Here is a 144,179-nt window from a genome sequence, read left to right on the forward strand (position 1 = left end):
GCATGAAAATTAAAAGGTTAGTTTTTTCCAAACACTTGACTGTTATATTACATTGAAACTCTATATTTATAGAGTTGAAATTGTTCTGAATTGAAGCACACATTGTAAAATTAACCATTGTAAAGTATTCCATTCAGTGGCATTAAGTAAATTCACAGTATTGTGAAAGCATCACATCTATCATCTTACAAAACACTTTGCCACATCCTGAAGGAAATCTCATAGCCAGTAGGAAGTCAGTCACTTCTCATTCCTCCTGCCCCCAGCCCCTGGCAACCACTGAACAACTTTCTGTCTTTATGGATTGGCTTATTCCGAACACTTCATATATATTGAATCATACATTATGTGACCTTTGGTGTCGGGCTTCTTTTACTTAGAATAATGACTTCAAAGTTCATCTTCATTATAACACTCCTTCTTATGGCTGCATAATATTCCATTGCATGGACAGTCCGTGTTATGTGTATGCACTTGTCAGTCCGTGGGCATTTGGGTTGCTTTCATCTTTGGCTGTTTTGACTTGTGCTACTATGAACATACACTTTCATGTATTTTAAATGCTTGATTTTATTTGGGGGGTATCTCTAGGAGTGGAATTACTGCGTCATATACTTATTATATATTTAAACGTGCGAGGACTGCCAAACCATTTTCAACAGTCACTGTACCATTTAAAAATCCCACCAACAATGTATATATATATATTTTTTATTTCCTTGCTTTACCCAAATACTTGTTATTTTCCTTTTCCTAAGTTTTAGACATCCTAATGGATGTTACAGCTATTACTCTCTAGTTTTGATTTTCTTTTGCTAAGGAATACTGATATATCATCATGTGATTGTTGGTCATTTGTGTATCCTCATTCAGGTCATCTACTGATCTGTATGGTTGGTCTTTTCTCTTTTTTTTGGAGTTGTAAGGGCTTTCCTCTCTTCTGGATACTAGACTCTCACTAGAAGTATAATTTGCCAATGTTCTCTCACATGATGGAGGATATCTTTTTTTCTCTCTTGATAGACTTTTAATGCAAAAAGATGTTCATTTTGATGGAACCATTTATCTATTGTTTTCCTTTGTTGCTTTTGCTTTGCATCTAATATTTAAGAAATCAGTGCCAAATCCAAGGTCATGAAGGTTTACTCATATGTTTTCATCCGAGAGTTTTATAATGTTAGCTCTTATATTTGCATGGTGGGTCCATTATGAGTGAGTGACTTTTTGTATATGGCGTACCTTATGTGTCCAACTTTATTTATTTGCATGCAGATACAGTTGTCCTAGGGCAGTGATGGCGAACCTATGACACGCATGTCAGAGGTGACACACAAACTCATTTTTTGGTTGATTTTTCTTTGGTAAATGGTATTTAAATATATAAAATAAATATCAAAAATATAAATCTTTGTTTTCCTATGGTTGCAAATATCAAAACATTTCTATATGTGACACGGCACCAGAGTTAAGTTAGGGTTTTTCAAAATGCTGGCATGCCGAGCTCAAAAGGTTCGCCATCACCGTCCTAGGGCCATTTGTTGAAGAGACTATTTGTGCCCCCATTGAATGGTCATCATCAGTTGTCCCTCACCCAATTCACTGCTGTGCTTCCAAGAGCCAGTGAAATGCTGTGCATTACGTATAAGGAAGAGAATTAGAAATCAAATATAAGCCATTGGCTTAGGGATAATGTCACTTGAGGATGTAGGCAGTATAAAAATGTGATCAGACTTTTAAAAATAATGATGCTTTGCTTCCAAATCTTAGATGAAAGAAGTAAAATCTGTAAACCAAAAAAGATTACAGAGCTGGCCCAATGTTCAGGCAGGTACAAAAAAGTGAACTATTTTATAAAAAAACAATGTAGGTGGAAGAGAGAGAGAGGGAGGGTGAAAGTAAATAAGATCCCCCCACAGCAAAATTGTATAGCATGTCTACCTAGTGAAATGAAGCGTGGCTTCATTCCCTTTATAAATTTTATATTGTTAAAAATTTACAGGGAATATTTATTATTTTTATAAATAGAATAAAAACTTGAAAGTGGAATGTACATTAACTAGGAGTGCTCCATATCAAATTATTTTTGGAAAGTGGAGTGCTCTTTATTAAGTAACTTCAGGAAGGATAACCTGAAAATTAATTAAAGTTTCCTTGGCACTACTGTAAGAAATGAGAACATGGTGTAATCCTTTATAGGTTGATGTCATTTGATACCTGTGTTTTCCTGTAGTTGGATGAGAAGGAACCCATTTGATTTCTCCTTAAAAGTTCAATACAGACAAGTTTAATGTGGGTATTAGAAAAGTTAAAAGGTGTTATAACTCAGTCTTTGTTATTCATGGAGCAAATATGCCATAATGTCCTTTGTTCCTATATCTTTCTTGTTTTACAGATGTTGAATAGTTTCAGAACCAGCATGGTTCTGAAACTGCATTTGCAAAACAAAGGCAATGGTGTGAGGAAGCCACCAGATGGCGATGTTGAGCTGCCATTGTTAAGGTCAGCCAGGCCATCCTTGACACAGACAGTGGGGTTGTGAGCAACCAGGAGAATTTATTGACAATACAGATTCCAGGGTCCACCCAAGAATCATTTGGGTAGGCCTGGGATAGAGCCAAGGAACCTGGATTTTAACACTCCCTTCCCGTGATTCTGATGTAGAGGGCCCCATGTCCCCCACACTTTGAGAAACTGACATAAATATTAATTGAAACCATAGGCCTATATGGGAACGTTTAGGGACAGGGTATAAATTGAGGCAAGAACTGAGTAAAACCGAGTCCTGAGGAACACCATCACGTGAGGGCTCATTTGAGGAGAAAGAGCTGGCAATAGCAATGAGAAGTTGTCACAATGGAAGAGGACAGCAGGAGAGAACTCGCAGTTATGAAAGCCCAAGGAAGGTGGAGGGAGTGGAAAGAGCAAAGGAGAGAGAGTGCTCAAACAGGCTTCACACAGTGGTTCCCTTTTATTCAAATATCTGTCATCTTTGATTATTTTCTGGAGAAATATTCCCTCAAAGAATGAGAATGGCCTGTAACATTTGTCATAATCTAAATAACTCTTCTTTTGCAATAATTGTTATATTGTCCATCCAAAAGCCACGCTTATTAATTAATGTTATTGCTGGGGTCCAGCCCCAGCGGTCCAGGAGTTCCCAAAGGTGTGGACGGAATCAGCGAAAAATGTTTTACACGGAGACAGCGTTCAGAACTCTCTAGCTCTCTTTAGTCTCCGTGGATCTTCCTGTACCTGGCTGAGGCCACAGAGAAAGATCCCGAGGCAAACTGAGCCTTTATTTTTACAGTCAGAGGTAAACAAGGTAGTGGTTACCAAAGTTACACTGTTCTTGTGAGTTTCACTTTTTTACACTGTTCTTGTGAGTTTCACTTTTTTACACTGTTCTTGTGAGTTTCACTTGTTTTTGTTCTTGTTGCACTTCCCTCAGTCCATTAGCTTCCCAGGTTAAGATCTAGGGAGTGTCATAAGGTCAAGCCTAATTTTGCTAAGAGGACTGTGCCCTCTAAGCTGGGACTTGTTTGTGACTTTGCCAACAGGTCAGTCCGAGGCTTAACCCTATATTGGCTCCCCACATGTTATATTGAATCCTAATGATTTAAATATAAATTCTCTTTCCTTTGAAATATAATGTAGGAAATAGTTCTCATTCCATGTTTGATACTTAGGAAATTATATACCGGTGGCTCAAAAAGTGGTCATAATAAAAGCAAGACAGAATTATTACAATATAATTATGGTTATCAACAATAATGCAATTACACTATAATTAGTATATGAGTGCTTGCTTTATACTACTGAGCGCCTATAAGAGATCTTATTTCACTTAATCTCATCCAAATTTTATGAGACAAATGCTATTATTATTATGCCTTTAAGAGAGTAACAAAGTCACTGAGGTTTAGAAGAGTCAAGAAATTAGCTCAGCCCTAGCCGGTTTGGCTCAGTGGATAGAGCATCAGCCTGCAGACTGAAGGGTCCCGGGTTCGATTCCAGTAAAGGGCACATGCCAGGGTTGCAGGTTTGGTCCCCAGTAGGGGGTGTGCAGGAGGAAGCCCACCAATGATTCTCTCTCATCATTGATGTTTCTATCTCTCTCTCCCTGTTCCTTCCTCTCTGAAATCAATAAAAATGTATCCTAAAAAAAAAAGAAAAAAAAAAGAAGTTAACTCAATGTCTCAGTTCATAAGGGCCAAAGCATCACCTCATTTCGTGCTGGATTTTTAGTTCATGCTTAGAGCATTTCTGTGAGTTTCTTCTTAAAACAACCCAATATAGTCAAGTTTTTATTAATTTTGGAAAGGCGTAGATGGCAGGGGCTCCTAGCTCTCCACCTAAAATTCTCGTTCTGCTCTTCTTCCTGGATCCCTATTGAGGTTCCATTCCCAGGTTTGCTGGCTGTTAGGTGTGACCATGGGACTGAGATCTGGGCAATGGGATGTCAGTGGAAAGGATGTGTGCCTCTGCTAGGCCGAGCTCATAAGAACCTCGTGGTGGGTGCACATCCCTGTGCTTGTCCCCTTTGAGCAAACTGCAAAGGAGGCCACCTACAGGGCAATGGGCAGGAGCCCCACAGTGAAGGTGGCAGAGTTCCCAACAGCCTGAGGCCCTTGTGCAAGTGCATGGAAAAAGCCCACAGGAGGACCTTTTTGCTCTCCCAGTAATGTTCCAGGAGAAATAAGTGAACTACTTTTCAGTCATTGTACAAGTTTGGGTTCAAATGTTACAAGAGTAACTGTTTACCATAACTAAGGCAAGTTGGGTAAAATAAGTTATGCACTGCTCTATCATCATGAACTGCATGTGACTGCACTTTGAATAGTGGCTTAGACAAATGGGGGTTCCTTTATTCCAGGTGCCATGCAGGAAGAACAGACAATTCAGGGCTGTTACTACAGCTCAAGGAGAACCAGGTTCTTCTCTCTCCTTGCCCTCCATCCTACAGTGTGGCTTCTGTCTCCAAGGTCAGAAGCACCTGTATTCCTGGCAGGATAAAGGGGAAAGGGCAAAGCGAGAAGCCAGCTGCATCTGGACAATTCAAGAAGGCCTCCTGGAAATGCTTCCAGAGTCACCTGGGACATGTGGCATGGCCAGCTAGGGGGGGACCAGGTCATGCTCCCACCTCTAGATGCAATGTGGTCAATGTTCTGGTAGTCAGTACTAAAGGATGAAGGATAGAAGGGTTCGGTAGCATCAGGACCTGCCAAAGCCTTTACCTTACACATCACCTTTATAAAGTCCCAAAACCCTTGTGGGAGGGAGCTTGTCACCCTGCTCCCCTGCCAGACTTAAAGAAGCAGACTGCTCCTGAAAATTCGCAGGCACGCACCTTTACCGTTGGTGAACTGCTGATCTATTCTCTATGGAGGGTGGCCTCTTTGTCTTTTCATCTGGCCTGGTCGGCATGAAGCTTCCATGGGTTTATTGTTTCACAACTATTAGGTGTGTCCCAAAACGTCAAAGACAGTACCTCTTTCAATTAATTTATTTTGAAATTTACATGGAAAATGACAACTTTATAAAGGACTTCCAGGTCTACAGTCACATTCCACAAAGCATTTTCTGTATATTTGCAGATGCAAACACTACTAGAGACCATGTATCACAGCTGAAGACTCAGCTTATTTCCAGAGGAACAAAGGTAGACAGAACAGTAACAGGTGAGGGTCTGTGGAGAGCAATGGATCAAAATACCAAAGGTTTGGTCCTAGCACAGGGGTGGGCAAACTTTTTGACTCGAGGGCCACAATGGGTTCTTAAACTGGACCAGAGGGCCGGAACAAAAGCATGGATGGAGTGTTTGTGTGAACTAATATAAATTCAAAGTAAACATCATTACATTAAAGGGTACGGTCTTTTTTTTTTTTAGTTTTATTCATTTCAAACGGGCCGGATCCGGCCTGCGGGCCGTAGTTTGCCCACGGCTGTCCTAGCACTACAGTGAGCTCTGTGGATGGGGTAACCAGTTGTACTCTTTGATGCCCAGTCTCTTAAATTATAAATTGGGGTTATATGAATTACTCTCCCAGAGGGTTATCAAGATAAGTGAATGAATCATGGGTTTGTATACTTTCAAGGGACAAAAATGCTTACAGAAGTGTGCTTTTTATTTATTTACTAGAGGCCCAGTGCACGAAATTCATGCACGGGTAGGGTCCCTAGGCCTGGCTGGTGATCACAGCCAATCTGTGGGGCAACCAGAGGGGCAATCGGGGGGCCCCTGCTGGCACCTGTCTTGGCCAGCCTGGCACCGCCTGCTCACTGGCCCTGCCCCCCACTACCGCCACTGGTCACCTCCCTCTGCAGGGCAACCAGCAGGGTGATGGGGGCCCCCACTGGCACCTGCTGTGGCTGGCCTGGGGCCTGCAGGATGGGGGAAGCTCCCGCGTTGAGCATCTGCCCCCTGGTGGTCAGTGCGTATCATAGCGACCGGTTCTGGCAGTCATTCCGTCATTCGGTCGATTTGCATATTAGGCTTTTATTATGTAGGATGGGTGAATGGTGATCAATTGAATGATTCATTCTAAAGCTGCTTGGTAGAATTATTCAGATTTCCAGCATGGTAGAAGCAAGGCAAAATATTAGTCTCATTAGCATGCGGAGCAATTGGATGACATTGTAGTGAGAGGAAAAAGGCCACAAAAGTCACAGTGGGAGGCAAAGGAAGAAGTGCCAACCAGGACTAAGTAAGATGTCAGCTGAGCTTGTCCAAAGGCCCAGGGGCACAAAACCGCAATACTCCGTTTGTGTAAGAAGTTCAGGATGGGGAGGATAAGAGGGGAGGGAAACAAGGTAAGAAGCTCAGGGTCCTCGTAGATAGTGCAGACCCCCTTGTGGAAACTGAGAAATCACTGAAGGACCTTAGGCTAATATCTGAGGATGCAAACGTAGTCAGATGTGACTTGGAATCTTCATTCTATTACAAGCTGTCATTTAGGCACAGGATAAAGAAACTGACTGATGGAATAAGGTAGAGAAGGAGAATCAGGGACAGACTCCTGGTAGAACTGATAGTGGGGAAAGTGTACACCAAGCATGTCAAGGCCCATGGGCAATGGCTCACAATGAAGTTTTGTGGCCCAGCCAATATAAAGGTATGTAAGAAACGTTTTAATAAACATTTTGTAACTTAATTTTTACAACATCCTGTTATACATAATTAGTAATAACAAACTATAGTGTTCGCTAATGACTGATAACTATAATCATGTTGCATTTATTTCCCTTACGTGCCTTACACACAGGCACACCTTTTGTTTCCACTAATACTAGCAGCGAATATTTTAGCAGCCGATTGCCATATCATTAGTCTTGTACTGACTTGTTTGGTGTGCACAACAGGAAATATTTTGCTTTTGGAGAACAAGAAAAATAGGTTTATTGTATGACAGTGGTACAATGAGTTTTCCATGGGGGGGAAAAAAAAGCAATGGCATCTCTACCGGATAGCAACCACACAAATTCACTCTATGTGAACAGAGACTTAAAAATTCAAAATGACACCTTAAAACAGAGGAAAACTTTTATGGCCTGAGGGTTAAGGTGATTTTTATTTTTAAGGGCCAAGGAGGCAAGAAATAAAAAATAGATAAGTTGGACTACATCAAAATATAATACTTTGGGTATCAAAGACCATGATGAGCGTAGAGAATAGGCAACACATGGAATGGAAGAAAATAGTTACAAATAATATATCTGATGAGAAATGGAAATCCTGCACATAGAAAGAGCTCCCACAACTCAACCCCTACCACTGCCACAACCACCACCAGCAACAACAAGACAACAACCACAACAGCTGGAAAACCTGATTAAACACTGAATGGCCATTTCTCCAGAGAGAGTATATGTAAGACCAATAAGCACATGAAAAGATGCTCAGGGAAATGCACTTCAAAACCACAGTGAGATGCTGCTTCACATTCATGAGGCACCTGTAATTCTTTAAAAACCAGGTGAACAGGAGTTGGGATGCGTGTGGAGAAGTTGGAACTTTGGTGCATTGCCAGTGGATGTGTAACGTGGTGCTGTCGTTATGGAAGACAGCATGCAGTTACTCCAAAATTGAAAAGATAGTTAACCTTCGACCCAGCAACTCCACTTTGGGGCATATGCATAGAAGTGAAAGGAGAGTCAAACAGATACTTGTACACCTGTGTACACACAGCATTATACAAAACACATAGAAGGTAGAAGCAGCCTAAGTGTCCATCAACAAAGGAATGGGGAAAAAAGTGGTATATACTACAATGAATTTTTTTCAATTAGAGTTAAAATTAAAAATTATTTTATATTAGTTTCAGGTGTACAGCATAGTGACTAGATGCTTATGTGACATGCCAGACAATCCCCCTCCCCATCATTCTAATACCCACCTGGCACCGTACATAGTTATTACAATGTTATGGACTATGTTCCCTATGCTGTGGTTTACATCCCCTTGACTATATTGCAATCACCGATTTGTACTGCTTAATCCCTTCACCTTTTTCACTCAGCTACCAACACCCTCCCATCTGGAAACCATCAGTTTGTTCTCTGTTAGATATGAGTCTGTTTCTGTTTTGTTTGTTCATTTGCTTTGTTCTTTAGATTCCACATGTAAGTGAAATCTTATGGCCTTTGCCTTTCTCTGTCTGACATTTGTCACTTAGCATAATACCCTTACGGTCCATTCATGTTGTCACAAATGATAATATGTCATTCAGATGGATTGTTTTTTTGCCCTTAATATGGAACAAAATTCTGACACTGCTACCAGATTGATGAATCCTGAAGACACTATGCTCAGTGAAGTATGCTAGAGATGCATAGGCACGCCATCTTGCTGCCGTAATCTCTATTCTGTAAAAATAACTGCTGTTTGAAATTTTAACCCTGCTAATTTAGTTTCTGTAAATGCTCACTTGCTTGAATAATAGGGAAAATAAGTTCAACCATTTGACCTTGTAAGCCGCTCTGTTGCCATTTCTAGCTACTCTCATGCCTGGTATTTGTTAGTTATCTGAAATGTACTATGCTCAATGTTACAAGCTGCCTGCAAAAATAACCTACATAGAGCTCTTTGTAAAGTTTGCAAAAGGTCTGGAAAAACCCTTATTTGAGAGACAAAGGGACTGGGGGGTATAAAGGGAAAAGCTCTTCCATGCTGTTTTGCTCAGATTTGGGAGATTACTCTGCTGAGACCGCTAGTGTAATAAAGGCTCCTAATTCCTACTTAATCTGGTTTATTAAGGTGTCTAATGTCAGCTCACTGATTTATAATATAACATTTGGAGGTCCCAGCAAGATAGTGCTTACCAGCACTGGGTCTCAGACGCCTAGGGCGGATGGCCTCCCCCGGCCTGACTGCCAGTCCCGGAGAATCTCTAGGGCAGCGGTTCTGAACCTGTGGGTCGCGACCCCTTTGGCGGTCGAACGACCCTTTCACAGGGGTCGCCTAAGACCATCCTGCATATCAGATATTTACATTACGATTCATAACAGTAGCAACATTACAGTTATGAAGTAGCAACGAAAATAATTTTATGGTTGGGTCACAACATGAGGAGCTGTATAAAAGGGCCAAAAGGTTGAGAACCACTGCTCTAGGGGATGGCGCCACCTGAAGAAGTTCCAGGGCCCCAGAGATGTTTCTCAGAGGCCTTGACAGCTGGACAGAGACACCTGATATGCCCCTCCATCATTTCAGAGTCATCAAAAAACGCACCAGGGGGTAAGTGAATTTGATTAAATGTATTTGAGTTCACTTCCTTGCTTGCTTGCTTGTGTGACTGGTCATTTTATTACCAGGGAGAAGGACTGGATGCAGTGTACCTATTCTGGTAGATTCTCACTGAGACATTGGATTCACCCACAGGAAGGTGCTTTTCCCTTCCCGCCCCCCCCTACCCCCGAAGACGTGATCCCTTAGGAAGGTGTGTTTCCCCCACATGGAGAAGGATTCCTGCACAGGAAGGTGCGTTTCCCCCACAGAAATGTGCATTTCCTCTACAGAACGATGATTTCCCCCATAGGAAGAAGGGTTCCCCCAGAAATAGAAGGGTTCTCCCACAGAAAGGTACATATCCCCAATAGGAAGATGTGTTCCCCCACAGGAAGGTGTGTTTTCCCCAAAGGAAAAAGTATACCCCCACAGGAAGAAGGATTCCTGCACAGGAAGGTGGGATTTCCCACAGGAAGAAGTGTTTCCCCATAAGAAGGTGCGTTTTCCCCACAGGATGATGCATTTCCTACATGGGAAGATGCGTTACCCCACAGGAAGATGTGTTTTCCCACAGGAAGGGTTCCCCCACAGGAAGGTGCATATCCCCCACAGGGAGATGCATTTCCCCCATAGAAAGAAGGGTTCTCCCTCAAGAAGATGCATTCACTCACAGGAAGGTACTTTTCCCTTTCTCCCTCCCCAAGATGTGTTCCCTTGTAGGAAGGTGCATTTCCCCCACAAGGAGGACTCCTGCACAGGATGGTGCATTTCCCCCACATAAATGTGCAGTTCCTCTACAGGAAGATGATTTCCCCCATAGGAAGAAGGGTTCCCCACAAGTAAAAGGGTCCTCCCACAAGAACATGCATTTTCCCCACAGGAAGTTTTATTCCCTGCAGGAAGGTGCCTTTCCCCACAGGAAGGTTCATTTACCACACAGAAAGGTGCCTTTCCCTCACAGGAAGGTGTGTTTTCCCCAAAGGCAAAAAGTGTACTCCCACAGGCAGAAGGATTCCTGCACAGAAAGGTGGGTTTTCCAAACAAAAAGAAGGATTCCTGCACAGGAAGGTGCATTTTCTGCATTGGAAGATATGTTCCCTCATAGGATCTTGCGTTTCCCCCATAGGAAGGTGGGTTTCCCCAAAGTTTGGTGCATTTCCCCCACAGGAAGAAAGGTTCCCCCACAGGAAGGTGAATTTGCACCACAGTAAGATGCCTTTCCCCCACAGGAAAGTGTGTTTTCCCCAAAGGAAAAAGTGTACACTCACAGGAAGAAGGATTCTTGCACAGGAAGGTGGGCTTTCCCCACAGAAGTGTTTCCCCACAGGAAGGTGCAATTCCACCACAGGACAGTGAGGGCTATGGGATGTGGTGGGTCACACCTGGTCAGGTGTAGGTGAGGGCTATGGGCTGGAGTTGGCCACACCTGGACAGGTGCCAGTGAAGGCTCTGGTATGGGGTGGGCCACACCTCTGGTAGGTGTCAGCAAGTACTCTGGGATGGGCCACAATATGACAGATGCCAGCCAGGGCATTGGGATTGGGAGTGCCACACCTGGGAAGGTGCCAATGAGGGCTTTGGGGCGTGGTTGGCCACAAGTGGCAGTTGCTGGTGAGGGCTCTGGGATGGGATGGGCCACACCTGGGTATGTGCATGTGAGGGCTCTGGGGGGATGGGCCACACCTAGGTAGATGCCAACGTGGGCAATGGGATGAAATGGGCCACACCTGGGTAGGTGACAGCGAGGGCTCTAGGTTGGGGGTGAGCCACCCTGAGTAAGTGCAGGTGAGGGGTATGGGATGTGGTGAGATACACCTGGGTAGTATGGGTATGGGCTATGGGATGTGGTGGGCCACACATGGGCAGGTGTAGGGGCGGGCTATGGGCTGGAGTAGGCCACACCTGGACAGGTAACAGTGAGGGTTCTGGGATGGGGTGGACCACAACTAGGTAGGTGCCAGCTAGGGCATTGGGATGGGATGGGCCACACATGGGAAGGTGTGGGTGAGGGATCTGGGATGAGATGGGCCACAACTGGGTAAGTGCTGGTGAGGGCTCTGAGATTGGGATGGGCCACAGGTAGGTAGGTGCTGGTGAGGGCTCTGTGATGGGTGTGGGCCACACCTGGGTAAGTGCGGGTGAGAGGTATGGGGTGTGGTGAGATACACCTGGGTAGGTGTGGGTGAGGGCTATAGGATGGGGGTGGGCCACTCCTGTGTAGATGCTGGTGAGGGCTCTGGGTTGGGGGTGGTCCACAGCTGGGTAGGTGCCACAGAGAGCTCTGGGATGAAATGAACCACACCTGGGTAGGTGCAGCTTAGAGTTCTGGGATGGGATGGGCCACACCTAGGTAGGTGCCAACGAGGGCAATGGAATGAGATGGGACACACCAGGGAAGGTGCTGATGAAGGCTCTGGGATGGGATGGGCTACATGTGGGTAGGTGCCAGCGAGGGCTCTGGATGGGGGTGGAAACACTTCGGTAGGTGCCAGCTAGGGCTCTGGGATGGGGGTGGGCCATGCCTGAGTAAGTGCCGGTGAGGGGTATGGGATGTGGTGGGTCACACCTGGGCAGGTGTAGGTGAGGGCTATGGGCTGGAGTAGGCCACACCTGGATAGGTAACAGTGAGGGCTCTGGGATGGGGTGGGCCATACCTGAGTAGGTACTGAGTAGGCTCTGAGTTGGGATGGACCACACCTGGGTAGGTGCAAAGAGGGCTCTGGGATGTTATGCGCCATACCTGGGTAGGTGCCAACAAGTGCTCTGGGATGAGATGGGCCACATTAGGGTAGGGTCTGGCAAGGGCTCTGAAATGGGACTGGGCCACACCTGGATAGGTGCCAGTGAGGGGTATGGAATGGGGGTGGATAAACCTGGGATAGGTGTGGGCCACAAATGAGTAAGTGCCGGTGAGGGGTATAGGATGTGGTGAGAAATACATGGGTAGGTGCAGGTGAGGGCTACGGGATGGGGGTGGGCCAGACCTGGTTGTTGCTGGCAAGGGATCTGGGATGGGATGGGCCACTATTCGTGGGAAGGTGCGGTGAGGGATATGGGGTGTGGTGTGCCACACCTGAGTAAGTGCCGGTGAGGGGTATGGGATGTGGTGAGATACACCTGAGTAGATGTGGGTCAGGGCTATTGGATGTGGTGGGTCACACCTGCACAGCTGAATATGAGGGCTATGAGCTGAAGTTGGCCACGCCTGGACAGATGCCAGTGAGGGCTCTGGGATTGGGGTGGGTCACAGATAGGTAGGTGCTGGTGAGGGCTCTGTGATGGGTGTGGGCCACACCTGAGTCAGTGCCAGTGAGAGGTAAGGGATGTGGTGAGATACACCTGGGTAGGTGCCGGCAAAGACTCTGGGATGAGGGTGGGCACACCTGGGTAGGTGTGTGTAAGGGTTATGGGATGTGGTTGGTCACACCTAGGCAGGTGTAGGTGAGGGTTATGGGCTAGAGTTGGTCACACGTGGGCAGGTGCCAAGTGAAGGCTCTGGCATGGGGTGGGCCACACCTCTCGTAGGTGCCAGCAAGTGCCCTGGGATGAGATGGACCACAACTGTGTAGGTGTCAGTGAGGGCTCTGGGATGGGGGCTGGCCACACCTGGTTAGGTGCCAGTGATGGCTATGGGATGTGGTAAGCTACACCTGGGTAGGTGCGGGTGAGGGCTATGGGATGTGGTGGGTTACACCTGGGCAGGTGTAGGGGAGGGTTACTGGCTGGAGCTGGCCACACCTGGACAGCTGCCAGTGAGGGCTCTGTGATGGGGGTGCCACATCTCTGGTAGGTTCCAGCAAGTGCTCTATGATGGGATGGGCCACAACTGGGCAGGTGCCAGTGATGGTATTGGTTTGGGATGGGCCACATCTGGGAAGGTGGTGGTGAGGGCTCTGCAGCATGGTTGGCCACAACTAGGCAGTTGCCAGTGAGGGCTCTGAGATGAGGTGTTCCATACCTCATAGGTTCTGGTGAACTCTTTGGGAATGGGGTGGGCCACATCTGGGTAGGTGCCGTTGTGGGTTCTCTGATGAGATGGACCACACCTGGGTAGGTGCAGCTGAGGGATCTGGGATTGGGGTGGGCCACACCTGGGCAGATGCTGGCGAGGGCTCTGGGATGGGGGAGGGCCACACCTGTGTTAGGTGCTTGTGAGGACTCTCGGATGAGATGGGCCACACCTGGGTAGGTGCCAGTTAGGGGTGTGGGATGTGGTGAGCTACACCTGGGTAGGTGCAAGTGCAAGCTATGGGATGTGGTTGGTCACACCTGGGCAGGTGTAGTTGGGGGTATTGGGATGTTGTGGTCCACACCTGGGCAGGTGTAGGTGAGGGCTATGAGATGTGGTGGGCCATATCTGGGCAGGTACTGGTGAGGGATCTGGGATGTGGTGGGCCACACCTGGGCAGGTGTTGGTGAGGGCATAGGGATGTTGTGGGCCACACCTGGGCAGGTGCAGCAAGGGCTTTGGGATGTGTTCGGCCACTCCTGCGTAGGTGCCAGTGATGTCGTGGTTCTTGGGTCTGTGCTCAACAGCTGAGCCACACCAGACTGGTTAAAATGACCAGTTTTATCTTCTGTGCATTTTGCCTCATTGCCGAAAAACGAAACAAACAAACAAAAAACACAGGTAAAAACAAAAACATTACAGAGCACCCATGATGATTTCAAAATGTGTCCCCTCAACTGGAATTATAACATCAACTGGGGAGAGGAAGATTCCTGACTCTCACTGTGTTTTTGTTTGTTTTGTTTTGCTCTGTTTTAGTTGCAGCAGAGGAGAACGTGTCTCCCATTATAAACATGAAACTAGACCCAAGGAAAAAGATGTTGACCTGGAATTACCAGAGAACTGTGATGGAGCAAGAATGCAAGATAGACTCTCCACCCGACTCTTCCACCAGGCAGCGCCCACAGGTGAGTGCTCAAGGTTCGTGCTGGATGGATTTGCGTGTAAATCTTGAATTTCTCTGTGAAACGCCGTTTTAGATCCCCACTCTTACTGCTCTCGCTGAATAGAAAAAAAATAACAGCTCGGCCAGTGGTGCTCAGTGGTTGCACATAGACGTATGAACCAAGAGTTCACTGTTCGATTCCTAGTCAGGGCACATACCTGGGTTGTGACCTCGATCCCCGGGGTGGGGAGGAGGCGGGGAGGGCTGTGCAGGAGGCAGCCAATTGGTGATTCTCTCTCATCATTGATGTTTCTATCTCTTTCTCCTCTCCCTTCCTCTCTGAAATCAATTAAAATATTTAGAAAAAGAGAAGAAAACATTTTCTCCATCCCCTTAGGTTCAATGATAGGGGCCTGCAAATTAAACCAACAAAAGAGAGGTTAACGGGAGAACAAGTATACCGTTGTGTTCATAGGTTTAATTTTGACACACACAAAGCTTCACAGAGAAGTGAACAAACTAAAGAAGGGACTAGACGAAGAAGAGTATTTAAGTGCCATTTTAAGAAAAGACAAGAAATGGTGGAGAAGGGACTAGATGAAGAAAAGGGGGATTTCGACTTCGGGGACTAATATTTTGGTGGATATAACACAGGCACCAAGATGTCACCACATGGCCCTGGCTGGTTTGGCTCAGTAGATAGAGTGTCGGCCTGTGGACTGCAAGGTCCCAGGTTCGATTCCGGTCAAGGCATGTTGCCTGGGTTGTGGGCTTGATCCCCAGTAGGGGGTGTGCAGGAAGCAGCTGGTCCATGATTCTTTCTCACCATTGATGTTTCTATCTCTCTCTCCCTTTCTCTTCTCTCTGAAATCAATAAAAATATTTTTTTTTAAAAAAAGAAGATGTCACCACATGGACTCCCTCCCACCTGTGGTCAGTTGTGAGTAGGCTAATGAATCAGGTCGTTTCTTATATATATATTTTTTATAATAAGGAAACTTGTTTTATTTTTTTAAAATATTTTTATTGATTTTTAGAGCAAGAGAAAGGGAAAGAGAGAGAGAGAAACATCAATGAGGAGAGAGGATCATGGGTTGGCTGCCTCCTGCACACCCCCTACGGGAGATTGAGCCCACAACCTGGGCATGTGCCCTGACTGGGAATTAAACCATGACATCCTGGTTCATAGGTCAAAGCTCAACTACTGAGCTCCGGGCCGGGATTGGTGCTAAGCTTCTATCTTTTTCCTGGTCATACAGCCCCCACCCCTGGACAGGAATGCATAGTTCTCATTTCCCAGAAGTGTCTAATTTTAGTTCGATAATGCAAGTTGTGGGAAGGCGTCTTTCTGCATTTGTTGCTTCTCCTTTGCCACCAATTCAAAATAGTCTTCATTGTCTGGCCGGCATGGCTCAGTGTTTGAGCATCAAACTATGAACCAGGAGGTCACAATTCGATTCCTGGACAAGGGCACATGCGGGCTTCATCCCCAGTAGGGGGCATGCAGGAGGCAGCTGATCCATGATTCTCTCTCATCATTATGTTTCGCTCTCCCTCTTCCTCTCCCTTTCTCTCTCTGAAATCAATAAAAATATATTTTTTTAAAAGAAAGAGCCCTAGCTGGTGTGGCTCAGTAGATAGAGCATCAGCCTGTGGACTAAAGGGTCCCAGGTTCAATTCCAGTCAAGGGTATACCCAGATTGCAGGCTCCATCCCCAGTAGCGGGTGTGCAGGAGGCAGCTGATCCATAATTCTCTCTCACCGTTGATGTTTCTCTCTCTCCCTCTCCTTTCATCTCTGAAATGTATAATATATATATATATATATTAAAAAGAAAAAAAAGAAACAGGTCCTAGGTAGTTTGAAGCCAAGGTCATATATTTGTCCTTGACTGTGCCTTTTCAAGGTCAAAGAACACAAAACCTACTTTTGCCGGTTTCCCAACGCTGTGCTGCACGGGGTGCCACGCTCACTGTGAACAGGATGGCTGAGGCGTCCCCATTTCAGTCCATCCTGGAGTTTCATAATTCAGGTAAGGCCCCCCCCCCGAGGGACCCCAATGTCCCTACAGTGACTGGCATGGACCTCAAGGTCCAGACGGGCTCCGTGTCCAGGGGCTGGAGATGCTGGTGATGTGGATGATCAGTAAGCATTTAAAAAAAATGTCTTTATTGGTGGGCCCTAGCTGGTTTGGCTCAATGGACAGAGCATCAGCCTGTGGACTGAAGGGTCCCAGGTTTGATTCTGGTCAAGGGCACGTGCCTGGGTTGCAGGCTCAATCCCCAGTAAGGGGTGTGCAGGAGGCAGCCGATCAATGATTCTCTGTCATCATGGATGTTTCTATCTCTCTCTCCCTCTCCTTTCCTCTCTGAAATCAATAAAAATATATTTTAAAATATAAAAAATAAAATGACAATTTGCAGGTGATTGGAATGTTTGCATTGTTGCTGGTAGCAACTTTTTGTTCATATGCTCTAGGGGGAAAAACTGATGAAATAATTAAAGAGTATTCCAAAAAAAAAAAAAAGTGAATATGTCTTAAAAATTAAACTGGTGAGATTTCTTCCTATTTTTACAATCTCGTTGTGATTCCTTGGGACACACATTCCATTGGGGTGTCATGCTTATTCCATGATAAAAATGTGTCCCTTTTTAAAAATATTTTTTTTTCATTGATTTCAGAGAGGAAGGGAGAGAGAGAGAGAGAAGCATCCATGACAAGAGAGAATCACAGATCCACTGCCTCCTGCACTTCCCCTACTGAGCATGGAAGGCATGTGCCCTTGACTGGGAACCGAACCGTGACTTCCTGGTTCACAGGTTGACGCTCAACCACTGAACCACACTGGCTAGTCTTGCCCCTTTTTAGAGATTTTTCAGTGTTGAGATGGCGGGGGGGGGGGGGGATGGGGGAAGGAGAGATTGGGGTCTGGATGATGTACCCTTAACAGGATACTCTCTATGGCTTACCCCTTGACTTCCCTTTGCAAATTCCAAGCGTGAGGACGTGGTCGAATGCCCCTGTTACATGGCTGACTCGTTGGGGACACGCATGGGCTGTCGTTTTGATGAACTCATGGGGTCCCAGCTCACAGACACCTACTTTTTCTTGGTGAATGGAACTAGCGTGGAAACAGCAATCCAGTTTACAGACTTTGCCTCGTTTAAAGGCACCCAAATCAGTGAGACAATATCCCACCTCCTGATTTCTCCCCAAGGAAATGGTCTGAATTTACTGCATTTGGGGTCGTCCCAGGGCCTCATGGGATAGCCTGACCACCATCCAGGATCCAAACTCGAAGTCAGGGAAATAGATATTCAGAAAGGGAATTAGGGAGGTCCCGACCTTGCCTTAAGGTGGGATACAGAAGACGTGTATATGGGTATCACAGGTAAAAGATGTCACACATGAGCCGTAGCCAGTTTGGCTCAGTGAATAGAGCATCGGCCTGTGGACTGAAGGGTCCCAAGTTCGATTCCTGGTCAAAGGCACATGCCCGGGTTGCGGGCTCCATCCCCAGTAGAGGATATGCAGGAGGCAGCCAATCTATGATTCTCTCTCATCATTGAGGTTACTATCTCTCCTTCCCTCTCTGAAATCAAATAAAAAAACTTTTTTAAGATAGTCGCTTGTAGTCTCCTGAGATGAGCCCTCAAATTTTCAAATCAAAATATTTGACAGTGTCCATTGAGATGCTTGGTCACCATTGGGTTGCCTCCCTTTGGCTGGTAACAAGGATTTGACTGTTGGCCTAGACCAGTGGTCGGCAAACTGCAGCTCGCGAGCCACATGTGGCTCTTTGGCCCTTGAGTGTGGCTCTTCCACAAAATACCGACTTTTACGCTTGGGCCACGAAGTTTCAATCGCACTGTACGTTTGCGCCCGCACATGGTATTTTGTGGGAGAGCCACACTCAAGGGGCTAAAGAGCCACAGTTTGCCAACCACTGGCCTAGACCAAGCATGTCAAACTCAAAGACTAACATGGGCTAAATAAACAAGGTTTAAGTGTATGTGGGCCACAGAATAATGAAAGCTTCCATTTTCATAGAAACGTAGGTTTATTTAGATGGAGACATGCTGAATACAAAGGGCTGAAATAAATGAGTTATCATTAACATAAAATAATAGAACGTTTTAATAAAATTAATAGTTTTTAATTGAACATTAACTTATCAGACACTGAATAACACACAAATGAATAAGCGTCACGCAGATAAACCTATTTTTTTCATTCTCTGAAAGCAAAATATTTCCAGTTGCACACACCAAACAAGTCAGTCCAAGACTAAGGACGTGGCCATCGGCTGCTAAAATATTCGCTGCTGGTATTAGTGGAGAGAAATGGTGTGCCTGTGCGTAAGGTGCGTAAGGGAAATGAATGCCACCCGATGATAGTCATCAGTCATTAGCAAACATTGTAGTTCCTTGTTAATAACCAGAGGCCAGGTGCACAAATTCGTGTAACCGTGGGGTCCCTCGGCGTGGCCTGTGGGATTGTGCTGAAACCGGCTTTCCTACATCCCATGAGGGGTTCCGGATTTCAAGAGGGTGCAGGCCAGGCCGAGGGACCCCACTAGTGCACTATCGGGTCCAGGAAGGGACATGGGAGGTTGGCAAGCAGGGGAGAGACCGTGTGAGGGCTCCAGGGCATTTCCAGTCCATCTTGCTTAGTCCTGATCTGCGAGACCCCAGCAGCAAGTTAACCTATCGGTTGGAGCATCTGCCCCCTGGTGGTCAGTGCATGTCATAGTGAGGGGTTGAGCAGCCTTAGCATATCATTAGCATATTATGCTTTGATTGGTTGAACAGACGACATGACACTTAGCATATTAGGCTTTTATTATATAAGATTATGTATAACAGGATATTGTAAAAACGAAGTGACAAAATTTTTATTAAAACGTTTCTTACATATCATTATATTGGGTGCAAAAATACTTGTTGTGGGCTGCATGCGGCCTGTGAGCTGTGAGTTTGACATGCTTGGCCTAGATTTATATGTATTCAGATGATAAGGTTCAAATTCAAGTTGGAATTTGTTATACAAACTCTGCTCTCCACAGGGGGTACCTTGCCTGTTCAGGTTCCATGTGCCACAAAAGGGACATCCTGAGATGCTGACCTGAGGTCTGGCTTTCCAAGTTTTCCCCTTTTTTTCTTAATCCTCTCCTGAGCATATTTTCCCATTGATTTTTTGGGAGAGGGAAAGACAGAGAGAAACATCAACGTGAGAGAAACACATTGATGAGTTGCCTCCTGCATGCACCCCGCTCAGGGCTTGACTGGGGAGGAACCTGCAACCGAGGTACGTGCCCTTGATCAGAAATTGAACCTGGGACCCTTTGGTCTGCAGGCTGAGGCTCCATCCACTGAGCCAAACTGGCTAGGGCCATTTTTCCCATTTATGCAGGAGAAAATAAAATGGGACAAGTGGCCCTAGCTGGTTTGGCTCAGTGGATAGAGCATCGGCCTGCGGACTGAAGGGTCCCGGGTTCGATTCCTGTCAACGGCACATGCCTGGGTTGTGGGCTTGGTCCCCAGTAGGGGGCGTGCAGGAGGCAGCCAATCCATGATTCTCTCTCATCATGGAGAGCAATAGAAACATCTTTCCCTGGCTGGTTTGGCTCAGTGGATAGAGCATTGGCCTGTGGACTGAAGGGTCCTGGGTTCGATTCCAGTCAAGGGCACAGACCTGAGTTGCAGGCTCAAGCCCTGGCCCTGGTCAGGGTGCATGTGGGAGGCAACCCATCGATGTGTCTCTCTCACAGTTGATGTTTCTGTTTCTCCCTTTCCATTCTACTTTCTCTTAAAAAATCAGTAGAGCCCTGGCTGGTGTGTCTCAGTGGATAGAGCATTGGCTGTGAACTAAAAGGTTGCAGGTTTGACTCCTGGTCAGGGCACATGGCTGGGTTGTGGGCTCGATCCCCCGTAGGGGGTATACAGGAGGCAGCTGATCCGTGATTCTCATCATTGATGTTTCTATCTCTCTCTCTCTCTCCCTTCCTCTTTAAAATCAATAAAAACATATATATTTTTTAAAATCAATGAGAAAATATCCTCAGGTGAGGATTAACAAACAAACAAAAAAACAATGTTCACACATAATGTTTTTTGGGGGGTCCATGAGCCCATTGCAGACCCCTCCTGGCATAGGGGACCCAGGCACATCTTGCTGGCTTTTGGCCTAAGCCACTATCTGTCTGTATCCTAGACTGACCCCCTGAACCCCCAGCCATATTTCTGGGTCACCCAATAAGAGGGTCCCTTCTGGACTCAACCACAGGGGCATGAACCCCTCCTTGTCACCTTATTTTCAACCCCATTGGGGTGGGTCGGTACGGCCCCAGCTGCTGGCCACCCCCAATCTTGGGATGTCACCCTCAGAGGTCAGCCTGCTTGCTCTCACTGCTGTGTGTGTCCATCATGCACTCCTCCTCTGCGACAGTAGGGAGTGCTATCGTCACATGCGCCAGCCCCATAAGCACAGGGCAATGCAGCTCCCAGCATTCCTTGCGCAGACTCCTAATATGCTGGTCCCATAGAACCTGCAAAAACAAAACAAACAAAAACCACAGGTTGGGGATCCTGGTTTGCATGGGCCCAGCGGTCCCTAGGGATCCATATGAACACACAGGCCAGGAGCTCGAAGTTCACACTTAGACATTCATTCCTTTGGCTATTGTGCACATTTCACACTTAGACATTCATTCCTTTGGTTCTGTCTTTGCACATTTCACATTTAGACATTCATTCCTTTGGCTCTTTCTTTGTACATGTCACATTTAGACATTCATTTCTTTTGCTATGTCTGTGCATATTTCACACATAGACATTCATTCCTTTGGCTATGTCTGTGCACATTTCACTCTTTGACATTCATTCCCATTGCATATGTTTGTGCACATTTTGCTGGAAGCTGGTCCATCCTTGCTGCTTGACACAGTTGCTGCAGGGAAGAAACATCTGCTCAGCATATGTTTCAAGTGACCTGGCGTATATGGCATACTGTTCTTAATATGTTTGCTACTCTTCTTAGCGCTATGTGTTCTAACCAGGGCCACCTCCCTGAGAAAGGTTGGTTCCCCAGGTGGGGATGTTTCCCTGGAGTTAGGGATTAACGGGACTAAGGAAGGGAATAAATCAGTAAAACCCCCTAGTGTTACAGAAATACCGTGTACTACTTATGAAGAACTTAGACTAAGACTGTTGGCAATAAATTTGGGACTTGCTAAGCCCACATCCCCAGGGGTCTGCCCACCAGAGAAAGTACCAAAGCCTATGCCCCTGAAAACCCGCCGCCACAGGGCAGTCCCAAGGAAGACCACCAGCAAGGCTAAAAGAACATAACCTTTACTTGGGCCATAGAATAGGATAATCTTCTTCAGTTACTTCCTTGTAGCTTAACAGTAGAGCAGTAGAGTAGTGACCTTGGAATGGAGATAACAAACTAGCCCTAACCTTTGGAATAGAATGGATAGGATTAAAATCAACAGAGCTAGACAGAGATAAGGTTTTTAGCAAAGGTCAGATAAGAAACTATAAACATAATACAAGGAACTGTAGAAGGTCAAGGGAAGACCCAAAACATACCATGCTATAGAGCAGTGATGGCGAACCTATGACATGCATGTCAGAGGTGACACGTGAACTCATTTTTTTGGTTGATTTTTCTTTGTTAAATGGCATTTAAATATATAAAATAAATATCAAAAATATACATCTTTGTTTTACTATGGTTGCAAATATCAAAAAATTTCTATATGTGACACGGCACCAGAGTTAAGTTAGGGTTTTTCAAAATGCTGACACGCCGAGCTCAAAAGGTTCGCCATCACTGCTATAGAGGCATGCTTATAGAATCGAGTAGTATAAATACAGCTGTAACAGGACAATAAAAAAGAACCCAACTATGCTGATGATCTAAACGCTGTCTTCGTGTCCTTCATTCTTCGCCGACGCTGTCCACACCTTTGGGAACCCCTGGACCACTGGGGCTGGGCCTCAGCAACATTTCACACTTAGAAATTCATTCCATTGGCTATGTCTGTGCACATTTCACACTCAGACATTCATTCCTTTGGCTATGTCTGTGCACATTTCACACTTTGACATTCATTCCTTTGCCTATTTCCGTGTACACGTAACACTTAGACATTCATTCCTTTGGCTATGATCAGGCAGGTAGAGTGCTTTGGGGTGATCAGGCAGGCATAGGTGGTTAGCGGCGATCAGGCAGGCAGAGGAGCAGTTAGGGGAATCAGGTAGGCAAATGGAGGTTGTTAGGGACAATCAGGCAGGTAGGCAGAGGTGGTTTGGGGGATCAGGTAGGCAGAGGCTGATTGGGCGATCAGGCAGGCAGGCAGGCATGTTGTTAGAGGTGATCAGGCAGGCAGAGGGGCTTAGTGTTATTCAGGCAGGCAGAGGCAGTTAGGGGTGATCAGGCAGGCAGAAGTGGATAGGGGCGATCAGGAAGGAAGAGTGTCTAGGGGAGATCAGGCTGGTAGAGGTGATTAGGAGTAATCAGGCAGGCTGAGGTGGTTAGGGGCGATCAGGCAGGCAGGCAGAGTCCGTTAGGGGCAATATGATAGTGAAGCAGAGTGGTTAGTGTTGATTAGACAGGCAAAGGCAGTTATGGGCAATCAGCCTGGTAAAGGTGGTTAGGGATGACCAGGCAGGCTGCGGTGGTTAAGGGCTAACAGGTAGGCAGGTTGGGAAGGTTAGGTGTGATCCGGTAGGCAGAGGCACTTAGGGGCTTTCAGGAAGACAGCGGCGATTTGAGTGATCAGGCAGGCAGGCAAGCAAGTAGTTAGGGCTGACCAAGCATGCAGGTGAGAGTTAAGGACAATCAAGTAGGCAGAGGCGGTTAGGGGAGTCAGGCAAGCAGAGTGTTTGGGGCGATCAGGCAGGCAGAGGCATTTAGGGGTGATCAGGTAGGCAGGCAGAGGTGGTTATGGGTGATCAGGCAGGCAGAGTACTAAGGGGTGATCAGGCAGTCAGAGGCGTTCAGGGGCATTCAGACAGGCAGAGGTGGTTAGGGGCGATCAGGCAGGTAGAGGCTGTTAGTGGTGATCAGGCAGGCAGGCATGGTAGCTGGGGTGATCAGGCAGGCAGAGCGGTTAGGGTGACAAAGCAGGCAGAGGCAGTTTTGGGTGATCAGGCTGCCAGGCAGAGGTGGTTAGGGCCAGTCAGGCAGGCAGAGTGGTTAGGGGTGATCAGGCAGGCCAGTAGAGTAGTTAGGGGTGATCAGGCAGTCAGGCATAGTGGTTAGGGGTTATCAGGCAGACAGGTGCAGTTAGGAGCAATCAAGCAGGTAGAGTGCTGAGAGAAGAGAAGGCAGCAAGAGGCAGTTAGGGGATCAGGCAAGCAGACTGGTTAGGGGTGGTCAAGCAGGCAGAGTGCTTCCGGGTGAACAGGCATGCAGAAGCTGATAGGGGCAATCAGGCAGGTAGATTGCTTAGGGGTGATCAGGCAGGCAGAGTGGTTATGGCTGATCATGCAGGCATCCAGATGTGGTTAGGGGTGATCAGACAGGCAAACAGAGGTGGTTAGGGGCAATCGGGCAGGCAGAGTGCTTAGGGTAGATAAGGCAGTGAGAGGCGGTTAGGGGGATCAGACAGGCAGAGTGGTTAGGGGTGGTCAGGAAGGCAGAGTGCTTTGGGGTGATCAGGCATGCAGAGGTGTTAAGGGAATCAGGCAGGAAGATGCAGTTAGCGGTGATCAGGCAGGTAGAAATGGTTAGGGGGATCAAGCAGGCAGAGGCAGTTGGAGGATCTGGCAGGCAGAGTCCTTAAGGGCCATAAGGCAGGCAGAGACATTTAGGGGCAACCAGACTGGCAGAGTACTTAGGGGAAATCAGGCAGGCAGAGGTGGTTAGGGGCGATCAGGCAGGCAGAGTGGTAGGGGCAATCAGGCAGGCAGAGGCATTTAGGGGTGATCAGGTAGGCAGGCAGAGGTGGTTATGGGTGATCAGGCAGGCAGAGTACTAAGGGGTGATCAGGCAGTCAGAGGCGTTCAGGGGCATTCAGACAGGCAGAGGTGGTTAGGGGCGATCAGGCAGGTAGAAGCTGTTAGTGGTGATCAGGCAGGCAGGCATAGTGGTTGCGGTGATCAGGCAGGCCGTGCGGTTAGGGGCGATCAGGCAGACAGATTGCTTAGTGGTGATCAGGCAGTCAGAGGTGGTTATGGGCAATCAGGCAGGCAGAGTACTTGGGGGTGATAAGGTAGGCAGAGGCTGTTAGGGCTATAAGGCTGGCAGAGGTGGTTAGGGGTGATCAGGCAGGCAGATTGCTTAGGGGTAATCATGCAGGTAGAGTGTTAGGGGCGATCAGAGAGGCAGAGTACTTAGGGGCAATAAGGCAGTGAGAGGTGGTTACAGGGGGTAGGCAGCAGAGTGCTTAGGAGTGATCAGGCAGACAGAGTGGTTAGGGCTGATCAGGCAGGCATGCAGAGTTGGTTAGGGGCATTCACGCAGCCCAGCAAAATGGTTAGTGCGATCAGGCGGGCAGAGTGGTTAGGGGCAATAAGGCAGGCAGAGGCAGTTAGTGGTGATCAGGCAGGTAGAGATGGTTAGTGGGATCAAGCAGGCAGAGGTGGTTAGGGGAATCAGGCAGGCAGAGGAGGTTAGGGGGATCTGGTAGGCAGAGTTGTTAGGGGCAATCAGGCAGGCAGAGTGGTTAGGGGCGATCAGGCAGACAGATTGCTTAGTGGTGATCAGGCAGGCAGAGGTGGTTAGGGGCGATCAGGCAGGCAGAGTGGTTAGGGGCAATCGGGCATGCAGAGGCAATTAGGGGTGATCAGGCAGGTAGGCAGAGGTGGTTGTGGCCAATCAGGCAGGCAGAGCGGTTAGGGTGTCCAAGCAGGCACAGGCAGTTTTGGGTGATTAGGCAGGTAGGCAGAGGTGGTTATGGCTACTCAAGCAGGCAGAGTGGTTAGGGGTGATCAGCAGGCCCGTAGAGTGGTTAGAGGTGATCAGGCAGTCAGGCTTAGTGGTTAGGGGTTATCAGGCAACAGAGGCAGTTAGGAGCAATCACGTAGGTAGTGCTTAGGGTAGATAAGGCAGCAAGAGGCGATTAGGGGATCAGACAAGCAGACTGGTTAGGGGTTGTCAGCAGGTAGAGTGCTTAGGGGTGAACAGGCATGCAGAGTGGTTAGGGCTGATCATGTAGGCATTCAGAGGTGGTTAGGAGTAATCAGGCAGGCATGCAGAGGTGGTTAGGGGTAATCAGGCAGGCATGCAGAGGTCGTTAGGGGCGTTCAGGCAGTCCCACAGAGTGGTTAGTGCTGATCACCAGGTAGGCGAGAGGTTACGGGCGATCATGCAGGCAGAGGCAATTAGAGGTGATCAGGGAGGCAGGCAGAGTGGTTAGGGTAGATAAGGCAGTGAGAGGCAGTTAGGGGGATCAGGCAAGCAGAGTGGTTAGGGGTGGTCATGAAGCCAGAGTGCTTAGGGGTGATCAGGCATGCAGAGGTGGTTAAGGGGATAAGGCAGGAAGAGGAGGTTAAGGGTGATCAGGCAGGCAGAGTGGTTAGGGGCAATAAGACAGGCAGAGGCTGTTAGTGGTGATCATGCAGTAAAGGCAGTTAGGGGTGATCAGGCAGGTAGAGATGGTTAGGGGGATCAAGCAGGCAGAGGTGGTTGGAGTATCAGGCAGGCAGAGGCGGTTAGGGGTCATCAGGCAGGCAGAGTACTTAGGGGAAATCAGGCAGGCAGAGCGGTTAGGGGTGATCAGGTAGGCAGAGGCAATTAGGGGTGATCAGACAGGCAGAGGTGTTTACTGGTGATCAGGGAGGCAGGCAGAGGCAGTTAGAGGTATCTGACAGGCAGAGTGGTTGGGGCAATCAGGCAGACAGAGGCGTTTAGGGGTGATCAGTCACACAGAGGTGGTTGGGGGAAATCTGACTGGCAAGCAGAGTGCTTAGGGGTGATCAAGCAGGCAGAGGCAGTTAGGGTGATCAGGAAGGCAGAGGGGGTTACAGTGACTCGGCAGGCAGAAGCGGTTAGGGGCGATCAGGCAGGCAAACTGGTGAGGGGTTATCAGGCAGGCAGAGGCAGTTAGTGTTGATCAGGCAGGCAGGCAGAGGAGCTTAGGGGCAATCTGACAGGCATTCAGAGTGGTTAGGGCTGATCAGGCAGGGAGAGGCCGTTAGGGGCGATCAGGCAGGCAGAGGTGATTAGGGATGTTCAGGCAGGCAGGCAAGTGGTTAGGGGTGATCAGGCAGACAGAGGGTGTTAGGGGTTATCAGGCAGGCAGAGGTTGTTAGCAGCGCTCAGGCAGGTAGGCAGAGCGCTTTTGGTGATAAGACAGGCAGAGGTGGTTAGAGGCGATCAGGCAGGCATAGTGCTTAGGGGTGATAAAGCAGTCAGAGGCGGTTAGATGACCAGGCAGGCAGAGTGATTAGGGGTGGTCAGGCAGGTAGGCAGACCGAGGTCGTTAGGGGTGATCAGTCAGGCATGCAAATGCGGTAGGGGTGTTCAAGCAGGCAGAGTGGTTAGGGGAGATCAGGCAGGCAGGCAGAGGTGGTTAGGGGCTATCACACAGGTAGGTAGAGTGGTTAGGGCTGGTCAGGCAGGCAGTGGGGAGGTTGGGGGGGATCAGGCAGGCAGAGGCCGTTAGGGGGATCAGGCAAGTAGAATGGGTGGAGCAGTCCTGCAGGCAGAGGCTGTTTGGCTAATCACTGTTATTTTATACACTAGAGGCCCGGTGCACAAAATTTGTGCACAGGGGTGGGGGGGCGGTGATCCCCTCAGCCAAGCCTGCACCTTCTCCAATCTGGGAGCCCTCAGGGGATGTTGGGAAATTGGGCCTAAACTGGCAGGCGGACATCCCTCTCACAGTCCAGGACCACTGGCTCCTAATTGCTCACCTGCCTACCTGCCTGATTGGCCCTAACTGCCCCCTTGCTGGCTTGGTCACCCCCAACTTCCCCCCCTGTTGGCCTAGTCGCCTTCAACTGCCCCTCCCCTGCCAGCCTGGTCACCCCTAACTGCCCCCCCCCCCGGCCAGCCTGGTCGCCCCTTACTGCCCACCATGCCGGCCTGGGCACCCGTCACTGCCCCCCTCTGCTGGCCCGGTCGCCCCATGCAGCCTGCTGCTCGGTCGTTTGGTTGCCCCTCACTGACCCCCCTGCTGGCCCGGTCACCCCATTTAGCCTACTGCTCGGTTGTTTGGTTGCCCCTCACTAACCCTCCTGCCGGCCTAGTCGCCCCATGCAGCCTGTTTGCTCGTCTGTTCAGTTGTGATGATCGCTTAGGCTTTTATATATATAGATCCCCTATATATTCAACCACCTATAAAAGCCATATAAGTTAATCAATGTCACCCCAATCATTTTAATTAACCGATATTAAAAAATAAAAGTAATATAGTAAACTTATTTTTAGGTGTGGTAAAAATAACACATTTTCTAAAATTTCAAATATTTCATCATTTAAATTGTTTATGATTTTTCAATAATAAATACATGAAAAAGATAAATTGCTGGAGTTGCTGTAATCAAACTAAAATCTTTTGTACTTAGTAACATACATAATACATATATAGCTACAGCATATTTTATTTGACTGAAACTTATGCAAAGTAAACATCTTGAAATTTAACATTCTACAACTTTTAATACATTTTTATATAAATTGCAGCCTTAAATTTCATAAGTGCACATTCCCAACTGGGTTAGAATCTCATTATGTCATCAATTGTTATTACAGGTACATTTGAAATTCTAAATTCTGAAGACGAATGTGTAAGTGAAAATTTCTACTGCTGTCTCGCACAGTAGAACCTATGAACTGAAAAAATAAGGTGAAACATCTATTGTGCTTATATCTTATCTACTAATTCCATTTTTGGTATTTATAGTGTAGACTTGAAAAGATTATTGACTCATTGTACCAGTATATTGTCACTATATGTGGTAAACAAATTAATTTGATCTATTTTAGTCGTATTTTTCATTACTAATAGTCAATATTAATACTTCTAACTGGCTCATGTAATATAACATATAGTTTATATATATATTATTTTTTAAATAATCTTATAATCCTATATATTAAAAGGCCAGCGACTGAAACAGTGAAATGACCAGAACGACCAGAGACCAGAACGACCATGGCCCCTCACCCCAGCCAGCTGCCTACCAGCAAGCGGTTAGGGGCTATCAGGCAGGCAAGTGAGCAGTTAGGGGTGATCAGGCAGGCAGAGGTGGTTAGAGATGATCAGGTAGGCAGAGGGGATTAGGGGGATCAGGCAGGCAGATGTGGTTAGGAGGATTAGGCAGGCAAGGGTGTTTATGGGTGATCAGGCAGGCGGCAAGTGGTCAGGGGCAATCAGGCAGTCCAGCAGATTGGTTAGGGGTGATAAGGCAGGAAGGCAGAGTGGTTGGGGGTGATCAAGCAAGCAGGCAGAGTGGTTAGGGGTGATCAGGCAGGCAGAGTGGTTTGGGGGGGGATCAGGCAGGCTGAGTGGTTAGGTGCGATCAGGCAGGCAGAGTAGTTAGGGGCAGTCAGGCAGGCAGAAGCGGATAGGGGTGATCAGGCAGATAAATTGCTTAGGGGTGATCAGGCAGTCAGAGGCAGTTAGGTGTGATCAGGCAGGCAGAGGTTGTTAGGGGAATCAAGCAGGCAGAGGTGGTTAGGGGCAATCAGGCAGACAGAGTACTAAGGTGCAATCAGGCAGGCAGAGGCCGTTAGGGGGATCAGGCAGGCAGAGGCAGTTAGGGGTGATCAGGCAGGCAGGCAAATGGTTAGGGGCAATCAGGAAGGCAGAGTGGTTAGTGGTGATCAGGCAGGCAGCCAGGCCAGTGGTTTTGGGTGATCAGGTCGGAAGGCAGACCAGTGGTTAGGCTAATCAGGCAGGCAGGCAGGCAGCAGAAAGCTTGGGATGATCACGCAGGAAGGCAAGCAGTTAGGGGCGACCAGGCAGACAGAGGCAGTTAGGGGCAATTAGGCAGGCAGAGTGCTTAGGGTAGATAAGGCAGTAAGAGGCGGTTAGGGGATCAGGCAGGCAGAGTGCTTAGGGTTGATCAGGCAGGCAGGGGCGGTTAGGGGGATCAGGCAAGCAGAAATGGATGGGGGCAATCAGGCAGGTAGATTGCTTAGGGGTGATCAGGCAGTCAGAGGCAGTTAGGAGCGATGAGGCAGGCAGTGACAGTTAAGGGGATTGGGCAGGCAGAGTGCTAAGGGGCGATCAGGCAGGTAGATTGCTTAGTGGTGATCATACAGTTAGAGGCGGTTAGGGGTGATCAGGCAGGCAGGCATGGTAGCTGGGGTGATCAGGCAGGCAGAGCGGTTAGGGTGACAAAGCAGGCAGAGGCAGTTTTGGGTGATCAGGCTGGCAGGCAGAGGTGGTTAGGGCCAGTCAGGCAGGCAGAGTGGTTAGGGGTGATCAGACAGGCCAGTAGAGTAGTTAGGGGTGATCAGGCAGTCAGGCATAGTGGTTAGGGGTTATCAGGCAGACAGGTGCAGTTAGGAGCAATCAAGCAGGTAGAGTGCTGAGAGAAGAGAAGGCAGCAAGAGGCAGTTAGGGGATCAGGCAAGCAGACTGGTTAGGGGTGGTCAAGCAGGCAGAGTGCTTCCGGGTGAACAGGCATGCAGAAGCTGATAGGGGCAATCAGGCAGGTAGATTGCTTAGGGGTGATCAGGCAGGCAGAGTGGTTATGGCTGATCATGCAGGCATCCAGATGTGGTTAGGGGTGATCAGACAGGCATACAGAGGTGGTTAGGGGCAATCGGGCAGGCAGAGTGCTTAGGGTAGATAAGGCAGTGAGAGGCGGTTAGGGGGATCAGACAGGCAGAGTGGTTAGGGGTGGTCAGGAAGGCAGAGTGCTTTGGGGTGATCAGGCATGCAGAGGTGTTAAGGGAATCAGGCAGGAAGATGCGGTTAGCGGTGATCAGGCAGGTAGAAATGGTTAGGGGAATCAAGCAGGAAGAGGCAGTTGGAGGATCTGGCCGGCAGAGTCCTTAGGGGCCATAAGGCAGGCAGAGACATTTAGGGGCAACCAGACTGGCAGAGTACTTAGGGGAAATCAGGCAGGCAGAGGTGGTTAGGGGCGATCAGGCAGGCAGAGTGGTAGGGGCGATCAGGCAGGCAGAGGCATTTAGGGGTGATCAGGTAGGCAGGCAGAGGTGGTTATGGGTGATCAGGCAGGCAGAGTACTAAGGGGTGATCAGGCAGTCAGAGGCGTTCAGGGGCATTCAGACAGGCAGAGGTGGTTAGGGGCGATCAGGCAGGTAGAGGCTGTTAGTGGTGATCAGGAAGGCAGGCATAGTGGTTGCGGTGATCAGGCAGGCCGTGCGGTTAGGGGCGATCAGGCAGACAGATTGCTTAGTGGTGATCAGGCAGTCAGAGGTGGTTATGGGCAATCAGGCAGGCAGAGTACTTGGGGGTGATAAGGTAGGCAGAGGCTGTTAGGGCTATAAGGCTGGCAGAGGTGGCTAGGGGTGATCAGGCAGGCAGATTGCTTAGGGGTAATCATGCAGGTAGAGTGTTAGGGGCGATCAGAGAGGCAGAGTACTTAGGGGCAATAAGGCAGTGAGAGGTGGTTACAGGGGGTAGGCAGCAGAGTGCTTAGGAGTGATCAGGCAGACAGAGTGGTTAGGGCTGATCAGGCAGGCATGCAGAGTTGGTTAGGGGCATTCACGCAGCCCAGCAAAATGGTTAGTGCGATCAGGCAGGCAGAGTGGTTAGGGGCAATAAGGCAGGCAGAGGCAGTTAGTGGTGATCAGGCAGGTAGAGATGGTTAGTGGGATCAAGCAGGCAGAGGTGGTTAGGGGAATCAGGCAGGCAGAGGAGGTTAGGGGGATCTGGTAGGCAGAGTTGTTAGGGGCAATCAGGCAGGCAGAGTGGTTAGGGGCGATCAGGCAGACAGATTGCTTAGTGGTGATCAGGCAGGCAGAGGTGGTTAGGGGCGATCAGGCAGGCAGAGTGGTTAGGGGCAATCGGGCATGCAGAGGCAATTAGGGGTGATCAGGCAGGTAGGCAGAGGTGGTTGTGGCCAATCAGGCAGGCAGAGCGGTTAGGGTGTCCAAGCAGGCACAGGCAGTTTTGGGTGATTAGGCAGGTAGGCAGAGGTGGTTATGGCTACTCAAGCAGGCAGAGTGGTTAGGGGTGATCAGCAGGCCCGTAGAGTGGTTAGAGGTGATCAGGCAGTCAGGCTTAGTGGTTAGGGGTTATCAGGCAACAGAGGCAGTTAGGAGCAATCACGTAGGTAGTGCTTAGGGTAGATAAGGCAGCAAGAGGCGATTAGGGGATCAGACAAGCAGACTGGTTAGGGGTTGTCAGCAGGTAGAGTGCTTAGGGGTGAACAGGCATGCAGAGTGGTTAGGGCTGATCATGTAGGCATTCAGAGGTGGTTAGGAGTAATCAGGCAGGCATGCAGAGGTGGTTAGGGGTAATCAGGCAGGCATGCAGAGGTCGTTAGGGGCGTTCAGGCAGTCCCACAGAGTGGTTAGTGCTGATCACCAGGTAGGCGAGAGGTTACGGGCGATCATGCAGGCAGAGGCAATTAGAGGTGATCAGGGAGGCAGGCAGAGTGGTTAGGGTAGATAAGGCAGTGAGAGGCAGTTAGGGGGATCAGGCAAGCAGAGTGGTTAGGGGTGGTCATGAAGCCAGAGTGCTTAGGGGTGATCAGGCATGCAGAGGTGGTTAAGGGGATAAGGCAGGAAGAGGAGGTTAAGGGTGATCAGGCAGGCAGAGTGGTTAGGGGCAATAAGACAGGCAGAGGCTGTTAGTGGTGATCATGCAGTAAAGGCAGTTAGGGGTGATCAGGCAGGTAGAGATGGTTAGGGGGATCAAGCAGGCAGAGGTGGTTGGAGTATCAGGCAGGCAGAGGCGGTTAGGGGTCATCAGGCAGGCAGAGTACTTAGGGGAAATCAGGCAGGCAGAGCGGTTAGGGGTGATCAGGTAGGCAGAGGCAATTAGGGGTGATCAGACAGGCAGAGGTGTTTACTGGTGATCAGGGAGGCAGGCAGAGGCAGTTAGAGGTATCTGACAGGCAGAGTGGTTGGGGCAATCAGGCAGACAGAGGCGTTTAGGGGTGATCAGTCACACAGAGGTGGTTGGGGGAAATCTGACTGGCAAGCAGAGTGCTTAGGGGTGATCAAGCAGGCAGAGGCAGTTAGGGTGATCAGGAAGGCAGAGGGGGTTACAGTGACTCGGCAGGCAGAAGCGGTTAGGGGCGATCAGGCAGGCAAACTGGTGAGGGGTTATCAGGCAGGCAGAGGCAGTTAGTGTTGATCAGGCAGGCAGGCAGAGGAGCTTAGGGGCAATCTGACAGGCATTCAGAGTGGTTAGGGCTGATCAGGCAGGGAGAGGCCGTTAGGGGCGATCAGGCAGGCAGAGGTGATTAGGGATGTTCAGGCAGGCAGGCAAGTGGTTAGGGGTGATCAGGCAGACAGAGGGTGTTAGGGGTTATCAGGCAGGCAGAGGTTGTTAGCAGCGCTCAGGCAGGTAGGCAGAGCGCTTTTGGTGATAAGACAGGCAGAGGTGGTTAGAGGCGATCAGGCAGGCATAGTGCTTAGGGGTGATAAAGCAGTCAGAGGCGGTTAGATGACCAGGCAGGCAGAGTGATTAGGGGTGGTCAGGCAGGTAGGCAGACCGAGGTCGTTAGGGGTGATCAGTCAGGCATGCAAATGCGGTAGGGGTGTTCAAGCAGGCAGAGTGGTTAGGGGAGATCAGGCAGGCAGGCAGAGGTGGTTAGGGGCTATCACACAGGTAGGTAGAGTGGTTAGGGCTGGTCAGGCAGGCAGTGGGGAGGTTGGGGGGGATCAGGCAGGCAGAGGCCGTTAGGGGGATCAGGCAAGTAGAATGGGTGGAGCAGTCCTGCAGGCAGAGGCTGTTTGGCTAATCACTGTTATTTTATACACTAGAGGCCCGGTGCACAAAATTTGTGCACAGGGGTGGGGGGGCGGTGATCCCCTCAGCCAAGCCTGCACCTTCTCCAATCTGGGAGCCCTCAGGGGATGTTGGGAAATTGGGCCTAAACTGGCAGGCGGACATCCCTCTCACAGTCCAGGACCACTGGCTCCTAATTGCTCACCTGCCTACCTGCCTGATTGGCCCTAACTGCCCCCTTGCTGGCTTGGTCACCCCCAACTTCCCCCCCTGTTGGCCTAGTCGCCTTCAACTGCCCCTCCCCTGCCAGCCTGGTCACCCCTAACTGCCCCCCCCCCCGGCCAGCCTGGTCGCCCCTTACTGCCCACCATGCCGGCCTGGGCACCCGTCACTGCCCCCCTCTGCTGGCCCGGTCGCCCCATGCAGCCTGCTGCTCGGTCGTTTGGTTGCCCCTCACTGACCCCCCTGCTGGCCCGGTCACCCCATTTAGCCTACTGCTCGGTTGTTTGGTTGCCCCTCACTAACCCTCCTGCCGGCCTAGTCGCCCCATGCAGCCTGTTTGCTCGTCTGTTCAGTTGTGATGATCGCTTAGGCTTTTATATATATAGATCCCCTATATATTCAACCACCTATAAAAGCCATATAAGTTAATCAATGTCACCCCAATCATTTTAATTAACCGATATTAAAAAATAAAAGTAATATAGTAAACTTATTTTTAGGTGTGGTAAAAATAACACATTTTCTAAAATTTCAAATATTTCATCATTTAAATTGTTTATGATTTTTCAATAATAAATACATGAAAAAGATAAATTGCTGGAGTTGCTGTAATCAAACTAAAATCTTTTGTACTTAGTAACATACATAATACATATATAGCTACAGCATATTTTATTTGACTGAAACTTATGCAAAGTAAACATCTTGAAATTTAACATTCTACAACTTTTAATACATTTTTATATAAATTGCAGCCTTAAATTTCATAAGTGCACATTCCCAACTGGGTTAGAATCTCATTATGTCATCAATTGTTATTACAGGTACATTTGAAATTCTAAATTCTGAAGACGAATGTGTAAGTGAAAATTTCTACTGCTGTCTCGCACAGTAGAACCTATGAACTGAAAAAATAAGGTGAAACATCTATTGTGCTTATATCTTATCTACTAATTCCATTTTTGGTATTTATAGTGTAGACTTGAAAAGATTATTGACTCATTGTACCAGTATATTGTCACTATATGTGGTAAACAAATTAATTTGATCTATTTTAGTCGTATTTTTCATTACTAATAGTCAATATTAATACTTCTAACTGGCTCATGTAATATAACATATAGTTTATATATATATTATTTTTTAAATAATCTTATAATCCTATATATTAAAAGGCCAGCGACTGAAACAGTGAAATGACCAGAACGACCAGAGACCAGAACGACCATGGCCCCTCACCCCAGCCAGCTGCCTACCAGCAAGCGGTTAGGGGCTATCAGGCAGGCAAGTGAGCAGTTAGGGGTGATCAGGCAGGCAGAGGTGGTTAGAGATGATCAGGTAGGCAGAGGGGATTAGGGGGATCAGGCAGGCAGATGTGGTTAGGAGGATTAGGCAGGCAAGGGTGTTTATGGGTGATCAGGCAGGCGGCAAGTGGTCAGGGGCAATCAGGCAGTCCAGCAGATTGGTTAGGGGTGATAAGGCAGGAAGGCAGAGTGGTTGGGGGTGATCAAGCAAGCAGGCAGAGTGGTTAGGGGTGATCAGGCAGGCAGAGTGGTTTGGGGGGGGATCAGGCAGGCTGAGTGGTTAGGTGCGATCAGGCAGGCAGAGTAGTTAGGGGCAGTCAGGCAGGCAGAAGCGGATAGGGGTGATCAGGCAGATAAATTGCTTAGGGGTGATCAGGCAGTCAGAGGCAGTTAGGTGTGATCAGGCAGGCAGAGGTTGTTAGGGGAATCAAGCAGGCAGAGGTGGTTAGGGGCAATCAGGCAGACAGAGTACTAAGGTGCAATCAGGCAGGCAGAGGCCGTTAGGGGGATCAGGCAGGCAGAGGCAGTTAGGGGTGATCAGGCAGGCAGGCAAATGGTTAGGGGCAATCAGGAAGGCAGAGTGGTTAGTGGTGATCAGGCAGGCAGCCAGGCCAGTGGTTTTGGGTGATCAGGTCGGAAGGCAGACCAGTGGTTAGGCTAATCAGGCAGGCAGGCAGGCAGCAGAAAGCTTGGGATGATCACGCAGGAAGGCAAGCAGTTAGGGGCGACCAGGCAGACAGAGGCAGTTAGGGGCAATTAGGCAGGCAGAGTGCTTAGGGTAGATAAGGCAGTAAGAGGCGGTTAGGGGATCAGGCAGGCAGAGTGCTTAGGGTTGATCAGGCAGGCAGGGGCGGTTAGGGGGATCAGGCAAGCAGAAATGGATGGGGGCAATCAGGCAGGTAGATTGCTTAGGGGTGATCAGGCAGTCAGAGGCAGTTAGGAGCGATGAGGCAGGCAGTGACAGTTAAGGGGATTGGGCAGGCAGAGTGCTAAGGGGCGATCAGGCAGGTAGATTGCTTAGTGGTGATCATACAGTTAGAGGCGGTTAGGGGTGATCAGGCAGGCAGGCATGGTAGCTGGGGTGATCAGGCAGGCAGAGCGGTTAGGGTGACAAAGCAGGCAGAGGCAGTTTTGGGTGATCAGGCTGGCAGGCAGAGGTGGTTAGGGCCAGTCAGGCAGGCAGAGTGGTTAGGGGTGATCAGACAGGCCAGTAGAGTAGTTAGGGGTGATCAGGCAGTCAGGCATAGTGGTTAGGGGTTATCAGGCAGACAGGTGCAGTTAGGAGCAATCAAGCAGGTAGAGTGCTGAGAGAAGAGAAGGCAGCAAGAGGCAGTTAGGGGATCAGGCAAGCAGACTGGTTAGGGGTGGTCAAGCAGGCAGAGTGCTTCCGGGTGAACAGGCATGCAGAAGCTGATAGGGGCAATCAGGCAGGTAGATTGCTTAGGGGTGATCAGGCAGGCAGAGTGGTTATGGCTGATCATGCAGGCATCCAGATGTGGTTAGGGGTGATCAGACAGGCATACAGAGGTGGTTAGGGGCAATCGGGCAGGCAGAGTGCTTAGGGTAGATAAGGCAGTGAGAGGCGGTTAGGGGGATCAGACAGGCAGAGTGGTTAGGGGTGGTCAGGAAGGCAGAGTGCTTTGGGGTGATCAGGCATGCAGAGGTGTTAAGGGAATCAGGCAGGAAGATGCGGTTAGCGGTGATCAGGCAGGTAGAAATGGTTAGGGGAATCAAGCAGGAAGAGGCAGTTGGAGGATCTGGCCGGCAGAGTCCTTAGGGGCCATAAGGCAGGCAGAGACATTTAGGGGCAACCAGACTGGCAGAGTACTTAGGGGAAATCAGGCAGGCAGAGGTGGTTAGGGGCGATCAGGCAGGCAGAGTGGTAGGGGCGATCAGGCAGGCAGAGGCATTTAGGGGTGATCAGGTAGGCAGGCAGAGGTGGTTATGGGTGATCAGGCAGGCAGAGTACTAAGGGGTGATCAGGCAGTCAGAGGCGTTCAGGGGCATTCAGACAGGCAGAGGTGGTTAGGGGCGATCAGGCAGGTAGAGGCTGTTAGTGGTGATCAGGAAGGCAGGCATAGTGGTTGCGGTGATCAGGCAGGCCGTGCGGTTAGGGGCGATCAGGCAGACAGATTGCTTAGTGGTGATCAGGCAGTCAGAGGTGGTTATGGGCAATCAGGCAGGCAGAGTACTTGGGGGTGATAAGGTAGGCAGAGGCTGTTAGGGCTATAAGGCTGGCAGAGGTGGCTAGGGGTGATCAGGCAGGCAGATTGCTTAGGGGTAATCATGCAGGTAGAGTGTTAGGGGCGATCAGAGAGGCAGAGTACTTAGGGGCAATAAGGCAGTGAGAGGTGGTTACAGGGGGTAGGCAGCAGAGTGCTTAGGAGTGATCAGGCAGACAGAGTGGTTAGGGCTGATCAGGCAGGCATGCAGAGTTGGTTAGGGGCATTCACGCAGCCCAGCAAAATGGTTAGTGCGATCAGGCAGGCAGAGTGGTTAGGGGCAATAAGGCAGGCAGAGGCAGTTAGTGGTGATCAGGCAGGTAGAGATGGTTAGTGGGATCAAGCAGGCAGAGGTGGTTAGGGGAATCAGGCAGGCAGAGGAGGTTAGGGGGATCTGGTAGGCAGAGTTGTTAGGGGCAATCAGGCAGGCAGAGTGGTTAGGGGCGATCAGGCAGACAGATTGCTTAGTGGTGATCAGGCAGGCAGAGGTGGTTAGGGGCGATCAGGCAGGCAGAGTGGTTAGGGGCAATTGGGCATGCAGAGGCAATTAGGGGTGATCAGGCAGGTAGGCAGAGGTGGTTGTGGCCAATCAGGCAGGCAGAGCGGTTAGGGTGTCCAAGCAGGCACAGGCAGTTTTGGGTGATTAGGCAGGTAGGCAGAGGTGGTTATGGCTACTCAAGCAGGCAGAGTGGTTAGGGGTGATCAGCAGGCCCGTAGAGTGGTTAGAGGTGATCAGGCAGTCAGGCTTAGTGGTTAGGGGTTATCAGGCAACAGAGGCAGTTAGGAGCAATCACGTAGGTAGTGCTTAGGGTAGATAAGGCAGCAAGAGGCGATTAGGGGATCAGACAAGCAGACTGGTTAGGGGTTGTCAGCAGGTAGAGTGCTTAGGGGTGAACAGGCATGCAGAGTGGTTAGGGCTGATCATGTAGGCATTCAGAGGTGGTTAGGAGTAATCAGGCAGGCATGCAGAGGTGGTTAGGGGTAATCAGGCAGGCATGCAGAGGTCGTTAGGGGCGTTCAGGCAGTCCCACAGAGTGGTTAGTGCTGATCACCAGGTAGGCGAGAGGTTACGGGCGATCATGCAGGCAGAGGCAATTAGAGGTGATCAGGGAGGCAGGCAGAGTGGTTAGGGTAGATAAGGCAGTGAGAGGCAGTTAGGGGGATCAGGCAAGCAGAGTGGTTAGGGGTGGTCATGAAGCCAGAGTGCTTAGGGGTGATCAGGCATGCAGAGGTGGTTAAGGGGATAAGGCAGGAAGAGGAGGTTAAGGGTGATCAGGCAGGCAGAGTGGTTAGGGGCAATAAGACAGGCAGAGGCTGTTAGTGGTGATCATGCAGTAAAGGCAGTTAGGGGTGATCAGGCAGGTAGAGATGGTTAGGGGGATCAAGCAGGCAGAGGTGGTTGGAGTATCAGGCAGGCAGAGGCGGTTAGGGGTCATCAGGCAGGCAGAGTACTTAGGGGAAATCAGGCAGGCAGAGCGGTTAGGGGTGATCAGGTAGGCAGAGGCAATTAGGGGTGATCAGACAGGCAGAGGTGTTTACTGGTGATCAGGGAGGCAGGCAGAGGCAGTTAGAGGTATCTGACAGGCAGAGTGGTTGGGGCAATCAGGCAGACAGAGGCGTTTAGGGGTGATCAGTCACACAGAGGTGGTTGGGGGAAATCTGACTGGCAAGCAGAGTGCTTAGGGGTGATCAAGCAGGCAGAGGCAGTTAGGGTGATCAGGAAGGCAGAGGGGGTTACAGTGACTCGGCAGGCAGAAGCGGTTAGGGGCGATCAGGCAGGCAAACTGGTGAGGGGTTATCAGGCAGGCAGAGGCAGTTAGTGTTGATCAGGCAGGCAGGCAGAGGAGCTTAGGGGCAATCTGACAGGCATTCAGAGTGGTTAGGGCTGATCAGGCAGGGAGAGGCCGTTAGGGGCGATCAGGCAGGCAGAGGTGATTAGGGATGTTCAGGCAGGCAGGCAAGTGGTTAGGGGTGATCAGGCAGACAGAGGGTGTTAGGGGTTATCAGGCAGGCAGAGGTTGTTAGCAGCGCTCAGGCAGGTAGGCAGAGCGCTTTTGGTGATAAGACAGGCAGAGGTGGTTAGAGGCGATCAGGCAGGCATAGTGCTTAGGGGTGATAAAGCAGTCAGAGGCGGTTAGATGACCAGGCAGGCAGAGTGATTAGGGGTGGTCAGGCAGGTAGGCAGACCGAGGTCGTTAGGGGTGATCAGTCAGGCATGCAAATGCGGTAGGGGTGTTCAAGCAGGCAGAGTGGTTAGGGGAGATCAGGCAGGCAGGCAGAGGTGGTTAGGGGCTATCACACAGGTAGGTAGAGTGGTTAGGGCTGGTCAGGCAGGCAGTGGGGAGGTTGGGGGGGATCAGGCAGGCAGAGGCCGTTAGGGGGATCAGGCAAGTAGAATGGGTGGAGCAGTCCTGCAGGCAGAGGCTGTTTGGCCAATCACTGTTATTTTATACACTAGAGGCCCGGTGCACAAAATTTGTGCACAGGGGTGGGGGGGCGGTGATCCCCTCAGCCAAGCCTGCACCTTCTCCAATCTGGGAGCCCTCAGGGGATGTTGGGAAATTGGGCCTAAACTGGCAGGCGGACATCCCTCTCACAGTCCAGGACCACTGGCTCCTAATTGCTCACCTGCCTACCTGCCTGATTGGCCCTAACTGCCCCCTTGCTGGCTTGGTCACCCCCAACTTCCCCCCCTGTTGGCCTAGTCGCCTTCAACTGCCCCTCCCCTGCCAGCCTGGTCACCCCTAACTGCCCCCCCCCCCGGCCAGCCTGGTCGCCCCTTACTGCCCACCATGCCGGCCTGGGCACCCGTCACTGCCCCCCTCTGCTGGCCCGGTCGCCCCATGCAGCCTGCTGCTCGGTCGTTTGGTTGCCCCTCACTGACCCCCCTGCTGGCCCGGTCACCCCATTTAGCCTACTGCTCGGTTGTTTGGTTGCCCCTCACTAACCCTCCTGCCGGCCTAGTCGCCCCATGCAGCCTGTTTGCTCGTCTGTTCAGTTGTGATGATCGCTTAGGCTTTTATATATATAGATCCCCTATATATTCAACCACCTATAAAAGCCATATAAGTTAATCAATGTCACCCCAATCATTTTAATTAACCGATATTAAAAAATAAAAGTAATATAGTAAACTTATTTTTAGGTGTGGTAAAAATAACACATTTTCTAAAATTTCAAATATTTCATCATTTAAATTGTTTATGATTTTTCAATAATAAATACATGAAAAAGATAAATTGCTGGAGTTGCTGTAATCAAACTAAAATCTTTTGTACTTAGTAACATACATAATACATATATAGCTACAGCATATTTTATTTGACTGAAACTTATGCAAAGTAAACATCTTGAAATTTAACATTCTACAACTTTTAATACATTTTTATATAAATTGCAGCCTTAAATTTCATAAGTGCACATTCCCAACTGGGTTAGAATCTCATTATGTCATCAATTGTTATTACAGGTACATTTGAAATTCTAAATTCTGAAGACGAATGTGTAAGTGAAAATTTCTACTGCTGTCTCGCACAGTAGAACCTATGAACTGAAAAAATAAGGTGAAACATCTATTGTGCTTATATCTTATCTACTAATTCCATTTTTGGTATTTATAGTGTAGACTTGAAAAGATTATTGACTCATTGTACCAGTATATTGTCACTATATGTGGTAAACAAATTAATTTGATCTATTTTAGTCGTATTTTTCATTACTAATAGTCAATATTAATACTTCTAACTGGCTCATGTAATATAACATATAGTTTATATATATATTATTTTTTAAATAATCTTATAATCCTATATATTAAAAGGCCAGCGACTGAAACAGTGAAATGACCAGAACGACCAGAGACCAGAACGACCATGGCCCCTCACCCCAGCCAGCTGCCTACCAGCAAGCGGTTAGGGGCTATCAGGCAGGCAAGTGAGCAGTTAGGGGTGATCAGGCAGGCAGAGGTGGTTAGAGATGATCAGGTAGGCAGAGGGGATTAGGGGGATCAGGCAGGCAGATGTGGTTAGGAGGATTAGGCAGGCAAGGGTGTTTATGGGTGATCAGGCAGGCGGCAAGTGGTCAGGGGCAATCAGGCAGTCCAGCAGATTGGTTAGGGGTGATAAGGCAGGAAGGCAGAGTGGTTGGGGGTGATCAAGCAAGCAGGCAGAGTGGTTAGGGGTGATCAGGCAGGCAGAGTGGTTTGGGGGGGGATCAGGCAGGCTGAGTGGTTAGGTGCGATCAGGCAGGCAGAGTAGTTAGGGGCAGTCAGGCAGGCAGAAGCGGATAGGGGTGATCAGGCAGATAAATTGCTTAGGGGTGATCAGGCAGTCAGAGGCAGTTAGGTGTGATCAGGCAGGCAGAGGTTGTTAGGGGAATCAAGCAGGCAGAGGTGGTTAGGGGCAATCAGGCAGACAGAGTACTAAGGTGCAATCAGGCAGGCAGAGGCCGTTAGGGGGATCAGGCAGGCAGAGGCAGTTAGGGGTGATCAGGCAGGCAGGCAAATGGTTAGGGGCAATCAGGAAGGCAGAGTGGTTAGTGGTGATCAGGCAGGCAGCCAGGCCAGTGGTTTTGGGTGATCAGGTCGGAAGGCAGACCAGTGGTTAGGCTAATCAGGCAGGCAGGCAGGCAGCAGAAAGCTTGGGATGATCACGCAGGAAGGCAAGCAGTTAGGGGCGACCAGGCAGACAGAGGCAGTTAGGGGCAATTAGGCAGGCAGAGTGCTTAGGGTAGATAAGGCAGTAAGAGGCGGTTAGGGGATCAGGCAGGCAGAGTGCTTAGGGTTGATCAGGCAGGCAGGGGCGGTTAGGGGGATCAGGCAAGCAGAAATGGATGGGGGCAATCAGGCAGGTAGATTGCTTAGGGGTGATCAGGCAGTCAGAGGCAGTTAGGAGCGATGAGGCAGGCAGTGACAGTTAAGGGGATTGGGCAGGCAGAGTGCTAAGGGGCGATCAGGCAGGTAGATTGCTTAGTGGTGATCATACAGTTAGAGGCGGTTAGGGGTGATCAGGCAGGCAGGCATGGTAGCTGGGGTGATCAGGCAGGCAGAGCGGTTAGGGTGACAAAGCAGGCAGAGGCAGTTTTGGGTGATCAGGCTGGCAGGCAGAGGTGGTTAGGGCCAGTCAGGCAGGCAGAGTGGTTAGGGGTGATCAGACAGGCCAGTAGAGTAGTTAGGGGTGATCAGGCAGTCAGGCATAGTGGTTAGGGGTTATCAGGCAGACAGGTGCAGTTAGGAGCAATCAAGCAGGTAGAGTGCTGAGAGAAGAGAAGGCAGCAAGAGGCAGTTAGGGGATCAGGCAAGCAGACTGGTTAGGGGTGGTCAAGCAGGCAGAGTGCTTCCGGGTGAACAGGCATGCAGAAGCTGATAGGGGCAATCAGGCAGGTAGATTGCTTAGGGGTGATCAGGCAGGCAGAGTGGTTATGGCTGATCATGCAGGCATCCAGATGTGGTTAGGGGTGATCAGACAGGCATACAGAGGTGGTTAGGGGCAATCGGGCAGGCAGAGTGCTTAGGGTAGATAAGGCAGTGAGAGGCGGTTAGGGGGATCAGACAGGCAGAGTGGTTAGGGGTGGTCAGGAAGGCAGAGTGCTTTGGGGTGATCAGGCATGCAGAGGTGTTAAGGGAATCAGGCAGGAAGATGCGGTTAGCGGTGATCAGGCAGGTAGAAATGGTTAGGGGAATCAAGCAGGAAGAGGCAGTTGGAGGATCTGGCCGGCAGAGTCCTTAGGGGCCATAAGGCAGGCAGAGACATTTAGGGGCAACCAGACTGGCAGAGTACTTAGGGGAAATCAGGCAGGCAGAGGTGGTTAGGGGCGATCAGGCAGGCAGAGTGGTAGGGGCGATCAGGCAGGCAGAGGCATTTAGGGGTGATCAGGTAGGCAGGCAGAGGTGGTTATGGGTGATCAGGCAGGCAGAGTACTAAGGGGTGATCAGGCAGTCAGAGGCGTTCAGGGGCATTCAGACAGGCAGAGGTGGTTAGGGGCGATCAGGCAGGTAGAGGCTGTTAGTGGTGATCAGGAAGGCAGGCATAGTGGTTGCGGTGATCAGGCAGGCCGTGCGGTTAGGGGCGATCAGGCAGACAGATTGCTTAGTGGTGATCAGGCAGTCAGAGGTGGTTATGGGCAATCAGGCAGGCAGAGTACTTGGGGGTGATAAGGTAGGCAGAGGCTGTTAGGGCTATAAGGCTGGCAGAGGTGGCTAGGGGTGATCAGGCAGGCAGATTGCTTAGGGGTAATCATGCAGGTAGAGTGTTAGGGGCGATCAGAGAGGCAGAGTACTTAGGGGCAATAAGGCAGTGAGAGGTGGTTACAGGGGGTAGGCAGCAGAGTGCTTAGGAGTGATCAGGCAGACAGAGTGGTTAGGGCTGATCAGGCAGGCATGCAGAGTTGGTTAGGGGCATTCACGCAGCCCAGCAAAATGGTTAGTGCGATCAGGCAGGCAGAGTGGTTAGGGGCAATAAGGCAGGCAGAGGCAGTTAGTGGTGATCAGGCAGGTAGAGATGGTTAGTGGGATCAAGCAGGCAGAGGTGGTTAGGGGAATCAGGCAGGCAGAGGAGGTTAGGGGGATCTGGTAGGCAGAGTTGTTAGGGGCAATCAGGCAGGCAGAGTGGTTAGGGGCGATCAGGCAGACAGATTGCTTAGTGGTGATCAGGCAGGCAGAGGTGGTTAGGGGCGATCAGGCAGGCAGAGTGGTTAGGGGCAATCGGGCATGCAGAGGCAATTAGGGGTGATCAGGCAGGTAGGCAGAGGTGGTTGTGGCCAATCAGGCAGGCAGAGCGGTTAGGGTGTCCAAGCAGGCACAGGCAGTTTTGGGTGATTAGGCAGGTAGGCAGAGGTGGTTATGGCTACTCAAGCAGGCAGAGTGGTTAGGGGTGATCAGCAGGCCCGTAGAGTGGTTAGAGGTGATCAGGCAGTCAGGCTTAGTGGTTAGGGGTTATCAGGCAACAGAGGCAGTTAGGAGCAATCACGTAGGTAGTGCTTAGGGTAGATAAGGCAGCAAGAGGCGATTAGGGGATCAGACAAGCAGACTGGTTAGGGGTTGTCAGCAGGTAGAGTGCTTAGGGGTGAACAGGCATGCAGAGTGGTTAGGGCTGATCATGTAGGCATTCAGAGGTGGTTAGGAGTAATCAGGCAGGCATGCAGAGGTGGTTAGGGGTAATCAGGCAGGCATGCAGAGGTCGTTAGGGGCGTTCAGGCAGTCCCACAGAGTGGTTAGTGCTGATCACCAGGTAGGCGAGAGGTTACGGGCGATCATGCAGGCAGAGGCAATTAGAGGTGATCAGGGAGGCAGGCAGAGTGGTTAGGGTAGATAAGGCAGTGAGAGGCAGTTAGGGGGATCAGGCAAGCAGAGTGGTTAGGGGTGGTCATGAAGCCAGAGTGCTTAGGGGTGATCAGGCATGCAGAGGTGGTTAAGGGGATAAGGCAGGAAGAGGAGGTTAAGGGTGATCAGGCAGGCAGAGTGGTTAGGGGCAATAAGACAGGCAGAGGCTGTTAGTGGTGATCATGCAGTAAAGGCAGTTAGGGGTGATCAGGCAGGTAGAGATGGTTAGGGGGATCAAGCAGGCAGAGGTGGTTGGAGTATCAGGCAGGCAGAGGCGGTTAGGGGTCATCAGGCAGGCAGAGTACTTAGGGGAAATCAGGCAGGCAGAGCGGTTAGGGGTGATCAGGTAGGCAGAGGCAATTAGGGGTGATCAGACAGGCAGAGGTGTTTACTGGTGATCAGGGAGGCAGGCAGAGGCAGTTAGAGGTATCTGACAGGCAGAGTGGTTGGGGCAATCAGGCAGACAGAGGCGTTTAGGGGTGATCAGTCACACAGAGGTGGTTGGGGGAAATCTGACTGGCAAGCAGAGTGCTTAGGGGTGATCAAGCAGGCAGAGGCAGTTAGGGTGATCAGGAAGGCAGAGGGGGTTACAGTGACTCGGCAGGCAGAAGCGGTTAGGGGCGATCAGGCAGGCAAACTGGTGAGGGGTTATCAGGCAGGCAGAGGCAGTTAGTGTTGATCAGGCAGGCAGGCAGAGGAGCTTAGGGGCAATCTGACAGGCATTCAGAGTGGTTAGGGCTGATCAGGCAGGGAGAGGCCGTTAGGGGCGATCAGGCAGGCAGAGGTGATTAGGGATGTTCAGGCAGGCAGGCAAGTGGTTAGGGGTGATCAGGCAGACAGAGGGTGTTAGGGGTTATCAGGCAGGCAGAGGTTGTTAGCAGCGCTCAGGCAGGTAGGCAGAGCGCTTTTGGTGATAAGACAGGCAGAGGTGGTTAGAGGCGATCAGGCAGGCATAGTGCTTAGGGGTGATAAAGCAGTCAGAGGCGGTTAGATGACCAGGCAGGCAGAGTGATTAGGGGTGGTCAGGCAGGTAGGCAGACCGAGGTCGTTAGGGGTGATCAGTCAGGCATGCAAATGCGGTAGGGGTGTTCAAGCAGGCAGAGTGGTTAGGGGAGATCAGGCAGGCAGGCAGAGGTGGTTAGGGGCTATCACACAGGTAGGTAGAGTGGTTAGGGCTGGTCAGGCAGGCAGTGGGGAGGTTGGGGGGGATCAGGCAGGCAGAGGCCGTTAGGGGTGATCAGGCAGGCAGAGGCAGTTAGGAGTGATAAGGCAGGCAGATTGGTTAGGGCCGATCTAGCAGGTAGGCTAGTGGGTAGGGATGATCAGGCAGGCAGAGGCAGTTAGGGGTGATCAGGCAGGCAGGCTAGTTGTTAGGCGTGATCAGGCAGGCAGGCAGAGGCAGTTAGGGGGATTAGGCCGGCAGAGGATGTTTGTGGCGATTAGGTAGGCAGAGGCTATTAGGGCCGGTCAGGCTGGCAGAGGTGGTTAGGGGCGATCAGGCATGCAGGCAAGTGGTTACGGGTGATCAGGCAGGCAGTGGTGGTTAGACAGATCAGGCAGGCAGAGTGCTTAGGGATGATCCTGCATGCAGAGGTTTGTTATGGTCTATCAGGCAGGCAGGCAAGTGCTGGTGACAGGCAAACAGAGTGGTTAGGGGTGATCAGGCAGGCAGGAGATTAGTTAGGGGCCAGTTTCCCGTATTGTGTCCGAATGCCGGTTTAGGTCTGATCTACAGCGGGATCTGGCCTAAACCAGCAGTCGAACATCCCTTGATGGATCCTGGATTTCGAGAGGGCGCAGGCTGGGCTGAGGGCCCCCTCCCTCCCATAAACGAATATCATGCACTAGGCCTGTAGTATCCTAATGATAGACAAACATGGTAATTGACCATACCTTCGCTACGCCTCCCATTGGTAATCAGTGTGATATGCAAATTAACTGCCAACAAAGATGGTGGCTAATTTGCATACTGCAGGCAGGGCGGGACAGCGCCATCCTGCCTGCCCCGCCACCATCCAGGCCTGCTATACGCGACCTGGGGCGGCGGGCGTCCGTGTGCGGTGCAACCCGACCCGGGGCGGCCGGGCGGTGCAGCAGCGATTGGTGAGCCCGCCCAGCCTCTATCTGGGCATCCTGTGTGTGACCCGATCCAGGGCGGTGCCCCAACCCCCGGATCAGCCCTGCCATGTGCGCGACCCGGGACGGTGCCCCAACCCCCGGATCGGCCCTGCTGTGTGCGCGACCCGGGGAGGCAGGGCAGGCACCGAGACCTAAGCCAGCAGGTGGTTATCTCCCAAGGGATCCCAGACTCTGAGAGGGCACACCCCACCCCACCCCCACCCCCACCAGTGCACATTTTTGTGCACTGGGCCTCTAGTCTATATAATAAAAGCCTAAGTGACCTTTACAGCAAAATGACCAGAATGACCAGTTGCTATGATGCGCACTGACCACCAGGGGGCAGACATTGAAAGCAGGAGCTCCACCCTGGTGGTCAGTGCACTCTTAAATGGGGAGCGCTGCTCAGCCAGAAGCCGGGCTCATAGTTGGCAAGCACAGCAGTGGTGGTGGGAGCCTCTCTGCTTTCACGGCAGTGCTAAGGAGCAGCAAGCTGAGCAGTAAGGAGCAGCAAGCAGTTGGGCAGTAAGGAGCAAGGGTTCCCGGACTGCGAAAAGGATGTCCGACTGCTGGCTTGGGCCCGATCCCTGTAGGGAGCAGGCCTAAGCCTGCAGGCGGACATCCCCCAAGGGGTCCTGGACTGAGGGCGCAGGCCAGGCTGAGGACCCCCCAACTCAGTGCATGGAGTTCGTACACCAGGCCTTAAGTTTAAATATATTTCTTCTATTTATATTTTTTCTTAAATTTATGTACTTTTATATGTTTGGGTGTTTAGGAGGGAAAGAAGTAAGGTTTATAGGGCCTTCTCCATATTAAACCAATGATACTATGGAGAACATATTATCTGCTAATATTCATATATACAAATTTTAGCTCATAAGACTAATCTGTGACATAAAACATTTTTATAGCACTTAGTTATATAATTCTTGAACTATAACAGTTTTTATATGTTAAGTTTTATTTTATTTATATTTTTTAAAAAATATATTTTATTGATTTTTTACAGAGAGGAAGGGAGAGAGATAGTTAGAAACATCGATGAGAGAGAAACATCGATCAGCTGCCTCCTGCACATCTCCTACTGGGGATGTGCCCGCAACCCAGGTACATGCCCTTGACCGGAATCGAACCTGGGACCTTTCAGTCCGCAAGCCGACGCTCTATCCACTGAGCCAAACCGGTTCCAGCTATATGTTAAGTTTTAGAAATGCACTTCTTTCACATATTTTATTGACTCGCTTTTGTTTTAATTATTTTATAGTGTATATACTTTTCCATTTTATTAATATTTTTCTATAAAACATAGGAATATTTATTTGCAATAACTATGATACAATGACAAAGCACCATTTAATTTTTAATATTTGATTAGTTTGTTTTCTAATTTTTACCTGTGAATGACATTTTAGCTATTAAAACTTCAACAATCATCAGTATGTTTACATACTACCATAGCTATTTTCTCACAATCAGTTATTTCCTGGGCACTATTTGTTCTGAAATAATCATAGGAAGTGATTGGTTGAATGTACTGAAAAGTGATGTTAGCAAACTGGTGTACTAGGTAGATATAGACCTTAGTTCCTCCATACATTGTGAGTTAACAACAATATATGGACCAGAATTCCTTCCTGAGAACTTTAAAGATCATCTAAGAAGAAGCTACAGTATCCAAGCCCCTGTAAACTCAGAAACAGAGTTCAGCTAAAAGATGAGAAAATGAGTTTACTTTTGTGTACTAGCTTGTCCTCATCCCATGGTGCTCTTTATAAGAAGGGAAACAACAGGGTGGGCTATGTGTTCAACATTCTGCTTTGTCTGGGGGCTTCCTAGAAATTGGTTTCTGGCTTGCCTGACTGGGATCAGTGACAGATCAATAGGCTATGTGGAAGTTGTCGTTGAAAATAGAGGCAAGCACCACCTTATGTCAGAGCTGGAGTTTTATAGGAAGAAAGAAAAGGAACAAAAATAATAATAGGTTTGAGAAATCCTAAGACTGCTAGCGGGGTGATTAGTGAAAGTTTTTTTCAGAAATCCCATATAAGTGGTTGGACTTTAAAATGCCCAGATCTCAGCAATGATTACAATGTATACAAGGAAACATACAAAAAAAAAATGCCCCAATCAGTGTAACAATATGAAACTCTAGAAACCAACCCTAAACAAATTCAGATCCCCTCTAGGTCCATTCGTACTGTCATAAAGGTAAGATATTCTTATTTTTTTTTATAGCAGAGTAGTTTTTAGATTTGTAAATGTAGCACAACTTTTTAATCTACTGACCTGATACAGGTTTATCAAAAACATATACATCAATTAAAGATTCATATATACAGACAACAATATGGTGACTACCACAGTGAAAGGAAGGTGAGGGCATGTAAAGCAGATACATTGTGGATAAATGATGGCTGGAGAAGACTAGAATTTGGAGGTAAACACACAATATCATATACAGAAGATGTATTATAGAATGCCACACTTGAAAGATATATAATTTTAACCAATATAATTCCAATAATTTAATTTAAAAATGAAATTCAGATCTGAAGTTACCTCATAAAGAATTTAAAACAACTTTTTGAAAATAATCAATGATGGATCACAAACAAAATTAGAAAGGATAATAATAAAAAATTAACATAGAAAGGATAATAATAAAAAATTGTGGAGCTAAGAAATATAATAATCCAGGAAAAATATTACTGGATGGGTTCAGTTTTTATAAGATGGCAGAATCAGTGAAATTGAATTAGGTCATTTTGAATAATTGTCAGAGGTACAGTACAAAAAAAATAATAAAAAAATGAAGAGATCCCAAAGCTGATGGGCTCCATAGAAAACCTGAGTGGATTATGCAAAGCAACAAAAAAACAACAACCTCATAGACACAGACTGTATGGTGATTACCAGAGGGAAGGAGGGATTACAAAAGTTAGAAAAAGGTAAAAGAGATATAAGTGGTGATGGGAGGAGACTTGACTGGGGGTAATGAACACACAATCCAATATTCAGTTGAGGTATTATAGAATTGTGCACATGAAGTCTATATAACTTTATTAACAAATATCACCCCAATAAATTCAATTAAAATAAAACAAAGGTTTATTAATCAAGGAAATGGTGCCAAGTCCAGAGTTGCAGGTCAGTTCATGCTCAATGAATTGGCTTTCCAATAGCTTTGAGGGCATGAATTAATAGGGGAAAGTCATTAATTATGATGAAATTAGGGTTCTGGTTTCCAATAACTGTTGAGTGCATCTGGTCCTATTGTCTACCATGGTTTTGCTCAGTCTGGTTTTTAAAAGCATTTTCTTTGAGGTTGTTGTACTTATCTGGGTCTGGATTTGAGAGCATTATGCAAAGTGAAATAAGCCAGTCAGAGAAAGATAAGTACCACATGATTTCACTCATTTGTGGGATATAATGAACAACATAAAATTGATGAACAAAAATAGATCCAGAGATATAGAAGCATCAAACAGACTGTCAAACCTCAGAGGGGAAGCAGGGGAGGGTGGGCGGGGGTTGAGGGTGAGGGCTAGAGATCAACCAATGAACTTGCATGCATATAAGCATAACCAATGGACATAGACAATAGAAAGGTGAAGGCCTGGGCTGGGGAATGGGGGTGGGCTGGGAGAGGTCAATGGCAGAAAAGGGGGACATTTGTAATACTTTCAACAATAAAGATATATTTACCAAAAAAGAAAAGAAAAAGGGAGAAAATAGAAGATGAAAAAAAAGGCTATTTGCAAGCCAGGAGGAAGCTAAAAGAACTAATATAGGAGGAAAAAAGAAAGGAAAATGGAAAATAAATGAAATAATAGTAATGAATCTAAAATATAGTAATAATGGATATATTAAGATATACATAGGAAAAGTAAAATGAAAAAATGAGAACAACAAAAAATAATAAGAAAAATTGATAAGAATATGTAGACTAGAATCAAAGGAAAGAAATTAACAATATGCAAGAAAAAAAGAGAAGAAAGAAAAAAGAGGAAAAACAAACAAACAAAAAATCCACACAGGCACGCACACACACACACCACTAAACAAAACCACTCTCACTCAAAAACCTTTGAGTCCACTGTTTTTAGAGCCAGCTGGATTTTGCTCTGTTGTTGAATATGCTCTCTTGGTATGTCTATCCTGGACCTCCTTGGAGCTTCTCTGGTGCAACATCACAGGGAGACATCATTGGGATATAGCCCTCAGAATTCCTTGAGCAAAATATAGAGAACAGTATCCAGAAAGTGCTGGTGAGTCACTAGGCAACCTGATTGAGGTCGGAGAGGTAAAGCCCCTAGTAGTCCAGTGGGCAGGGACTCTTTAGCCCAGAGGCTGGGTCTCACCCCTTGTTTGTCCCTGTTCTGAGCTGTACCCCCTTCCCTCACGGAACTGGTCCCACAGGTGTCAGCTGCAGTTGCTTGGGATAACACTGGCTTTTGCCTGGCTACGCAGTCCAGGGTGGTGTCTGTAGCAGGATCACACATGAGGTCCACTGAAGTTAGCCTCCCTATGCCATCTAGCCTTAGCAATAGTAAACTTCACCAGTTCCGGAAATGGGTCTGTGCTCCATTAAGCTTCACCAAAGCCCCCATTACTGCTGCCACTGCCTCTGTGTTACTCAGACATACCATTTTACATCATCATCAGTGAGTGACTTGGTTTTCCCACGATGTGACCTCACCAGCACTTTCTGGATATTCTTCCCCATATTGTACTCAAGGAATTCTGGGGGCTGTATTCCAATGATGTCTCCCTGTGATGTTCATTGGCATCCCCTGGAAACCACTGGCTCACGTCTTCTCGAGTGCCTATTGGCCATCCATCAGTCTCTCCTCCTCTCTGGTGAGATGCCTACTGTGTCTTTGGTCTATTTTATATTTCATTTCATTTTACTATTTCATTTGATTTGTTTGTTAATTCTCACCCAAAGTTATTTTTTCACATTGCTTTTTAAAAAGAAAGAATAGAAAGGAGGAAGGGTGGGACAGAAAGAGAGAGAGAGATGAAGTAGTTGTTCCACTTGTTTATGTATTTATCCATTGTTTTTTAAAAAAATATATGGTTTTATTGATCTGAGAGAGAGAGAGAGAGAGCGGGCATGGTGCCCAGCCATAGTTCCTGAGGGAGGGCCTCACTTGGGGGCATGGGAAAATCTCTCAGGAATAGAGACGAAGGTAGCCTAGACCCAGCCCTTTTCTGGCATCTGGGGGGCAAAAGAGCCTACAGCACCAAGTATTCCCAGGTGGTATCTCATCCAAATACTAACCAGGCCCAACCCTGCTTAGCTTCCTAGATCAGACCTGGTACATTACTTCTGTTGCAAAAGGCAAGTGAGCCTTCTTTTATATGGCTGAGTTGTATTCCATTGTATGAATGTACCACAACTTTTTTTTATCCACCTATCTACTTAGAAGCACTTGGTCTGATCCAAATCTTAGCTATTGCAAATAATGCTGCAATGAACACATAGGTGTCTATATTATTTTGAATTTGATCTTCAGGTTTATTTGGGTATACTCCCAGAAGTGAAATCACTGGTTATAGGCAATTCCATTTTTATTTATGTCTTTTCTCATCTGAGGCTATGTTTATTGATTTTTGATACAGAGGAAAGTATAAAGAGTGAGATAGGGACACAGAGAGAGAAAGAAACATTGATGTGCTGGAGAAACTGATTGATTGCCTCCCATATGTGCCTCCACCAGGAATCAAACACACAACCTAAGTATGTGCCTTGACTTGGAATTTTACCTATAACCTTTGGTGTTCGGGCTGATGCTACATCTGAATGAGCCACCCAGCCAGGTCCATTTTGTTTTGTTGTTTGCTTTGTTAACCTTCACCCAAGGATATTTTTCTATTGATTTTTAAGGAGAGTGGAAAGAAGGGGGAGAAACACACACACAGAGAAACATCAGTGTGAAATACATTGATTGATTGCCTCTGGCACACTGCAACTAGGGCTGGGATGGAGCTTGCAATCAAGGTATGTGCCCTTGACAGGAATCGAACAGGCGGTCCACAGGCACAGGCTCTATCCACTGAGTCAAACCAGCTAGGGTGCCAGGTCCATTTTTAATTTTTTGAGGTAATTTAATGCTGTATTCCACAGAGTTTTCACCAGTCTACATTTCCAGCAGCAATGTACGAGGGTTCCCTTTTCTCCATATCCTCGCCAGCACTTGTTTTTGTTCATTTATTTATAATAGCCATTCTGACAGGTGTGGATGACAGATCATTATGGGTTTTTAAAATATGTTTTTAGTGACATTTAGAGAGAGAGGATATGAAAGGAATAGAGAGACAGAAACATCTAGGAGAGAGAAATATCATGAATCAGCTGTGTACTGCATGCCCCTACTGGGGATGGAGCAGCAAGTCATGCATGTGCTCTGACCAGGAATAAACCAGCAACCTCTTGGTTCCTTTGTCTATGTTCAACCACTGAGAACACCTGCTGGGCTCATTGTGTTTTCCTCCCCATTTATTTGTTTTTTTTAATATATATTTTTTATTGTTGATAGTATTACAGATGTGTCCCATTTTCCACTCTTACGTCCTTCCTCCCAGCTCCTATCCAGCTCCCCAAGTTTTCACTACCCTAATGCCAATGTCCATGGGCTATGCCTATCCTATATAATAAAAGAGTAATATGCAAATTGACCCTAACAGTGGAATGACCAAAAATGACTGGTCGCTATGATGCGCACTGACCACTAGGGGACAGACGCTCAACACAGAAGCTGCCCCCTGGTGGTCAGTGCATTTTCACAAGGGGAGCACACCACTCAGCCAGAAGCCGACTCATGGCTGGCCAGCACAGTGGTGGTGGCGGGAGCCTCTCTTACCTCTGCAGCAGCGCTAAGGATGTCTGACTAGTTAGACATCCTAAGCTGTTAGTCAGACATTCCCCGAGGGCTCCTGAGCTGCCAGAGGGATGTCTGACTGCAAGCTTAGGCCCAATCCCCTGGGGACCAAGCCTAAGCTGGCAGATGGACATTCCCCAAGGGCTCCTGTACTGCAAGAGGGTGCAGGCCAGGCTGAAGGACTCCCCCACCCCCGAGTGCACAAATTTTCATGCACCGGACCTTTAGTAAGTATATGTTAGTTTATCTTTTCTTGTCCGCCTAACCCCACATTGAATTATGTCAGTCGGTTTCATGCCTCCAAGCTTCAGGTCTTATTTTGTTGGTCAATTAATTTTGTTCATTAGATTCCACAAATAAGTGAGATCATGTGACATTTGTCTTTCTCAGATTGGCTTATTTCACTTAGCATAATATTCTCCATCGTTGTGGTTTAATTCGCATTTATCTGATGGTTAGTAATGTTGAGCAACCTTTCATATATCACTTGGCCATCTGTGTGTCCTCCTTGGAGAAGTGTCTATTTAAGTCCTTTGCCCATTACTTAATTGTAGAACTGTATGCCTGATTATTATAAAATGTTATTATCCATTGTAACCCAATAATTAAAAAAAGAGAAATATCACCATGATATTGTCATAAAAACATGTCAATGGTATAGAATTAAGAGCCTGAAAATAAGCACATATGTATATGGGAAAATAATTTTCAACAAAAAAGCCAAAAAATTAAAATTAAAAAAAGAAATCCTCTTCAGTAAGTAGCCTTGAGAAAGTTGGAAACTCTCATGCAAAAGAATAAAACTAGACTACACTTTGTCCCTATGTACAAAAATTAACTTAAGGTGGATTAAAGATGAGTGGTATTTAAATGCCCATTGAAATGTTATATGTTGATTCCCTTATTTTTTCAGTCATATTTCTCTTCACTGTCTCCTTAAAGGTTTAATTTAATGACTTACTTAAATTTCTTGTTTACATAATTTATTTCTAGTTTGTTTTATCAGAAAAGATTCAATAGCTATATGATAGAAAACAGACTTTAGTGATTGAACATTAGTCTAGAAGGGGATTTTGGAAAAAAGGTGAAAACAATTAAGAATTCTTTTTTTGCCCTAACTGGTTTGGCTCAGTGGATAGAGCATTGGCCTGTGAACTGAAGGGTCCCAGGTTTGATTCCAGTCAGGAGCATGTACCTTGGTTGCGGGCACATCCCCGGTGGGGGTTGTGCAAGAGGCAGCTGATTGATGTTTCTCTCTCATTGATGTTTCTGACTCTCTATCCCTCTCCCTTCCTCTCTGTAAAAAGTCAATAAAATATATTTTTAAAAAAAGAATTCTTTTTTCGTTGTTTAATTGAAAGTTTGTAATTCTCTAAAGGAATAGTAATAAGGCTAATTTGCTAATTGAATGAAATAATCATCTATATTTATATAATGCATTAATTGACATTTAATTTTCATGGGACTGGATCAAAAGTGCAGATGGAATAATTATGAAAGTAAGAATTCAACAGGTAGAAGAATTTCAGTTGATATCAACCACTGTGAAGAATATTACAGTTTAGGAAAGACAATGACATTCATGCTTGTATGAAGAGCAACAGGGTAGGGTGTGTAGTTGGATCTGGGTTGATGCTGCATGTGCAGTATTTTGTATTATTTTGGTAATTCTACACTTTGTAAACCCTGGTCTTTCAAAAGGAGCTAAGAGCTATCCTCTTGCCCAGAAAGAGATACTATATCTACCTATGTGGCTGTTTGTTATACCAACCTTATTGAATATATTCCAGAATAGAGGCTATCAGTTAGAAGATGCTAAATATTCTATCATTTCACTTATATAAAATGTCTAGAATGTTCAAATCTTGTATAGAGAAAACATATTAGTAATTGCCTAGGACTAGGAAAGGAGGGAAATAGAATTGATTGCTAATTGGTATAGTTTCTTTTTTAGGGTGATGAAATGTTTTATCTTTAGAATAGAGGCCCGGTGCATGAAATTCATGCACTCAGGGGGGTCCCTCAGCCCAGCCTGCGTCCTCTCGTAGTTCAGGAGCCCTCGGGGGATGTCCGACTGCTGTGGCGGTGGGAGAGGCTCCAGCCACTGCCGCTGCACTCGCCAGCCGTGAACCTGACTTCTGGCTGAGCAGCGCTTCCCCTGTGGGAGTGCACTGACCACCAGGGGGCAGCTCCTCTGTTGAGTGTCTGCCCCCTGGTGGTCAATGCGCTTCATAGCTACTGGTTGTTCCCCCATGCAGTCAATTTGCATATTAGCCTTTTATTATATAGGATAGTGGTATTGTTTGTAAAACTCTGTAATTATCCTGAAAAATCACCAAACGTGTACTTTAAAAGGATGTTTTATGGGTGTGAATTATATATCAATAAACAACAAAATCTTGGTTCGTGTTTGAGACCTATGTTTGTAAGAGACTGTGTTTGCAGGTTAAACACAGAGATAAAATAGAATGGGTCACACTCACTAAAGTAGCAGGGCTTTGAACAGCTGAAAAAGCATATGAGCTAAATTAAAGTTGTCATTAATTATGAAGAAGTATTTTTCAGGTTAAATAGGAAAAATTGGGGAGATAATATTATGATTGGGAAATTTACCACTTATAACAAATGCATATAAATATTCTTCCAAATATTATGCCATTAATAATATAGTACAAACAGATAATATGGACAAACATATTTTTTTCTGCTTCAGCATCCTCAGCTTAATTTTAGGACAGAATATGGAGTGTTACAGAAATAAGTGAATTTACTTATGTCTCATATGCTTTTAGAATAAACAAAGTTCAGAGTAGACTTTATAAAATTGGGAATGTTTTCTTGTGGGAAGACAAGCTGAGGGGTGGCGTTTTCTTAAAAAGGTAACTTTCCATCCTTTTTAAAAATTTTTCCTTAATTCATTCAGCACATAATTATTAAGACATTGCAAGATATCAGGTACTGTTTGGGACAATTCTGAGAACAAAACAGACATAAATCCATATGTGTATGGGGTTTGTATTTTAGGTTTAGTGTAGTATATTGCCAATTGTTAGTGAACGTTTTCTTTTTGAAGGATAACAGTTATAAGTTGGAGTACATGTAGGTGCTTAGTGTAAGCTTATGTATATTAGAGCAAACACTTTCAAAGTAAAAGGACATTCTGACTTAATGAAGTCTACTCTGATCATTAAATTTTCTAAAATAAGCATTTATAGCAAGATTTCCTAAAGAATAGGTAGAATTAGATAATGTATTTCAATATTCTCTAAACCAGATGTGGAATTATGTCATAATCCGTGGTCTATATTTAGCTGCTTATATTTACATTTTCAATGAATGTTAAATTGTACAGGATCTTGTTTACTGCTATTTGGTTTGGATATTAACCTTTACTGTACTTATTATTTAAGAGAAGGAGGTTGGATTGCTGCCATTCCAAGAATGGAGACAGCAGTGGAAGAGCCTCATGAAGAAAACAGAGCTAGAGGTTCAGCTTTTCCAGACGAAATCCTTCCTGACTACAAAGACTATATACAATTTCCAATAAGCATTTTATTCTTAACTCTTCTCTATTGTGGTGAAGCTGCCTCTGCTTTGTATCTATTTGATGTTTATCGAAAGAATAATGATATATTCTGGATGTCATTCACCATTGGCTTTCTTCTTGTGGGAGTAGTTTTGGATCAAGCTATCCTTTTGCTTTTCCAGAAAGACTTGAGCAGACATAAATTTTTGTTTGCTGGGCACATTTTGCTTCTAGGTCCTGTGGTGAGGTAAGTGATATTCAATATATTTCATTCATTTACTGTTTCTAAAAGATCCAAAGTAAAATATAGACTAATATGCATGTGGATGCACTAATTGGTTCTTTAACAAAATTACTTATATTTTAGTTTTGTTTAGTTTTCTTAACTTGAAACTATTGGTATAAGGTGGTCATCAATTTTAAGACAATGAGAGTTTTGAATAATACAAAATGAAATATAAATTGTTTCTTCTGTTCTTTTAATGAATGTATCACATTCAGTTTTATTATTTACCTCCTTAAGCCAATTATAAATGTTATTTTAAGTAATTATGAGAAATAGAGATATAACATTATGTTGCAGGGTGAGAACAGAATGAGAAAGACAGATACACTTTAAGAAACAATGTCATATATTTTCCTTGTAAATTTATTATATGCAGATTATCAAGACACTCTATAAATTGAATCTGAAACTTGGATTATTAATATGCATTTAAACAATTCATTTCCATTGTCACTCCTGCTTTATCATGCCGATTTGCATGAGAACTATGTGTTTTATAGGAATTAATTTCTCTAGTTCTGCACTTAGGGTTTTAGGTAGAAAAACCCATAGAAAGATAATTTAAGTTATACTGAAATATCCTTCATACCATAATTTTTTTCCCCCCGTGGGAACCGTTTTATTCTTTAAACTATGGGCATATATAACTTTGATACAAGAATAGAAACAAAAACTTAAAGTGTGAAAAGAAAGAGTGGGACTGGCTTTTAGAGCTCTGCATATTTGGAATCCCACTTTAGCACTTACCATACTAAAATTAGCTTCCTTGACCTCTCTGAGCCCATATGTTTTCATCTGTAAAATCAGAAAAATCCATACCATAAATTTAATCCTAGGAACAGCAAATTAAATTATTTGGATTTGTTCCCTTGAGCTAATTTAAGTTTTATTCACTGTATTTCTTGAAGAAAAAGGACTTATTCATATACTACAGAAAAGGAAAAACATGTTAACTACAAAATTTATAAATGCAGAAAACCCAGATAATGTTGGCAGCAAAAACCTTTTTAAAAATATAGTTTTCAAACAATATTATATTAATTTCAGGTGTATAATATAATCTTTATTATATATATATATATATATATATATATATATATATATATATATATATATATATATCTTATGAGGTGTTTACCCTGATAACTCGAGTGCCCATATGACATGATAAAGTTATTATAGTATTACTAACTTCATTCCCTAAACAATACATTCATATAGCATATAAAAATGTTTTGCACAAATTCATGAAGTGAAATCGGTTAATGTTTATATAGGTTTTATTTATTTTTATTTTTTGCAGTTTTTTGGCAGTATTAATTTTATTTTTTAAAATCTTTATTGTTGAAAGTATTACATATATACCTTTTTCTCCCCCATTGACCCCCTCTATCCTCCCCTACTACCCGCCCCAGGCCTTCACCATTAGTTATGCATATGTGCATACAAGTTCTTTGGTTGATCATCTCCCACTCACGCACCCTCCTTTACCTTCCCCCCCAGATTCTACACTCTGTTCCATTCTTCCATGTCTCTGGATTCACTCCCTTCATTAGTTTATTTTATTAATTAGATTCCACATAAGATTGAGATCATCTGATACTTATCTTTCTCTGACTGGCTATTTCACTTAGCATAATACTCTCTAGGTCCCTCCATGCTGTCTCAAAGGGTAAGAGGTCCTTATGTTTTCCTGCTGCATAGTATTCCATGGTATGAATATACCACAGCTTTTTTATTCAATGGTCTACTGATGGGCACTTGGGCTGTTTCCAGATCTTAGCTATGGTAAATCGTGCTGTTATTAACATAGGGGTGCATGCATGCTTTCTGATCGGTGTTTCGGGTTTCTTAGGATATATTCCTAGAAGTGGGATCACTAGATCAAATGGGAGTTCCATTTTTAATTTTTTGAGGAAACTTCATACTGTTTTCCACAGTGGTTGCATCAGTCTGCATTCCCACCAGCAGTGTACAAGAGTTCCCTTTTCTCCTCATCCTTGCCAGCACTTGTCATTTGTTCATTTGTTGATGATAGCCATTCTGACAGGTGTGAGATGGTACCTTATTGTTGTTTTGATTTGCTTTTTTCTGATGGTCAGTGACTTTGAGCATTTTTTATATGTCTCTTGGCTTTCTGTATGTCCAGTTTGGAGAAATGTCTATTTATGTCTTTTGTCCATTTCCTAATTGGATTGTTTGTCTTCCTTTTGTTAAATTGTATGTGTTCCTTATACATTTTGGATATTAACCCTCTATCAGCTGTATCATTGCCAAATAAGTTCTCCCATACAGTGGGCTCTCTTTTGGTTTTGTTGATGATTTCTTTTGCTGTACAGCAGCTTTTTATTTTGAGGTAGCCCCATTTGTTTATTTTCTCCTTAGTTTCCTTTGCCCTAGGAGATGTATCTGAACATATTGCTAAATGAGATGTCTGAGATTATACTGCCTTTTACTCCTCTAAGATTTTTAATGGTTTCCCATCTTACATTTAAGTCCTTTATCAATTTTCAGTTTATTCTGTGTATGGTGTAAGTCGGTATTCTAGTTTCATTTTTCTGCATGTATTTGTCCAATTTTTCCAACACAGTTTATTGAAGAGACTGTCTTTACTCCGTTGTTTGTCAAATATTAACTGAGTTAATGGCTTGGGGAAATTTCTGGGGTCTCTGTTCTGTTCCATTGATCTATATGCCTGTACTTGTGCCTGTACTAGGCTGTTTTGAGAACAGTGGCTTTGTAATACAGCTTGATATCTGGTATTGTGATTGCTCCAACTTTATTTTTATTTCTCAAGATTGCTTTGCTGCATCTATTCAGTCTTTTTAAATTTTATATAAGTTTTTGGAGTATTCTAGATCTGTGAAATATGCTGGTGGTATTTTAATAGGGATTGCATTGAATCTGTAGATTGACTTGGATAGTATGGACATTTTAATGATGTTAATTCTACCAATCCATGAATATAGTCATGAATATAGTATATTCTTTCACTTGTTTATATCTTCCTCTATCTCTGTTTAAATGTTCATAGTTTTCTGAGTAAAGGTCTTTTACTGCCATGGTTAAGTTTATTCCTAAGTATCTCAAGTTTTTTGTTGTTATGGTAAATGGGATTATTTGTTTAGTTTCTCTTTCTGAGAGTTCATTATTGGTGTATAAAAATTTCTTAGATTTCTGGGTGTTAACTTTGTATCCTGCTACATTGCTGAATTTGTTTATTAAGTCTAGTAGTTCTTTGGTGGAGTTCTTAGGGTTTTTCATGTACAATATCATGTCATCTGTTAATGACAGTTTTACTTCCTCCTTTCCAACTTGGATGCCTTTTATTTCTTCCCTTTGTCTAATCGCTGTGGCTAGGACTTCCAGTACTATGTTGAATAAGAGTGGTGAAAGCAGACATCCCTGTCTTGTTCCTGTTCTTAGAGAAAATGATTTTAAATTTTGCCTATTGAGTATGATGCTCCTTGTAGGTTTATCATATATGGCCTTTATCACATTGAGATATGTTCCCTCTATTCTCATTTTGCTGGGAGATTTTATAAAAAATGGGTGTTGGATATTGTTGAATGCTTTTTCCAAATGTATTTTTATTATAATTTGATATTTGTCTTTCAATTTTTTAATGTGATGTACCATGTTTATTGATTTACCAACATTGTACCAGCCTTGCATCCCTGGAATAAATCCTGTTTGGTCTTGGAATATGATCTTTTTAATATATTGCTGGACCCAATTTGCTAATATTTTATTGAGGATTTTAACATCTATGTACATCAGGGATATTGGCCTGTAATTTTCTATCTTTGTAGTGTCTTTATCTGGTTTTGAGATTAGGGTAATGTAGGCCTCATAAAAAGAGCTTGGACATGTTCCTTCCTCTTTGATTTTTGCAATAGTTTGCAGAGTGTAAGAGTTAGTTATTCTTTGAATGTTTGGTGAAACTCTCCTGTGAAGCTATCTGGATCAGAGCTTTTGATTGTGGGAGTTTTGTTGTTGTTGTTGTTTACTGCTTCAATTTCATCAGTTGGTATTGACCAATTCAGGTTTTCTGATTCTTCTTGATATAATTTTGGGAGATTGTATTTTTTTCTAGGAATTTGTCCATTTCATCGATATTGTCTAGCTTGTTGACATAAAAATAGTTCATAGTATTTTCTTACAATCTTTGTATTTTTGTGGTGTCAGTGGTTACTTCACCTCTTTCATTTCTGATTTTGTTTTTTTGGGACCTATGTCTTTGTTTCTTGATGAGTCTGGCTAACAGTTCATAATCTTGCATATCTTTTCAAATAACTAGCTCTTGGTTTCATTGATTTTTTAAAAAATCTTTATATCATTTATTTCTGCTCCAATCTTTATTATTTCCTTCCTTCTTTCTCTGGGCTTATCTTATGGTTCTGTTTCTAGTTCTTTAAGTTGTAGTGTTAAATTTTTTTAAATTAATTTTTCTTGCTTTGTGAGGTATGCGTGTGGTGCTACGAACTTTCCTCTCAGGATTGCTTTTTGGGATTGTATTGTGTTTATTTTCATTTGTTTCCAGGAAGTTTTTTTTTTCTTCTTTTTTTGTGTTTTGTTTTCTTCTTTTTTAAAAAATTTTGTTTTAATTTTTTTTATTATTTATTTTTTGTTTTTCCCCCCCCCCAGGAAGCTTTTTTAAATTTATTTCTTGATATCATTGATAACTCATTCATTGTTTAATAACATGACATATAGCCTCCATGTGTTTGAATGTTTGGGGGTGTTTTTACTGTAGTTGATTTGTAATTTTATTCCACTGTGATCTGAGAAGATGCTTGATACAATTTCAATCTTTTTGAGTTGTAGAGACTTGTTTTGTGTCCTAACATGTGGTCTATTTTTATGAGTGACCCATGTGCACTTGAGAAGAATGTGTATTTAGCAGCTTTGGGATGAAATGTCTATAATATCAATGAAATCCATCTAATCCAGTATGTCTTTTAGAGTCACCTTTTACTTGTTAGATTTTTTTGCCTGAAAGATTTATCCAGTGAAGTCAGTGGGGGTGTTAAAGTCCCTATGACTATATTGCTGTCTATCTCTCCCTTAAAGTGCTGTAGGAATTTTTTTAAAAATGTATTTCAGTGCTATCCAATTTTTATATATTGGGTGCATGTATGTTTGCAAGGGTTATTTTCTCTTGTTGGATCAATGCCTTCAGTATTACGTAGTGACCTTTTGTTGTCTCTTGTGATGGTCTTCATTTTGAAGTCTATTTTTGTCAGATATGAGTATTGCTACCCCAGCTTTTTTTCATTTCCATTTGCATGGAATATATTTCTTTTATCTCTTCACTCTCATCCTGTGTGAGTCTTTTGTTATGAGGTTGGTCTCTTGTAGACCGCATATAGTTGGGTCATGTTTTTGTATCCATTCAGCTACCCTGTGTCTTTTTATTGGAGCATTTAGTCCATTTACATTTAAGGTTGGTATTGATAGGTACTGTTTATTGGCATTTTAATTCTGTATGCCTAGGTTTCACTCACTATTTTTTCTTCTCATTACAGTAGTCTCTTGAGCACTTCTTGTATGTTGGCTTGGTCATGTTGAACTCCTTTAGTTTTTTTTTTTCTTTTCTTTTCTGGGAAGCTCTTTATTTTACCATCTATTTTGAATGATAGCCTTGTTGGATAAAGAAATCTTGGTTTCAGATCCTTGCTTCCCATTACTTGAGTACTTCATGCCATTCCCTTCTGGCCTGTAGAGTTTCTGAATAGGAATCAGCTGACAGCCTTTTGGGAGTTCTTTATCATTTTCTCTTGCTGCCTTCAAGATTCTCTCTTTGTCTTTATTTTATTTTCTCTCTTTGTTTTTAATTTTTGGAATTTTAATTATGATGTGTCTGGACATGGGCCTATTTGGGTTTTTCTTGCTTAGGACTCTCTGTGCCTCCTGGACTTGAGTAACTTTTTCCTTCACCATGTTAGGAAAGTTTTCTGCCATTATTTTTTCAAGCATGTTCTCTATCCCTTGCTCTCTTTTTCCCCTTCTGGCACACCTATTATGCCTATATGTGTTCTTTATGTAGTTTGAATGTTAATCCGTTTTTTGAAACATTTGTTGGCAAATATCTCCCATTTGTTTGGCTTTATTTTGGTTTTGTTGGCAGTTATCTTTGCTATGAAGATCTTTAGTTTGATACAGTGCCATTTATTTATTTTGCCATCACTTGTCTTTGCCTTTGGCTCAAATTAATAAAATGTACTCTAAGGCCAAAAACCAAATGTTTAGTACCTTTTTTTTATGTAACTTGTTTTTCCAGAATTTATATTTAGGTTTATAACCCATTTTGAATTAATTTTTGTACAAGGGGACAAACAGTAATCTAGTTGTTTTATTTTGTGTGTGGCTTTCCAATTTTCCCAGCAGCATTAATAGAAGAGGCTTTCTTTACTCCATTTGTTATTTTGGGCTTTTAAAATAAAAAATATTTGACTATATACATACATTTGGTTTTATTTCTGGGCCCTCAATTCTGTTCCATTTGTATGTGTGTCTGTTTATCAGCCAATATCATGCTGCTTTTATTATCATAGCTCTGTAGTTTTATTTGAAGTCATTTAGAGTGATACTTCAGGTTTTATTCTTTGTCTCTACATTGCTATGTCTATTCAGGTGTTTTGTGGTTCAATAAAATTTTGATGATTATTTTGGTTCTACATTTTTTAAAAAATGACATTGAAATTATGATGGGGATTGCATTAAACCTATATATTGCTTTTGGTTATATGGCCATTTAAACGATGTTTACCCTTTCAGTTCATGAACATGGAATATATATCTATTTCTTTTGTACTTTTCAATATTATTTAAGAATGCTTTGCAGTTTTTTATATACAGGTTCTTTAGATTCTTTTTAAAGTATATTCCTAAATATTTAATATTTTTGTTACAATTCCAAAAATAATTTTCTTATTTCCATTTCTGAAGCTTAATTATTTTGTATATAGAATAGCAGTGTATATTTGCATACACATTTAAAATTTTTAACCTCACTGTGTTTGTTTATTGCTCCTAATTATTTTTGGTGGAGTCTTTTGTGTCTTCTATATGCAGAATCATTTAATCTGCAGAAAGTAACACTTTTACTTCTTCAGTCCCACTTTAGATGAACTATATCTATTTATTTTTCCTGGTTTCTCTTGCTAGGACTTCCAGAAATATGTTGAATAAAAGTTATTAAAGTGGGAATTTTTGTTTCCTTTCTAATTTTAAAGAAAAAGCCTTCCGTTTTTCAACATTGACTCTGATACTGGCTGAGGATTTGTCATAATTAAATTCTAATATTTTGAGGTATTTTATGTCCATTTTATTGAGTATTTTAATCATAAATGGATGTTGTTTCTAAATAAAATCAGAAATGAAAGAAAACTAACAAGTGACATCACAGAAATACAACAAATTGTAAGAAAATACTATGAAAATACTATATGCCAACAACCTGGTAAAAATGGATAAATTTCTAGAAATATAGTCTTCTAAAACTGAATCAGATATTGATAGATCAATTTCAACTAATGTTATTGAAGCAGTAAGCATAAAACTCCCAGCAAACAGGGTCCTGGACCAGATGGCTTCATAGGAGAATTTTATCAAACATTCAAAGAAGAACTAGCGGCTATTCTCAAACTATTCCAAAAAATTCAAGTGGAGGGAAGACTTCCAAGCTTTATTTTATCAGGGCAGCATTATCCCAATCCCCAAACCGTAAAGATATATTTTTTAAAAATAAATTAAAAGGCCAATATCTCTGATGAACATAGATGCTAAACTCCTTAATGAGTATTAAAAAAATAGATTCAGCAATACATTAAAAATATTATCCACTATGATCAAGAAGCATTTGTTTTGAATTTGCAAGGTTGGTATAATATTTAAAAGTCATTAAGTGAGACACATCACATTAATGAAATGAAAGATAATATTTACATGATTATATCACTAGATGCAAAAAGAAAACCTTTTTATAAAATCCAGCACCCATGCTATATAATAAAAGGTTAACATGCAAATTGACCAAACGGCAGAATGACCAGTTGCTATGATGCACACTGACCACCAGGGGGCAGACGCTCAACACAGGAGCTGCCCCTTGGTGGTCAGTGCGCTCCCACAGAGGGAGCACTGCTCAGCCAGAAACTGGGCTCACAGCTGGCAAGCACAGCGGCAGTGGTGGGAGCCCCTGCAGCAGAACAAAGGATGTCCGACTGCCAGCAGTTGGACATCCCCTGAGGGCTCCCAGACTGGGAGAGGGTGCAGGCTGGGCTGAGAGACTCCCCTCCCTCCCCCACCCCCCATGCATGAATTTCATGACCAGGCCTCTAGTTTATGATAAAAACTCTCAGTAGAGTAACAATAAAATTATACCTCAACATAATAAGACCATGTATGACAAATCCACAGCCAACATCATCCTCAATGAGCAAAACTAAAATATGTCCCCTAATATCATGAACAAGTCAGGGATATCCACTTTCACCACTTTTATTCAACATAATCCTGAATGTCCTAGCCACAACAATAATACAAGAAGAAACAATAAAAGGCATCCAAAATAGAAACAAATAATTAATACTGCTAGTGTTCATAGAAGATTTGAGATTGTACATAGAAAACCCGAAAGACTCCACCGTAAAAACTACTAGAACTGATAAATAAATTTGACAAAGCAGCAGGATACAAAATTAATATTAAAAAAATAAGTGGCATTTTAATATACCAATAAAGAACTATCAGAAAAAGAAACTAACAAAAATAATTCCATTTACTATTACAACAAAAAACAAGATACCTAGGAATAAATTTAAACAAAATAGTAAAAGAGCAGTACTCTGAACACTATAAGACACTGAAGATAGAAATTGAGGAAGATACAAATAGGTGGTAGAATAACCCAGGTTGATGGATTGGAAGAATTGACATCATTAAAATGTCTATACTACCCAAAGCAATTTGTATATTTAACATAATTCCTATTAAAATACCAATGGCATACTTCACAAATCTATAACAAAAACTTATATGGAACCAAAAAAGATACCAAATAGCTTCAGCAATCTTGAGAAATAAGATCAAAGTTATAGGTATCACAATATCTGATATCACATTGTACTACAAAGCCACTGTAATCAAAACATTCTGTGGTGTCCGGCCAGCATGACTCCTATGAACCAGGAGGTCACGGTTTGATTTCCTGTCAAGCACATGCCCAAGTTGTAGGCTTCATCCAAACAAGTCAGTACAATTTAGAAATTAACCCCTTATTGGATATATCATTGATGTATATGTTCTTCCATATAGTGGTTCTCTTTTAATTTTGTTGGTGGTTTCTTTTGCTGTGCAGCTTTTCTACTTTTTGTAGTCCCATTTGTTTATCTCCTCTTGGGGTTCCCTTGCCCTCATAGACATATTGGCAAAAATATTTCTATGAAAGATGTCTGAGATTTTACTGCCTGTGCTTTCTTCTAGGATTTTTATGGTTTCACAACTTACTTTTGCCTTTTATCAATTTTGTGTTTATTCTTGTGTATGGTGTAAGTTGGTGGGCTAGCTTCACTTTTTTTGCATGTATCTATCTAATTTCCCCAACAGAGTTTATTGAAGAGAATGTTTTTCCTCCTATGCTTTTATCTCTTTTGTCAAATATTCATTGATTATAGAAACATAGATTGAATTCTTGGCTCTCTGTTCTGTTCCATTGATCTAAATGCCTGTTCTTATTCCAGTACAAGGCTGTTTTGATTACAGTGGCTTTGTAGTATAACTTGATATCTGGTATCATGATCCCTCCAACTTCGTTCTTCTTTCTCAGGATGACTGGAGCTACTTGGCATCTTTTTAGATTCTATATAAATTTTTATTTTATTTTAATTTATTTTTAATTCTTTATTGAAAGTATTACATATGTCTTCTTTTCCCCCCATTGAACTCTCCGAGCCCATTCTCTCCCCCCCCCCCCGCCCCCCACTCCAGCACAGGCCCTCACTCCTCTGTGGTCTGTGTCCATTGGCTATTCTTATATGCATGCATACATGTCCTTTGGTTTATCTCTTTTGTTTTTTAATAAATCTTTATTGTTGAAAGTATTACATATGTCCCTTTCTTCCCCCTGTTGCCCTCTCCTGCCCCCTTAACCCCCAAGCCTTCACCACCCACTGTCTGTGTACTTGGGTTATGCATATACACATATGAGTTCTTTAGTTGATCTCTTCCCCCTCTCCACCCACCCTTGCTTTCCCTCTAAGGTTTCACAGTCTGTTCGATGTTTCTATGATTCTGGATCTATTTTTGTTCATCAGTTTATATTGTTCATTAGATTCCACATATGAGTGAGATTATGTGATACTTAACTTTCTCCAACTGGCTTATTTTGCTTAGCATAATGCTCTCCAGGTCTATCCATGCTGTTGCAAATGGTAAGAGTTCCTTCTTTTTTACAGCAGCGTAGTATTCCTTGTGTAGATGTACCACAGTTTCCTAATCCACTCATCTGCTCGCTGATGGGAACTTAGGCTGTTTCCAAATCTTAGCTATGGTGAATTGTGCTACTATGAACATTGGGGTGCATATATTCTTTTGGTTGGTGTTTCTAATTTCTTGGGATATATTCCTAGAAGTGAGATTACTGGGTCAAATGGGAGTTCCATTTTTAATTTTTTGAGGAAACTCCATACTGTTTTCCACGGAGGATGCATCAGTCTGCATTCCCACCAGCAGTGTATGAGGGTTCCCTTTTCTCCACACCCTTGCCAGCACTTGTCATCTGTTGATTTGTTGATGTTAGTCATTCTTACAGATGTGAGGTAGTACCTCATTGTTGTTTTGATTTCCATCTCTTGGATGATTAGTGATGTTGAGCATTTTTTCATATGTCTCTTGGCCTGAAGTGTCAGTGGCCCTACAGAAGGCCAAGAGATATATGAAAAAATGCTCAATGTCACTAATCATCCAAGAGATGGAAATCAAAACAACAATGGGACAGGACATGAATGTACGCAGACACCTATAACCCCAATAAAAGTAACCATCAGATAAAAAATTAGTAGAGCAAAAGGAGAACAAAAGTGATAGCAAGAAAAGAAAAAAAAAAGAATATTGAGAGAAAACAACAAAACAAACAAACCAAAAAACACAAACAAAAAGCACCCAGAAAAAAAGGGAAGCAGAATCTGTAGGTATAGAGCTTAAATACAGAAAAACAGAAATTAAGGTTAAGGAATTTGATAAATAGGGGAAGGACCATGGTTTATTATAGAGGTGGGAGAATGAAAATTAGTGAATAAGAAGAAAATTTTTTTAAACATTATTTATTTATTTTAAAAAGGAGAATAGAGGGAAGAGCAGATAGGCTTGAATTTAGGAAATGAAACTAATTTAATAATTCAAGGAAGAAAAGAGCAAGAGAGGAGAGAAAAATATATATTTAAAATATATGACTAGCAAAGAAAGAGAAAAGAGAAGGGGGCATGGAGTAGTAGCAGGGAAGAGGAAATTAGATATATGAATAAGTCAAGAGTGACTACAATTATAGTTACACATCAGTAAAGCAGATAAAGAAGATCATTTTTTAAAAAGGAAAAAAGAAAGAAAAACTAAAACAGGGAAAGGAGAAGAAAAACAGGATGAAAAAGGGAGAAGCAAGGAAGAAAGAGGTGAAAAAAAGAAATAAAGAAAATAGCAAGAAATAAAAAAATATTAATTCTAAAAATGTTTTTTAGTTTAAAAATAAAAAATAATAAAGTGAAGCATTGTTTTCTTCAGCCACATTTTAATGCTTCTGTTCTATCTACTAATTCTGGGCTCCCTGTTAGGTAGTTAGTTGTTGACTACTGTTAGGCAAAGTTTTGGTGTTTAGCACAGTGTTGAAGCTCCAAGCAATCCACCATCCTCTGTTTGTGTCTGTCTGCACAGGCCTTGGCTGCAAGCAGGCGGGACCAATCTGCCTGCCTGTCTGCCAGCTGTCAATCTTAATCATTCAAGCCTGTTTCTGACAGGGCTTTAGGTGGGGGGTGGGTGTGGGTGCTGTTTCGCTTACTCGCAGTGGTTCTCAACCTTCTGGCCCTTTAAATACAGTTCCTCATGTTGTGACCCAACCATAAAATTATTCTCGTTGCTACTTCATAACTGTAATGTTGCTACTGTTATGAATCGTAATGTAAATATCTGATATGCAGGATGGTCTTAGGCGACCCCTGTGAAAGGGTCGTTTGATCGCCAAAGGGGTCGCGACCCACAGGTTGAGAACCACTGGACTGGGAATTGGATGGATGTTTTTTCCCTGATCTAGACCTACTCCTCCTCATTGGTGCAAAATATTACTCTGTCTTTAGTTGGTCAGAGATCCTTGTATAGACACCAGGGAGGTTGGCTGGCAACCTGGAGTTTTTATCAGTCTGGTTCCCAGAATAGTTAGGTGGGACTGGCCCCTCTTCCAAACCAGTCACTGAGGGTTCTTTGGGGCTATTCAGAGCCTTTGTTTCCTTTCTATAGCTCAAAATGCAGGCAGGGTGTGGCAGGCCGTATAACCTCCCTTGAGGCTGCTGGAGGGGTTGGCTCTTCAGGAGAGAAATGGTCCCTTAGGTTTGGAAGGTTGCTGGAGCCCTGAGCACATCTCCCTTCCCTGCCTCCCTCCCCAGCCTCTCCTCAGGCACCTCAAGTCTGTGCCTTTCTCAGCGCAGCAGCCTTGGGGGTGAGTGTTTGCAATTGAAAAGTCTAATGATCTGTATTTAATAAATAAAAGCAAAGACAAATCAAAAGCAAAACAACCACAAAACTGGCTTTATCCCCTCCTAGCACAACACTGCTTGAATTGCTTTTCAGGCTGCCTTCAGGGGTGCAGCCCCCCCACCCCTCAGTTGGGGTCTCAGGTCTAGATTCCCCAGCTGCCAGCAGCCCTGTGGCTTTTCCTTTTCTCAGTTGGGTATTTTACCTGTCACCAAGAGACAAGGCTTTGGTGCAATGCAGCTTTCACCTTTCTCCTCACCCTCTTGACCCTGTGGAAGGGTGTCCCTCTCCAACCTAGATCCCTGTTCCTACCTTTCTCCAGGCATCCTCTGTCCTTCCTTTTTTGTAAATTATCTCCTCAGCTGTGTTTAATTTGTTGAATCTGGGTGGATGTTCTCTGATTTAGTTGCTTTTCCAGTCTGGCCCAGGATGAGGTGCATGACACATCTGCTATTCGGCCGCCATTTTCTTCCTCCATATAAATTGTTAGAATATTCCTCTAGTTCTGTGAAATATGCCTTTTATGTTTTCATCAAAATTGCATTAAACTTATAGGTTGTTTTAGGTAGCCTGCAGGTATGGTACACCATAAAGTCATCTCATCTAGTGTGTCACTTAAGGTCACCGTTTTCTTTTTCATTTTCTTTCTGGAGGAGCTATCCGTTGATGTTAACGGGGTGTTACAATTTTTTTATATAATTGTATTACTATTTATTTCACCCTTTATTGGCATCAAAATTTTTTATATTTTTACGTGCTCTTATATTAGGTGAATAAATATTTACAAGGGTTATATCTTCTTGTTGGAATGCTTTTTTATTCATTATGTAGTATCCTACTTTGTCTCTTATTATAGCCTTTGTTTAAAAGTCTTTTTTTTATCCACTCATCTACTGAAGGGCACTTGGGCTGTTTCCAGATCTTAGCTATTGTAAATTATGCTGCTGTGAACACGGGTGCATACATTCTTTCTGATTGGTGTTTCAGGTTTCTTAGGATATTTTCCTAGAAGAGGGAACACTTGGTCAAATGGCAGTTCCATATTTAATTTTTTGAGAAACCTGCATGCTGTTTTCCATAATGTCTGCACCAGTCTGCATTCCCACCAGCAGTGTATGAGGGTTCCCTTTTCTCCACGTCCTCACCAACAATTGTCGTTTATTGATTTATTGTTGATAGCCATCCTGATAGGTGTGAGGTGATACCTCATTGTCATTTTAATTTGTTTCTCTCTGATGATTAGTGAATTTGAGCATGTTTTTTTATGTCTCTTAGTAATTTATATGTCCACTTTGGAGAAGTGTCTATTTAGGTCCTTTGACCATTTTTTAATTGGATTGTTTGTCTTCTTTTTGTTAAGTTGTATAAGTTCCTTATATATTTTGGAAAGTAATCATTTATCAGATGTATCACTGCCAAATATGTTCTTTCATACAGTGACTCCCTTTTCATTTTGTTGACGGTTTCTTTTGCTGTGTAGAAGCTTTTTATTTTGAGGTAGCCCCACTTGTTTATTTTCTCCTTAGTTTCCTTTGGCCTAGGACAGTGATGGCGAATCTATGACACGCGTGTCAGAGGTGACACACGAACTCATTTTTTTGGTTGATTTTTCTTTGTTAAATGGCATTTAAATATATATAATAAATATCAAAAATATACATCTTTGTTTTACTATGGTTGCAAATATCAAAAAATTTCTATATGTGACATGGCACCAGAGTTAAGTTAGGGTTTTTCAAAATGCTGACACGCCGAGCTCAAAAGGTTCGCCATTACTGCCCTAGGAGATGTATTCAGAAACATATTGCTACAAGATATGTCTGAGATTTTTCTGCCTATGGTTTCATCTAAGATATTTATGGTTTCATAACTGACATTTGTCTTTTATAAAGTTTGAGTTTATTCTTGTGTATGGTGTAAGTTGGTGGTCTAGTTTCATTTTTTACATATATCTGTGCAATTTTCCCAACATCACTCATTGAAGAGACTATCTTGACTCCATTGTATGCTCTTGCCTCTTTTATCAAATACTAGAGGCCTGGTACACAAAATTCATGCATGGGTAGGGTCCCTGGGCCTGGCCAGCAATCAGGGCCAATCAGGGCCTTCCTGCTGCCGGCCAGGGCCTCCCTTTGTTCCGCACTGCCCCCTGGTGGTCAGTGCATGTCATAGTGAACAATTGAACTCCCAGTCTCCCAGTCAAACTCCTGAGGGGACATTTTGCATGTTAGGCTTTTATATATATATACTAGAGACCTGTTGCACAAAATTTGTGCACTTCGGGGGAGGGGTCCCTCAGCCTGGCCTGTGCCCTCTCGCAGTCCAGGAGCCCTTGGGGGATGACCACCTGCTGGCTTAGGCCTGCTCCCCGGGGGATTGTGTCTAAGTTGGCAGTCAGATATCCCTCTGGCAGCCCGGGAGCCCTCAGGGGATGTCCATTTGCCAGCAGGGAGCAGGCCTAAGCTGCAGTCAGACATCCTTAGTGCTGCAGAGGAGGCAGGAGAGGCGCCCACCACCACCGCTCTACTGGCAGCCACCAGTCTGGCTTGTGGCTGAGCAGAGCTTCCCCTGTGGGAGCACACTGACCACCAGGGGGCAGCTCCTGCATTGAGTGTCTGCCCCCTGGTGCTCAGTGTGTGTCATAGTGACCAGTCATTCCCAGTCGTTCTGCTGTTAGGGTCAGTTTGCATATTACCCTTTTATTATATAGGATAGAGGCCTGGTACATGGGTGGGGGCCAGCTGGTTTGCCCTGAAGGGTGTCCCGTATCAGGGTGGGGGCCCTGCTGGGGTGCCTGGCCAGCCTAGGTGAGGGGAAGATGACTGTTTGCAGGCTGGCCAAGCCCCCCAGTGGGGACCCTTACCCCATGAGTGTGTGGCCAGCCTGGGTAAGGGGCTGAGGGCCTTTTTCAGGCTGGCCACAGCCCCTTCAGGGTGGAGGTCCCCGCTGGGGTACCTGGCCAGTCTGGGTGAGGGGCTGATGGCTGTTTGCATGCTGGCCACAGCACCTTCAGGGTGGGGGTCCCCACTGGGATGCCTGGCCAGCCTGGGTGAGGGGCGGAGGGCCGTTTTCAGCCTGGACACATCCCCTTCAGGGTGGGGGTTCCTGCTTGGGTGCCTGGCCAGTATGGGTGAGTGGCTGATGGCTGTTCGCAGGCTAGCCAAGCCCCCCAGCAGAGACCCTCACCCCATGAGGGTGTGGCCATCTTAGGTGAGGGGCTGATGGCTGATTGCAGGCTGGCTACGGCCCCCAGACCCCCAAGCTCCTAGTGAAGGCTGGCTGGAAGCAGGTATCTGGGATTTATTTATCTTCTAGAACTGAAACTTTGTTGCCTTGAGTGGAGGCCACAGCCAGCCAGGGCAGGTGGGAAGCTTGGCTTACTCCATCGCCAGGGCAACCACGCCTCCTGCTTGTTCCAGCTCCATGGCTGCCGGCCGCCATCTTGGTTGAGTTAATTTGCATATAGTCGCTCTGATTGGCTGGTGGGTGTGGCTTGGGCATAGCGGAGGTGTGGTCAATTTGCATGTTTCTCTTTTATTAGATTAGATAGATTAATTGAGCATAATGTGTTGGGTTGATTTATGGGGTCTCTATTCTGTTCCATTGATCTATATGTCTGTTCTTATGCCAATACCAGGATGTTTTGATTACAGTGGCTTTGTAGTATAACTTGATATCTGGTATTATGATCCCTCCAACTTCGTTCTTCTTTCTCAGGATTGCTGCAGCTATTCAGGGTCCATTTTTAGATCCATATAAATTTTTGGAGAGTTTGTTCTGGATCTGTGAAGTATACTCTTGGTAATTTAATAGGGATTGCTTTGAATCTACAGACTGGGTATTATGGACAGTTCATGTGAATTCTATCAATCAATGAACACGATATATTCTTCCCCTTGTTTATATCTTCCTCTATTTCTTTTTTCAGTGTCCTATAGTTTTCTGAGTACTAGTCTTTTACCTCCTTGGTTAAGCTTATTTCTAAATATTTCATAATTTTTGTTGCTATGATAAATGGGACTATTTAGTTTCTCTTTCTGAGAATTCATTATTGGTGTATAAAAATGCCATCAATTTCTGGGTGTTAATTTTGTATTCTGCTACATTGCTGAGTTCCTTCATTAAATCTAGTCGTTCTTTGGTGGAATCTTTAGGCTTTTTTATGTATAATATCATGTCATCTGAGAAAAATGATAGTTTTACTTCCTCCTTTCAGTTTGAAAGCCATTTATTTGTTGTTCTTGTCTTATGGCTGTGGCTAGGACTTCTAGTACTGCATTGAATGAGAGTGGTGAAAGTGGACATCATGGTCTTATTCCTGTTCCTAATTTTTTCCTATTGAGTATTATGTTGGCTGTATTTCCACTTTGCTGAGAGTTTTTATCAAAAATGGGTGTTGAGTTTTGTCAAATGCTTTTTCTGCATTGATATGATCATGTCGTTTCTGTCTTTCAATTTGTTAATGTGCTATATCATGTTTATTGACTTGTGAATATTGTACCAGCCTTGAATCCCTAAAATAAATCCCACTTGGATATGGTGTGTGATTTTTTAAATGTATTGCTCGATCCAATTTGCTAATATTTTGTTGAATATTTTAGCATAGTGATTATTCAGAGGTACATATTTATTGCCATTTTATATTTTATAAATATATTTATTTTCTTCTTTTCCTCCACCTCCTCCTTCTTTTTCTTCAAGAAAGACTTTTAATATTTCTTGTAATACTTGTTCAGTGGTAATGAACTCTTTTAACTTTTTAAATTCTGGAACCTAGTGGCAAACTCTCCCTGATCATCTCAACTAAATGCTTCTGAAATATATTTTGTGTCAGTTATGTAAGCCCTTCCTTTGTAACTGAGTCTTGATTTTTATTGGTTTATTTGGGTGCAGGGTCAACCCTTACAAGTGATAACTGAGATCCTGGAGGTATATATGGAAAGGGTGGTATCAACTCATGCAAAGTTCCCCAACAAAAAGTCCCTCCTTTATACATTTCTCATTATAAGACTTCTATTCAGCAAGTATTTAATGAGGTATTTGGGTTGATGGGTTTATATTTTACTTCTAATTCCAATTTGGTCCTGCGGAAAGGGGACTATTACATCTACCTACTTTGGCAACATCTTGAATCTAAAACTACTTTGTGTTAATTGAATTTTTAAAGTTCACGTTAGAATGGATGCTAAATGAGCTAACTCTCATCAATAGAAAAATAATAAATAAAAATAGTGTGCACTCTTTGTATTGAGTCCTTGAAAGCAATTAAAACTATGACAGATTCGTTTTCTGGAACAAACATAAAAAAATATCAAAATTTTTTTAAATTATCAAAGTATGAGCACCCTTTTATTTTAGAAAAATAACTTAAATATCTTTTAAGATAAGAATATAAAGAATTAGGTTCATAAAGTAAATGCATTGGGATAAGATTGGAATATTATGTCCCAAACTACAAATAGTAACTTACTTTGTGGAGGCAAATTCAATTGTATGTTAACAAAGAGATATTTAGCTTATTGTTTGATTTTTTATAAGAATGTAGTTATATATTAATTTTAGATTAAATCATAGATACAGAATTAAAATAAATGTTAATATTAGAAACTGTATTACATGATTAATTTAGTTTTTATTATATTTAATAATAGAATTTTAAAAATTAGACATTCATCTAATAATGGCATTTCAAATATTTTTAACACATCTACCACTGACAAATATTAATCTTGAGTGTTACTTCATTCTAACAGGTGTCTGTATGCCATGTTTACTCACTACAGAGCGTTGAAAAGGCTTGATATGCTTAGAAAAGCGACTCCACTTAGCACCAGAAAAAGAAGGATGTTGATGGAGAGGGAGATTATTCACTCAATTCATGGTGCTTACATGCAATGCAAGGCTTTCAACTATATGTCCATCGCCCAGGCCTTTCTTAGTTCCATTCCACAATTAACATTGCAACTATATGTCACTCTCACTATAAGAGAATGGCCTTTGAAAAGAGGTAAGTTTGGGTGTTTTAAGCTAAAAGACCATCCTAAAAGGGAAGGTAGGGCATAGTGAAGTTTTAAAAAGACATTAAATATTTATTTCTAAATCATGATTGTATTAAATTTTGTAAAGTTGATTTTCTGTGAATATTTTCAGAAACAAAATTATAGATACATCTAAAATCTAAAGAAAATTGATATGAATAAATCGGCATCCATTTTATTAAGGAATATAATATCTAAGATTATATGGGAAAGGGGACTGTTACATCTAGTGGGAAAATAATTTTGTACCTGAAACTTATTACAGAATTATTTAAAAAATATAACATGTCTTCTTCTAACAAAAGTAAAAACTGCAAAGAATTAAACATTTGGAAAGGATACACATTTATAAAATTTTCCAAAATTCTCCAGGAATATGACTGTGTTTTGATTATAGTAGTTGTTACATTAATCTGCATGCTGATGGGATGGAATACACCTATACAAGCTGATTGGCCTGTGTAAATTTCACATTAATGATATTCTACGTACTATAATTATATAAGATGCAACAACTGGAGGAACTGTGTAAAGTGTACAAGTGTCCAGTCTCTACTATGATTATTGAAAAATAGAAAAGTTTCTTTTTGTCTTTTTAAATTAAATGCATTGGGGTGACATTAGTTAATAAGTATGTTTAGGTTTCAGCTGTACATTCTTACGATATGTGACCTGTATAGTGCCTTGTGTGTATACCCTACTTTACCCTTTCATAACTCCTACCCATCTTCACTTTGGTCACCACCACACTGTGGTCTCTGTCTATCAGTTTTGTTTTGTTAGTTTTTTTAATTCAATTTTATATTCCACATATAAATGAAATCATATAGTTATTTATTTGTATGGCTTGTTTAGCATGATATTCTCAAGGTCCATTAAAAAAATCTAGGCACCAAATTTATGAAACTAAATCTTAGAGAAGATTATATTAATTTTCCCCCAAAGGCAAGGGAAGTAAAGGCAAAAATAAATGAATAAGATTGTATAAAATTAAACTTTTGCACAAGAAAGGAAACTTCGAATTAAACAAAAACACAGTAAACTGAATGAAATAAGATATTTGCAAACAACAGCTCCAAGAAGGGTTTACAATTGAAAAGTATATAAAGATTCATAAAACTCAACACCAATTAACAATCCAATTTTAAAATAGTCAGAAGACCTAAACAGACACTTCTTTTAAGATGACATACAGATAGCCAACACATATATGAAAATATGCTTAACTTCACTAGATGTTAAAGAAATGCAAGTCAAACTACAATGAGATAACACTTCAAACCAGTTAGGATGTCTAGATTTTATTTTTTTTAATTGTGAGGGATGTATATCAGTATATTTCAGCAGCAGCTAAATGAAAAAGGAAGAACAAGTGAACAAGAGAGTGACTGGGTAAAGGGGTAGATGTCTCTTTTTTCTCCTTCCCACTCCCAGCCCTCCCCAAGCTTTCACTGCAATATTATCTGTGTTCATGCATATAACAAAACTTGAATAAAATATAATTAATGATAAATGTAAAATTATAATCCGTTACTACAAAAATATCATTTGACATTATCAGATGTCATTTACAAATACATGTAAATATATAGGATATTTATATTTATAAATCAAAATATTAACTAATTATTCTTTTGGAACAAGAAATGATTATTTAATATTTATTTGGGCAACAAAGTCAGAAGAAACAGTTTTAAAACTTGTAATAAAAAATGAGATTATAAATTTATTATTATAATAATACCTATTATATATAAAACCCATCTTTAGACTGAAAAATGTTTCTCAGAAAAATAGGTATTAAGTGGACATAAAAACTGAAATTAAAAGGAATTCTGGAAAACTGACTCAAAGATGGCGACCAACAGGACAGCAGTGAGGGAGAGAGTGTGAGTGAGTGGGGGAGTGAAAGGTGAGTATATAGATGTGTGTGGTATGTGTGAGTGAGTGAAGGACAGTTATATTCTGCAGGAGTCTCAGGGGGCTGGAAAACTGGGCTTTCCTGGACTGAGAGCCCCTGCTACTGATGCAAGCACTCCTGAGCAGCCATCTCTGGCACAGAAACCATGCCATCTTGAAGAGGAAAGCTGTGTGACAAGATTCCAGCCTCACCACCACCCAGACTGGCCTCAGACACCATCCTGGATGCAGCATCCACTCTGATCAAAGACATGTTACTTCATTTGCAGATTTGCAGACGCTGGGACTCCTGTGAGTTCAGAAGTATGTGCCTCTCTGGCCAAGCCCATAGCTTCAGCTGCAGACTCCTTGACTTCTGCCTCCCAGACACCAGCTCCTAGATCCCTTTGGTGAGATGATGAGTGTGCACCTCTCTGACCAAGACATGCTGATTCAGCTGCAGATCCCATGACCTTTACATACCCAGCCACTGGCTCACAGACCTCCTCATAATTAGCAGAGTGAAACCAACCAGGCCAGAGTCCCCTTGACTCACCGGTAGACTCCAGGATGCCTACCTCCCTGGACACGGGTTCTGGGATCTCCACAGGGATTCACAGAGTGATACCATTTAGGTAATAGTCACACCACACTGGCCAGAGTCACACTATCTCAGCTGTGGCCCCAGGATCCCCACCACCCTGTTGTGGGCCCCACGGTGAGCCACATGCCAGTGAGATCCCAGGCAACCCCTGACACAAGAGCTGGAACAACAATCACATCCACAACCGCTTGCACAACAAGGTCGGGGGTGAGTCACACTGATAAACATCCTGTGAGGAGACTACATTCACAAATGAGAAACTAACATTTAAGACCCAACTATATCAGGAGAACCAAAATAACTCAAGTAGGGGGCTCCATTAGAACACCCAGCTCAGGAGATCTGAGAGACAACACCACTGGGTCACACTATCATCAAATACATAAAATCACCCCCCCACCCCGCAAAGAAAACAAAACAAAGAAACAAAAAAACTGGGTGGAATAGCAGTTGGATCTAAGACAGAAACAATTACAACAGGACAGCAAAAATCGGAGACAAAGAAACAATCGCAAAGGAAAGCAAAGGAATAGCCAAAAAAGGAACTAAATGAAATGGAGGCAAGTGATTTATCAGAGAGAGAATTCAGATTAATGGTTACAAGCATGCTCAAACATCTGGATGACACACACAACTCAATGAGAATCAAAAGGAGCTGAATGAGAATTTCACTATGAATAAGAATCAAGAGGATATGAAGAATGACATAGATGCAATAAAGAATAAAATGGAAAGTTTCAACAGTACACCAGAAGAAGCTGAGGACCGAATCAGTGAGTTAGAAGACAAAGTAGAAAAAAGCACCCAAGCAGAGCAGCACTGAAAAAAAATATTTTTTAAAAATAGGAGAGTTTAAGGGAGCTTTGGGACAAATGAAAATGAAACAACATCTGCATAATAGGGATGCCAGAAGGAAGGAATTTGAGCAAGGAATAGAAAACCTGTTTGAAGAAATAATGACAGAAAACTTCCCAGATGGTGTGTGGGGGGGAAAAGTCACACAAATCCAAGAAGCTCAAAAAGTCCCAAGCAATATGAACCCAAAAATACCCACACCAAGACACATCATAATTACATTAGCAAGCATCAATGACAAAGTAAAAATCTAAAGGTTGCAAGAGGAATACCGAATGATACCTATAAGGGTTCTCCCATTCTACTATTAACTGATTTCTCAACAGAAACATGTCTGGCCAGAAGGGAATGGAATGAAATATACAAAGTGATGCAAAAGAAGGGACTAAATACAAGATGACTCTGTCCAGCAAGACTATCATTCAAAATTAAAGGAGAAATAAGGAGCTTCACAGACAAAAAAAAAGTTTAAGGGAGTTTGTTACCAACAAGCTATCATTACAAGAAACGCTAAAGGGACAGTTGTAAAAAGAAGAAATAGAAAGGGAAGAAGGAACACAGGCATAAAGAATAAAAATTGCTACAAACAAGCAGTTATCAATAGTAACCTTAAACTAAAATGGATTAAATGCTCCAATCAAAAGACATAGGTTGGCTGAATGGATAAGAAAACATGACCATATATATGCTGTCTACAAGAGATGCACCTCAGAACAAGGGACTCACACAAACTGAAAGTAAAGGGATGGAAAAAAATTCTTCAGGAAAATGGAAATGAAAAAAAAACAACCAACAAAAACCTGGGGGTAGAAATACTTATATCTGACAAAATAGACCTCAAAGTGAAGGCCATAATAAGAGATAAGAAGGCCATTTCATAATACTAAAAGGATCATTTCAACAAGAGGATATAACTCTGATAAACATCTATGCACCCAATACAGGAGCATCCAAATACATAAAAATACTTCTGGAAGGTATCTAGGGAGAGATGGACAGCAACACAATCATAGTAGGGGACTTTAATACTCCATTGACACAACTGAATAAATCCCCAGGGCAAAAAATTCAGCAAAGAAACAGAAATCCTAAATAACTCAGTAGATCAGATGGAAGTAATTGAAATCTTCAGAATATTTCACCTCAAAACTACAGAACACACATTCTTCTTAAGTGCACACGGGACATTTTCAAAGATAGACCACATGTTAGGACACAGGCTAAGTCTTTACAAATTCAAGAAGACTGAAATCATATCAAGCATCTTCTCAGATCACAATGGCATAAAGTTAGAAATAAACTAAAAACAATTATAAACAATCAAACATATAGAGACTAAATAGCATACTATTAAACAACAAATGGGTTACCAAAGAGATCAAAGAAAAAATAAAAAAGCATCCTGGAAACAAATGACAATGAAAACACAACAATCTAAAATCTATGGAACAGGGGAACCAAGATGGCGGCGTAAGGTACAGACCTGTGCGTGCTGCCTCCCACAACAACATCGAGACTACCAACTATAAGACAAACAGCTATCATTCAGAACCATGGGATAGCTGGCCCAGTGGAAGCTCTACAACTGGAAGGAAAGAAAGAAGTGCCTTGACATTGAGTAGGTTGTGCAGAGGCTCCAAGAACGGAGGTGCGGAGTCGGCGGGCTGCAACTGGATGCTTGGTTTTTTTCAATTGGAAGGGGATGCTAACTCTCATATCCACTGAGCTTGTTTGGGGCGGGATCCTAAGGTCCCAGACCCCTATGGGGAGAGGCGGGACGGCCTTGCAACAGGCCGGAGAGCAAGAGTGGCTGTCTCGCGGAGCTGCCCGCCAGCGCTCGGGGACAGGAGGACAGGGAGTCACGGAGAGGCGAGGAGTCGCAGAGATGCCATTGCCCCTTGCTCTGCCCTGTGTGATTCCCGGGGACCCCGCCCTACTCAATTTACATCCCCACCCAAGCTGTGCCAGTGGCACAAAGGGAACTACCTGCGCCTTTGCAGCCCAGCCCAGAGGACTGAAGATTTCAACTCCTTGCATATGTAAGGGACACACTCAAGAAGCAGAATCAGGTTCGGAGGAAGCCGGAGCCGGACCCGGCTGGGCCGGTGACGTGGAACTGCTGTACCAGCAAACGCACAGGCAGGTCCACCAGATCCAGTCTCACATGGGACACTGGGAGACGGAAGACAGGCAGTCTGTGCACTTGGTAGAAAACAAAATCCAAGCAAGCATACCAGATATTCAGCCACCAGGAATGCCTGGAGATTTTGTCCTGCAAGGAGCCGCCCAACAAAGGACAGAATGCCAAACTTAGATTTGCTGAGACAGCCCCTGTAGGGCCGAGGCAGCCCCCATGAGGCTGGGACTGCCCCGGTGAGGTCGAATTGGCCCCGGTGAGGCTGAATCGGCCCTGGTGAGGCTGAATCGGCCCCGGTGAGGTTGAGACGGCCCCGGTAAGGTTGAGTCGGCCCCAGTGAGGTTGTGACAGGCCCGGTGAGGTTGCGACGGCCCCAGTGAGGTTGAGACAACCCCTGTGAGGCTGAGACAGCCCCGGTGAGGTCGAATCGGCCCCGGTGAGGCTGAGACGGCCCCGGTGAGGCTGAGACGGCCCCGGTGAGGCTGATATGGCCCCGGCGAGGCTGAATCGGCCCTGGTGAGGTTGCGACGGCCAGTGTGAGGCTGAGACGGCCCCTGTGAGGCTGAGACGGCCCCTGTGAGACTGGGACAGGCCCTGTGAGGCTGAGATCACCCCTGTGAGACTGAGATGGCCCCTGGGAAGCCAAGAAAAATACCACATGATCTCACTCATTTACGGAGAATAATGGCCATTATAGACTGATGAACAAAAATGGATACAGAGGCAGAACAGCATTGAGCAGACTGTCAAACTACAGTGGGAAGCCTGGGGAGGGTTGGGGGGTGGGTAGGAGATCAACCAAAGGACTTGTATGCATGCATATGAGAATAACCAATGGACACAAGACACTGGGGAGTGGGGGAGGCCAGGGGAATGTCAAGGGGGGGAAAAGGAGACATGTGTAATACTCTTTGTAATACTTAAGAAATAAAACAAAAAAAACACACAAAACAAACAAACAAACAAACAAACAAACAAAAAAATCTATGGAACACAGTGAAAGCAGTCCTGAGAGGGAATTTCATTGCAGTACAGGCCTACCTCAAAAAAAAAACACCAAAACAAAACAAAACATGAAAAATTGGTAATAAATTATTTAACCTACAACTTAAAGAATTCAGAAGAGCACAACAAGAAAAACCAAGAGTAACTAGAAGGAAGGAAATAATAGATATCAGAGCAGAAATAAATGACATAGAGACCAAATAAAATAAAATAAAATAAAAATACAAAAAATCAATAGAACCAAGGGCTGGTTCTTTGAAAGGCTAAACAAGATTGATAAACCCCAGGCTCACCAAGCAGCAAAGAGAGAGGACCCAAATAAACAAAATCAGAAATGTAAGAGGTGAAGTAACAACCAACCCCACAGACATACAAAGGATTATAAAAGAAAAAAAATACTGTGAACAACTCTGCTCCAATAAACTGGACAACCTTGACCAAATGGACATATAGCTATAAAAATACAATCTTCCAAAACTCAAACAGCAAGAATCAGAAAACCTGAATAGACTGATAACTACTGATGAAATTGAAGCAGTAATTTAAAAACTCCCAGCAAACCAAGACCCTAGTCTGGATAACTTCACAGGGAGTTTTACCAAACATTCAAAGAATAACTAGCACCTATCCTCCTCAAACTATTCAGAAAAATTCAGAAAGAAGGAACATTTCCAAGCTCTTTCTATGAGGCCAGCATTACCCTAATTCTAAAACGAGATAAACTATAAAGAAAGAGAACTACAGGCCAATATTCCTGATGAACATAGATGATAAAATCATCAACAAAATCCTAACAAATTGGATCCAACAATACATTAAAGATCATACACCATGACCAAGTGAGATTTGTTACAGGGATGCGAGGCTGGTATGATATCCATAAATCAATAGATGTGATACATCATACAAACAAACTGAAAGATAAAAACTACATAATCATATTAACACATTGCGTACCACATAGAAATCTCTAAGACGTACTCCAGGGACCACACGTTTTGGGGCAAACTGCATGTTATTTAAATCGTCATAATGCACATTAGGTGTTGTTTTTCAATAATTATAACATTTTTATTTACAAAAACAAACAATTAAAGTTCCTACTATTTTTTTAATGTATGGTACTGCGTAAAACATTTTCCTCTATGAAGAGGGGCCAAACAAAATTTACATAAGTATCTAGATTCGCTCCATTTTCCATGGGTGTGAAAAATGAGAACACTCGTGAGCGATCCTTAACAGATGGCGCGCGAAACACGAGAAAACTCCTGAGCGGTACGAAATGTGTTAATAGATGCATAAAAAACATTCAACAAAATCCAACACCCTTTTTTGATAAAAACTATCAGCAAAGTGGGAATAGAGGGATCATACCTCAACATAATAAAAGCCTTATATGACAAACCTACAGCAAACATCATACTCAATGGGCAAAAACTAAAATTATCTATCTACATAAAAGGCTAATATGCTAAATGTCCTTCCCTCCATCTGGGTAATGACATCATATAGCAGGGGTCCTCAAACTTTTTAAACAGAGGGCCAGTTCACTGTCCCTCAGACTGTTGGAGGGCCAGACTATAGTTTAAAAAAAACTATGAAAAAATTCCTATGCACACTGCACATCTTATTTTGAAGTAAAAAACCAAAACGGGAACAAATACAGTATTTGTATTTGCATGTGGCCCGCGGGTCATAGTTTGAGGACCCCTGTCATAAAGCAACACCTGGTTTCCTCTCCCTAGCGACTAGCTTCCTTGCAGTTTCTTCAGCCCAGGAACATGACTTGCTTTATACCCAGGTGGAAACACTTTACATTGTAACCAACGGTCTGTGAAGCGTTTTCCCGTGCCTCATCTCATTTGATCCTCACAGAAGTCCTGGAGTAGGTAGATAGGCGACTCAGTGCAATCCTAGTTTATTTTCATTAGCTGAAAAATGGAGATTTAGAAAAGTTAGAAACTTGACCTAAATGAAAAGAAATAAGAAATGGTGGACCTTGAAAATGACTTCAGGTTTTCTTACTGCGCAGAATATAGTCAAGCACTGCTGCAGTTAAATATTTTACCCTTTGTTGTCCCTGCATGGCCTACAAAAATAATGTGCTTCGTGTTGATATTTACTGCTGTGTTGCTGACAAATACCTGAAAGAGAAGTTGGGGTGCTTCACTGGGCTGGAAAAAGTTTAGCTAAATCAGAAAGCAGGTCTAATTAAGCAATTTTGTTCTATATCTATAAAAGGCTAAGTTGACTCGCATATGCGTGATACATATAAAGCTCTCACTGGTGCCAATCATACGCATGTGTTTCCATCTGTCATTGTTGATCATGAATTTGGCTGACACTTCTATTGTAGAGAAAGGGCAGATAGTGATATTAAAATATTTCTTCTAATTAATTTCCTTTCAGTGTGCACAAATTTGTGCACCAGGCCATTAGTTCCCTATAAGAACAGGAACAAGAGAAGGATGCCCACTTTAACCACTCCTATTCAACGTAGTACTAGAATTTCTACCTGTAGCAATCAGACACGAAAAAGAAATAAAAGGCATCCAAATTGGAAATGAGGAAGTAAAACTGTCACTCTTTGCAAACAACATGATACTGTACATAGAAAACCCTAAAGATGCCATCAAAAGACTACTAGATTTAATAAGTGAATTTGGCAACATAGCAGGACATAAAATTAATACCCAGAAAATTATGGCATTTTTATACACCAATAATGAATGCTCAGAAAAGAAAACCAGCCAAACAACCCTATTTACTATTGCAACAAAAATTTTAGATATTTAGGAATAAATCTAACCAATGAGGTAATAGACTTGTACTCAGAAAAGTACAGTATGTTGAAAAAAGAGATAGAGGAAGATATAAAGAAGTGGAAGAATATACCGTGTTCTTGTAAAACCAACATCATTCAAATGGCCATATCCAAAGTAAATGCAATGTCTATCAAAATACCAATGGCTTATTTCACAGACCTAGAACAAATATTCCAAAAATGTATATGGAATTTAAAAAGACTCTGACTAACTACAGCAATCCTGAGAAAGAAACACAAAGTTAGAGGGACCACAATACCAGATTTCAAGCTATATTACAAAGACACTGTACTCAAAACAGCATGTCACTGGCATAAGAGCAGGCATATAGACAAATGGAACAGAACAGAGAACCCAGAAATCAATCCAAGACATTATGCTCAATTAATATTTTACAAAGGAGGCAAGAGCATACAATGGAGTCAAGATTGTCTCTTTTAATAAATCATGTTGGGAAAATTGGACAGATACATGCAAAAAAACCCCCCATGAAATTAGACCACCAACTTACACCATACACAAAAATAAACTCAAAATGGATAAAATGCTTAAATGTAAGATGTGAAACTGTAAAAATCCTAGAAGAAGCCATTGGTAGCAAAATCTCAGACATCTCTTGTAGCAATATCTTTATGGATACATCTCCTCTAGGGCAATGTAAACTAAAGAGAAAATAAACAAATGGGGCTACCTCAAAATAAAAAACTTCTTCACAGCAAAAGAAACCACCAAGAAAATAATAAGAGAGTCCCCTGCCTGGGAGAACATATTTGCCAATGATACATCCCATAAGGGATTAACTTCCAAAATTTACAGGGAACTCGTACAACTTAACAAAAGGAATACAAACAACCCGATTTAAAAATGGGCAAAAGGCCCTGGCCAGTTTGGCTCAGTGGATAGAGTGTCAGCCTGTGGACTGAAAGGTCCCAGGTTCGATTCTGATCAAAAGCATGTACCTCGGTTGCGGGCACATCCCCATTGAGGAGTGTGCAGGAGGCAGCTGATCAATGTTTCTAGCTCTCTATCCTTCTTCCTTCCTCTCTGTAAAAAAATCAATAAAAAATATATATTTTAAAATGGACAAAGGACCTACTAGTAAATAGACACTTCTCCAAAATGGACATTCAGAAGGCCAATAGACATATGAAAAAATGCTCAAAGTCACTTGTGCCAAGCCAGCTCATCCAAGGGTTCCACAAGCTGAGTGAGGGCGGTGAAGGATGGAGAAATGAAAGACAGAGAAAATAATCTGGGTCTAGGTGAATCTTCCTGTGCCTGGCTAAGGCCACAGAGAGAGATCCAGAGACAAGCTGCTCCTTTATTTTATAGCCAGAGGTAAACAAGGTAGTGGTCACCATAGTTACAATGTTCTTGTGAGTTTCACTTGTTTTGGCAGCATTTGCTGCACCTCCCACAGCCCATTAGCTACCTAGGAAGAATCTAGGGAGCATCATAATGTCAAGCCTAATTATGCTAAGAGGACTATGCCCGCTAAGCTGGTACTTGTTTGTAGCTTTGCCAACAGGTCAGTCCGAGGCTTATCCCTATAGCTGTGCCCTACAGTCACTAATAATCCAAGAGATGCAGATCAACAACAAATGAGGTACACCTCACACCTATCAGAATGGCTATCATTAAATCAAGAAACGACAAATGTTGGTGAGGATGTGGAGAAAAGGGAACCCTCATACACTGCTGTTGGGAATGCAGACTGGTGTAGACTCTGTGGAAAACAATTTTGAGTTTCCTCAAAAAATTAAAAATGGAAATTGCATTTGACCCAGTGATTCCACTCTTGGAAAATATCCCAAGAATTCAGAAACGCCCATCAGAAAGAATATATGCACCCCTTTGTTCATAGCAGTGCAATTTACAATAGCTAAGATTTGGAAACAGCCTAAGTGCCCATCAGCAGATGAATAGATTAAAAAACTGTGGTACATCTACACAATTGAATACTACAGTGCTGTAAAAAAGAAAGAACTCTTACCATTTGCAACAGCATAGATGGAACTAGAAAGCATTATGCTAAGTGAAATAAGCCAGTCAGAGAAAGATAAGTATCACATGATCTCACTCATATGTGGAATCTAATTAACAGCATAAACTAATGACATAAATAGACCCAGAGGCATGGAGACATCAATCAGACTGTCAACCCTCAGAGGGAAGGCAGGGAAGGGTGGAGTGGAGGTGAGAGATCAACCAATGAACTCATGTGTGTATGTGCATAATCCATGGACACTGACAGTAAGGTGGTGAGGGCTTGGGAGGAAGTGGGGTTGGAGAGGCAATGGGGGAAAAGAGGAACATATGTAATACTTACAACAATATTTATTTTAAAAAATAAAATCAATTTTGTTTTTTTATGTATCCTAAATCATTTTAATGTATCTTAAATCATTATATTTAACTTTGAATGCTAAAACCAATGATGGATAAATAAAACTACTATGCAGTGACTACACACTGTAAGATGAATGTTTATGTTTTTTAAATTTATTTTTATTGTGCAAAATAAATGATCTCTTGTGGTATCCAGTGAGAAAATGTTTTCGAAAATATTTAATATATGCAAAGTAAGTGTATATAAACTATGTATATATTTGTCAACTCTATATGTGTACTTTACCTTTTCCCTTTCTTTTTTTATGTTAGTCTTGGTAATTCCACTTCAAAATTATACTAACATCATAGCAGTAAAAATTATACAAACAGGATCTGTAATCATTGTGTGTAGATTTGTGTACTCATTCTTTCTCTTGCCTGCTGAATACTTATTGGCTATTTTTTTCTCAATTACAGTTGACATCCAATATTATATTAGTGCCAGGTGTACAGCATAATGATTAGGTATTTATATAACTTACAAAGTGGTACCCACCTAGCACCATGCATATTTATTAGCATATTATTGACCACATTCCCTATGCTGTACTTTACATCCCTGTGACTATTTTGTAACCACCAATCTGAAATTCTCAAGTATTTTACTTTTTGACAAGTTTCTTAATTTCTATATTTCTAAAATAGGTGATATGTAGATTTGTGTAGTACAAATCTTAATAGACATGAAAATTATGAGTTAAAAATCTTTTAATAGACAATCAATCCTCAGTTCTCTAATGTCTCCCAACTCAAACAGTTTGGTTCCTGATCAAGTTGTTTATTAAAAAAATCTTTGTTTCTGAAAGAAACTTTAGTTTTGGATTTGACAATCCTTTCATGCTGATACATCAGCATGACAAAAATCATCTGCCAGGCCACAAACAAAGGAGAAAATGTCAATCATTTTGCTATGCTGTGAATATTTTCCTGTTTTTTTTTGTTGTTTTTTTGTTTGTTTGTGTGTGTGTGTGTGTGTGTGTGTGTGTATTTTGCTTTTTTTGCTGGTGATGTGGATGATTCACATAATTTTAAAACACAGAGAGGCCAAATTTGTTTATATTGCTAAGGCTCTGAAAGTGCTCATAAAACAAAGATTGGAAAACTGTTGTTCATTTGGATAAAGGAAAAGCATTTAGCTGGTGACAGCATCTTGGAGGCAGAGAGACCTGAAGAAATGCAAAGGTTGCATCCTGGAACTAATGCTGAAAGTGATTCATTTAAGGCTATCATGTGGTGGTTGGGTAAATTTAAGAAAAGAAGTATTTGTTTATATATTAAACTAGAGGTCTGATGCACGAAATTCGTGCAAGGGGCTCGGCCCTCGCAGTCAAGGCGGCTTGCCTCAGCCCTTGCAGCCGCAGCAGCATCCGGAAGGTCTTCCAGAAGGACGTCAGGAAGGTCATTTGGCTGTCCAGTCTAATCAGCATATTATGCTTTTGTTATTTTAGATAGTACATTGGACATGTATGGTATATAGGATAGGTTAAAACAGGGAATCCCTTAGGGGTCTGGAATGCATTAATTCAATTTACATTATTTCTAATGGAAAAAAAAAGATTTTGTTTTTTTTTAACAAATCACTTCTTCACCTTCCAGAATGAAGTAAGTTCCAGAACAGAGGTTCCACTGTACTGAGAATTACATTTTCCAACCACAGTGGAAGCGAGGCCCATGTGCCCAATGCACAATGTTGGTCTCCCTGACTACCTAACCATCTGTGCCTATAGAAGCCAGTAGATCCCAGGGATGAGGTTCCGAGGTTCTCCCTCTGGGGCACAGTGGACTCTGGTGTGACTTAGCTCCAGTCAGAGCCATGATCTGGCAGGAGCTCTCCACATCTTACCAGGATCTCATGGAGGAGTTGGATCAGATTGTTTAGAACTCAGAGCAGGCAGAGGAACACAAGAGAGACAGTTCAAAGTTCAGAAATTTTACCAGCCCTTGACAGTGACTGTGCTTCCAGCAGCATCCTCTTCAGCAAGGCCTCCCTGTAGAATGTCTTCTGGGTCCTGCTCATCTTCATCTACTTGCTACTCAGGGCTGTGGCCATCTTCTGGCTTTCTGAAGATTTAATGCTAAATCCTTTCTCCAAAAACACCCTAAAATCTGTCATGATGGAGCGGGGCCACGGAAAATGAAGAAGGGGGAGCAAGTCTTCCTCCAGTTCTGCCCGTAGGAGTGTAGCAGAACTGGAGGGAGACTAGCTCCCCCTTCATCTCCATCAATTACCTCCTGTTGTTCTCTTTCCAAGAGTTTCCTGCACAACCCAGAGAGTGTGGAATTTGAGCAGGCCTGTGTGAGCACCTATTCCAGCTGCAAGTTTTTAGGGGGCTTCAAAACTGGGTCAAGATATACTTGGTAGAAACCAAGAAGGAAGTTGGGTAGGAATCAATGGAATTCCTGTAGGAGGCCAGTCACAGCCAGTCCTTGGAACGCACTCACTCTTTTCTGTGGGTCCTTCTTGGCATTATATAGAGCAGCAGTTTGTCAAACTGAGAGTGAAATAGATGGTCAAAATTGGAAAGAGATCCATTAAAAAGGTGGTCAGGCAAAGAACCGTTAAGTTTAAGTCACCTTGTTCAGAGAATTGTCCATGTTAATGGAAGTTTTCATCATTTCACTTTCTTAAATTGAACTACTAGCACTTCTGTACTTACTTGAAGAAATGGGCCTTGCTGGGAAGAACAGTGTAATGGAACAAATCCAATGGATAACCTAAAAGTTATTTAAGTGCTTCAATTATTAATTAACTTCTTTTTGCTATGACATATGAATAGGGTTTGTAGAAGATGGAATTAGAAATATATATGGAATCTGAAGGTTTGTTGAAGGTTTCTTATATAGTTCAGTTATAACAGGATATTGAGGCTCTGTTATTTACCTTGGTTTTTTCCCTGGTATGACTCTCCAGGTGTGCAGTTCATGCTTTGAAACCTGTGCATTTTACACAAAGACAAACATTCTATGTCTCTTGTATCATCTTCCATTTATATCACTTAATCTCTGACAACCTTTCTCACTTGTTAAATGAGAATTTTATAGTTAATATAATAATTGGGTTTCCTATGGAGTGACTAATCATGTATCTATCTGGTTATAGTTTTTGTTGATGCAGGTATAAAAGTTTGGAGTGGTTAACACACAAAGGCACTAGTATAAATGTGCATAGTATGTGCCTATTTAATGTACTTTGATGATTTCATTTACAGGTAAATAAAAATTAGGTTACTACAAAAATATATATATATAGCGCTAGCTGGTTTGGCTCAGTGGATAGAGCGTCGGCCTGCAGACTGAAGGGTCCCGGGTTCGATTCTGGTGAAGGGCACGTACCTCGGTTGCATGCTGGATCCCCAGTTGGGGGCATGCAGGAGGCAGCCAGTCGGTGATTCCCTCTCATCATTGATGTTTTTATCTCTCCCTCTCCCTTCCTCTCTGAAATAAATAAAAATATTTTTTAATATATATATATTAAATACTTAAAACATCAAATGCAGGAAAGAATATATATTCAATATATTTATTATTTTCATATGGTTAATTAATTTAGAAAAGTATATTCTTATTTGGTAGTCATTCCAATTGATCTGAATTTTTATAAATGATTGTTTAAACAACCATTTTAAAATTTTTTGTTGAGATCATTGACTAATTGGTTGAATCAACTTTAGTATTTACACATATTTTAAAAATAAAACATTCAGCTTGATATTATACATATATAAAATTATACTTAATATTTCAAATATTCTTGAATATTTCCTGTTGATCTTTAGTTGGTTTGTTATTTTTTTTTAAAAAAAATATATTTTATTGATTTTTCACAGAGAGGAAGGGAGAGAGCTAGAGAGAGTTAGAAACATCAATGAGAGAGAAACATCGATCAGCTGCCTCTTGCACATCCCCCACTGGGGATGTGCCCGCAACCCAGGCACATGCCCTTGACCAGAATCGAACCCGGGACCTCTCAGTCCGCAGGCTGACACTCCATCCACTGAGCCAAACCGGTTTCGGCTGGTTTGTTATTTTTAAAGTTGTATATTAGCAATATATATCTATTTTGCTTAGTATTGTTTTGAAATATATATCTAAATTTTAGAATTATTTGTTCTTCAATAATTTGTTAGTTTGTTCTAAGTAGAGTTTCAAAATTTCTTTAACCACATTTTAAAAATCACATTCATAGGGTAACATTGCTTAATAAAATTATATAGATTTAGATTGTACAATTCTATGATACATCATCTGTATGTTGCATTGTGTGTCCAATTCTCAAAGTCAATTTTAATTCCTAACATTGATTTTTTTTAAGAAGATAGGTAGGTTCTTTGTTTTATTTTGGTGTCTGAGCATATGGAAATGAACAGGGTCCGTGTGTCCTCATTCAGGCAGGGGGTGGGGAATTAAAGTATTTAGTGATGCAGAGCTTTGGATGATAACTGAGAGAAAACTCAGTCCCCCACCAACAGGATCCCCAGTTAGCCAGTTGGTTATCAGCTTCCATGTACAGCAATGCACCAAGTGCTGTGGAGAGAAACAAAAGAAATAATCCACAGCCCCTGACCTTGAAGATCATTTCCATTGAACAGAAGGCAGTAGTTCGGGATGTGGAAACATGCCAGGATGCTGAAATCCCTTGAGAGCTTTTTTTTAAAAATTGTTTTATTGCTTAAAGTATTACAAAAAGTATTACATATGTCTCCTTTATTTCCCACCCTTAACAATCCTCCAGCCTCCCCTACCCCACAGTGTCTTATGTCCATTGGTTATGCTTATATGCATGCATACAAGTCCTTCGGTTGATCTCTTACCGCCTCCCCACCCCGCCTCCCGCCCCTCAACCCTCCCCGGCTTGCCCGCTGTACTTTGACAGTCTGTTCGAGGCAGCTCTGCCTTTGTATCTATTTTTGTTCATAAGTTTATAATAGTCTTTATTATCCATGAGTTAGTGAGATCATGTGGTGTTTTTCCTTCATTAACTGGCTTATTTCACTTAGCATAATGCTCTCCAGTTCCATCCATGCCATTGCAAATGGTGAGTTCCTTCTTTTTTACAGCAGCATAGTATTCCATCATGTAGATGTACCACAGTTTTCTAATCCATTCATCTACTGATGGGCACTTAGGCTGTTTTCAGATCTTAGCAATGTTGAATTGTGCTGCTATGAACATAGGGGTGCATATATCCTTTCTGATTGGTGTTTCTGGTTTCTTGGGATATATTCCTAGAAGTGAGATCACAGGGTCAAATGGGAGTTCCATTTTTAGTTTTTTGAGGAAACTCCATACTGTCTTCCATAGTGGCTGCACCAGTCTGCATTCCCACCAGCAGTGCACGAGTGTTCTTTTTTCTCCACATCCACTCCAGCACTTGTCGTTTGTGGATTTGTTGATGATAGCCATCCTGACAGGTGTGAAATGGCACCTCGTTGTTTTGATTTGCATCTCTCCGATGATTGACTTTGAGCAAGTTTTCATATGTCTCTTGGCTTTCTAAATGTCCTCTTTTGAAAGGTGTCTATTTAGGTCCTTTGCCCATTTTTTGATTGGATTGTTTATCTTCCTTTTGTTAAGTTGTATGAGTTCCCTATAAATTTTGGAGATTAGGCCCTTATCAGATATAACATTGGCAAATATGTTTTCCCACACAGTGGGTTTTCTTGTTGTTTTGTTGATGGTTTCTTTTGCTGTGCAGAAGATTTTTATTTTTATGTAGTCCCATTTGTTTATTTTCTCTGTAGTTTCCAATGCCCTAGGAGCTGTATTGGTGAAGAAATTGCTTCGGCATATGTCTGAGATTTTGTTGCCTTTGGATTCTTCTAGTATTTTTATGGTTTCCCATCGTACATTTAAGTCCTTTATCCATTTTGAGTTTATTTTTGTGTATGGTGTACGTTGGGGGTCAAGTTTCATTTTCTTGCATGTATCCGTCCAATTTTCCCAACACTATTTATTGAAGAGACTATGTTGACTCCATTGTATGTTCTTGCCTCCTTTGTCAAATATTAATTGAGCATATTGGTTCGGGCCTATTTCTGGGCTCTCTATTCTATTCCATTGATCTATATGTCTGTCCTTGGGCCAGTACCAGGCAGTTTTGAGAACAGTGGCTTTGTAATACAGCTTTATATCTGGTATTGAGATACCACCTACTTTGTTCTTTCTCAGGATTGCTGCAGCTATTCGGTTTTTTTTTTGTTTTTTTTATTCCAGATGAATTTTTGGAGAGTGAGTTCTAGATCTGTGAAGTATGCCATGGTATTTTAATGGGAAGTGTGTAGAATTTATAGATTGCTTTGGGTAGTATGAACATTTGAATGATGCTGATTCTACCAATCCAAGAACATGGTAGGTTCTTCCATCTGTTTATGTCTTCCTCTATCTCTTTTTTCAACATCCTATAGTTTTCTGAGTAGAGGTCTTTTACCTCCTTAGTTAAGTTTATTCCTAGGTAGCTTAATTTTTTTTGGTGCGATGGTAAATGGGAATGTTTTTTTAGTCTCTCTTTCTGTAAGTTCACTACTGGTGTAGAGAAATGCCATAGATTTCTTGGCGTTAATTTTGTATCTGAATTCATTTATTAAGTCTAATAGTTTTTTGATGGAGTCTTTAGGGTTTTTTTATGTATAATATCATGTCGTCTGCAAATAAGGACACTTTTACTTCTTCTTTTCCAATTTGGATGCCTTTTATTTCTTCTTCTTCTCTAATTGCAATGGCAAATACTTCCAGCACTATATCGAAAAGGAGTGGTGAGAGTGGGCATCCCTGTCTTGTTCCTGTTCTTAGGGGAAATGGTGTTAGATTTTGTCCATTGAGTATGATGTTGGCTGTGGGTTTGTCATATATGGCTTTTATTATGTTGAGGTATGATCCTTCTATTCCTACCTTGCTGAGAGTTTTTATCAAAAATTGGTGTTGGATTTTGTCAAATGCTTTTTCTGCATCAATTGATATTACCATGTGGTTTTTTTTCTTTCAATTTGTTTATGTGATGTATCACATTTATTGATTTGCGGATATTGTACCAACCTTGCATCCCTGGGATAAATCCTACTTGGTCATGCTGTATGATCTTTCTGATGGACTGCTGGATCCGATTTGCTAAGATTTTGTTGAAGATTTTGGGCATCTATGTTCATGAGGGATATTGGCCTGTAATTCTCTTTCATTGTGTTGTCTTTACCTGGTTTTGGTATTAGGGTGATGCTGGCTTCATAGGATGAACTTGGAAGTGTTCCTTCCTCTAGAATTTTTTGTAGTAGTCTGAGGAGGATAGGTTTTAGTTCTTCCTTGAATGTTTGGTAAAACTCCCCTGTGAAGCCGTCTGGTCCTGGGCTTTTGTTTGCTGGAAGCTTTTTGATGACTGCTTCAATTTCTTCCATAGTTATTGGCCTGTTGAGATTTTTAGATTCTTCCTGATTGAGTTTTGGAATGTTGTATTTTTCTAGGAATATGTCCCTTTCCTCCAGGTTATCTAATTTGTTGGAGTAGAGTTGTCCATAATATTGCTTAACAATCATTTGTATTTCTGTGGGGCCTGTTGTTATTTCGCCTCTATCATTTCTGATTTTGTTTATTTGGGTCCTCTCTCTTTGCTTCTTGGTGAGCCTGGCTAGAGGTTCATCAATATTGTTTATCCTTTCAACGAACCAGCTCTTGGTTTCATTGATTTTCTGTATTGTTTTTTTGGTCTCTATGTCATTTATCTGCTCTAATCTTTATTGTCTCTTTCCTTCTGCTCACTCTGGGGTTTTCTTGTTGCTCTCTTTCTAATTCTTTGAGTTGTAGAGTTAGATGATTTACTATTATTTTTTCTTGTTTTTTTGAGATAGGCCTGTAGAGCTATAAACTTCCCTCTCAGGATTGCTTTCATTGTGTCCCATAGGTTTTGGATTGTTGTGTTTTCATTGTCATTATTTTCCAGGATGTTTTTAATTTCTTCTTTGATCTCATTGGTAACCCAATCAATATTTAATAACATGCTATTCAGCTTCCAAGTGTTTGAGTATTTTGTGTTGTTTTTATTGTAATTTCTAATATTATGCCATCGTGGTCTGAGAAGATGCTTGGTATGATTTCAATCTTATTGAATTTGGGGAGACTTTGTTTGTGACCCAATATGTGGTCTATTTTTTAATCTGTCCCATGAGCCCTTGAGAAGAATGTATATTCCGTGGCTTTGGGGTGAAGTGTTCTGAAGATGTCAATTAAGTCCATCTGATTTAGTGAGTCATTTAGGATTGCTGTTGCTTTGCTGATTGTTTGTCTAGAGGATTTATCCAGTGATGTCAGTGGTGTATTAAAGTCCCCTACTATGATTGTATTGTTGTCAATCTCTCCTTTGATATCTTCCAGCAGTTTTTTTATGTATTTGGGTGTTCCTGCATTTGGTGTATATATGTTTATCAGGGTTATATCTTCTTGTTGTATTTATCCCTTTAGTATTATGAAGTGGCTTTCCTTATTTCTTGTTATGGCCTTCACTTTGAGGTCTATTTTGTCCGATATAAGTATTGCCAACCCAGCTTTTTTTCCATTTCCATTTGCCTGAAAAATATTTTTTCCATCCCTTCACTTTCAGTCTGTGTGAGTCCCTTCTAATGAGGTGGGTCTCTTGTAGACAGCAAATGTATGGTCATGTTTTTTTATCCATTCAGCCACTCGATGTCTTTTGGTTGGAGCATTTAGTCTGTTTATGTTTAAAGTTATTATTGAAAGGTAATTGTTTGTAGCCGTTTCTTTTTTTGTGTGGCTGTTTTCTTTCTGAGCTTTTTATTTCTTCTTTTTACACCAGTTCCTTTAGCATTTCTTGCATTGCTGGCTTGGTGGTGATAAACTCCCTTAGCCTTTTTTTGTCTGTGTAGCTTCTTATTTCCCCTTCAATTTTGAATGATAGCCTTGCTGGATAGAGTATTCTTGGATTCAGTCCTTTGCTTTGCATCACTTTGTAAATTTCTGTCCATTCTTTTCTGGCCTGATGTGTTTCTGTTGAGAAATCATTTGATAATCTAATGGACATCCATTGAATGTAACTTTCCGTCTCTCTCTTGCAGCCTGTAAGATTCTCTCTTTGACCTGAACATTTGCCATGGTAATTATGACGTGTCTTTGTGTGGGTCTTTTCGGGTTCACCTTGTTTGGGACTCTCTGTACTTTTGTGCCTTTTTTCTTCCCCACCTTGGGAAGTTGTCTGATATTATTTCTTCAAATAGGTTTTCTAACCCTTGTTCCTCTTTCCGTTGTTCTGGCACCCCTATTATTCATATGCTGTTTTGTTTCATGTTGTCCCATAGCTCCCTTAGTCTCTCCTCCTGTCTTTTAATTTTTCTCTCCAATTGCTGTTCAGTTTGGGTGTGTTTTGTTTCCCTGTCTTCTAATTCGCTAATTCGGTCCTCTGTTTCACCTAGTCTACTGTTGAAACTTTCAATGGTGTTTTTTATTGCAGCTATATCACTCTTTATTTCTTCTTGGTTCTTACATAATTTATTGATTTTTTTTCATCTGTTTCTTCTTGCTTCTTGCATAAGTTGTTGATTTTTCCCCCCATCCAGTTTATGCACTCTAGGACTCTTAATCTGAATTCTTTTTCTGTCATGTTGCATGCCTCTGTATCACTTAGCTACTTTTCTGGCAAGTTCTCCTTTTCTTTCCTTTGGGGGTTTCTTTGTCTATCCATGTTTGATCATACTGCCATATCTAGATGTTGAGTCGTTCAGTGGCTGCTCCTTGGGTGGCAGTGGCTCCTCGGGCTGCAGTTGCTCCTCAGGCAGCTGTGGTAGCAGCTGCTTCTCAGTTGGTAGCAGCTCCTCTGGTGGGTGCTGTTCACAGTTGTGGTGGATCCTCTGTCTGGTAGGGGGGAGGCTTCACACACTGCTGCTGTTCCTCAGAGAGAGGGTGTGATGATCAGGAGTCTGCTGTTCCTTGGATGGGGGTGGGCTACACAAGCAGCTGCTACTCCTTGGAATTGTTACTTTTAATCTCTTAAGCGACCTCAGGGCAAGGTGTTTTCCAATAGGGTGTGTCAACTGTCTTTCCCCCAGGCAAGGCAGATGTCTATACCCCCAGGCAAGAATGACTGAGCCGAGGAGACTTGGGGTGTCTGCCTTCTGAGCTCTGTCCCCCGAGTCCCCAGTGCTGGCTTCTGCTCTCACAGCTCCAGTCCACTTCACCCTCCCTCTGCCAGAGCACAAGGTGGGTGGCTCCACAGGGAATGTTTGTGCCTTGGCCCTTTTAGAGGATGCCTGAACTTTCAGCTGCCACTCCCTGGCAGATAGCACCCCACTGCTTTTCACAGCTTGATGTTATGTGGATACCTTCCTCAGTTTGGTGCTCTCTGCTGGGGAGCCCAGTTACGGGATTAGATCCCAGAATTCTCAGTGGCACCTTCCCCCCCTCCACCACCAGCTGAGATATCTCTCTGGGACTTCAGTTCCCCTCTGTGGGTCAAATCTCTGCCCCTCCTACCAGTCTCTATGCTGGCTCCACCTTCAGTCCTTGGGTATCAGGGTTCTCTCCTTTGAGTTTTCCATTGATTATTCAGGAAGCCTTCCTGTGTTTCAGTTGTAATTCCAGCTTGTTCCTGGGAGCATGACCATGCAGCATCCTCCTACTCTGCCGCCATTTTTAATCTCCTAACATTGAATTTTAAATTATTTTCTTTTCAATCTTGTTTCCTCATAAATGAAGTTAAGGTCCTCAATATCTTCAGAGTTTCATTTTGACCATTCCTCAAAGTATCAGGGCAATGTTCGTGTTTTATTTTCTAACTGGTGTATAATTTGAATTCTGATTTTCTAACTTAATTTACATTAAGAATTACTACTTGATTTTATTTCCCTTCTAATTAAATTATGTTTGTAGAATGTTTTCAGAGAAACTAGTGTGAATTATTTTGTACATGACATATATATATTTAAAAAGATTTTTCACCTTTACTTTCAACAAAATTTATTTTAATATTATTTAAACAGTATTTGATTTCTCTATAAAATTATTTTGTATGTGCTCATTTTTCTAATTTTTTGAAAGATTGGTGTTAAAATTAATTTTTCTTTTTAAAAATTATATTTCTCATAATATTCTTTAACACTTATATATCTAAATACCTGAATTATTGACTTCTAATTTCATACATCTGATCCGTTGAGTCAGCAAAGCCTATCAGCTCAATTTTCAGATTTTCTTTTTACCTTTTAACCTTGCAACATATTTTTGAAGGGTCTAAAGCACATATCATATGTTAGCCTTCTGCTTTGTATCCTTGCTTTCTACCAAGCTTTCCATAAAGCACAATTATATTTTTGTTGAATCAGGTGATGTTACTCTCCTTTTTAAAGATTCCTAATAGCTTTTCAATTTGAATAAAATTTAAACAGCCTTCTATCACATAGAGGGTCAGATGAAATCTATCTTCCTAATCTCATCTGTATCATTATTTATAGGGAATTTGTGTATATATTTGTAAACATATTAGCTCATTATTTTTTGAGGAGAGGACATATGTATTGTATTAACATATTTGCTCTATTTCTGATTATTGAAAATGACTAAGTATCTATTCCTTGAAAAAGTAAATACATTCCCAACCTATAAAAAAGTGGTAGAGAGGTACTTATCTTAAAATACCCAGTTTAGAATAGAATATTGTCATCATTTATTGAGGAAATTCTCTAACATTTCAATGTTTATTTTTAACAGAAATGCTGATGGCATTTTCCCTAATATCAGTTACTTATGGCGCTTTTCACTGCAATATACTGGCCTTGCAGATCAAGAATGATGATACTGATATTAAGCTACATCTTGTGGAATTAATCTGCATCTTGATCTGGCGTTGTTTGGAGATTACCACACGTGTAGTGATTCTGGTACTTTTTATTGGATCTCTGAAACTGAAGAGCATGCCCTTTATAATTGCCTCGTTTTCAATATCACTGCTTATACCATGGGTGGAGTTTTTGATAAAGGGAGCTCATCTTCCTAAAAACATTAACCAAGTTGTCAGTCAAACGGGTAGAATACTGATACTTATTATGATCACTGTACTAAATGCTGCAATCAACTTATTTTGCTGGTCGGGAATGAATCTGCAATTGTCAAGTGAGGAATTAATTGATAAGAAACACACGGCAAGTCATAGAATCCTTCACTACGGCATTCGGCTAATAGAAAATGTAATGATGGTATTGATGTTTAAGTTTTCTGGCGAGAGATCTTTAGTGAATTGCTGTGACTCATTAATTGCCACGCACCTCATTACAGCTTACTTATTATCAATGGGTTTTATGCTTCTCTTCTACCATTATTTGTATCCAGGGTGGGCAGGTGATTCAACACCAGAAGAAATAGAAATGCGACCTGAACCAATATGATGTTACATAAACTAAAGAGACAAGTCAATTCAAATAATAAAAATTATTAACTGAAAATTAACTATTAGTTCTGAGTTGATTTTTACTAGAAAATGGATTTCCATGGAAAAATGAACATTTTCATTTTGCTTTACTCAAATGCTTCTAATGGTAAAATGTACTAAATTTTCTTTCATTTAAAGCAAAAGATTGTAATCAGTTGCTAATAAAATTGATTTTTCTTCTGTAAGTCAACAGTACTTTGAACTGTTATTACTGCCAATCAAAAAGAATGTTTGTTTTCTCAAATATAATTATAGACTTAGTAAAAACAGACAAACCTGTATATTTTTCCAAACACTGATTAGGACAAATAAGCATAATCTGTTTTTGCCTACCACATCTTTAGAACCTTTATTTTTAATTAGACAAATAGGGTTTGCTGTTAAGCACATAAGTTATCTGTAAACATTAACCATTCAAAAAAAATACAACCGTATTATTACAGGTTTTATTATGCATTTTTAAAAAACGACTTAAGTAGCAGTCTTATGAGGATAACATTTATATTTAGTTAAGGTTACTCCTAATTAAACTTTGATTTTTTAAAAAGCAATACCATGTTAATACATATTTTGAAGAACCAGAGTGCATTTATTGAGCAACTATAATGTTTAAGACACTGATAAATACTGAAAATTTATCAGTGACAAATTAGAGATTTCCAGACGAGAAAATAGAGTAGATTATAACGAGAAAAATAAACCATAATACCATATAGAAAAAGAAATACAAGGATTCCGCAATGAGATGTATAAATTGAATTCGTTCTGGGAAGACAGAAAATTGGACAGAAGAAATGGGACTTAAAAGAGAATATGACCCTTTTTCAGGAGGCTCAGTTGGTTGGAGCACCGTCTGATGTAGAAAAGTTTGCAGGGTTGATTACTGGTCAGAGCACAGAGCTAGGTTGCAGGTTTAATCTCTGGTCAGGGCACATATGAGAGCAACCAATTAAGGTTTCTCACACTGATGTTTTTCTCTTTCTCTCTCTTTACCTTCCCACTCCCTAAAATCATTAAAACATAGCCATGAATAAGAATTAAAGAAGAAAGAATATGATATTTTATAAAATTAAAATATATTTATGGATTTGTTGATAAATGCATATAAACAATGTTATGTTCTATTTCATATACTATATGTATACAGCTGGAAAATAGATTTGAAGGGACAAAGTAGTGAGAGCTGATAACAAACAGATAGGTGAGTCTATAGAGGGAAACAATATATTATGATCACATTTTCAGCTCTTATAGATACAGAAAATATGCTTCAGAATTATAGGTACCATAGTAATACATTGTAAAACACAAGGCCTTTGGCATTAAAAAGAAATGGTTATGATTTGCATGCCAGCAGGACCTTGCAGGGACATTCACCCCTGGTGCTAGTGCCCCCGCTGACCCAGAGCACTTGCAGCTGACACCTGTGGGACCAGGGATTACAACTGGGAAGGGAGTACAACTCAGAACAGGGACAATCAAGATATGACCCAGCCTCTAGGCTAAGGAGTCCCTGACCACTGGACTACTGGGGCTTCAACCTCTCAGTCCTCAATCAGGTTGCCAGAGGCAGAAAGAGACAGTGACTCACATTGACCTGCATTAGAGATGCTCCCAGGAGGCCCAGGATAGACACACCAAGGGACCAGATTCAATAACATCAGAGAAAAATCTAGTTAACCCCAACCTCATTGTCAGCCGGTTGAAGGGTATATCCTTCCCACAAATAGAACATCAATAATCAAGCCCCAATTACAACAGGAGAGCCAAATAAAGAGCACAGGGGGCATTCCTAGAGCATCCAACTCAGGTGAACAAAGACACTGCATCACTGGGCCCCTCCAGACACTTTCTACATTAGGCATCCCACAAAGACTGGGAGGTATAGCAGTTTTATCTAATACATAGAAGCAAATACAAAGAGACAGCTAAAATGGGGAGACAAAGAAGCAGCCCCCAAATGAGACAAAAGAAGGAATCTCCAGAAAAAGAACTAAATGAAATGGAGGCAAACAACCTGTCAGACATAGAGTTCAAAGTTATGGTTATAAAGATTCTTAAAGAACTTAGTGAAAATTACAAGAGCATAAAAATGGCAATAGAAGGCATGAAAAAGAACCAGACAGAAATGAAGAATGATATATATGACATCAAGAACACACTGGAAGGTATTAAAAATAGATTGGATAGAAGCAGGGGATTGAATAAGTGATCTGGAAGACAAGATAGAAATACCCAATTAGAGCAGCAAATGGAAAAAATAATTAAAAAGTAGGAAGATAGCATAAGGGAACTCTGGGACAACATGAAATGTAACAACATACACATTATAGGGATACCAGAAGGAGAAGAGGTAAAGCAAGGAACACAGAACCTGTTCAAAGAAATCATGACAGAAAACTTCCCCATCCTGGTGAAGGAAAATGTGACACAAATTCAGGAGGCACACAGAGTTCCAATCAAGATGAACCCAAAGAGACCCACACCTAGACACATCATAATTAACATGGAAAAAACTAAAAGCAAAGAAATAATCTTAAAGACAGCAAGAGAGAGAGAGAAAAATTACCTACAGAGAAATTTCCATCAGAATGTTAACTGACTTCTCAACAGAAACACTTCAGGCAAGAAGGGACTGGCATGAAATACTCAAAGTAATGAAAGGCAAGAACCTAATTACAAGGATACTATATTTAGCAAGGCAATCATTTAAAGTTGAAGGAGAAAAAAAGTGCTTTCCAGACAAAAGAATCATTAAAGAAGCTTAAAAAGTACATTACCACTAAACCAGCAATGCAAGAAATGTTAAAGGGATTGCCTTAAGATGAAGAATAAAAGGAGAGAGAGATGATCATAGGCATAAAGAAAATAGCAATGGCAATACCATATAATAAAAGGGTAATATGCAAATTGACCCTAATGGCAGAATGACTGGTTGCTATGATGCGCACTGACCACCTGGGGGAAGACGCTCAATGCAGGAGCTGCCCCTTGGTGGTCAGTGCGCTCCCACAGGGGGTATTCCACTCAGCCACAGCCGGGCTGATGGCTGTGAGCACAGTGGTGGTGGTGGGAGCCTCTCACGCCTCCTCAGCAGTGTTAAGGATGCCTGACTGCAGGGAGTGGGCCTAAGCCATCATTGGACATCCCCCGAGGGCTCCTGGGCTGCCAAAGGGATGTCTGACTACAAGCTTAGGCCTGATCCCCTGGGGGGCAGGCCTAAGCTGGCAGGTGGACATCCCCCGAGGGGCCCTGAATTGTGAGAGGGCTCAGGCCGGGCTGAGGACCCCTCTGAGTACACGAATTTTCATGCATCAGGCCTCTATTAAATAAATACATGTCAATAATAACCTTAAATGTAAAGGATTAAATGCTCAACAAAAAACATAGTGAATGATAAGAAAACATAACCCATATATATTCTGTCTACAATAGACCCACTCAGATCAAAAGATGCCCACAGACTGAGAGTGAAGGAATGAAAAATATATTCCATACAAATGGAAAGAGAAAAAAAAGCTGGGGTAGCAATACTCATATATGACAAAATAGACTTCAAACAAAGGCTATACCAAGAGACAAATAAGACAACTAAAGAATACTAAAAGGAATTATTCAACAAGAAAATGTAACCCTTGTAAACATATGTGCACACAATATAAGAGCACTATAAAAACAACAACAACTCTTAATGGACTTTAAGGGAGAGATTGACAGCAATACAGTCCTAGTAGGACTTTAACACCTCACTGACATCACTGGATAGAACTTCCAGACAAAAAATTAACAAGGAAACAGAGGCCTTGAATGACACACTAGATCAGATGGATCTAACTGGTATTTACAGAACATTTCTCCCCAAAGCATTCTTCTCTATTGCACATGGAGCATCCTCAAAGATAGACTACATATTAGGGTAAAAAACAAGTTTATTCAAATTCAAGAAGATTTATATAATATCAAGCATCTTCCAGGATCACAATGGCATGATGTTAGAAATTACCTACAATAAAACAAAAACACTCAAATACATGGAGACTAAATAGCATGTTAGTAAACCATGAATGATTTACCAATGAGATCAAGCAAGAAGTTAAAAACTTCCTGGAAACAAATAGAATTGAACACACAACAACCCTAAACATGTAAATACGGCAAAAGCAGCCCTGAAAGGGAAGTTCATAGCATTACACGCCTACCTCAAGAAACAAGAAAAATGACTAATGACCTATCTAACCCTAAAACTAAATGAATTAGAAAGAGAACAGCCAGAAAAGCCAAGAGGAAGTAGAAGGAATGAAATAATAAATATCAGAGTAGAAATAAATGACATAGAGATTAAAAAGAGAAAAACAAAACAAAACAGGATGAAGATCAATAAATCCAATAGCTGGTTCTTTATAAATATAAACAAGATTGATGAACCTTAACTAGATTCATCAAGAAAGAAAGAGGACCCAAATAAATAAAATCAGAAATGAAAGAGGCAATATAACAATGGACACCAAAGAAATACCAAGAATTGTAATCAAATACTATGAGAAACTATATGCCTACAAACTGGACAACCTGGGCAAAATGGACCAATTCCTAGACACATACAACCTTCCAAAACTCAACCAGGAAAAATAAGAAAACCTGAGTGGGCCAATAACAACTAATAAAATTGAAGCAATAATTTAAAAACTTCCAGCTAATAGAAGTCCTGGGCATGATGGAATTACAGAAGAATTTTACCAAACATACAAAAAGGAACTAATACCCATCCTCTTCAAATTATTCCAAAAGAATTTAAAAGGAAGGAAAATTTCCAAGCTCTTTTTTATGAAACCAACATTATGCTAATTCCAAAACCAGATAAAGACACTACAAAGAATAAAAATTACAAGCCAATCACCTTGATGAACATAGCTCCTAAAATCCTCAACAAAATATTAGCAAACTAGAGGCCTGGTGCACAAAAATTTGTGGACTTGGTGGGGGGGTCCCTCAGTCTGGCCTGTGCCCTCTCGCAGTCTGGGACCCCTTGGGGAATGACCACCTGCTGGTTTAGGCCCTATCCCTGGGGAATTGGGTCTAAGCTAGCAGTCAGACATGACTCTGGCAGCCCGGGATCCTTCAGAGGATGTCCAGTTGCCCGCAGGGAGTAGGCCTAAGCTGCAGTCAGACATCCTTAGTGCTGCTGAGTGCATGAATTTTCCTACCACCACCGCTGTACTGGCAGCTGTCAGCCTGGCTTGTGGCTGAACAGAGCTCCCCCTGTGGGAGTGCACTGATCACCAGGGGGCAGCTCCTGCATTGAGTGTCTGCCCCCTGGTGGTCAGTGTGTGTCATAGTGACCAGTCATTTCCAGTCTTTCTGCTGTTAGGGTCAGTTTGCATATTACCCTTTTATTATATAGGATAGAGGCTTGGTGCACAGGTGGGGACCTGCTGGTTTGCCCTGAAGGGTGTCCTGTATCAGGGTGGGGGCCTCGCTGGGGTGCCTGGCCAGCCTGGGTAAGGGGCTGATGGGTGTTTGCAGCTGGTAACACCCCCTTCAGGGTGGGGGTCCCCACTGGGGTGCATGGCCAGCCTGGGTGAGGGGCTGATGGCTGTTTTCAGGTTGGCCACACCCCCTTTAGGGTGAGGGGTCCCCACTGGGGTGCCTGGCCAGTATGGGTGAGGGGCTGAGGGCCGTTTTCAGGCTGGCCAAACCCGCCGGTGACAGAAGCTCCCAGCCGCTCTTTTTTTTTTTATTCTGGGATTTATTTACCTTCTACAATTGAAACATTGTTGCCTTCAGTGGAGCTCAGAGCCAGATCCTGCTTGCTCCAGCTCCATGGCCACAGCCGGCTGAAAGCAGGTATCTGGGGTTTATTTATCTTCTATAATTGAAATTTTGTTGCCTTCAGTGGAGCTCAGAGCCGGCCACAAAGCTTGGCTTCCTCCATCACTGGAGCAACCAAGCCTCCTGCTTACTCCAGCTCCGTGGCTGCTGGCTGCTATCTTGGTTGGGTTAAATTGCATATAGTCACTCTGATTGGCTGGTGGGCATGGCTTTAGGCATAGCGAAGGTATGGTCAATTTGCATGTTTGTATTTTATTAGATTTGATCGCATCCGGCAATATATTAAAAAGATCATACACTATGATCAAGTGGGATTTATCTGGGGACACAGGCTAGTACAATATTTGCATATCAATAAAGGTGATACATCACATAAACAAATTAAAAGCTAAAAACCACATGATCATAATAATAGATGCAGAAAAGCTTTTGACAAAATCCAGCACCCTTTTTTGATAAAAACTCTCACCAAAGTGGGAAGAGAGCGATCTATACTTCAACATAATATAGGTCATATATAACAAATCTACAGCCAACATAATACTCCATGAGCCAAAACTAAAACTGTCTTCCCTAAGAACAGGAACAAGACAAATATGTCCACTTTCACCACTCTTATTTAACACTAGTGGCCCGGGGCATGAAATTTGTGCACATTAAAAGGGGATTAATTAGAGGAAATATTTTAATAATGCTATTTGCCCTCTCTTTATAATAGAAGTGTCAGTGATGAAAGAAAATTAGTAAAATGTATATGAAAATCTTCCTCCTGTCAGAGTCTGGAGCACATCACGAGATCCGGAGTCAAGTCTCCGCCCACCCACATGCACCTCAAAATCGTGTGAAACCTAGATTCAGTTGACCCCCTCTCATTGGGCTAGATCCAGTCCTTGCCAGTCCCACCTTCGTCAAGTCCCGCTCAACAGGGGGCACAGTCTCAGGTCCCCTGGCCCAGCTCCAGGGCTGGGGGTGCGGCCTGAGGTCCCTGTTGATTGCTCATTAAGGCTTGTTATGGGAATTCGGCCTCTGATGTGGGTGCAGCCACCTTGTGTTATGGAAACCTCTGCCTCCACTGTGGGCGCTGCCATCTTTGTGGCAGGGTGATGGTCAATTTGAATATTCCCTCTCTATTATATAGGATAGTACCAGAAGTCCTAGCCACAGCAATCAGACAAGAAGAGGAGATAAAAGGCAACCAAAATGGGAAAGGAGAAAATAAAACTGTCATTATTTGCAGATAGAAAACCCTAAATACTCCACCAGGAAACTTCTAGATGTAATAAATGAATTTGACAGGGTAGCAGGATACGAAATCAATGTCCAGAAATGGATGACATTTTTATACACCAACAATTAACTCGCCAAAAAAGAAAATAAAAAAGCAACCCCATTTACCATTGCAACAAAAAAGTTAAGATACCTAGGAATGAACTTAACCAGAGAGGTAAAAGACCTGTACATGGAAAACTATAGGACATTGAAAAAGGAAATAGAGAGGGATACAAACAAATGTAAATTTAAACAATGTTCATGGATTGGTAGAATCAACATCATTAAAATGTCCATACTACCAAAAGCAAGCTATATATTCAATGCAATCCCTATTAAAATACCAAAGGCATACCTCACAGAATTAAAGCAAATACTCCAAATATTTATATTGGATCATAAAAATCCTCAATAGCTGCAGCAATCTTGAGACAGAAGAATGAAGTAGAAGGGATCACAATACCAGATATTAAACCATACTACAAAGCCACTATAAGGAAAACGTCCTGGTACTGGCACCAAAACAGTCATATAGACCAATGAGTCAGAACAGAGACTTCAGAAATCGACCCACACCATTACAGTCTATTAATCTTTGAAAAGGAGGCAAGAGCATACAATGGAGTAAAGAAAGTCTCTTCAACACATGGTGTTGAGAAAACTGGAGAGATTCATGCAAAAAGATTTAACTAGATCACCAACTTATACCATACAAGAGAGTAAACTCAAGGTGAATAAAAGACAAATGAAACCATAAAACTCATAGAAGAAAACATAGGAAGTAAAATCTCAGACATCTCACATAGCAATATGTTTACAGATACATCTTCTAGGACAAGAATGTCAAACGTGTAGCCCATGGGCCACATGCTGCCTACAATGAATATTTTTGTGGCCCAGCCAATATAACGGTATGTAAGAAACATTTTAATAAAAATTTTTAACTTAATTTTTATAATATCCTTTATACATAATTATTAAAAACAAACGACAACATTCGCTAATGACTGATTACTATAATTGTATTGCAGTCATTTCCCTTATGCATAGGCACACCATTTCTTTCCACTAATACTAGCAGCAGATATTATAGCAGCCGTTTGCCGTGTCATTAGTCTTATACTGACTTGTTTAGTGTGTGCAACAGGAAATATTTCACTCTCTGAAAACAAGAAAAGTAGGTTTATTTGCATTATGCTTATTAATTTGTGCAGTTATTCAGTGTCTGGTAAGTTAATGTTCAAGAAAAAAATATTAATTTTTATTAAAATATTCTATTATTTTATGTTAATAATGACTCATTTATTTCAGCCCTTTGTATTCAGCATAGTCTCTATCAAAATAAACCTATGTTTCTGTAAAAATTGAAGCTTTTGTTTTTTTTGCGGCCCACATACACTTAAATCTTGTTTATTTGGCCCATGTTAGCCTTTGAGTTTTTTTTTTTAATATATTTTATTGAATTTTTACAGAGAGGAAGGGAGAGGGATAGAGAGTTAGAAACATCGATGAGAGAGAAACATGGATCAGCTGCCTCCTGCACACTCCCCACCAGGGATGTGCCTGCAACCAAGGTACATGCCCTTGACTGGAATCGAACCTGGGACCCTTGAGTCTGCAGGCCGACGCTCTATCCTCTGAGCCAAACCAGTTAGGGCATAGCCTTTGAGTTTGACATGCTTGTTCTAGGACAATGGAAACTAAGGAGAAAATAAACAAATGGGACTACATAAAAATAAAAAGCTTCTGCACAGCAAAATAAACCATCAACAAAATGAAAAGGGAGCCCACTGTATGGGAGAACATATTTGCCAATTTTATAGCTGATAAAGAGTTAATCTCCACAATATATAAAATATTTATACAACTCAACAAAAAGAAGACAAATAACCCAATTATAAAATGAACAGACAACCTGAAGAGCATTTCTCTAAAGAGAACATAAATGGCCAAGAGACATGGGAAAAAAAGTGTTCAGTTACTAATCATCAGAGAGATGCAAATTAAAAAGAAAATGAGATATCACCTCACACCTGTCTGAAAGGCTATCATTAAAAATAAATCAACAAATAATAAACGCTGGCAAGGATGAGGAAAAAAGGGAAGCCAGTATACTGCTGGTGGGAATGCAGACTGGTGCAGCCAATATGGAAAACAGTGTGGAGTTTCCTCAAAAAATGAAGAATGGAACTTCTGTTTAACTCAGTGATCATTACAGATAATGATCTGGGAATATATCCTAAAACCCCCAAAACTCCAGTCAGAAAGAATATATGCACCACTATGGTTGTTGCAAAGTCATTTACAACTAGAGGCCTGGTGCACAAAATTTGTGCAAGGGTAGGGTCCCTAGGCCTGGGTGGTGGTCAGGGCTGATTGGGGCCTTCCAGCTGCTAGCCAGGGCCTTCCTTCATTCCACATCACCCCCTGGTGGTCAGCACATGTCAGAGTGAGCAATCAAACTCCTGGTCTCTTGGTCGAGCTCCCAAGGGGACATTTTGCATATTAGCCATATATATATATATATATATATATATATATATATGATAGCTAAGATTTGGAACCAGGCCAAGAGCCCATCAGTGGATGAATGTATAAAAAAGGCGTGGGCCATTTACACTATGGAATACTATGCAACTGTAAAAAAGAGGGATCTCTTACCATTTGGGGCAGCATGGATGCACCTGCAAAATTCTATGCTAAGTAAAACAAGTCAATCTGAGAAAGTCACTTACTTGTGGACTCTAATTAGCAGAATGAATTGACCAACAAAATAAGACCTGAAGCTTGGAGGCATGGAACAGACTGGCATACCTCAAAGTGGGGTTGGGTGTATGAGAATAAATAAACCAAAGAGCTTATATACTTATAGGCATAGCTCATGGACACAGGCAATAGGGTAGTGAAGACCTGGGAGGGGACTAGGGGCAGAGAAGATAAGGGTCAAGGGGTGGGAAGGGGAGATATCTATAATGTTATCAACAATAAAGAGTTTATTATAAAAAACAGAAAAAAATAGTCATGTCAGAGTTATTTAAAATACAATGGTCTTGAGAGGATCTGCCTGAGGGAGAGGGAATGGATATAGAGTTCAATAACCAATGAAAATCAATTATACCTATGCAGTGAGGCCTCCATAAAAGCCAAAAAGGAGGGTTTTGGAGAGCTTCTGGGTTGGTGAAAAAGTGGAGGTGCTGGAAAGGCATGGAGCCTCTGTGACATCCCCTTTACTTTGTCCAGTATCTCTTCTACCTGGATATTCATCTGTATCCCTTCATGATAAACTGGAAACAGCACCCCCCCCTCCACCATCCAAGGGGCAGCAGCCTTATGAGCAACCTGCCCCGTCCAAGGAGTGGCAGCCCTGTGAGCAGTCCACCCTCATCCCAGAAGCAGCAACTCCGTGAGCAGCCTGCCCTGTCCCTGTAGCAGGAGCCACACAAGCAGCTTGCCCCTTCCAAGGAGCAGCATCTATGCAAGCAGCATGCACCCACCAGCCAGAGGAGCCACCACTGCTGCAAATAGCACCCACAACAGGCGGCACCAAAAAATGAGGAGCAGCCGCTGCCACGAATGCCCAAAGAATAGCTGCTGTCCAAGGAGCCACTGCCACCCAAGGAGCATCCCCTACACAACTTGACACCTAGATCCTTCATGAGAGCAAAAATGGGTAGACAAAGAAACGCCCAAAGAAAAGGAAAGCAGAAAAGCAGCTAAGTGAAATGGAGGCATACAATATGTCAGAAAAAGAATTCAGCATAAGAGTCATACAGTTCAGATGAGAACCAAGATGGCGGCATAGGTTAACACCGGAGTTTGCTGCTTTGAACAACTACTTCAAAAGTGAAACCAAAAAACGGAAGGGACATCACCCAGAACCACAGGAACGCTGGCTGAGTGGAAGTCCTACAACTAGGAGGAAAGAGAAACGCACACGGACACTCAGAGGAGGCGCAGTGGTGAAGTCAAATTCTGAGGTGCGGAGTGCGTGGAGCAGGCTGGCGGCGGAGGGCGTGGTTGTTGTTTTCAATCGGGAGGGAGTCGCAGACTCTGAGCACCAGATCCGGGCGAGTCTTTAGGGACCCAGACTCAAACGGGAGAAGCGGGACTGTCTGGCTTTGGTCAGAGCGAGTGCAGCTTTCTCTCCGAGCTTTGCAGCGGGTGCTGGGACTCAGAGAGGCAGGGCCCCTGGGGACAGGACTGAGAGCCGCCATAACTGCTCTCTCTGGCCCACCCTGTTGATCCTGTGCGACCCACCCCGCCCAAGCCCTGCACAGAGGCATTTGCCGAATAGCCTCAGGCAAAGGCTAGATTAGCACCTCCCTAGAGGACAGAAGTTCTCTCACTGCTGACACAGCTGATTCTCATAGCCACTTGGCCTGGAGGTCAAACCCTCCCTGGAATTAGCTACAACAATCAAGATTTAACTATAAGACTGCGAACAAAGACCACTAGGGGTTGCACCAAGGAAGCATAACAAAATGCGGAGACAAAGAAACAGGACAAAATTGTCAAAGGAAGATATAGAGTTCAGAACCACACTTTTAAGGTCTCTCAAGAACTGTTTAGAAGCTGCCGATAAACTTAATGAGATCTACACGAAAACTAATAAGACCCTCGATCTTATATTGGGGAACCAACTAGAAATTAAGCATACACGGACTGAAATAACGAATATTATACAGACGCCCGACAGCAGACCAGAGGAGCGCAAGAATCAAGTCAATGATTTGAAATGCGAGGAAGCAAAAAACATCCAACGGGAAAAGCAAAATGAAAAAAGAATCCAAAAATGCGAGGATAGTGTAAGGAGCCTCTGGGACAGCTTCAAGCGTACCAACATCAGAATTATAGGGGTGCCAGAAGATGAGAGAGAGCAAGATATTGAAAGCCTATTTGAAGAAATAATGACAGAAAACTTCCCCCACCTGGTGAAAGAAATGGACTTACAGGTCCAAGAAGCGCGGAGAACCCCAAACAAAAGGAATCCAAAGAGGACCACACCAAGACACATCATAATTAAAATGCCAAGAGCAAAAGATAAAGAGAGAATCTTAAAAACAGCAAGAGAAAGAAACTCAGTTACCTACAAGGGAATACCCATACGACTGTCAGCTGATTTCTCAACAGAAACTTTGCAGGCCAGAAGGGAGTGGCAAGAAATATTCAAAGTGATGAATACCAAGAACCTACAACCAAGATTACTTTATGCAGCAAAGCTATCATTCAGAATTGAAGGTCAGATAAAGAGCTTCACAGATAAGGAAAAGCTAAAGGAGTTCATCACCACCAAACCAGGATTATATGAAATGCTGAAAGGTATCCTTTAAGAAGAGGAAGAGGAAGAAAAAGGTAAAGATACAAATTATGAACAACAAATATGCATCTATCAACAAGTGAATCTAAGAATCAAGTGAATAAATAATCCGATGAACAGAATGAACTGTTGATTATAATAGAATCAGGGACATAGAAAGGGAATGGACTGACTATTCTTGGTGGGGAAAGGGGGGTGGGAGATGTGGGAAGAGACTGGACAAAAATCGTGCACCTATGGATGAGGACAGTGGGTGGGGAGTGAGGGCGGAGGGTGGGGCGGGAACTGGGAGGAGGGGAGTTATGGGGGGGAAAAAAAGAGGAACAAATGTAATAATCTGAACAATAAAGATTTAATTGAAAAAAAGAGTCATACAGTTCATAAACCGAATGGATAAAAAAAATCAACAACTTATGTAAGAATCAAGAAGAAATAGTGATATTGCTGCAGTAAAAAACACCATGGAAAGTTTCAACAGTAGACTAGGAGAAGCAGAGGACCAAATTAGTGAATTAGAAGACAGGGAAGCAAAACACACCCAAACTGAACTGCAATTGGAGAAAAAAATTAAAAGACAGGAGGAGGGCCTAAGAGAGTTTTAGGACAACATGAAACGAAGCAACATAGAATAGTAGGGGAGCCAGATGTCAGGAAGAGGAACAAGGGTTAGAAATCTTATCTGAAGAAATAATGCCAGAAAACTTCCCTGATGTGGGGAAGAAAAAAAGTCACATAAACTCAGAGAGTCCCAAACAAGATGAACCCAAAAAGTTCTACACCAAGACACATCATAATTATGATGGCAAATGATCAGGACAAAGAGAGAATCTTAAAGGCTGCAAGAGAGAGACAGAAAGTTACATACAAGGGATCTCCCATTAGATTATCAAATGATTTCTCAACAGAAACACATCAAGCCAGAAAATTTACAAAGTGATGCAAAGCAAGGGACTGAATCCAAGAATACTCTATCCAGCAAGGCTATCATTCAAAATTGAAGGGGATATAAGGAGCTTCACAGACAAAAAAAAAAGGCAAAGGTAGTTTATCACCACCAAACCAGCAATGCAAGAAGGGACTGGTGTAAAAAGAAGAAATAAAAAGGGAAGAAGGAACACTGGTACAAAAAAATAAGAATGGCTACAAACAAGTACCTATCAATAATAACTTTAAAAGTGAATGGACCAAATGCTTCAATCAAAAGACATCAAGTGACTGAATGGATAAATAAACATGATCCATATAGATGCTGTCTACAAGTGACCCACCTCAGAACAAGGGACTAACACAGACTGAAAGTAAAGGGATGGAAAAATATCCTTCAGACAAATGGAAATGAAAAAAAAAAATCTGGGGTAGCAATACTTATCTCTGACAAAATAGATCTCAAAGTGAAGGCCATAAGAGTTAAGGAAGGCCACTTCATAATACTAAAGGGCTTGATACAACAAGAGGATATAACCCTGATAAACATATATGCACCCAATGCAGGAGCACCCAAATACATAAAAAAACCTCTGAAAGATATAAAGGAAGAGATGGACAACAATGCAATCATAGTAGGGTACTTTAATACCCCACTGACATCACTGGATAAATCCTCTAGACAAAAAATCAGCAAAGAAACAGCAATCCTAAATGACTCACTAGATCAGGTGGACTTAATTGACATCTTTAGACCATTTCACCCCAAAGCAATGGGATATACGTTCTTCTCAAGTGCACAGGGGACATTTTCAAAGATAGAACACATATTGGGTCACAGGCAAAGTGTCTCCAAATGCAAGAAGATTGAAATCATATCAAGCATCTTATCATACTGCAATGTCATAATATTAGAAATGAACTACAATGAAAAATTTAAACACTTGGAAGCTGAACGGCATGCTATTAAACAATGATTGGGTTACCAAAGAGACCAAAGAAGAAAATAAAAACATCCTGGAAACAAATGACAATGACAACATAACAATCCAAAATCTATGGGAAACAATGAAAGCAGGCCTGAGAGGGAAGTTTATAGCTCTACAAGCTTACCTCAGAAAACAAGAAAAAATGGTAGTAAATCATCTAACTCTACAACTCAAAGAATTAGAAGGAGAGCAACAAGAAAAGCCCAGAGTGAGCAGTAGGAAAGAGATAATAAAGCTCAGAGCAGACATAAATGACATAGAGACCAAAAAAATCAACACAAAAGATCAATGAAACCAAGAGTTGGTTCTTTGAATGGATAAACAGGATTGATGAACCTCTATCCAGGCTCACCAAGAAGCAAGGAGAGAGGACCCAAATAAACAAAATCAGAAAGGAAAGAGTCAAAATAACAACAGACCCCACAGGAATACAAAGGATTGTTAAAAAAATTCTATGAACAACTCTATTCCAACAAACTAGACAACCTGGAGAAAATGAACATATTCCTAGAAAAATACAACCTTCCAAATTTCAATCAGGAAGAATCTAAAAATCTCAATAGGCCAATAACTATGGAAGAAATTGAAGCAGTCATCAAAAAACTTCCAGCAAACAAAAGCCCAGGGCCAGTTGGCTTCACAGGGGAGTTTTACCAAACATTCAAGGAAGATCTAAAGTCTATGTTCCTCAGACTATTCCAAAACTTTCAAGAGGGAGGAACACTTCCAAGCTCATTCTATAAATCCAGCATTACCCTAATACCAAAACCTTATAAAGACAACACAATGAAAGAATTATAGTCCAATATCCCACAGGAACATAGATGCTGAAATCCTCAACAAAATTCTAGCAAATCAGATCCAGCATTATATCAGCAAGATCATACACCATGACCAAGTAGGATTTTTCCCCGGCGGGGATGCAAGGATGATGCAATATCCACAAATCAATAAACGTGATACATCACATAAACAAATTGAGAGATAAAAATTACATAGTCATATCAACTGATGCAGAGAAAGCATTTGACAAAATCCAACACCCTTTCTTGATAAAAACTCTCAACGAAGTGGGAATAGAAGGATCATACCTTAATATAATAAAAGCCTTATATGACAAACTTACAGCCAACATCATACTCAATGGGCAAAAACTAAAACCATTTCACCCAAGAATAGGAATGAGACAGGGATGCCCACTCTCATACTCCTGTTTGACATAGTTAAGGAAGTGCTAGTCATAGAAATTAGATAAGAAGAAAAAATAAAAGGTATCTGAATTGGAAAAGAAGATGTAAAACTGTCATTCACAGATGACATGATACTGTACATAGAAAACCCTAACGATTCCATCAAAAGATTATTAGACTTAATAAATGAATTCAGCAATGTAGCAGGATACAAATTAATGCCATGATACCTATGGCACTTCTGTACACCAATAGTGAACTTACAGAAAGAGAGACTAAAAAATCCCATTTACCATTGCACCAAAAAATTAAGATTCCTAGAAATAAACTTAACTAAGGAGTTAAGTTTAAACATGGAGACATTTACTTCCTTTTTATTTACTTACTCTCTCGCAGCTTTAGGGAGGTAAAAGACCTGTACTCAGAAAACTACAGGATACTGAAAAAAGAGATAGAGAAAGACATAAACAGATGGAACAACATATCGTGTTGATGGATTGGTAGAATCAACATCATTTAAATGTCCATACTACCCAGAACAATCTATAGATTCAGTGCACTCCCCATTAAAATACCAATGGCATATTTCGCAGACCTAGAATGAACTCTCCAAAAATTCATCTGGAATAGAAAAAGACCCCGAATAGCTGAAGCAATCCTGAGAAAAAAGAACAAAGTAGGAGGGATCTGAATACCAGATATCAAGCTGTATTACAAAGCCACTGTTCTCAAAACTGCCTGGTACTGGCACAAGACATATAGATCAATGGAATAGAATAGAAAACCCAGAAATTGACCCAAACCACTATGCTCATTTTAATATTTGACAAAGGAGGTAAGAACATACAATGGATTAAAGACAGTCTCTTCAATAAATGGTGTTGGGAAAATTGGACAGATACATGCAAAAAAAAATGAAACTAGACCACCAACTTACACCATACACAAAAACAAACTCATAATTGATAAAGTAGTTAATCATAAGATGGGAAACCATAAAAATCTTAGAGGAATCCACAGGCAGCAAAATCTCAGACATATGCTAAAACAATTTCTTCACTGATATAGCTCCTAGGGCAATGGAAACAAGACAAAAAATAAACAAATGGGACTACATCAAAATAAAAAGCTTTTACACAGCAAAAGAAACTACCAACAAAACAAAAAGAAAGCCCATGGCATGGGAGAACATATTTGCCAATGTTATTACCGATAAAGGTTTAATCTCCAACATTTATAGGGAACTCATACAACTTAACAAAAAGAAGATAAACAACCCAATCAAAAATATGGCTGAAACCGGTTTGGCTCAGTGGATAGAGCGTCAGCCTGGGGACAGAAAGGTCCCCAGTTCGATTCTGGTCAAGGGCATGTACCTGGGTTGCGGGCACATACCCAGTAGGAGATGTGCAGGAGGCAGCTAATTGATGTTTCTCTCTCATTGATATTTCTAACTCTCTATCTCTCTCCCTTCCTCTCTGTAAAAAAATCAATAAAATATATTAAAAAAAACTACTTTAAAAAAAAATATGGTCAATGGACCTAAATAGATACTTTTGGAAAGAAGACATAAGGAAGGCCAAGAGACATATGAAAACATGCTTAAAGTCACTAATATTCTGAGAAATGCAAATCAAAATGACAATGCGGTACCAGCTCACACCTGTCAGAATGGCTATCATCAACAAATTAACAAATGAAAAGTGCCTGCGAAGATGTGGAGAAAAAGGAACCCTCGTGCACTGCTGGTGGGAATGCAGACTGGTGCAACCACTGTGGAGAACAGTATGGAGTTTCCTCAAAAAAATAAAATAGAACTTCCATTTGACCCAGTGTTCCCACTTCTAGGAATATATCCCAAGAAACTAGAAAAACCAATCAGAAAGGATATATGCATCCCTATGTTCATAGTGGCACAAGTTACAGTAGCTAAAATTTGGAAACAGTCTAAGTGCCCATCAGCTGATGAGTGGATTAAAAAACTGTGGAACATCTATACAGTGGAATACTATGCTGCGGTAAAAAAGAAGGAATTCTTACCATTGGCAACAACATGGATGGAGAGCATTATGCTAAGTGAAATAAGCCAGTCAGAGAAAGATAAATATCATATGATCTCACTCATTTATGGAATATAATGAGCAACATAAACTGATGAACAAAAACAGATCCAGAGACAGAAGCATTGATCAGATCATCAAACCTCAGAGGGAAGGTAGGGGAGGGTGGGGGTAATGATTAGAGATCAACCAAAGGACTTGTATGCATGCATATAATCCTAACCAATGGACACAGACACCAGGGCGGTGAGGACATGAGTGGACGAGTGGGAAGGCAATGGGGGAATAAGGACACATATATAATACCTTAATCAGTGAAAGAATATATATATATATATATATATATATATATATATATATATATATATATATATATATATGAAATAAATAAAATGTTGAGTTTTGTAAAAAGAAAATACAATGGTATTGCCATCTATTTATACAAATGGCTAACATGCAAAGTTTCCCCTTGGTAGTTTGACCAGGAGACCAAGAGTTAGATCGCTTGCTATGACATGCGCTGTCCACCAGGGGGTGGCACAGAACAAAGGAAGGTCCTAGCCAGCAGCCAGCAGCTGGAGAAGGGCAGCCCCGGCCGGCAGCTGGAATGCCCTGATGAGCCCTGATCGCCAGCCAGGCCTAGGGACCCTACCCGTGCACAAATTTCATGCACTGGACCTCTAGTCCTATCTAGTAATAGACAAACATGGTAATTAACCATACCTCCGCTATGCTTCCCATTGGCTAATCAGCAGGATATGCAAATTAACTGCCAACAAAGATGGTGGCCAGCAGCCACACAGCTGAAGCGAGCAGGAGGTTTGCTTGCTCCAGTGATGGAGGAAGCCAAGGTTCCCTGCCTGCCGCAGCCCAGCTCTGAGCTCCGGATGCAACAATGTTGCAATTATAGAAGCTAAACAAACCCCAGGTACCTGCTTTCAGCTGGCAGCAGGCTCAGAGCTTAGAGCTCCAGTGATGGCAACAGAGTTTCAATTATAGAAGCTAAACAAACCCAGATACCTGCTTTCAGTCAGCCACAGCCTCAGAGCTAGAGAGCCAGCTCTCAGCTCCAGTGACAGCTATAGAAAGTAAATAATTCCCAGAATAAAAAAAAAAGTAAAAAAAAAAAAAAGAGGCTGGGAGCTTCAGTCACCTGCCAGCCTGAAAACGGCCCTCAGCCCCTCACCCAGGGTGGCCAGGCACCCCAGCAGGGTCCCCACCCTGATCCTTCGGAGCAAACCAGCCGGCCCCCTCCCGTGCACCAGGCCTCTATCCTATATAGTAAAAGGGTAATATACAAACTGACCCTAACAGCAGAAAGACTGGGTATGACTGGTCACTATGACACACACTAACCACTAGGGGGCAGATGCTTAATGCAGGAGCTGCCCTCTGGTGGTCAGTGTGCTATCACAGGGGGGAGCTCTGCTCAGCCACAAGCCAGGCTGATGGCTGCCAGTACAGCGGTGGTGGTGGGAGCTTCTCCTGCCTCCTCAGCAGCGCTAAGGATGTCTGACTGCAGCTTAGGTCTGCTCCCCGCTGGCAAGTGGACATCCCCTGAGGGCTGCCGGGCTGCCAGAGAGATGTCTGATTGCCATCTTAGGCCAAATACTCCGGGGAGCAGGCCTAAGCCAGCAAGTGGTCACCCCCAAGGGGTCCCAGACTACGAAAGGGCAGAGGCCGGGCTGAGGGACCCCCTACCCCCGAGTGCACAAATTTTTGTGCACTGGGCCTCTAGTAATATATGCAAGAGAGTAGAAAAACATATATATATATTTTTATTGCTTAAAGTATTACAAAGGGTATTACATATGTGTCCTTTTTTTCCCCTCTGCCCTCGACAATGACCTGGCCTCCCCTGCCCCCCAGTGTCTTATGTCCATTGGTTATGCTTATATGCATGCATACAAGTCCTTCAGTTGATCTCTTACCCCCCTACCTCCTGCCCCCCAACTCTCCCCGGCCTTCCCGCTGCAGTTTGACAATCTGTTCGAGGCAGATCTGCCTCTGTATCTATTATTGTTTAAAAGGTTATAATGATCTCTATTATCCATGAATGAGTGAGATCATGTGGTATATTTCCTTCATTAACTGGCTTATTTCACTTAGCATAATGCTCTCCAGTTCCATCCATGCCGTTGCAAATGGTAAGAGTTGCTTCTTTTTTACAGCAGCATAGTATTCCATCGTGTAGATGTACCACAGTTTTCTAATCCATTCATCTACTGATGGGCACTTAGGCTGTTTCCAGATCTTAGCTATGGTGAATTGTGCTTCTATGAACATATGGGTGCATATATCCTTTCTGATTGGTGTTTCTGGTTTCTTGGGATATATTCCTAGAAGTGGGATCACAGGATCAAATGGGATTTCCATTTTTAGTTTTTTGAGGAAATTCCATACTGTCTTCCATAGTGGCTGCACCACTCTGCATTCCCACCAGAAGTGCACGAGTGTTCCTTTTTCTCCACATCCTCTCCAGCACTTGTCATTTGTGGATTGGTTGATGATAGCCATTCTGACAGGTGTGAGATGGTACCTCATTGTTGTTTTGATTTGCATCTCTCGGATGATTAGTGACTTTGAGCATGTTTTCATATGTCTCTTGGCTTTCTGAATGTCCTCTTTTGAAAAGTGTCTATTTAGGTCCTTTGCCCATTTTTTGATTGGATTGTTTATCTTCCTTTTGTTAAGTTGTATGAGTTCCCTATAAATTTTGGAGATTAGGCTCTTATCAGATATGACATTGGCAAATATGTTTTCCCACGCAGTGGGTTTTCTTGTTGTTTCGTTGATGGTTTCTTTTGCTGTGGAGAAGCTTTTTATTTTGATGTAGTCCCATTTGTTCATTTTCTCTTTAGTTTCAAGTGCCCTAGGAGCTGTATCAGTGAAGAAATTGCTTTGGCATATGTCTGAGATTTTGTGGCCTTTGTATTCTTCTAGAATTTTTATGGTTTCCCATCGTACATTTAAGTCCTTTATCTATTTTGAGTTTATTTTTGTGTATGGTGTAGGTTGGTGGTCTAGTTTCATTTTCTTGCATATATCTGTCCAATTTTCCCAACACCATTTATTGAAGAGACTATCTTGGCTCCATTGTATGTTCTTGCCTCCTTTGTCAAATATTAATTGAGCATATTGGTTCGGGCCGATTTCTGGGCTCTCTATTCTATTCCATTGATCTATATGTCTGTTCTTGTGCCAGTACCAGGCAGTTTTGAGAACAGTGGCTTTGTAATACAGCTTTATATCTGGTATTGAGATCCCACCTACTTTGTTCTTTCTCATGATCGCTGCAGCTATTTGGGGTCTGTTTTTATTCCAGATGAATTTTTGGAGAGTTCGTTCTAGATCTGTGAAGTATGCCATGGTATTTTAATGGGAAGTGTGTAGAATTTATAGATTGCTTTGGGTAGTATGAACATTTGAATGATGCTGATTCTACCAATCCAAGAACATGGTAGGTTCTTCCATCTGTTTATGTCTTCCTCTATCTCTTTTTTCAACATCCTATAGTTTTCTGAGTAGAGGTCTTTTACCTCTTTAGTTAAGTTTATTCCTAGGTAGCTTAATTTTTTTGGTGCGATGGTAAATGGGATTGTTTTTATAATCTCTCTTTCTGAAAGTTCATTATTGGTGTATAGAAATGACTCAGATTTCTTGGGGTTAATTTTGCATCCTGCTACATTGCCAAATTTATGTATTAAGTCTAGTAGTTTTTTGATGGAGTCTCTAGGGTTTTGTATGTATAATATCATGTCATCTGCAAATAAGGACAGTTTTACTTCCTCTTTTCCAATTTGGATGCCTTTTATTTCTTCTTCTTGTCTAATTGCAATGGCTAATACTTCCAGTACTATGTTGAACAGGAGTGGTGAGAGTGGGCATCCCTTTCTTGTTCCTGTTCTTAGGGGAAATGGTGTTAGATTTTGTCCATTGAGTATGATGCTGGCTGTGGGCCTGTCATATATGACTTTTATTATGTTGAGGTATGATCCTTCTACTCCCACATTGCTGAGAGTTTTTATCAAAAATGGGTGTTGGATTTTGTCAAATGCTTTTTCTGAATCAATTGGTATGACCATGTGGTTTTTTTCTTTCAATTTGTTTATGTGATGTATCACGTTTATTGATTTGCGGATATTGTACCATCCTTGCATCCCTGGGATAAATCCTACTTGGTCATGCTGTATGATCTTTTTGATGGACTGCTGGATCCGATTTGCTAAGATTTTGTTGAGGATTTTGGCATCTATGTTCATGAGGGATATTGGCCTGTAATTCTCTTTCATTGAGTTGTCTTTACCTGGTTTTGGTATTAGGGTGATGCTGGCTTCATAGGATGAACTTGGAAGTGTTCCTTCCTCTAGAATTTTTTGTAGTAGTCTGAGGAGGATAGGTTTTAGTTCTTCCTTGAATGTTTGGTAAAACTCCCCTGTGAAGCCGTCTGGTCCTGGGCTTTTGTTTGCTGGAAGCTTTTTGATGACTGCTTCAATTTCTTCCATAGTTATTGGCCTATCGAGATTTTTAGATTCTTCCTGATTGAGTTTTGGAATGTTTTATTTTTCTAGGAATATGTCCCTTTCCTCCAGGTTGTCTAATTTGTTGGTGTAGAGTTGTCCATAGTATTGCTTAACAATCATTTGTGTTTCTGTGGGGCCTGTTGTTATTACGCCTCTATTGTTTCTGATTTTGTTTATTTGGGTCCTCTCTATTTGCTTCTTTGGTGAGCCTGGCTAGAGGTACATCAATATTGTTTATCCTTTCAAAGAACTAGATCTTGGTTTCATTGATTTTCTGTTTTGTTTTTTATGGTCTCTATGTCATTTATTTCTGCTCTAATCTTTATTATCTCCTTCCTTCTGCTCACTCTGGGGTTTTCTTGTTGCTCTCTTCCCAATTCTTTGAGTTGTAGAGTCAGATGATTTACTACCATTTTTTCTTGTTTTTTGAGATAGGCCTGTAGGGCTATAAACTTCCCTCTCAGGAGTGCTTTCATTGTGTCCCATAGGTTTTGGATTGTTGTGTTTTCATTGTCATTAGTTTCCAGGATATTTTTATTTCTTCTTTGATCTCATTGGTAACCCAATCAATATTTAATAACATGCTATTCAGCTTCCAAGTGTTTGAGTATTTTGGGTTGTTTTTATTGTAGTTTATTTCTAATATTATGCCATCGTGGTCTGAGAAGATGCTTGGTATGATTTCAATCTTCTTGAATTAGGGGAGTCTTTGTTTGTCACCCAGTATGTGGTCTATTTTTGAATCTGTCCCTTGAGAACTTGAGTAGAATGTATATTCTGTGGCTTTGGGGTTAAGTGTTCTGAATATGTCAATTAAGTCCATTTGATCTAGTGAGTCATTTAGGATTTCTGTTTCTTTGCTGATTGTTTGTCTAGAGGATTTATCCAGTGATGTCAGTGGTGTATTAAAGTCCCCTACTATGATTGTATTGTTGTCAATCTCTCCTTTGATATCTTCCAGGAGTTTTTTTTATGTATTTGGGTGCTCCTGCATTGGGTGCATATATGTTTGACAGGGTTATATCTTCTTTTTGTATTGATCCCTTTAGTATTATTAAGTGGCCTTCGTTATCTCTTGTTATGGCCTTCACTTTGAGGTCTATTTTGTCTGATATAAGTATTGCTACCCCAGCTTTATTTTCCTTTCCATTTGCATGAAATATTTTTCCATCCCTTCACTTTCAGTCTGTGTGAGTCCCTTCTAATGAGGTGGGTCTCTTGTAGACAGCAAATGTATGGGTCATGTTTTTTTATCCATTCAGCCACTCGATGTCTTTTGGTTGGAGCATTTAGTTCGTTTACGTTCAACATTATTATTGAAAGGTACTTGTTTGTAGCCATTTCTTTTTGTGTGTGGCTGTTTTCTTTCTGAGCTTTTTATTTCTTCTTTTTACACCAGTTCCTTTAGCATTTCTTGCATTGCTGGCTTGGTGGTGATAAACTCCCTTAGCCTTTTTTTGTCTGTGAAGCTTCTTATTTCCCCTTCAATTTTGAATGATAGCCTTGCTGGATAGGGTATTCTTGGATTCAGTCCTTTGCTTTTCATCACTTTGTAAATTTCCGTCTGTTGTTTTCTGGCCTGCTGTGTTTCTGTTGAGAAATCATTTAATAATCTAATGGGAGATCCCTTTTATGTAACTTTTCTTCTCTCTCTTGCAGCCTGTAAGATTCTCTCTTTGTCCTGAACAGTTGCCATGGTACTTATGATGTGTCTTGGTGTGGGTCTTTTCGGGTTCACCTTGTTTGGGACTCTCTGTGCTTGTGTGATTTTTTCTTCCCCACCTCAGGAATGTTTTCTGATATTATTTCTCCGGATAGGTTTTCTAATCCTCGTTCCTCTTCCTGATGTTCTGGCACCCCTATTATTCGTATGTTGTTTCGTTTCATGTTGTCCCAAAGCTCCCTTAGGCTCTCCTCCTGTCTTTTAATTTTTTTCTCCAATTGCATTACAGTTTGGGTGTGTTTTGTTTCCTTGTCTTCTAATTCACTTATTCGGTCCTCCGCTTCTCCTAGTCTACTGTTGATACTTTCAATGGTGTTTTTTATTGCAGCTATATCACTCTTCATTTCTTCTTGGTTCTTACATTATTTATTGATTTTTTTATCTGTTTCTTCTTTCTCCTTGCATAAGTTATTGATTTTTTCATCTGTTTCGTCTTGCTTCTTGCATAGTAGTTGATTTTTTCATCTGTTTCTTCTTGCTTCTTGCATAAGTTGTTGATTTTTTCCTCCATCCGGTTTATGCACTCTAGGACCCTTATTCTGAATTCTTTTTCTGTCATGTTGCATGCCTCTGTATCACTTAGCTGATTTTCTGGTGAGTCCTCTTCTTTCCTTTGGGGGTTTATTTGTCTACCCATGTTTGATCTTACTGACATATCTAGACGTTGAGTCATTCAGTGGCTGCTCCCGGGGTGGCAGTGGCTCCTTGGGCTGTGGTTGTTCCTCGGGCAGTTGTGGTATCAGCTGCTCCTCAGTTGGCAGCAGCTCCTCTGGTGGGTGCTGTTCACAGCTGTGGTGGCTCTTCTGGCTGGTGGGGGTAGGCTTCACATACAGCTGCTGATCCTCAGACAGAGGGTGTGGTGCTCAGGAGGCTGCTGTTGCTTGGATCTTTGGCATTGATTTAAAGGCACAAACTACAACACAACAAGGCACCATGTACCAGGCACCGAACACAAATATATTCAAGATATTAACAACCCCAAATAATGGTGACCACCTGAATTAAGAGAATTAGGGGATAAGGAAGAAAGAAGAGATATATATAAAAGAGAAAAAAGAAATGAAAAGAAAAGTAGGAAAAAAAAGGAGTGCAAAAATGAAATTGGGAAAAAGGGGGGGGGAGAGAAAAAAAGAAAAGAAAAAAAAGAGCGAAAAGAGAGAATGAAGTAGAAGAGGGGAAGAGACTATTTATATGAAGAAAAAACTCAGATAGAACTGCCACTAACCTCAACAAATTCCAGCAACAGCTCCCTGGAGATGAATGCAAACTAGAAACAACCAATAATATCAAGGGAGGCAAGGGAAAGCAGAAGCACAAAAATAACTGGGGGGTGGGGTAGAGGGAAGGGAAAAACCAGCAGAAAAAATAAAAAGCAAAGCAACCTCACAACCAGTCCTGAAACACACACACACACACACACACACACACACACACACACACAGAAAACAACAACAACAATAATAAAAAAAACACACACACAATATACTCAACAATCAAGCAAACAGCAACAAAACAATAGAAAGACAAAAGAAGAGAAAAAATTTTGGATAGTGAAGAAAGATAAGGGATATGTGTATAAGGATTTAGAGCAGTGGATTGGAAATAGAATATATAAGTAGGGTGAAATTTTGACAGGAGGTAAACAGAACGAATAGGGAAAATCTAAAGCAGGAATAGGGTAAGAGAAATAGGACAACAAAAGGGGAAAAGTGAGGGAGAGTGTTTTAGCATAGAGGTAAAATTGAGGTAGGGAAAATTAATGCTAAAGGAACGATGAAAATAGAATGGAGAACACTAATCCCAAAATAAAATAAAGATAAAATAAAATGGCAGTTTAAAAAATGGTAAAATGGTAGCAGTAATAATACTGGTTAAAAATTAAAATGTAGTAATTAAAAGGGTAAAATCAGGTGATGGAAAAAGAAGAAGAAAAAAATTGGTTTCTTTGTTAAAAGGTGAAAAAAGAAAAAAAAAATTGCAGTAGTGAAGGTCCTTCGGTTCTTCCACTCGTCAGTCTGGCTCACCTTAGTCCTGCCAGGTATTCAGGAGAGTGTTGAAATTCCCTGTGATACACTGTTCCTCCGTGTTGTAAACCACAGTCCTGATTTTAAAGTAGGCCGTATTTGTGTCCCAGACTGCCTTAATTTGTGATTAGCTAAGAGTCAGTTTGTGGCTCAGCCTCTGGGTGGCAGTGTTTTTGGGTTGGCCTCTGAAGTTATACGGCTTCTCTATCCAGTAGCAAGGGTTTATTTTCTCTATTGCACTTAAAACTGGTTTGGGGAGGTCAACTGTTCAGAGCTGGTTCTTTAATCGTTACCCTGCTCTGTGTTGTTGCTGGTATTCTATTTTTTTATATTGTCTACACTGCTTTCTTTATTCCTGAGAAAGGAACAGTTGTTTATGATCAGGAAATCTAAAGATTAATATGATTTGAATTTTCAATAATGATATAGTTTCTTCCAGTAAATCTTTACCAAAGAAAAATGGAGACATTTACTTCCTTTTTATTTACTTATTCTCTCTCAGCTTTATAAAAAATACAATAACATATAACATAGTGTAAGTTTCAGGTATACAACATGATATCTGATAACACATTGTGAAATGATTACCAGCTTAAGGTTAGTTAACACATTTATCACTTCATATAACTACAATTTATGTGTGTGTGGTGAGAACACTTAAGATCTACTCTCTTATCAACTTTTAAGTATATAACATAGTGTTGTTAACTACAGTCATCACACTCAATATCTCTCCAGGAATTATGCATTTTATAACTGAACTAATATTTTTAATAAATACTTTTTCATTTCCCCAAAACATCCACCATTGCAACCATAGTTTTTCTCTGTATTTATACATTTGATTTTTATTTAGAGTCCACATGTAAGATAACAGTGATTTCTAAAACTGTGTGCCTTAATTACATTTAGCATAATGGCCTCAATTTGCATCCATGTTGATGCAAACAGAAGAATTTTTTTATTTGAAAAGCTAAATATATGTCAGTTACCTGAAAGAATGGGGAATCTTATCCCAAAATTTATCTCAGTATCTGAGTGTAGGAAGAGAATTTGAGAGAGAAGAGAAGCATAACAAAGAGATCAAGAGGAGAGGCTGTGGATGTGCAGGCAGTGTCTTTGCCAGTCCTGATATAAATCTTTCATGTCAGCATATTAAAACTAGACTGCATCAGTCAAATTTTTTGGTTGAGCAATCTACAACAGCCAAAGCCTTTTTGTCAAGGCCTTCATTTTACTAGTAGGAACTGGAAGCACTAGGGCCTGAAATATGACAAAGATTGTACTACCTCTTACTACTCCCCACTGTCAAGCCTTTCTCCATACCTATGGAAAGCTTGAACCTGTGGTGAAGCCAAATTTGTTAGGCTAGACGCAAGTTTATCTCTTAAAGGCATATGTCCATCAGATATAAATTTTCTGATGTAGGAAAGGCAATCCATGAAAATATGTAGGGTAAAAAGGCAAGTAGTACAGGGGAAAAGATAAACAAAATACTTAAACCCAATTTTAAGAATTCCTTCCAGTATGGACCTGAATCCTTGAGGCATTGATGAGAACAAACTCACAAACCAATCCTTTGTTTCTTCAAAGAGTGGTGTGTGATGGTCTGAGGTTTTCTAAAGCCAGGTAGTTTGTTGTCTGATCTAGTGAGGCTTGTCTCTATCTGAGCTGAGGTGTTGATGTACATATAGCAAGAAGAGTTATAGTCATATATACACATCTTGTTCTACCAAAATGTTTAAGTCCATTCAATTATCTAAGACAACTTATCTAGAGAATCTAAAGATTTTTATATATTAACAAGTGAGATGGCATTTTCATGGGCTAATGTGATTAAAGTCTTAGATATGCTATGTAAACATGCCAAAGGGCCACCACTTCCCACCAGGACAAGAAGATATAACCAAAGAAATACTTGACACCATTGGAGAAGCAACTTGGAAAATTTGAAGCTACTCATGTGAATAGCTTGAGTGAGTGCCGGGAGCCGGTCCATCCTTGCTGTTTCAAGGGACCTGGCATATATGGCATACGGTTCTTAATATGTTTGCTCACCTTCTTGGTGCTGTGTTTTAACCAAGGTCACCTCTCTGAGAAAGGTTGAATCCCCAGGTAGGGATTTTCCCCTGAAGTTAAGGAGGGAATAAAACCCCTCAACTAAGTGCCAGGCGGGTAATTAATCACTTTAACTATGAACAATCATGCTTAAGCTACATAATCTTTACTTCCTGGAATGGAGATAAGAAACGCCCTAACCTTTGTAATAGAGATTGATAGGATTGAATCAACTGGTATAAATACAGATGTAACAAGACAGCAAGAGACAGAACTCAGAAGAGAACCAAGAGGGACAGAACTCAGAACACAGAACTCATGAGACAGAATTCAGAACACAGAACTTAGAACACAGGGCTTGGAAGACAGGACCAAGAGAGACAGAGCCTAGGCACAGAACCTACACAGAACGTTCTCTAGGGACAGAAGAACTTTGCTGGCAAGAGCATGCCGGAGGATCCTGGACAGGGACTGGCCTCGGAGCTTGGAGGCAAAGCCTGGCGAGAGAGCATGGCAGGGGATCCTGGACTGAACCTGACTGCGGAGATTGGCAGGAGAGCCTGACTAGAACCTGGTGACTGGACCTGCCTGGAGAACCTGGACTGAACCTGGCTGGAGAACCTAGCGAGGGAACCTGGCAACCGAACCTCTCTGGAGAACCTATAGAACCTGGCAATAGAACCAGGCAAGAGAACCCAACCATGCTGATCAAATGAATGCTGCCTCTGTGCCATTCCTTCTTCGCTGACTCCGTCCACGCCTTTGGGGACCCCTGGACCTGCTGCGGTTGGACCCCGGCAAGTGAGCTAGTCCAGGGTGGGTCTCATTTATGGATGTTGTGATAAAAGAGTAACAATAATCCTAGAAGACATTGTTCAGTATCAGATTTGCCTCAGGGCAGGCCCTGTAATCCACATATGAACATGTAACCTTCTGGGGCACACTGCATAACATGGCTAGTGCTTTTATGGCCATGGCAGATTTTAATAGCCAGGTATGTTATTTGAGTTTGTTCCTCTTTTTTTTTTCCTTTAGGCAAGGCACTTTTCACTCCTGTGTGGTGGGTCCAGGGCTCTTCTCCTGCAAGCCTTTGTCAGTTGTACATCACATTGACCTGTCCACTTTTTAGCCAACTGGTATTCAAGTCGCCAATTGTCCAGGTCATCAAAAGTACTTTGTCTCTAGGTTGGGACAGGTGGAGAGGATCCTTAGATAAAACACTGGACTGTTGTATAATTCTGGTGGGTATAATTCTTCTTCTGTAGCATCTTGAATTTTAATGCATGCTATAGTAGAACCTGATAGTAGAGATGTTGTTTTCCTGGTGAGCAAGTTAGCTGAGCATTCGGCTTGCATAAAAATCTCATCCGAGCAAGGATATTGGGCATCCTGGCATATAGACGAAAATGTGTGACAATTTAAAATCTTGTAATTGAAGCTCTAGGGATTGTAGAAAGGGTTTTGTTGCATATGTCCAGTAACTTCTGCTACCTAGACAGTTTCCTGACTTATTTTTGTATTCAAAACCAAGTAAGTGGCTTCAGTGGCAACTAATCAATCAATCAATCAATTGGTTATACACTGTTAATTTTACTTTGGGCTCCTGTGGGTAAATAACAATTGGTCTTAAAGTATCAAGAGGAGCACCAGGGAGGAAAATTATGCTGGGTTCTCTGTCCTAAGGCCATTTAAGGGTTGAAATTTAGAAGAAAATCTCAATAGAAAATTCATCAGATTTACAGGTGTGTCCTTTCAGAGCCATTATCTCTATTGATTAATTGGTGCCATTACAGGATTCATCAGTTAATGCAGCTGGTCCTGAAATAACCTGCCCAGTTTTGCTGCTATTCCGATCCTGAAGCTGAAGTACTACTAAGGCTTAAACATTATCTTTAAGGCAGTGGTTCTCAACCTTCTGGCCCTTTAAATACAGTTCCTCATGTTGTGACCCAACCATAAAATTATTTTCGTTGCTACTTCATCACTGTCATGTTGCTACTGTTATGAATCGTCATGTAAATATCTGATATGCAGGATGGTCTTAGGCGCCCCCTGTGAAAGGGTCGTTCGACCGCCAAAGGGGTCGCGACCCACATGTTGAGAACAGCTGCAAGGAGTAAAGGTTGGATATTGGGGGTGTCTGAATAGCATCACCAAGAAACATGCTAGGAAAAAAAAGACATTAGGAATGAGGTCCTCTTTTTTTCAGTTTTATCCATTGCTACACACCAAATGATTTCCTTCCTGGTGACCTACTGTACCTGGCCTATTTCCTTACTCCACTTTTGTCTGTTCAACTTCCTACCACATCCTCCTCTCAAGGATCCTGGCTCTGAATTCTTTCAGGGAAAAGAGGCCCAAGGTCTTTTTTGTAGCTGCTTCCTGCTGAAGAGGGGAAGACTGTTTTTCAGATCCAGGAGATCCTTTCTCTCTGTAAGAGAGACAATGAAGCCTGTGCACAAAAGAATGTTGTGATCGTGTTTAGAGTTAGTATCTCTCAGTACTAGTGGAGCTAGTGCACACCTGTTCATTTTGGAGTCCATAAAATCCCCAGAGAACTGTTTCCTTTCATCAGCTAAACATATCTTTGAGAGGAAGAGCAGAGTAGGTTCCAAAATAAAATTAAAAATTAAAAAAAACAGCCCTACCCGGTTTGACTCAGTGAGCATTGACCTGTGGGCTGAAGGGTCTCAGGTTCAGTTCTGGTCAAAGGCACATGCCCAGGTTGTGAGCTTGATTCCCAATGTGGGGAGTGCAGTAGGCAGCCAATCAAAGATTCTCTCTTATCATTGATGTTTCTATCTCTCTCTCCTCTACCTTCCTCTCTGATTGGCAAATAGATTTTACTCAAATGCCACTCTCACCATGAAAATAAATACTTGCTGGTCTTTATTAATACCTTTAGGGTGTAGGCAGAAGCCTATTCAACTAGAATTATAGAAGCCCAATGAGTTGCCAAATTTTTATGAAAACAAATCACTCCCAAATTTGGACTTCCTAGGTCTTAACAAAGTGATAATGGCCTTTGTTTTTTTTCGTATAATTACTCAACAAATGTCCTCTGTATTTGGCATACAATATAATTTCCACACTATCTTGAGACCCCAATCTTCAGGAAGAGTTGAAAGAGCAAATCAGACTCTCTAAAGAATTCTAGTCTATCTGTGTCAGGAGACTTCAGATACCTGGGAAAAACTTACTTATTGCCCTTCTTAGGTTAAGGGCAACTCCCAAAACAAGCCTTTGTCTTTGTCTCAGTCCCTTTCTGACTTTTGACTTCCTATTAGACACTGAGACTCATGAACTTGTCAAATACTTAATTAATTTATGACATGTACAAAAGCCCTAACTGAATATGGCAACCAAATTCTGCTTATATCCAAAAAAGGCGCATTCCTGCTCAAATTAGCCCATGTGACATAGTCCTTCCCACAACTTGGAAGAAAGGTTCTCCCACTAAAAAATTACAACCTAAGTGAAAAGACCTCTATTAGGTTTTATTAACTGCTCCCACAGTTGTGAAATTCCAAGGCATTAATAACTGGAGTTTGACTCGTCCAAAATAAAAACTTTTTCTTCTAAGCATCTACTAAATAGTTCTGAAAAGGGATCCCATGACCATGTATTTGACTGCCAACCCCTTAAGGATTTGAAGTTGTTTTTTAATATAAATATATTCACTTTACTTAAAGATTTTAAAGAACAAACATAGGCCATATATCTAGAAAGAATTTAAATTTTTAAAATTATTTTAAACTGCTAGAAATAAATAAAAATATAACCTTTTTCAGTCTTGGAGGGAAGCCCAGCATGGCAGCCAGCAGGATGGGAGTGAGGGAGAAAGTGTGAGTAAGGGAGTGAGAAGGGAGTGTGTGTGTGTGTGTGTGTGTGTGTGTGTGTGTGTGTGTGTGTGTGTGAAAGAGAGAGAGAGAGAGAGAGAGAGAGAGAGAGAGAGAGAGAGAGAGTTAGATTTCACAGGAGTCTTGGGAGCTGGTGAATCAGGCTCTCCTGCACAAAGAATCCCTGCTACCACCACAGGCAATCCCCAAAGGACATGGCTCCAGCTCAGAAACCATGCCATTTTGAAGGGGAGAGCAGCAGCAGCTAGGAGCCCAGTCTCACCACCACCCAGACTAACTTTGGACACCACTCCAGACCCATGCAATCAGCATTTTACTGGCAGGAACTGGAAGAGGACATAATCACTGAGTTGAACACCACACCTGCTGCAGGATCTGGGACTGTGCAAAGAGTTGCACACCAGAGGAACCTTGTAGGTGACACTTGCCACATAAGCTGGGACCCTGAGCACATCCACAACACCTTGCACAATAAGGTTGGGGAAAAGCCACATGGTCAGACAACCTGTGAGGAGACTCCATCCACGACTGGAACAATAACATTCAAGACTCAAATACATTAGGATAACACAAATAACTCAAGTAGAGGGTTTTCCTAGAACACTCAACTCAGGAGATCTGAGAGGTTGCACCATGGGTCCCCAAAACACCAAATACATAAGACCTTCCCCCCAAACCTGGATGGCATAGAAGTTTGATCTCAGACATAGAAACAAATACAGAGACAGCAAAAATGGGAAGATGAAGAAACAATCCCCAAATGAAAAAAAGGAGGAATCACCAGAAAAAGAAACAAATGAAATGGAGGCAAGTGATGTGTCAGATAAAGAATTCAAAGTAATGGTTATTAGGATGCTCAAAATCTGATAGAATTACAAGCAACTCTATGAGAATTATAAGGAGCTGAATGAGAAATTCACCAACATGAGTAAGAATCAAGAGGAAATGAATAATGCTATAGCTACAATAAAGAACAAATGGAAGGTTTCAACTGTAGACTAGAGGAGGCTGAAGACCTAATCAGTGAGTTAAAAGACAAGGTAGAAAAAAATACCCAATCAGAGCAGCAACTGGGAAAAAAATTAAAAAGCAAGAGGAGAGCCTAAGGGAGCTGTAGGACAACATCAAAGGAAGCAACATACATATAATAGGGGTGCCAGAAGGAGAAGAGGCTGAACAAAGAGATAAATCCTATTTGAAGAAATAATGAGAGAAGACTTCCCAGACTTGGGGAAGAAAAAAGTCACACAAGTCCAAGAAGCACAGAGAGAACCAAGCAATATGAACACAAAAAAGACCCATACCAAGACACATCATAATTAAAATGTCAAATGTAAAAGACAAAGAAAAAATCTTAAAGGCTGCCAGAGAGAGACAGAAAGTTACCTACAAGGGATCTCCCATTACACTATCAGCTTATTTCTCAACAGAAACACATCAGCCCAAAAGGCAATGGAATGAATTATATAAAATGATGAAAACAAGGGACTGAATACAAGAATATTCTATCCAGCAGTTTAAAATTGAAGGTGAAATCAGGAACTTTACAGACAGCAAACAAACAAACAATTAATCAAACAAACAAACAATTAAACAAACAAACAAACAACAAATTAAGGGAGTTTATTACCATCAAACCAACAATGCAAGAAATGCTAAAGGAACTGTTGTAAAAAAGTAGGAAGAGAGAGAGGAACACAGGCATAAAAAATAAAAATGACAACAAAATAGTACCTATCAATAATAACCTTAAATGTAAATGGATTAAATGCTCCAATAAAAAGACATAGAGTAGCTGAGTGGATAAGGAAATGTGACCCATACATATGCTGTCTACAAGAGACCCACCTCAGAACAAAGGACTCACAAAGACTGAAAATGAAGGGATGGAAAAAATTTTCAGGCAAATGGAAATGGAAAAAAAAAAGCTGTGGTAGCAATACTTATATATAACAAAAAAAAACCCTCAAAGCAAAAGCCATAACAAGAGATAAGGAAGGGCACTTCATAATACTAAAGGGATTGCTACAACAAGGGGATATAACTCTGCTAAACATATATGCACCCAATGCAGGAATATCCAAAAACCTAAAAATAAAAACTTCTGGAAGATATCAAGGGTGAGATCAACAGCAACACAAGCATAGTAGGGACTTTAACACTGTGGGGCCCTGTCAAGAATACACAGTATGTTCAAGATCACTCTAAGCATGGGCCAATTGGGGTGCTCAAGACCAAGATACTTTTATGCAGTTGCAAGGTTTCCCTAAGCTTTACATGGTGCAGACGCACCTTTCTGTAGCCAAATACTGATGTTATTGTTTGGCAAAAAGCCTTCTTTGTTTTAACTTTTTGGAGCTTGTATATAAACTGTCACTGACCAGCCTGAGATGACTGCTTTTGTGTGGAATAAAGCATGTCTCATTTGCCTGCTTACACATGTGTGTTCTTCCAATTCCCATTCCCAAGAGGGTCAGGTCCTTAGCTGAAGAGCTTGCATCTGACAAACACGCACTGACATCACTAGATAAATCTTCTAGACAAAAATCAACAAAGAAACAGCGATCCTAAATGACTCACTAGCTCAGATGGAACTAATTGACACCTTCAGAACATTTCACCCCAAAGCTATCGAATCTATATTTTTCTCCAGTGGGGGACATTTTCAAAGATAGACTACATGTTAGGACAGAAGCTAAGACTCTACAAATTCAATAAGACTGAAATCATATCAAGCATCTTCTCAGATCACAATTCCATAAATTTAGATATCAACTATAATAAAAACACTCAAAAACAATCAAACACATGGAGGCTAAATAGCATGCCATTAAACAATTAGAGGCCCAGTACATGAATTCATGCATGGGTAGGGTCTGGCCAGTCCACCCTGATTGGGCCGATCAGGGGCGGGGCCAGCCAGGGTCAGGGGCTGAGAGCATTTGGCGGGCTGGCCCCACCCCCAATTGGGGGGGGGTGATCGGGGACGGGGCTTACCAGGGTGAGGGGCCATGGACAGTTGGCAGGCTGACCCTACCCCCTGGTTGAACTCCTGGTCGAGGGGACAATTTGCATATTAGCCTTTTATTATAAAGGATGATTGGGTTACCAAAGGATTCAAACAAGAAATAAAGAAAATATCCTGGAAACAAATCACAATGAAAACACAACAATTCAAAATCTATGGGACATAGTGAAAGCAGTCCTGAGGGGGAAGTTCATAGAATTACAAGCTTACTTCAAAAAACAAAAAAACAAAAAACAAAAAGAAAACTAGTAATAAATTATCTATCACTACAACTTACAAGCATTAGAAAGAAACAAGAAAAGCCCAGAGTAAGTAGAGGGAAGGAAATAATAAAGATAAGAGTGGAAATAAATGATAAGACCAAAAAAGCAACAACTAAGTGCCCATCAGTAGATGAATGGATTAGAAAACTGTGGTACATCTACACGATGGAATACTATGCTGCTGTAAAAAGGAAGGAACTCTTACCATTTGCAACGTCATGGATGGAACTGGAGAGCATTATGCTAAGTGAAATAAGCCAGTCAATAAAGGAAAAATACCACATGATCTCACTCATTCGTGGACAATAGAGACCATTATAAACTTTTGAACAATAATAGATACAGAGGCAGAGCTGCCTCAAACAGATTGTCGAGCTGCAGCGGGAAGGCCGGGGAGGGTTGGGGGGCAGGAGGTAGGGGGGTAAGAGATCAACTAAAGGACTTGTTTGCATGCATATAAGCATAACCAATGGACATAAGACACTGGGTGATAGGGGAGGCTAGGGGACTGTCTAGGGCGGGGGGATAAAATGGATACATATGTAATACCCTTTGTAATACTTTAAGCAATAAAAAAAAATAAAAATAAAAAAAAAATAAAAAAGAAAAAAAAAAAAAAACAACAACCCACAACAATACAAAAGATAAACAGAAACAAGAGCTGGTTCCTTGAAAGGATAAACCAAGATTGATGAACCTCTAGCGAGGCTCACCAAGAAACAAGGAGAGATGATGCAAATAAACAAAATCAGAAATGAAAGAGGTGAAGTAAAAACCAACAACACAGAAATACAAAGGATTGTAAAAAAATACTATGAGCAACTCTCCAACAAACTGGACAACCTATATGAAATGGACATATTCCTAGAAAAATACAACCTTCTAAAATTCAATCAGAAAGAATCAGAAAATTTGAATAGGCCAATAACTACCAGTGAAATCGAGGTAATAATAATAATAATAATCTACACTAATAAAAGTGAAAAATGGTAATTGGCATACGATGATACCCTTTTCATTGGCTAATCAGGGCTATATGCAAATTAACTGCCAACTAAGATTGGCAGTTAACTGCCAACAAGATGGTGGTTAATTTGCATATGTAGGCACAATGCAGGGAGGCGAAAGGGAAAGCAGCAAGAAGCCCCCTGCCACTGACAGTGATCGGAAACCCAGGGGGGAGCTAAGAACTGGGGGGCAGGGCCAAGGCGGTCCTGGGGCCGCCTTGGCCCTGCCCCCCAGCCATGATTGGAGAATCAGGTGCCTTTTCCGCCCTGGCCAGTGATAGCAGGAAGTAGGGGTGGAGCCAGCAATGGGAGCTGGGCACGGTCGAAGCTGGCAGTCCCGGGAGCTAGGGGTCCCTTGCTTGGGCCTAAAGTGGAGCCCACGATCGCGGGGCCGCTGCAGCTGCGGGTCCCCGCTGCCCGGGCCGGACGCCTCAGCCAGAGGCGTTAGGCCTGGGCAGGGGCGGAGGCTGCAACTGCGGAGAGCTGGGGGTTCCCCTTCCCAGGCCTGACACCTCTGCTGGAGGCCTCAGGCCTGGTCAAGGGGTCGATCCGGTGATTGGTGATCGGAGGGTGATGAGGGTCAACTCCTCTGGCCGAGGCATCAGGCCTGGGCGGGGGGTTGAGCCAGGGATTGGGGGGATATGATGGTCCCCTTGCCCAGGCCTGAAGCCTGGGTCAGAGGTGTCAGGCTTGGGCGGGGGGTGGAGCAAGCAATCAGAGGGAGATGGGGGTCCCCTGCCCAGGCATGATTCCTGGGCCAGAGGCCTCAGGCCTGGGCGGGGACCAGAGCCAGTGATCGGGGGGAGATGGGGGTCCCCTGTCCAAGCCTGACACCTCTGGCGGAGGCGTCAGGCCTGGGCAAGGGGTCAATCAGGCGATCAGAGGGTGATGGGGGTCTACGCCTCTGGCCGAGGCATCAGGCCTGGGCAAGGGGCAGAGCCAGCAATCGGAGGGGTCTGGGGGTCCCCTGCCCAGGCCTGATGCCTGGGCCAGAGGCATCAGGCCTGGGCTGGGGGCAGAACCAGTGATGGGGGGAAATGAGGGTCCCCTGCCCAGGCCTGACACCTCTGTCAGAGGCGTCAGGCCTGGGCAAGGGGCTGATCCTGCGATTGGAGGGTGATGGGGGTCAACGCCTGAGGGCTCCCAGTATGTGAGAGGGGGCAGGCTGGGCTGAGGGACACTCCCCCCCCCCACACACACACCCAGTGCACGAATTTCGTGCACCGGGCCCCTAGTAATAATAATAATAATAATAATAATAATAATAATAAACTCCCAGCAAACAAAAGCCATGATCCGGACAGTGTCACAGGGGAGTTTTACCAAACATTCAAAGAAGAACTACTCCAAAAAATTAAAGAGGAAGGAGTACTTCCAAAATCTTTCTAAGAGGACAGCATTATTCTAATACCTAAAACAGATAAAGACTCTATAAAAAAAGAATATTACAGGCCAATATCCCTGATGTACATAGATGCAAAAATTCCCAACAAGATATTAGCAAATTGGATCCAACCATAATTAAAAAGATCATACACCATGACCAAGTGGGAGTTATTCCAGGGATGCAAGGATGGTACAATATCTGCAAATCAGTAAATGTGATACAGCACATTAATGGATTGCAATACAAAAATCACATGATTATATCAATTGATGCAGAAAAAACATTAAACAAAATCCAACAGCCTTTATTGAAAAAAAACTCTGAACAAAGTAGGAATGGAGGAATCATACCTCCACATAATAAAGCCTTATACAACAAACCTGCAGCCAACATCATACTCAATGGGCAAATACTAAACCATTTCTTCTAAGAACAGGAACAAGATAGGGATGCCCATTTTCACCACTCCTGTTTGACATAGTACTGGAAATGCTACCCATAGTGATCAGAGAAGAAGAAATAAAAGGCATCCAAGTTGGAAATGAGGAAGTACAACTGTCATTATTCTCAGATGACATGATATTGTACATAGAAAACCCTAAAGACTCCATCAAAAAAAGAACTACCAGATTTAAAAAATGAATTTGCCAATATAGCAGGATACAAAATTAACACCCAAAAATCTATGGCTTCTTTAGACACCAATAATGAACTCACAGAAACTAAAAAAAATCCTATATACCATTGCACCAAAAGTATTAAGATTCCTAGAAATAAACTTAACTATGGAGGTAAAAGACCTGTACTTGGAAAATGACAGGACATTGAAAAAAGAGATAGAGGAAGACATAAACAAATGGAAGAATATACCGTGTTCATGGATTGGTAGAACCAACATCATTAAAATGTCCATACTATCCAAAGCAATCTATAGATTTAATGCAATCCCCATTAAAATACCAATGGAATATTTTGGCATCACAATACCAGATATCAAGCTATATTACAAAGCCACTGTTCTCAAAACTACCTGGTACTGGCACAAGAACAGACATATAGACCAATGGAACAGAACAGAGAACCCAGAAATTGACCCAAGCCATTATGCTCAATTAATATGTGACAAAGGAGGCAAAAGCATACAATGGAGTCAAGACAGTCTCTTCAATAAATGGTTTTGGGAAAACTGGAAAGAAACATGCAAAAAAAAAAAAAAAAAGAAACTAGGCCACCAACTTATACCATACACAAAAATAAACTCAAAATGGATAAAAGAGTTAAATGTAAGACAGGAAACCATAAAAATCTTAGAGGAATCCACAGGCAGCAAAATATCAGACATATATTGTAGCAATATCTTTATTGATATAGCTTCAACGGCAATGGAAACTAAGGAAAAAATAAACAAATGGGACTACATCAAAATACAAAGCTTCTGCACAGCAAAAGAAACCATCAACATAACAACAAGAAAGCCCACTGCATGGGAGAACATATTTACCAATGTTATATCCAATAAGGGCCTAATCTCCAAAATTTATAGGGAGCTCATATATCTTAACAAAATAAGATAAACAATCCAATCAAAAAATGGGCAAAGGACTTAAATAGACACTTTTCAAAAGTGCATATATAGAGGGCCATGAGACATATGAAAACCTACTCAAAGTCACTAATCATCCAAGAGATGCAAATCAAAACAACAATGAGGTACCATCTCACACCTGTCAGAATGGCTATCATCAACAAATCAACAAACAACAAGTGCTGGTGAGGATGTGGAGAAAAAGGAACCCTCGTGCACTGCTGGTGGGAATGCAGACTGGTGCAGCCACTGTGGAAAACAGTGTGGAGTTTCCCAAAAAAATTAAAAATGGAACTCTCATTTGACCCAGTAATTTCACTTCTAGGAATATATGCCAAGAAATCAGAAACACCAATCAAAAAGGATATATACACCCCTATGTTCACAGCAGCACAATTTACAATAACTAAGATTTGGAGACAGCCTAAATGTCCATCAGTGTATGAATGGATTAAAAAAACTGTGGTACATCTACACAATGGAATACTATGCTGTGGTAAAAAAGGAAGAACTCTTACCATTCACAACAGCATGGATAGACATGGAGAGCATTATGCTAAGCGAAATAAGCCAGTCAGAGAAAGATAAGTATCACATGATCTCACTCATTTGTGAAATACAATGAACAACATAAATAGATGAACAAAAATAGATCCAGAGACAGAGAAGCAATGAGAAGACCGTCAAACTTCAGAGGGAAGGCAGGAGAGGGTGGGGGCTGAGGTAAGAGATCAACAAAAGGACTTGTATGCATGCATATAAGCATAACCAATGGACACAGATACTAGGGGAGTGAGGGCATGTGCTGGGGGGTGGGGGTGGCCGGGGACTGGTCAATGGGGGAAAAAGGAGACATATGTAATACTATATGTAATATTTTAAACAATAAAGAATTTAAAAATCAGAATGCAGAGTGAAGATGTTTTCAATAACTTTTATAAGGCACTAGATTTCCTTATGAAGTCTTATTTTAATTGTAATTGTCTCTATAACCTAATGAGCAAACATGAAAGGGTACACATAAAAAGTAGATTTCATATGCTTTATTTTATTTTTTTACTTAAGGAAAAACAATGCAACATTCCATACTCTACCTTTGGGAATTGATACAGATTTGATGGGGCCAAAACCTAACATTATGTTGACTTATTGCTGACGGTTAATTGACAGTGCTAGGGACAAAAAAAAAAAACCCTCCATTGCTACCAAAGGGTTGAAAGCTTCGTACATCTAACTGTGGAACTGCGGCTACCCACATAACTGTTTAGGATTCATTTGGTGCTTAACAGACAAGGATTCTTGCACTTAACAAACAAGCTGATGGTAAACAAGATGTACTGATTTCAACTAGAAAATTTTAAACCACTGTAACATAGCTAATGTTATACTTGTATCATGTAACTGAGGTTCAAGTTCTTTCTTCAGAGTCCTCAAAATAGCAGGTAGTCAAGAGATTTTTCAATATTGTCCAGATCTTGCATTTGCTGCTTCAGGAAAAGAAATATTATTTGGGCGATTTTTATATACATTTTTACAAGCAAAATACCACAATGCTGAATTTCCTCCTTAGTTCATAATATCAAGTGCACACTACTTACAGCATCATTCACGAGCTTTTTGTGCAATTTGGACAATTCATATCTAATTTCTTTTTATTTTTTTTTTAAATTAAATCTTTATTGTTCAGATTATTACATTTGTTCCTCTTTCCCCCCCCCATAACTCCCCTCCTCCCAGTTCCCACCCCACCCTCCGCCCTCACTCCCCACCCACTGTCCTCATCCATAGGTGCACGATTTTTGTCCAGTCTCTTCCCACATCTCCCACACCCCTTTCCCCCCCAAGAATAGTCAGCCCATTCCCTTTCTTTGTCCCTGATTCTATTATAATCAACAGTTCATTCTGTTCATCAGATTATTTATTCACTTGATTCTTAGATTCACTTGTTGATAGATGCATATTTGTTGTTCATAATTTGTATCTTTGCCTTTTTCTTCTTCTTCCTCTTCTTAAAGGATACCTTTCAGCATTTCATATAATCCTGGTTTGGTGGTGATGAACTCCTTTAGCTTTTCCTTATCTGTGAAGCTCTTTATCTGACCTTCAATTCTGAATGATAGCTTTGCTGGATAAAGTAATCTTGGTTGCAGGTTCTTGCTATTCATCACTTTGAATATTTCTTGCCACTCCCTTCTGGCCTGCAAAGTTTCTGTTGAGAAATCAGCGGACAGTCGTATGGGTATTCCCTTGTAGGTAACTGAGTTTCTTTCTCTTGCTGTTTTTAAGATTCTCTCTTTATCTTTTGCTCTTGGCATTTTAATTATGATGTGTCTTGGTGTGGTCCTCTTTGGATTCCTTTTGTTTGGGGTTCTCCGCGCTTCTTGGACCTGTAAGTCCATTTCTTTCACCAGGTGGGGGAAGTTTTCTGTCATTATTTCTTCAAATAGGCTTTCAATATCTTGCTCTCTCTCATCTTCTGGCACCCCTATAATTCTGATGTTGGTACGCTTGAAGCTGTCCCAGAGGCTCCTTACACTATCCTCGCATTTTTGGATTCTTTTTTCATTTTGCTTTTCCCGTTGGATGTTTTTTGCTTCCTCGCATTTTAAATCATTGACTTGATTCTTGCGCTCCTCTGGTCTGCTGTCGGGCGTCTGTATAATATTCGTTATTTCAGTCCGTGTATGCTTAATTTCTAGTTGGTTCCCCAATATAAGATCGAGGGTCTTATTAGTTTTCGTGTAGATCTCATTAAGTTTATCGGCAGCTTCTAAACAGTTCTTGAGAGACCTTAAAAGTGTGGTTCTGAACTCTATATCTTCCATTGACAATTTTGTCCTGTTTCTTTGTCTCCGCATTTTGTTATGCTTCCTTGGTGCAACCCCTAGTGGTCTTTGTTCGCAGTCTTATAGTTAAATCTTGATTGTTGTAGCTAATTCCAGGGAGGGTTTGACCTCCAGGCCAAGTGGCTATGAGAATCAGCTGTGTCAGCAGTGAGAGAACTTCTATCCTCTAGGGAGGTGCTAATCTAGCCTTTGCCTGAGGCTATCCGGCAAATGCCTCTGTGCAGGGCTTGGGCGGGGCGGGTCGCACAGGATCAACAGGGTGGGCCGGAGAGAGCAGTTATGGCGGCTCTCAGTCCTGTCCCCAGGGGCTCTGCCTCTCTGAGTCCCAGCACCCGCTGCAAAGCTCGGAGAGAAAGCTGCACTCGCTCTGACCGAAGCCAGACAGTCCCGCTTCTCCCGTTTGAGTCTGGGTCCCTACAGACTCGCCTGTATCTGGTGCTCAGAGTCTGCGACTCCCTCCTGATTGAAAACAACAACCACGCCCTCCGCCGCCAGCCCGCTCCACGCACTCCGCACCTCAGAATTTGACTTCACCACTGCGCCTCCTCTGAGTGTCCGTGTGAGTTTCTCTTTCCTCCTAGTTGTAGGACTTCCACTCAGCCAGCATTCCTGTGGTTCTGGGTGATGTCCCTTCCGTTTTTTGGTTTCACTTTTGAATTAGTTGTTCAAAGCAGCAAACTCCGGCGTTAACCTATGTCGCCATCTTGGTTCCCAGAAAATATTTTTAATCCTAATTTCTTTTTTAAAAAATATATTTTATTGATTTTTTACAGAGAGGAAGGGAGAGAGATAGAGAGTTAGAAACATCGATGAGAGAGAAACATCGATCAGTTGCCTCCTGCACATCTTCTACTGGGGATGTGCCTGCAACCCAGGTACACGCCTTTGACCGGAATCGAACCTGGGACCTTTCAGTCCGCAGGCCGACGCTCTAGTCACTGAGCCAAACTGGTTTCGGCTCTAATTTCTTTTGTTTCATGCTGTTCTTCATTATTCTGTAGGCATGCCATATCTTAAAACAAAGAGCATAGCTGAGTTATAAACCACTAATTTTCATCCCACATTCTAAACATGTGCAATTAAATTTCAAAAGGAACCACTGTTAATATTCACAGGTTGCTCATTATTTATTCCAAATAAAAATATGATAATGAATGCATGAAAGTCAAAATAACCACTTAAGAATATTTTAAATGTTATAGTTGAGTCAAATATTATTATGGTAGAAGTGCAACAGTAAAACGCTTTACTGGACACAATGGGTTAATGCATAGTAAAAGTTGAGCTGGAGCAAAAAAAGAAAAGCAAAGAAACAAGAAAAATCCTGACAAGTCCCATATCATGAAATACCATAATTTAAAAACCCTATAATAAGCTGTCTAGACACCAGCTAACAATGTTCTTAAGTGACTGAAAATCAATGTAACACGATTCCATTGGAGAGAATAAAATGATCTGTAATAGGGACTCTGAAAGTTATGAAAAACAAACGTATGCTCTAAATCTTTCCTCTTCATTCAACAGTCACCTAGTGCATCCTATCAGAAGTACTCTGGTAAGTGCTGTGGAGGAACCTAGGAATGAATACACTATCTCTTCCCTATATTAGTGAGCAAAAAGGACATGTAAATAAACCCATTTCGATTAGTTTTGAAGAGTGGCATAGTAACATGTTTTTGAATAAGATTAATAAGAAGAACATCCCATCCACAAAAGAAGAGGCTTTTCCAGGATTCTATCACCTCCTGCGTAAGTATGTATCTGTGTGGAGCAGAAGCCAGTGTCACGAGGACCATCTGATAGTGTGAGAGTGGGACAGTACATGATTCTGAATTCATAATAATAGCAAAACTTAAAATTGTCTTATATAACAATTAAGGAAACACATCTTGCCATGACTATGTAGTGATAAATAAGATTGAATATTATTTAGTTGAGAAAAAGAAGATTTCAATAGGTAAAGAAGAGAAGGAATGGAAAGTATTCCAGAGGAGGAATAGAAACACAGGAAGTAATGGTGAATTCCTTCACAGAAAGTGCCTAGTCTGG

At 42.4% G+C, this 144,179-nt stretch overlaps 1 protein-coding gene across 1 annotated transcript; it reads left to right on the forward strand.

Moving 5' to 3' along the window:
• Window positions 1-56,961: 56,961 nt before the first annotated feature.
• XKR3 (XK related 3) lies at window positions 56,962-100,204 on the forward strand. Its single transcript, XM_059679016.1, has 3 exons — window positions 56,962-57,293; window positions 75,830-76,083; window positions 99,531-100,204. Exons 1-3 carry the CDS (start codon window positions 56,962-56,964, stop codon window positions 100,202-100,204), a joined length of 1,260 nt encoding a protein of 419 aa, XP_059534999.1.
• Window positions 100,205-144,179: the final 43,975 nt, after the last annotated feature.

The sequence above is a fragment of the Myotis daubentonii genome, chromosome X (genome assembly GCF_963259705.1).
Source record: "Myotis daubentonii chromosome X, mMyoDau2.1, whole genome shotgun sequence".
Classification (NCBI taxonomy): domain Eukaryota; kingdom Metazoa; phylum Chordata; class Mammalia; order Chiroptera; family Vespertilionidae; genus Myotis; species Myotis daubentonii.

Bases quoted from the DNA above. Each gene is read 5' to 3' on its own strand.
- XKR3 (XM_059679016.1), top strand. From the start codon at position 56,962: ATGGAGACAGCAGTGGAAGAGCCTCATGAAGAAAACAGAGCTAGAGGT. The intron at 57,294-75,829 runs GTAAGTGATATT...TCATTCTAACAG, and splicing joins CTTCTAGGTCCTGTGGTGAG to GTGTCTGTATGCCATGTTTA. The intron at 76,084-99,530 runs GTAAGTTTGGGT...TATTTTTAACAG, and splicing joins AGAATGGCCTTTGAAAAGAG to AAATGCTGATGGCATTTTCC.